This window comes from Herpailurus yagouaroundi, unplaced genomic scaffold, assembly GCF_014898765.1.
Source record: "Herpailurus yagouaroundi ecotype Mexico unplaced genomic scaffold, PumYag 28, whole genome shotgun sequence".
In the NCBI taxonomy this organism is placed as follows: domain Eukaryota; kingdom Metazoa; phylum Chordata; class Mammalia; order Carnivora; family Felidae; genus Herpailurus; species Herpailurus yagouaroundi.
In genome coordinates, this window is record NW_024412376.1 from 28864942 (window position 1) to 29009120 (window position 144179).

Sequence of the window (144179 nt, forward strand, 5' to 3'; positions counted from 1 at the left end):
CACAGGAGAGAGAAGGATCCAGGAAATAAGCCGAAATGGTGAATGTCATTCTGAAATACACCAGAAATGTTATTTTCAAAATGATTACTTTATTCCATCTCGTGTAAATAGAATAATTAATAATTACTAAATTAAGTCATAGTATAGCAGAATGCTATAATTAAACATTAATCACTAAGTTGTCATTTTTTTTATTAATCATTTCCTAGACTCATTAAAAGCAGGGAGAGATATGTTGGTCCTTAATATATTCCCAGCACCTTGTATTCGGTAGACGTTCAATAAGTGCTTAAAACTTTTTTTAAAAAAGGACTAGGTATACATTGTAGTTTTTCTTTTGTATAGATGGAGTTGTAATCTCTCTAAGGACAAATAGTCTCTTCACCAATGTTCAAATATAGCGAAAATTACAATATGGTTTCCCAACCATATATAATATGAGAACATAGAAGCAGTTACAACTTTATATCCATTTCAGTAAAGTGTGCTTATGCACTTGCTGCTTTCTACAATTACAACACAGGACTGATGTTTGACAACATTCATCTTATCTTCTCTATGATATTAAAGATGAGTTTATTTATATTTTTGAGCTTGCCATGTGCTTATATTTGAAATTTTCAGGAACTATTACCCCAAATGCACTATATGTGTGTGTTATGTGTGGAAATGGTCATTTTTACATAAATAAAATTTTGTGTAAATATTAGCATATTGAAAATGATTCCTGCAGGTGACAATAACATAATTGGTTATCATTAGAGTTTTTGTTTGTTTTACATTGTCACAAGTCATCTTATTTGTTTTTTTTTTCATTTATAAGCACAGTCAGTGTAATAATAGATGCCTTTTTTTTATATTTAAGGAGCTTTTGAAAATATTAGGATGTGTTTTAATCAATATTATTAACAAAAAATAATAACAATATTATTAACAAATACTAGGTTGTGTTTTAATCAATATTATTAGCAAAAAAAGTAGAGTTCTTCATTGACCAGTATCCTTTCAGATATAATTTCGTATAGTAGCCCCCATCTCATTTTACCTTATTTAACTTACTTATTTTTCATAAGAACCCACTGGTCTTATGGGTCTCAGTTTAAAAATACATTTACATTCATCACAGGGACTTATAATAATTTGTAGCGAGTATTCCAGACAAATGCTGTGAAAAATACTGAAGTAGTTAAAGAGGACACCAAAACAAATAAGAAATATTTACTTTTAAATGAACTTTAACAGAAGATATCATAAATCTTTAAGGTTTATCATTGTTCAGTATAAGATAACCAATATAACTTAGATATACCACCAGAAACAATAACAATTTAAGCATAGCAAAGTTGAAAAATGTAACTTGTATTTAAAACTTATAATAAGTGTTAAAATCATAAAAGTTGTTAATCAAAGTAATCCTAAAATCTAATAAATAGAAGTTTAATAGTTTTCTAGCAAAAAGAAATCTTCATTTATTAAGGTAGTCCTGTAAAGTTTATTAAAATGAGAAAGTAGAAAGTGGTGGATAATTGTCTAAGTAGAGATGACTGTCACATTTTTCTGTTGGTCATGAGACAAGAAGGAAATGAAGTGAGTGAAATACCTATATATTCAAGTATTTTATTCTTGCTGACTTTAGTAGCAGTAAACCAAACTTGTTCAATATCAGGATTAGAGGCACACAAGATGATTTTTACTTTTTCCCCCTGTATGGTAAAAGTAAAATTTGTTGTTCCAATTAACTAGATATATTACTTTTAATTATTTTGTTTTCTACACCATGAGTTACAACTGTTTAGCTGTAATGAAGGAATGACCTAGAGAAGGAGGAGGGTGGCAAAATTTTAAAGTTTAATTCTAACACGATCGTGACACAAATTGCTGCATAGCCTGACAATTAATGTGTGGACTTGCAATGGCCCTTTCCACCTGCCCATGGTACATTTTCATACGGGATTACCCCTCTGTAGTTTCCTGTCTAACTCTGGTTTTCATCTTTTCAGGTTTGGATTTATTCTTCACAAAGATGAAGCTGCATTACAAAAAATTGATCTTGAAACCATGTCATACATCAAGACAATTAACTTGATGGACTATAAGTGCATTCCTCAGTCATTGGCATATACACACTTGGGAGGATACTACTTTATTGGCTGCAAACCTGACAGCACTGGGGCAATTCCACCACAGCTTATGGTGGACAGTGTAACCGACTCAGTCATTGGATTCAATAGCGATGTGACGGGCACTCCATATGTCTCTCCAGATGGGCACTATCTTGTCAGCATTAATGATGTGAGAGGTCTTGTAAGGGTCCAGTACATTACCATCCGAGGAGAAATACAGGAGGCTTTTGATATTCACACAAATCTGCACATATCTGATCTGGCATTTCAGCCATCCTTTACTGAAGCTCACCAATACAACATTTATGGTAGTTCAAGCACACAAACTGATGTGCTCTTTGTGGAGCTCTCCTCTGGGAAGGTTAAGATGATAAAGAGTCTTAAGGAACCACTCAAGGCAGAAGAATGGCCTTGGAACCAGAAGAACAGGCAAATCCAGGACAGTGGCTTGTTTGGTCAGTACCTGATGACACCTTCCAAGGACTCTCTCTTTATACTAGATGGACGACTCAATAAGTTAAACTGTGAGATCACTGAAGTTGAGAAAGGAAATACAGTCATTTGGGTTGGAGATGCCTAGAAGCCCTATTAGATAATTATTGAATGAAGAGTTTTCCAGTACATTGCACTTACCCATTGTTTAAATTTACAGCTTAACTTTTCAAGATCACACCCTAGTCAAACATAAGTTACTTGATAGACCCAAATCAAACAGATTTTTTCTTTTGCAAAGATGAACACAATTAGTAATATTGGTTGACTGGAAATATTTAACACGACATTTAATAAAAAAACTAGATCACAAGATTCAAATCTATAATTACATTCAAGCTAACAAAGTAGAAATTTAAACAATTAAAAAATAACTGCAGGGAATTTCAGATGACTTTAAGCATTTCATTTTGGAAGTGGTTTATCTATTATTTTTTCTCTGTCTTTTGGTATGCTTAAACTAGAAATAGAAAGGTTTTGTGGAACCTTAAAATTCTTACTTCAAAATATTCTGTCCCATCCACTGTTTATAATCTTTTGTGCCTTGAAGGGAATGTCACAAGAGGAAAAGGTAGGCTGAAAGCTGCATACTGAACACCCTCATAACTACAAATCTTTTGTCATTAAAAGAGAAAAGTTTAACATCTCTTACACCAAATCCTGTCTTCAGCATTGGTTTAAACCTCAACGAAATATCATTTGAAGGCATAAGTTGGACTTAGGTCGTACACCAGTGACAAACTCTATTTAATACTTACTATATGGTCTGCAGCATGCTATGGAAAATGAGGAAGAAAGGAGGAAAAATAATTATGAAAAAATGTTTGCAATGTATTCTCTATTCATTTTGCTTTTAATCATTGGAGTGCATTGTATTTTTAATGCAAGTTTGTCTGGGATGTCAACTGCTTACAAATGTTTATTATTAGCAGAATCGATTCCTTTCTTTTCATGTAGTCCAGAATTGAATCAGCAGGAACTTTCAGTTTTAAAAAAGTAGTACCATTTGTATCTGCTTAGAGTAAACCTCATATGGGGAAATTAACACCAAGAACTGATGAATATTAGCGGGTTAGGAGAATTAGTAGCAGAACTTGGAAATAAGGGGATAGCTCCACAGTGGTGAGTAAAGACATACTTCACTATTGCCTTGGCAATTTAAATATAACTCATCAAAGAACTTCATTCCTTAAGAACTTTCCTAAATAACTTCTGCTCAACTCCTACATAATCCTTAAATGACCCCCTCATTAACTGTGTGCTATGGTTTGAAACCTAACTAATCCTCTTATTTGAGAAACTGTAGAGAAGTAAAAATTATTGCTTCTTTTTTTTTTTAAGGGCAAATAAAAGGCCAGTAGACGTGGATTAAAACTAGAAAGTTGGTTTACTGAAATAAGCAGATAATTATCTAGGCTTAAAGTAATAGCTTACTTGTTTGGAGAATCTTTTTACTTATTTTTTTTAATTGTTGCTAAAAATGCTAATGGGCTGTTGAAATGACCTCCGTTTACTGAAGGTAATCCAATAAGGTCTTTTTTAAATACAAATTTTACTCAAGTTTAAATTGTATAAAACTGCTTAGAAACCTGAAATTTTATAGTGTGTAATATCTTATGTATATATAGCATCCTGAGCTGTGTGATACAGTAGATTTCTTCTTAGCTTAAGGAAACATTATGGGAGGTAGATTTAATAAACAACAAAGATCAGCTTATGTTTCTACTTACCTGCTTTCCTTTTTAGCGATTTTCTTCCTTGTGAACATGAACCATATAAAGTGTCTAATGATTTAATGTAAGTCTGTCTCATACATCCTTCTTCAGTAGCTTACACCATGTGGATGCTCTGTCTGTAGACATTGCTTGATAAAAGGAGAATAAACCTCTTAAATTTTAACGCTTGAGTTCAGTCAATGTTTTAACGCGCATAACAGTGTTTTGCTTTGTTTTTCCTCCGCGTGCTCAAACATAGTCTGGTACTCTGCATTATTTTGAAAATTGATGGGATGAGGTAGAGGGCAAATAAAGTGAGAACAATCAAAAAAAGGTAATTTAGTTTATCTTTTTATAGAAAATGTAAGTTGTATTGCAAATAATGATGTCAGTGATAATGTGGGTATGTGTAAACACTGAAAGTTTAGAAAAACCAAGGTAAAATTATGAGATAACTGCACTAAACAAACAAACAAACAAACAAATAAACACAACTCTATCAAATAGCATATTTCTACTAAACAGAGTAAAAAATGAAGTGATAGCAGTGAAGGGCCCTGGAATGAGAAAAGGTGTGAAACAAAGAATGGGAATATGATATGGGAGGTCCTTGACTGAAACTGAAGAAGTAAATGTTTTATGTAAAGAAGGTGATATTTGATAAGGTAAGAAAAGTAGGTTATGATCAGATTTGGGAGGGTGGGAGAGGAAGAAGAAACCAACGTAAAGAGTTTGGACTTAATCCAGACAATAGGGACTCAATAATTTTTGAAAACAGAAATGGCAGTGAAAACAGCACTTTTAGAATTTAATATTATTATTTTTTAATATTGTAAGTTTATTTATTTTGAGAGAGACAGAGAGAGTGAGGGAGGGGAGGGGCAGAGAGAGAGAGAAACCCAAGCAGACTCCACACATCAGTGCAGAGCCTGAGGTAGGGGCTCCAACTCATGAACCATGTGAGATCATGACCTGAGCTGAAACCGGGAGTCAGATGCCTAAATGAATGAACCACCCAGGTGCCTCTAGAATTTATTATTTTTTAATGGAATGAAGAGTTGACTGAAGAAAAGGGAAATTAGAGTAAGAGGTATCAGTTGAGAGGCTGCTGCAATAAGGTGAGTTTATAGTTTTTAATATAAGAGAATAATTTGAAAGTACATATTTTGAAACAAGGTGTATTAAGGAACCAGACATGAAATGCCAACTGAATAAATATGGGTCATAAAAAGAGGTAAACATGACCGGTTTTAAATACGACATCATTGATAGAAATAGGAAAGCCATGAGGGAGAAACAGATTTGGGTCAGAAAATAAGAAACTAGATAAAAGGCAAATTAACTGAAAATATTGGGCAATGGAATATATTCCCAGAGAAGTGTCAGCATGTATGGCAAACCAAATTCCATTTAATTATATCTATGTAAAGTTGAAGCATTTTTTAAAAAATGCAATTTAGAACCTTATTGCCTTTCAGATTCCCACTCAAAAATTCCTCATAGGGTTTTTTTTTTTTTGAGAAATAAGTTAATTTGACTGGGTTTTACATTCAGTAGTAAAAGATTTCACAGGATGAAACAATATGTTTAATCATATATAACAATTTATCATATTATATAAATTTTCAAGTGAGAAAAATATTAAGGATAAATACTATCATGGAAATCAATACAAGATGAAAATGGACAACCCACCATTACAGCCTTAAAAGGGCATCAGGGGCTACTTCTAATGCCACTTGTTCATATATCTACCATTTATCTGTTCCTGTATGAATGGAAAAAAAAAGAACTATAGCAGCACCTTATCAAAGCCGATTTTCACTATCCTTCCGAAAACAGTCAAATATCATTTACCTCTTCTGGGAAACTTCATACATAGCAATATATTCTGAAAGTTATGCTATGGAAGTTCTTGTCTGCAGTCTTAAGTCTTGGTACCTTTTCCTATTTCCCAGGAGATTAAGTCTTAACCAGAGCATACAAGCATATTTTTGTTTTTTTGTCTGTTTGTATTTAATAAATTATATAGTCCTATTGGTAATTGGAAAAGCACTTAGCTTTTCAGTAATATTCATCAGCAAAATGTAGCTGTCTCTGTGGTATTTAATGGGTACATCACAGCTATTTTACAGTAATTTTCAGCTACACTTGGTGACTTACAAAAGTTTTAATTGTTCTTTTATACTAGAGCTGAGAAATGATAGAATTCTCAATGTTTTCAGATTCATGTTTACATACATAATTAAATTTTGTAAATAGTATAATTTGGATAAAACTGACACTAAAATACCAAACATGATTCTGTTTTAATGTTTGATAAATGTATTGAAGACACATTTCAACACTTTTAAATGAATCAAAATTGCCTTAGTGTCAAAAGAATAGACTGTTACTTGAATTAAAAAAAAAGTCTGTTATTCCTGTGTGTAATTATTTTTACACTTCTATGAAAAATTACAATGTTCTTTTATACCTGGATCTGCATACTTGTTCAGTGTTACAAATTACAAGAGGACAGTCTCATGATAATCAAGATAGGGACTCAACATACATGAAATATATAGCTATTAGAAGCAAATAATCATTTATTACCATACTGTGCCTCAGCTTACCCACCAACTTTCAAACCAGTTTTGCCCTTAATTCAAATTATGCACTGTGGTCAGAACTATTAGCAAAGAGTAGCAAGCATTCAACATTTGAGCTTATGAATAAAATATAATCCATGACTTTGTCTAGATCAATAAACATCCTTTTGATACATTAATTGTTCTTTAGGGAAATAATTATAATAAATTGGGAAAAAGTAAATATATAGATTAGATTAAAGATATTATATTAACACATAGCATGTTGGTTTTGCATCATTTAAAAATTTGATTGTTGACAGAAATATTATATTATTCCATATTGTCAATTTTGGTGCAACTGCACCATATGCCATGCAGTTTTAGATACTGCAGCAATTAGACAACTCACTGTGTGTGTGTGTGTGTGTTTGTGTGTGCATGTGTGTGTGTTAATTAGGGCATACGCAAAAATTGAAGCATATCTGGAAATATTGGATAATTAAATTTTAATATTCAAACATATCCCATTAGTATTTTAGAATGTCTATTAAATCTAGAATGACAAGATTGATTGTCGAAGTATTTCAAAGTATAAGCTAAAGGCACCTGAGTGGCTCAGTTGGTTAAGTGTCCAACTCTTGATTTTGGTTCAGGTCATGATCACAAGGTTTGTGGGTTTGAGTTCCGCATCAGGCTCTGCACTGACAAGATGGAGACTGCTTGGGATTCCCTGTCCTTCCCTCTCTGTCCTTCCCTCTATCTCTCTCTTTCCCTTTCTCAAAATAAATAAATAAACTTTAAAAATAAATAAATAAATAATGAAAGTATAAGCTACATAGAAGTAAAGAAAATCGTAGAAACCAAATAGTAATGGGTCTTAATTCTGGAGATTCTATTAGATCAAGTAAATTAAGTATATATATGATCTGAATAATGTAATATTAAGATTTAACAAATGACTATGTGTGTGTATAAACACACACTTATACACATCACTCCCTTGATTTTTTCAAAATTACTAGTACATTTTAAAATCAATTACAAACACAAATTTAATAAAGAACATAATATATTTCATTCATTTTTATGGCTCAAGCATTTTCCATTGTGTATGTGTATATATATGCGCATATATATATATATATATATCACTTCTTCTTGGTCCATTCATTAGTCAATGGTCACCTGGGCTGTTTCCATAATTTGATTTTGTAGATAATGTTGCTATAAATATCAGGGTTCATGTATACCTTTGAATTAGTATTTTTGTATTCTTTGGATAAATACCTAGTAGTGTGATTGCTGTACCATAGGGTAGTTTTATTTTTAACTTTTTGAGGAACCTCAAAATCCTCTGTTTTCCCGGGTGGTTGCACCAGTTTGCATTCCCATGAACAGTGCAAGACAGTTCCCCTTTATCCACATCCTCACCTATACCTGTTGTTTCTTGTGTTGTTGATAGGGGCCATTCAGACAGGTGTGAGGTGATATCTCATTGTAGTTTTGATTTGTATTTCTCTGATGAACATCTTTTCATGTGTCTGTCCATCTGTATGTCTTTTTGGAAATGTATCTATTCATGTCTTCTGCCCATTTTTTCAATTGGACAAGCTAGAGAATATTCCATTAAGTGAAATAAGTCAGTCAGAGAAATACAAATACCATATGATGTCACTCATATGTGGAATTTAAGAAATAAAGCAAATGAATATAAGGGGGTAAATAAGAGAGAGAGAGAGGCAAACCAAGAAACATACTCTTAACTATAGAGAACAAACTGATTGTTACCAGAGGGGAAGGGAGGGTGGTTAAATAGGTGATGGGGATTAAGAAAGGCAGTTGCTGTAATGAGCACTGGGTGTTATATGGCAGTGTTAAATCCCTATATTGTACACTTGAAACTAATATTACAGTATATTAACTATACTGTATGTTCACTAACTGAAATTTAAATACAGACTTTAACACAAAAGAAAAAAAACAAAGATGATATAGAAAACATTCTCAATTCATTTGAAATAAACTAAGAAATAACCATTTTTCAATCACTTAAGAAGTTATAAATATGTAAATTAATAAGCAAAAATATATACAAGTATTTATAAACAACACTTTAAAGAAAAATTAAATTCAGATATGCCCAATCTAGATTCTTTATATAATAATAAAAATGGAAACAATATAATTCAACAATAATGTGAAGATTCTGACATTACTTAGAAAGTAGAGATCTGGAAAGAATGTTACTGCCACTCTAGTAAAAAGAAAAAGCTGAAAAATCAACAAAATTATAATTTCACCTGAACATATCATAAATTTGGATTTGCAAGTTCCCCACGTAGCCCTTGGCATGGCACAAGAAAGAGGTGGCCTCCATAAGAGCAGGTGTCAAGATATCTGCTAAAATTTTGACAAATTCTTAAAGGCTATGGGTCAGTTAGCTTATCAGTCAGGAACAGCTGCAGGAATGGAGAGGGGGTGGTTCAGGCACATGAAGAGTTCATATTCACTTTCAATATTGTTTCACAGGCCTCTACCATGTGCAGACAAAAGGATCAGAGAACAGGCAGGAGATCAAAGAGAGCTGCCCAGGAAGCATGGTGTGTAAGTGGTGTCCAGTTGTGGGGAGACAGACATTTCCCCCGTGCCTTGACTCCTCTGCCTTGGAAACCAAAACATTAAGGAGCTAAGATATGGGCAGTCATCTGTCTCACCCATGAGGGGCAGGTTAGGATCTATGTTTCTAGCAGCTGAAAATAATATCTTTTATGATTTTTTTTAAATTTTTTTTCTACATTTATTTATTTTTGAGAAACAGAGAGAGACAGCATGAACAGGAGAGGGGCAGAGAGAGACAGAGACACAGAATCAGAATCAGAAGCAGGCTCCAGGCTCCGAGCTGTCAGCACAGAGCCCGAAGTGGGGCTCGAACCCATGAACCGTGAGATCATGACCTGAGCCGAAGTCAGACGCTTAATCGACTGAGCCACCCAGGTGCCCCGAAAATAGTATCTTTTAGATAGCATACTACAGCAACTCTAGATCCTCTCTCTCCTCTCTTTGTTTCTTCATTTATGTGATTACTGATTTAACTGTACAATTGAAATACAATACAGAAACCCCACAATGTGAAGACTCTGACGTTACTCCTCAGAGAACACCACATTATGTGGCATATGCACATTAACTCTAGGATAACATTGTTTTAGTCGGTTTGCTTATACTATTTCTTTACTTGATCTCTCTAGTTTGGCATTATACCCAGCTGTTGAGCTCCACTAATTGCTTTATCCATTCATCAGTCAATGGACATGGGCTGTTTCCATAATTTGACTTTGTAGATAATGTTGCTATAAATATAATGGTGCATGTATACTTTTGAATTCACATTTTGTTCACTAATTGCTGGCAGAATTTATTATTGCTTTCAACAATGTCCTGGGAACCAAATTGCTCCAGTCTGCCCCAATTAAATCTAGACCCCTATTCAGGGATAATTTTGGGGCATCTGATCATGCCCTAGCACTTTCTCTCACAATTATTTCAACATAGCTCTCCTTTACTGTTTCCTTTCCTGGTTATCTCTGGAAAATTAGCTGACCTATGATTTAATATATTACCCAGGTAGAGTAATCAGCTTCTTAAATTTTGCATAATTTTCATTTTTTAAGTTTATTTATTTTGAAAAAGACAGAGAGCATGTGATCAGGGGAGGGGGAGAGAAAGCCAGAAAGAGAGAATCCCAAGCAGGCTCTGCAGGGTCAGCGCAGAGCCCAAAATGGGGCTCTAACCGGCAAACTGTGAGATCACGACCTGAGATGAAACCAAGAATCGGACACTTAACAACTGAGCCACAGAAGTATCCCCACCTTCTTCTTAATTACCACCAAAATCTCTAATGTTTTGAAGAGCTCTTAGGTTTGAATTCCTTCACACTCTTTTGCGGGTCAGATTTTTATGACTACAGGGTCTATACTCTGCTTTTGAGTATGTGAATGTGTGTGTGTGTGTGTGTGTGTGTGTGTGTCTGTGTATGTGTGATCTGCCCCTCCCTCTTTCCTGTGACCTGCAAAATATCTGAACCACAGCTTTGGAGCTGGTGTTGGAAATAGTTGCTCCCTATTCTTGGACTGATACTCCAGTTTTATGAGCAAAGCAGTGGGTGGGAGATGGTAGCTTCTGTTCCTCTAAGCTTTCTTCTCTGATCCTGGAACTGTCTTAAAATTATCTGCAGGGAACATCATGATGTAACATCCCATTAGCTCTCTAATCACCTGATCATGCCCTAGCACTTTCTCCCACAATCATTCAACTGTAGTCATATAGCTGTCTTTCTTTTCTTTTGAAAAACTACTCTTGACTTGGGTCTTTACATGTTGTTTTTTTCCACTTATAATACATATTCTCCAGATATTCTCATGAATTCTTTCTTTACTTTCTTCAGATGTCTGTTTACTAGTGAGATTTCTTGACTACCCTATTTAAAATTTGAGATCATCTTCCAAAATATGCTCATCTACCTTTGCTGTTATGCATTTCCATAAATGTATCAACATCTAACATACTATATTATTTATTGTGTATTTGTTTATTACCTGCATAACCCCAGCCAACACATTCACATAATGCAACCAAATAAGAGCAGGGACTTTTGTCTGTCTTATTTATATCATATCCAGAAAAAGGCTTAGAATGTGGTAGGTACATATTAGGCAGTCAATAAATGTATGTGAGACAACTGAATTGTTATTTTAATTGGACTCAAACTATTTTTGGTCTCTATAGAATATATATTTAACTTTTGATAATCTCAAATCATTATCGTAAAAATGTATTCCTTGAATGTTATTACACTGTGATAATTAACTGTGGAAACATTCAGGCAGGAGTTTTCTATTTAATATTCTATAATTCTCTAAAGTATTAGAACTAATAGACATATAATGAACATTTGAATAGATGATGTCTTTTTTAAACATTTGTCATCTCAAATGTAATTGCTTATGTAAACATGATATTTGTTATGCTAAAGATTAATCCCTTCCATGTATTATTAAACTCTAAATTAATATATATCATGTTTTAGTTATTTCTAGAGGCAGATTGTCCTGTATATATTAGCCGTGCCACAAAAAAGCATGCTTACATAAAATAAATAAAGAATGTTGCATCTTGGTATCCTAAAGAAATATCAGTATATTGGGGGATGATAATTGTATTTCTGTTTCAAGATTACTTATGAAATCAAAAGTATTCCACTCCTTACTGGAGGCAGCTACAATTTTATTTAAATTTTATTGTTTGATGAATTTATACTTTCCCAACACCCAACCTGAGATAACTTGCCTCTGATTTCTCTTACTCATGTACGTGCATAAAATTTTTCACTGTTATCCAACTATGTTCAATATCTCCTTCCATTATTAGCTCAGTGTTTATTTTTTGCTAATACTATTAGTTATGATTATTTGAACCAAGTAGTGCTATGCAGAAAGAGCATGCTGATTAAAGAAAATTATAGTTAAAAAATAAGTAAATGGAAAAAAGTAAATGTACACATTATACTTGAAATACTAAACTATGTTATGAATAAATTGTATTTTTGAAGTCTCTCAGAATATTACTAGGATCAATTTTTGCCTTTTAAAAATCTGAGAAGAGAGACAAAATTAAGGAGAAGTTTATACAAGGAAAATAAATAAGTAGTCCCAATATTTATCTAAAATATTTATCATTTTTAAACCCTCCTAGATTTTTTTTTCTATAAAACCCATTATTATTACGTATTCTCTTAACTTGTAAAACCAAGTAAAAATAAATTTAACAGTCTAAGCCTAGGAGAAATGTACATAACCCAAAGGATTGTGGGAGAAGTGATATTATGGAAGGTGCATAGAATTCATACATTAAGTAAGGTATGAGGGAGAGTCAGCTATAGACCTAAGGTAAGCAAATTTAAAGTTCATAAATTATTATTATAAAACCTTAAAAGTAGCATTATTGGCAATAGTATAAGGTATTAATTTGATTCATAAAAGGTCCAGGTTGCAATATACAATGTCCTGCCACATTGTATTAAGCCTATAGTCTCAGTTATATTGGAAAAGCCCCAAATAAATCCTCCTTCCTCCTGGGCTTTGGCGCATATCCATGTTATATTTTTCAGAAAAAAAATGAAGTTAAAAGTAGCTTCTTGTTTACTACTGGCTGAGACTAAACACTTGACCATGTTGGACAAAGTTACTGTATGACTTAAATTATGCATTATGGGATGAATATTACTTAACATGTTGAGCCAAAAAACTGAATGTCCATGACAATCCACTCATAAGGCAGAAAGAAAATCTACCCCAGCCTAGAAAACTTGGAAACGTTGGCTTTGCTTGACTTTGCCCCAACTTACTTGCAAGTTGGAGTTTCGGGAGAAGAAAGGGAATTCAAAAAGACCAAAGAGTACAATACCAGCCTAGTGTCACACAGAGAAAATTGAATCATTGTTCCCACTCCCAATGTCAGATCAGAAACAAGATATTTTGCACAGGAGGAGAGGCAGACCATAAGAATAAATAGCTCTAAAATTTCCTTCAAAATAACTGATGTTATTTGAAACAGAATGTGAAGAATTAAGGTCAGAGACCACTCTTACAAACAATAAAGATCTGGATTATAAGCAACTAAGTTGAGGTTGGTAGCTCCACTTACAATTTACAAGATAAATTGTATGCCAACAAGTTTATGGAAAAGAATTAGAATTTACTCAAAAAATTAAAACAAAACTACCACATGACCCAGAAAATCCACTTATGGGTATTTATCAAAGAAAATAAAATCACCATCTCAAAGACAATGCATCCCCATGTTCACTGCAGCACTATTTACAATAGGCAAGATGTGGAAAAAAACTTAAGTGTTCATCAATGGATGAATGGATGAAGAAAAGTCACACACACACACACACACACACACAATGGAATAATGGGAATATTATATTATTGGATCATAAAAAGGAGGAAATACTGCCATTTGTGACAACATGGATAGATTAGGGCATTATGCTAAGTGAAACAAGTCAGAGAAAAACAAACACTATATGATTTCACACATATGTGGAAACCAAAAAGCTGAGTTTATAGAAACAGAGAGTGTACAGTCATTGCCAGGGACTGGAGGTAGGGGAATGGGGGAAAACGAAGAGATGTTGATCAAAGGGAACAAACTCCCCATTATAAAATGAATAAATTCCAGGCATCTAATGTACAGCCTGGTGACTACGGTTAACAATCCTATATTATACACCAGAACGTTCCTATGAGGGTAGATGTTAAATGTTCTCATCATAACAGCAGCAACAAAAAATGGTAATTATATGAGGTATAAGATGTGTTAACTAACTTTATTATGATAAATATTTTGTAATATATAGATATATGAACTCATTACATTTTAAACCTTAAACTCACAAAATGTAGTATGTCAATATATCTCAATAAAGCTGTAAAAATAAGAAAACAAGATATAAATATGGCCTGTAAGCCCATGAAAAGCTGTCACACTGTCAGTGTGGAGCCTGCTTGGGATTCTCTCTCTCCTTCTCTCTCTGTCCCTCCATCGCTCATGTTCTCTCTCTCTCTCCCTCCCTCTTTCTCTCTAAACCAAATACATAAACATTTAAAAGAAACACAATGAGATTCTACTTCACAGCAACTAGAATAATAAAAAGAAAATAACAAGTATTAGGGTGTATGTGAAGAAATTAGAACTGTCTTACACTGCTGGTGGGATATATAAAATGTTACAGACACTGGAAAACAGGATGAAAATAAAGTATTTTATTAAAGTATTGATCTCAGAATTAGCAAATGACTCAAGGATCCCACTTCAAGATATATATCCAAATAATCTAAAGCAGGTCCACACAAAATCATATACATGATTGTCCACTGCAATATTATTCATAGTAACCAAAAAGTGAAAACAATCAAATGTCTAGCACTTTGTTAATGAACAATTTTAATATGGTATATTCCAAGTAATTAAATATCATTCATAAAAGAATGAATATTATTTTATGCTTTAACATGGATAAATCTTGAAAACATTATGCAAATTAAGTGAAGTCAGTCATAAAAGACCGTATCTTGAAAATTTCATTCATATGAAATTTCCAAAATGAAAATCTATGGAGATAGAAAGGCATATTAGTGGTTGGGGTAGAGGAGACAGAAGGAATGACTGCTAGTGGGAATCAACTTTCTTTTAGAATGGTAAAAACATTCTGCAGTTCATTACAATGGAAGTTGCACAACTCCATGATATATTAAAACCATCTTTTAAAGTTTATTTAATTTGAGAAAGAAGGAGAGAGAGAGAGAGAACATGAGGGGAGGAAGGCAGAGAGAGAGAGAGAGAGAGAGGAAGAGAGAGAATCCCAAGCAAGCTCCACGTTGTCAGCACAGAGCCTGACAGGGGGCTTGATCTCATGAGACACAAGATCATGACCTGAGCCAATACCAAGAGTTGGTTGCTTAACTAAATGAGCACCTGGGAGCCCTATACTAAAACTATTGAAGTATACACTTAAATGACTGAATTTATAGCATTTGAATTTTATCTCACTAAACTATTATATAAAAAAATAAAAATATGATGGAGATAAAAGGAGAAATATTCAGATGACATGATTTATTGGTAGAAAATTCCAAGGAATCTACAAAATTTCCTAGAACTCATATGTGTAGTCAGTATGGTCATGAAATACAATATGAATACACACAAATCAACTGCATTTTTATGTATTTACAATGAACAACTGGAGACTGAAATTAAAGATGCAATATCATTTACAACTGCTCCAGAGAAAAGGAAATGTTAGGATAAATCTAGCACATATTTATATGATCTATATGATGATAATACAATATTGAAGAAAAAAGTCAAAGAAGGTATAAATACTAGAAGAAGCATATTATTTTTATTGATTGGAAGATTCAACACAGTAAAGATGTCAATTGTCCTTGATGTGTCGATTTAATGCAATTATTATCAAACTCTCAGCAATTTTTTGTAGATATAGAAAAATTATTCTAAATTTTTTATGAAAATTCTCTAAGATACATAAAATTTTTTAAAAAAGGAAGTGAGAGGAACCCTCTTTCCAGTATAAATGCTTATTTTATATCTAGAATAATCAAGACAGTGTGGTACTGCTGGGGAGAATGATATAGATAAATGTAACAGAATACAGAAACTAGAATTAATTTTTGACAAAGGGGAAAAATAATTTAATTTAGAAGGATAATCTTTTCTTGTTTTTTAATTTTTATTTAATTTTACTTTATTTGTAAATACAATTTATTGTCAAATTGGTTTCCATACAACACCCAGTTCTCACCCCAACAGGTGCCCTCCTCCATGCCCATTACCCACTTTCCCCTCTCCCCCACCCCCCATCAACCCTCAGTTTGTTCTCTGTATTCAAGAGAGTCTTATGGGATCTTGAGAAGGAGGATAATCTTTTCAACAAGTGATGCTGGAGCAACTGGACCACTATAGGCAAAAAATGAAACTCTGACACATTGTACTAAATTAAGTTAAAGTTAATAATGGATTAAATATGAAACATAATATGATAAAACTTTTTTTACAAGGCAGTAGAAAATATTTGGGGTATAAAACTAGGCTAAGCATCTTACACTTAACACAGAAATAATGATCCATGTAAATCAATTACATATATGATGGTGATCCATGATCCAAAGGAAAAAATGATAAATTGAAACCATCAAAATTAAAAATGTTGCTCTGTTAAAAACTCTAAGATGAAAAAGCAAATTACTGATTCGGGAAAAATATTTCCAAATCCTAAGTCTGAAAAAGAATTCATATACACAATATGTAAAGAATTCTTAAACGCAATGTTAATAAAATAAACAATACAATTAGATAATGAGAAAAGATGTGAACAGACATTTCACAGAAGAGGATAACAGGCAGATGATAAATAAGCATATGGAAATATCTTTCACATCATTAGCCTTTACAAAAATACAAATTAAAATCACAATAAGATATCACTACATACCTATCAAAATGGCTAAATTAAAAAATGATGATAACCCCAAATGCTGGTGAGGGTATGTCAAAACTGGATAACTCATACATTGCTGGTTCGAATGTAAATTTTTTTTAGTGTTTATCTATTTTCGAAGGAGAGACAGACAGAGAGTGAGAGGGTGAGGGGCAGAGAGAGAAGGAGACATAGAGTCTGAAGCAGGCTCCAGGCTCTGAGCTGAACTGTTAGCATAGAGCCCTACACAGGCTGTGAACTCACCAGCCAAGCCATGAGATCATGACCTGAGCCAAAGTCAGACACTCAACTGACTGAACCACCCAGGTGCCCTCCCTGGTTTGAATGTAAAATGGAAGAGTAATGTGGCATTTGGCAGATTCTTTTAAAACTAAAAATGGTCTTTAAAAATTACCAAAGAATTACACTCTTGGGCATTTATTCCAGAGATTCATGAAGAAACTTGTCCATAAATGTTCACAGCAGCTTCATTTATAATCACCCCAAACAAACAAACAAACTGTTTTTTAAATGTTCTTCAGTGGGTCAATAGTTGAACAAACTGTGAAACTTCCATGTCATGGAATACTCCTCAGCAATAAAAAGGATATACACAAGAACTTGGGTTGACCTTCAAGAAAATTATGCTGAATGGAAAAAGCCAATCACAAAAGAACACATATTACAAAATCTCATTTGTATGTAGACATCTGTTAAGTAGCAATTATAGAGATAGGGAGGAATATCCATTGCCATAGTGGAGAGTGGGGTAAAATGGACTTGGCCATAACATAAGGAAGTCATGCGATGGTTCACTTAACTATCCTCATTGATGGTGGTTACACTAAGCCACACATGTATAAAATTGCATAGAGTAACACGCATATGTACATACATATATACACTGCTGCATATATAACTGTTGAAATATGAATAAACTACAGCTTGAATCAGGTCAATTTCTTAGTTCTGACATTTTCCTGTAGTGTACAAGATGTCAAAATTGATACAGGCAGGTGAAGAGTACACAGGACCTTACTGTATATATTTTTGAAACTTTCTGTGAATCTGTATTTCAAAGTTAAGTATTTTTAAAAGTTGACTTTTTATTGAAATAGAGTACTAAATTTATATTAATGTCAATTTTATGGATGTGATGCTATATATTTGCTGGTTATGGAAACTTTGGTCTATAATCCACAAGTTCTTATTATGTGATGTATCCTGGGTAGTAAATGTCACTATGAAGTATCACTATGTTCCTGAAGAAACAGAAACAAAGGCAGGAAGTTGCTGTGATATTTATATTAGTTTTAAACCATATTTTTTAATGAAATTCTGTGTAGGATGCCAAATATGTTAGGTAGAAGGAACTTAAAGAAATATTTAATTTGATATGAGGTGCAGCCATCAGCAAACATACTCTTTAGAACTATGATGTCCTCAGGGCGCCTAGGTGGCTCAGTTGGTTAAGTGTCCGACTTCAGCTCAGGTTATGATCTCACAGTTTGTGAGTTCAAGCCTTGCGTCAGGTTCTGTGCTATCGGCACACTTCGATTTCTGTGTCTTTCCCTTTTTCTCTGCCCCTCCCTGACTCTGCTCACACCGTGTCTCTCTCACACTCTCAAAAAAAAAAAAAAAAAAAAAAAAAAAAGTATGATATCCTAGGGGTGCCTCGGTGGCTCAGCCAGTTAAGCATCTGACTTCAGCTCAGGTCATGATCTCGTAGTCTGTGAGTTCAAACCCTGCATTGGGCTCTGTGCTGACGGCTCAGAGCCCAGAGCCTGTTTCAGATTCTGTGTCTCCCTCTCTCTCTGCCCCTCCCCCACTCATGCTCTGTCTCTCTCTCTCTCTCTCATCAAAAAGAAATAAACATTAAAAAAAATTTTCTTAAATAAATAAAAAATAAATAAAAATCATGAAAATTTAGGGGCGCCTGGTGGCTCAGTCAGTTGAGCGTCCAACTTTGGCTCAGGTCATGATCTCATGGTTCGTGAGTTTAAGCCCCACATCGGGCTCTGTGCTGACAGCTCAGAGCCTGGAGCCTGCTTCAGATTCTGTGTCTCCCTCTGTCTGTCCCTCAGCCGCTTACACTCTGTCTCTTGCATTCTCAAAAATAAATAAACATTTAAAAAATTAAAAAAAACAAAAAGAAAGAACATTCTTTCTAATGGAAAAGTTCCATATCTTCTCTGTCCAATATATAGCCACTAATCATCTATGATAGCTAGTATTACTGAGGAATGGAATTTGTTTTAAAATGTTTATTTTGGGGTGGCACCTGGGTGGCTCATTTGGTTAGGCCACCAACTTTGGCTCATGACATGATCTCACAGTTCATGGGTTCAAGCCTTGCATTGGGTCTGTGCTGACAGCTCAGAGCCTAGAGCCTGCCTTGGATTCTGTGTCATCCTCTCTCTCTGCCCCTCCCCCTCCCCTACAATAAATAAACATTAATATTTTTTATTTTTTAATTAATTTATTTTTATTTAATTTATTTTTTTAATTTACATCCAAGTTAGCTAGCATATAGTGCAACAGTGATTTCAGGAGTAGATTCCTTAGTACCCCTTACCCATTTAGCCCATCCCCCCTCCCACAACCCCTCCAGGAACACTCTGTTTGTTCTCCATATTTAAGAGTCTTTTAGGTTTTGTCCCCCTCCCTGTTTTTTATATTATTTTTGCTTCCCTTCCATTGTGATCATCTGTTCTGTGTCTTAAAGTCCTCCTATGAGTGAAGTCCTATGATATTTGTCTTTTTCTGACTGACTAATTTCTCTTAGCATAATCCCCTCCAGTTCCATCCATGTTGCAAATGGCAAGATTTCATTCTTTTTGATTGGTGAGTAATACTCCATTGTATATATTTACCACATTTTTTAATATATGAAATTTATTGTGAAATTGGTTTCCATACAACACCCAGTGCTCGTCCCAAAAGATGCCCTCTTCAATACCCATCACCTACTCTCCCCTCGCTCCCACCCTCTATCAACCCTCAGTTTGTTCTCAGTTTTTAAGAGTCTCTTATGGTTTGGCTCTCTCCCACTCTAATCTCTTTGTTTTTTGTTTTTTTTTCCTTCCCCTCCCCCATGGGTTTCTGTTAAGTTTCTCAGGATCCACATAAGAGTGAAAGCATATGGTATCTGTCTTTCTCTGTATGGCTTATTTCACTTAGCATCACACTCTCCAGTTCCATCCACGTTGCTACAAAGGGACATATTTTATACTTTCTCATTGCCACCTAGTACTCCATTGTGTATATAAACCACAATTTTTTTATCCATTCATCAGTTGATGGACATTTAGGCTCTTTCCATAGTTTGGCTATTGTTGAGAGTGCTGCTATGAACATTAGGGTAAAAGTACCCCTACGCATCATCACTCCTGTATCCCTTGGGTAAATTTCTAGCAGTGTTACTCCTGGGTCATAGGGTAGGTCTATTTTTAATTTTCTGAGGAACCTCCACACTGGTTTCCAGAGTGACTGCACCAGTTTGTATTCCCACCAACAGTGCAAGAGGGTTCCCGTTTCTCCACATCCTCTCCAGCATCTATAGTCTCCTGCTTTGTTCATTTTGGTCACTCTGACTGGCGTGAGGTGATATCTGAGTGTGGTTTTGATTTGTATTTCCCTGATGAGGAGTGATGTTGAGCATCTTTTCATGTGCCTGTTGGCCATCTGGAGGTCTTCTTTAGAGAAGTGTCTATTCATGTTTTCTGCCCATTTCTTCACTGGATTATTTGTTTTTTGAGTGTGGAGTTTGGTGAGCTCTTTATAGATTTTGGATACTCACCCTTTGTCCGATATGTCATTTGCAAATATCTTTTCCCATTCCGTTGGTTGCCTTTTAGTTTTGTTGATTGTTTCCTTTGCTGTGCAGAAGTTTTTAATCTTCATGAGGTCCCAATAGTTCATTTTTGCTTTTAATTCCCTTGATTTGGGGATGTGTCAAGTAAGAAATTGCTGCGGCTGATGTCAGAGAGGTCTTTTCCTGCTTTCACCTCTAGGGTTTTGATAGTTTCCTGTCTCACATTCAGGTCCTTTATCCATTTTGAGTTTATTTTTGTGAATGGTGTGAGAAAGTGGTATAGTTTCAACTATCTGCATGTTGCTGTCCAGTTCTCCCAGCACCATTTGTTAAAGAGACTTTTTTTCCATTGGATATTCTTTCCTGCTTTGTCAGAAATTAGTTCGCCATACGTTTGTGGGTCTAGTTCTGGGGTTTCTATTCTATGCCATTGGTCTATGTGTCTGTTTTTGTGCCAATACCATGCTGTCTTGATGATGACAGCTTTGTAGTAGAGGCTAAAGTCTGGGATTGTGATGCCTCCTGCTTTGGTCTTCTTCAAAATTACCTTGGCTATTCGGAGCTTTTTGTGGTTCCATATGAACTTTAGGATTGTTTGTTCTAGCTTAGAGAAGAATGCTGGTGCAATTTTGATTGAGATTGCATTGAATGCGTAGATACTTTGGGTAGTATTGACATTTTGACAATATTTTTTCTTCCAATCCATGAACACAGAATGTTTTTCCATTTCTTTATATCTTCTTCAATTTCTTTCATAAGATTCCTATAGTTTTCAGCATACAGATCTGTTACATCTTTGGTTAGATTTATTCCTAGGTATTTTATGCTTCTTGGTGCAATTGTGAATGGGATCAGTTTCTTTATGTGTCTTTCTGTTGCTTCATTATTAGTGTATAAGAATGCAACTGATTTCTGTACATTGATTTGTAGCCTGCGACTTTGCTGAATTCATGTATCAGTTCTAGCAGACTTTTGGTGGAGTCTATCGGATTTTCCATGTATAATATCATGTCATCTGCAAAAAGCGAAAGCTTGACTTCATCTTTGCCAATTTTGATGCCTATGATTTCCTTTTGTTGTCTGATTGCTGATGCTAAAACTTCCAACACTATGTTAAACAACAGCAGTGAGAGTGGACATCCCTGTTGGGTTCCTGATCTCAGGGGGAAAGCTCTCAGTTTTTCCCCATTGAGGATGATATTAGCTGCGGGCTTTTCATAAATGGCTTTTATGATGTTTAAGTATGTTCCTTCTATTCCGACTTTCTCAAGGGTTTTTATTAAGAAAGGATGCTGTATTTTGTCAAATGCTTTTTCTGCATCGATTGACAGGATCATATGGTTCTTATCTTTTCTTTTATTAATGAGATGTATCACATTGATTGATTTGCAAATGTTGAACCAGCCCTGCATCCCAGGAATGAATCCCACTTGATCATGGTGAATAATCCTTTTTATAAGCTGTTGAATTCGATTTGCTAGTATCTTATTGAGAATTTTTGCATCCATATTCATGAGGGATATTGGTCTGTAGTTCTGTGGAAGTTTTCCTTCCCTTTCTATTTTTTGGAATAGCTTGAGAAGGATAGGTATTATCTCTGCTTAAATTGTCTGGTAAAATTCCCCAGGGAAGCCATCTGGTCCTGGACTCTTATTTGTTGGGAGATTTTTGATAACCGATTCAATTTATTTGCTGGTTATGGGTCTGTTCAAGCTTTCTATTTCCTCCTGTTTGAGTTTTGGAAGTGTGTGGGTGTTTAGGAATTTGTCCATTTCTTCCAGGTTGTCCAGTTTGTTGGCATATAATTTTTCATAGTATTCCCTGATAGTTGCTTGTATTTTTGAGCGATTGGTTGCAATAATTCCATTTTCGTTCATGATTTTATCTATTTGGGTCTTCTCCCTTTTCTTTTTGAGAAGCCTGGCTAGAGGTTTATCAATTTTGTTTATTTTTTCAAAAAACCAACTCTTGGTTTCATTGATCTGCTCTACAATTTTTTTTAGTTTCTATCATTTTTATTTCTGCTCTGATCTTTATTATTTCTTTTCTTCTGCTGGGTTTGGGGTGTCTTTGCTGCTCTGCTTCTATTTCCTTTAGGTGTGCTGTTGGATTTTGTATTTGGGATTTTTCTTGTTTCTTGAGATAGGCCTGGATTGCAATGTATTTGCCTCTCAGGACTGCCTTCGCTGCATCCCAAAGCATTTGGATGTTGTATTTTCATTTTCGTTGGTTTCCATATATTTTTTCATTTCTTCTCTAATTGCCTGGTTGACCCATTCATTCTTTAGTAGGGTGTTCTTTAACCTCCACGCTTTTGGAGGCTTTCCAGACATTTTCCTGTGGTTGATTTCAAGCTTCATAGCATTGTGGTCCGAAAGTATGCATGGTGTGATCTCAATTCTTGTATACTTATGAAGGGCTGTTTTGTGACTGAGTATGTGACCTATCTTGGAGAATGTTCCATGTACACTCGAGAAGAAAGTATATTCTGTTGCTTTGGGATGTAGAGTTCTAAATATATCTGTCAAGTCCATCTGATCCAATGTATCATTCAGGGCCCTTGTTTCTTTATTAACCATATATCTAGATGATCTATCCATTGTTGTAAGTGGGGTATTAAAGTCCCCTGCAATGACTACATTCTTGTCAATAAGGTTGCTTATGTTTGTAATTGTTTTATATATTTGGGGGCTCCCGTATTTGGCGCATAGACATTTATAATTGTTAGTTCTTCTTGATGGATAGACCCTGTAATTATTATATAATGCCCTTCTTCATCTCTTGTTACAGCCTTTAAAGTCTAGTTCGTCTGATATAAGTATGGCTACTCCAGCTTTCTTTTCACTTCCAGTAGCATGAAGTGCAATTGGAATCCACCCCCTCACTTTCAATCTGAAAGTGTCCTCGGGTCTAAAATGAGTCTCTTGTAGACAGCAAATCGTTGGGTCTTGTTTTTTTATCCATTCTGATACCCTATGTCTTTTGGTTGGCGCATTTAGTCCATTTACATTCAATGTAAAGATACGGGTTTTGAGTCATTTTGATGTCCGTAAGTTTCATGCTTGTAGCGATGTCTCTGGTACTTTGTCTTACAGGATCCCCCTTAGGATCTCTTGTAGGGCTGGTTTAGTGGTGACGAATTCCTTCAGTTTTTGTTTGTTTGGGAGACCTTTATCTCTCCTTCTATTCTAAATGACAGATTTTCTGGATAAAGGATTCTCAGCTGCATATTTTTTCTGTTCATCACATTGAAGATCTCCTGCCATTCCTTTCTGGCCTGCCAAGTTTCAGTAGAGAGATAGGTCACGAGTCTTATAGGTCTCCCTTTATATGTTAGAGCACGTTTATCCCTAGCTGCTTTCAGAATTTTCTCTTTATCCTTGTATTTTGCCAGTTTCACTATGGTATGTTGTGCAGAAGATCGAGTCAAGTTACGTCTGAAGGGAGTTCTCTGTGCCTCTTGGATTTCAATGTCTTTTTCCTTCTCCAGATCAGGGAAGTTCTCAGCTAATATTTCTTCAAGTACACCTTCAGCACCTTTCCCTCTCTCTTCCTCCTCTAGAATACCAATTATGCGTAGATTATTTCTCTTTAGTGCATCCCTTAGTTCTCTAATTTTCCCCTCATACTCCTGAATTTTTTTATCTGTCTTTTTCTCAGCTTCTTCTTTTTCCATAATTTTATCTTCTAGTTCACCTATTCTCTCCTCTGCCTCTTCAATCCGAGCTGTGGTTGTCTCTATTTTATTTTGCATCTCATTAATAGCATTTTTTAGCTCCTCCTGGCTTTTCGTTAGTCCCTTGATCTCTGTAGCAATAGATTCTCTGCTGTCCTTTATACTGTTTTCAAGCCCAGCGATTAATTTTATGACTATTATTATAAATTCACTTTCTGTTATATTGTTCAAATCGTTTTTGATCAGTTCGTTAGCTGTCGTTATTTCCTGGAGGTTTTTTTGAGGGGAATTCTTCCATTTCGTCATATTGGATAGTCCCTGGAGTGGTGCGAAACTAGGGCACTTCCCCTATGCTATCTTGAATAACTTGCTTTGGTGGGCGGGGCCACAGTCAGACCTGATGTCTGCCCCCAGCCCACTGCTGGGACCACCGTCAGACTGGTGTGTACCTTCTCTTCACCTCTCCTAGGGGCAGGATTCACTGTGGGGTGGCATGACCAGTCTGGGCTACTTTCACACTGCCAGGCTTGTGGTGCTGGGCATCTGGCACAGTAGTTGGGGTGGATCAGCAAGGTGCACAGGGGCAGGAGGGGCAGGCTCAGCTCACTTTTCTTTCGGTGATGAGCTTCGGGAGGGGCCCTGCTGCACTGGGAGGGAGTCAGACCCGCCGCCGGAGGGATGGATCTGCAGAAGCACAGAGTTGGGTAATTGCACGGTACAAACAAGTTCCCTGGAAGGAACTGGTTCCCTTTGGGGTTTTGGCTGGGGGATGGGCGAGGGAGATGGTGCTGGCAAGCGCCTTTGTTCCCCGCCAAGCTGAGCTCTGTCATCAGGGGCTCAACAACTCTCCCTCCCGTTGTCCTCCAGCCCTCCCGTTCTCTGAGCAGAGCTGTTAGCTTATAACCTTCCAGATGTCAAGTCCCGCTTACTGTCCGAACACACTCCGTCCAGCCCCTCCACTTTTGCAAGCCAGACTCGGGGGCTCTGCTTGGCCAGCGGGCTGTGCCTCCACTCCGGCTCCCTCCCGCCAGTCGTGTAGCGCTCACCGCATCTCCTCCCTTCCTACCCCCTTCCGTTGGCCTCTGTCTAGGCTTGGCTCCGGAGAATCCATTCTGCTAGTCTTCTGGTGGTTTTCTGGGTATTTAGGCAGGTGTGGGTGGAATCTAAGTGACCCACAGGAGGCAGTGAGCCCAGAGTCCTCCTACGCCACCATTTTCCCACCTTTTTTTTTTTTTTTTAATTTTGAGAGAGAGAGAGGCACATGTGTAAGCAGTGAAAAGGAAGAGACAGGGGAGAGAGAATCTGAGGAACAGGGTCTTTAATTTTTTTAAATTTCAGTTACAACTACACATGGCTAGTGTCTACCATATTTGACAGAAACAGTCATTCAAAGCTCTAGTCTGGAAAGAATCCTTTTAATTAGCATATAGTATACATCATTTCTAATTTACAGTGTTTTTCTTACCACTTATCTGTATAATCCTTATTAGGCCATAATCTCTTTGGAATAGTTTACTTCTCCCTGAGATGAAAGAATTAGACCACTTTAAGGTCCCATGTCTCCATATCTATCTCACTTGCACTGTTACCATTTTATTTAAAATACTGACATCTGCCTATACTGCCTGTATCAGATGGTTCACATAAATCATACTTTTCAACACAAATCAGACTGTAGCCTAAGGGACAAGCGAACAATCTCTCTCATGATGTGGAAGCTGAAAGCTGTTAGAAGTAGTGCTTTTCTAAACCAATTGATGGAATCATAGAGATGTAAATGTGCTCTCTCTCACTGAACCACCACCTTCTGAGAGGCTGACAGGCAATGGGTGGCAACTAGCTGTCTGACAAGACCGATTGGCAGTGCATACCTCAAGTGACACGATTATAGAAAAGAAAACAAAACAAAAAAAATCAAATTAGTGTCAATACTACGGTTCTTTCAAGCTAGAGGAGGAATTGCCTAAAGTTACCTGTTTTACAGAAGATTTAACAAAGTAGGAACACGGGTAATCTTGGCTTGCAGAGATTAGGGCAGGCTTTATTTGATCTGGCAGGATGTCTGCTTACTGAGAAAGTTTCTTGGGATTTAGTTCAATTAAATTAATAAATGCATGTTGACTCTGAATCAGATACTGTGTACTACCGGGGAACAAAGATGAATGAGATCCTATCACCATCTATAGAAGTTTCCAATCCAGTGAGAAATAAACAACCAAATAGAACAAATATTTTGAAATTTTTATTTGGCAGTCTTTTAACTTTATCAGTTTGACCATTTGCATTTGTGCTTTGTAGCACTGCTGGTTTGGGCACTTGCTCACCAGGTGCTATATGAGTGTGATGTTATTATGTTTTACATGACAGCATAGTTTCCCCCAAGTTGGAAGATATTTACTTTAGGAACAAATGGACATTATCTATACTAGCAACCCGACTTTTTCAGGAAAAGAGTTCACTGTGTCCTTAACTACATCAATCTTCTAATCTTCAAATTCTGCTTTTTCTGTGCTACTTTTGTTCTTTCCTTCATCCATTTACAAAATATTTGGCAAGTACTGACTATTGCTAGGGTTTGATCTAGGTGCTGGTTATAGAGCAGCAAACAAAGACAAAGACTTTTCTTGAAGGGGGCTTGTCTAGTCAGGGGAGATGCAGGGAACCAGGAGGACAAAATTCTATCTGTTTGAGTCCTTGCCTGTGCCTTCTGCTGTTCATGGTGGCTTCAAAAGTTGTGCTCCAGTCGATTCCCATTTCTATTTTTTATGCTTTGTTATTTATCCCTTTACAGATGATTCTTTCATTTATCCATTTTATTTTTATTTTTTTAAGATTTTAGTTATGAGTAATCTCTACACCCAAAGTGGGGCTTGAACTCACAACCCCAAGATCAAGAGTTGTATGCTCTACTGACTCAGCCAGCCAGGCACCCTTCTCCATTTTTATCACTGTAGCTTTTAATTGGTGTACAGGAGTCCCTGGGGAAAGGATATGAATCGGAGACACACTTATACACAAACATACTGACTCAGTTAAAACAAGGGGAAGGCATGAAGTTTCATAAAGCTGCCCCTGGAACTTTAATCCATAGCTACCATTGCCCTTTTTGCACTGCTCTCAATGCAACTTAAGGGTCAGTGGGCATCTTCTAAATGCAAATATCTTACCTAGTTCAAGAAAATCACTAAACGACGGTATGATTTTCCACCTTACACTCGATTTTAACAAATCACAGCACAAATGCATCACTACAAATAACGTGATCAGATATGATAGGTTCAAAAGTTTTATGTTTAACAAATTCATTTAAACATGTTGAGTGCTCAACATAGGCTGTGTGGTTGCCTAAAGGACTGTTAGCCAGATGCTCAGAGACACTTGAGTATGTCGTGTAACTCTTGTTCTAACTCTACAGCTCTGAGTTCAAGAACACACTTGGATGGGGTTTTATTAGCTTAGGAAGCTACAGATGACCAATGAGGAGCGTGTTCATGCCTGTGTTCTGTGCCTTCCCTCACTCACTCTCACTCTGTAGCCATATGGGCTATAGTACCTTCCCAATACTGATGACATATGCAGTGTGCTTCCAATCTTGCTATGTACCGTATGTAGTAGGTCTCTACACTTGTACATAGAAGGCTGAGTTTTCATGGCTCACATGAGAATCCTGGAGATAGGATGTGACTCTCATCCTCATATTATTTTTTCATATTATTTTTTCCCTGGAACAGATGAGGATTTCTAAGTTTTAAGAACTTTGTACCACTATTTCTTACGAAAAATGGTGCTTCTCTCTGTGACATATTCTGTCTGTACTGACTTATTTAATAATAGTTTAGATGATTTGCTATGGAAACCATAGACCATTAGGGTAAATCTCAGTGGAAAGATACCAGGGTGATAAAGGGAGTGGAGTTGGGGAAAAACATATAATGCTTGATTGATTGAATGTATCTCCTGTGATTCAGACATTATGATATTATGGCAAGTAGAATTCTCAGTGGAGTATGAAGACTTAGCTCTTAGGGGTCTGGCTCGTTGGATTACATTAGAATTTTTGAAAAGAAAAACAATGATTGAATTTCCCTAGTTATTGTTAACTGCTCTGTAGAAGATTGAGATGGCAGGATTTGCACAAATAACATGGAGGAAACTCCTGGGTTCTGTGGATTATGCCATTAGCTCTAAACAGCAACACCAGAGGCTGGCTATAACCTTAGGTAGGTGTTGGGCTGCAGTGATGAAGATGTGAAAAATGAAAAGGGTGGTTAAATATGTTTAGCATGATCTCTGTTCTGAGTGACACAGTGTAGCACAGTGGTTTGGGAATCAGAACCAAATGCTAAAACTTTTCTGATGTATGGAGTGCTGCTTTTCTCTCAGGTTTAAGAGGGCATGCTTGGTAGAAACCTCTGATCTACTAGGCTGAAAATAGTGGGAAATTTGAAATCATACTGGCTCTAAGGAAGACTTTAAGAAATAGGATTTCTAATTGAAGAAATGGTATAAGTAAAACATTTGAGTATAAGAAAAATAGCAAAATCTTATATAGCTCTTTATATTTATAGACACTCTACTATAAGCTTTAAGTATTTTAACTGTTTTAATGCTCATGACAGCTCTATGAAGTAGGTACTATTAAAACGCACTTTACTAAAGAAAACGAAACACAGAAAGATTAAGTAACTTGGCAAAGTCATGCAGCTAATAAGAGGTGGAGCTAGACCATGAATCCAGGATGTCTGGCTCCAGAGTCCATGCTTTTAATCACTGGAGGAGTGGAAGCTCAGCTAGATGAAGGCAAATGGCACACTGTTATTGATCTTGTTCATGCTAGTTTTTCCCACTCTATTATAAAACACAGTCAGGAAGAGTTTGCATTTACTTGGCAAAAAATTCAATACACCCGTAATATTTTACCCTCTCAATAGGTGAATTCTACTTTAATGATATCAATGTTGCATGAAGAAATATGATCTGTCATGACATATTATGATAGTCACCACCAGTATTCTAAGAAATTGTATTGATGATACAATGTACATGCCAGTAAAGAAATGACTTCTCACCTGTGAGAGCGGACTGTCCTCTATGGTTTGAATATTCTTTCACTTATTAATTTTTCCCATTTATTTCTCTCCTTATACATAAGGCTCTGCTTGATACTACTTCTCTCATACATTTTTAGATATCAATCTTTTGAGTATTTTATTTGTTACTGGCGTTTATCTCGTTGCTTACTTTGCTGGCAATAGTTTTTCTAATAAATGGTATTTGATCTCCCTGTCTCTCAAACCAAAGAATCAGAATTTCACAATAGCAAAAGCCACCACTGATGAACATACAAAATTTTTCTGATTTTTTTCAACAAAACAATATTCATAGATCTTTGCAACCATTTTCTAAGAAAATGTAAATATTCTGATACAAAATGCAATAGGGACACCTGGGTGGCTTAGTCGATTGAGTGTCCAACTTCGGCTCAGGTCATGGTCTTGCAGTCCGAGAATTACAGTCCCACATCAGGCCCTGTGCTAACAGCTCAGAACGTGAGCCTGCTTTAGATTCTGCATCTCCCACTCTCTCTGCTTTTCTCCTGCTCACACTCTGTCTCTCAAAAAATAAATAAACATTAAAAAAATGCAACACAGTGAGCCATTTTAAAAGATCAAAGGGAAAGAGAAAACTGTACAAACTTGGGTTGATTTTACGATAACTAATATAACACCAGATTGAGTAAAGGATGTTGTGAGCAATCACATTGTAAACTGGTAGCTCCTACATAAATGAACAACCTTTTCCTTTATGTTTTCTTTAATATAAGACTCTTCTATTACACTGGTATTCCCAGCGCCCCAACACCCCTCCAATTTCAGGAAAGTTAGATAAGCATGTGATTAGGAATTAATAGACTCATCAGCATTTTCTTTTCATTAATTATTTAATTATTATTATTATTATTGCCTTTTGGTAAGGTCAAAAAATACACATGTTTAATTCTAAGTGGTGGATAAGGGAAAGATATGCTTAGTAACTTTTTCTTATGTGTTAACAGTAATATTATTGATTTTAGTATCCTCTTTCAGAATTTTAATGTAGACTTAACCATTGAGAAGCAAATTGGTCTGAATTAAATATTTCAAAATCCCATTTAATTAAAAAAATTTTAAATGTTTATTTATTTATTCTTTCGAGATAGAGAGAGAGAAAGCAGGGGATGGGCAGTGAGAGAGGGAGACAAAACCCTAAGAAGGCTCCGCGCTGTCAGCGCAGAACTTGATGTGAGGCTCAAACCCATGAACCGTGAGATCATGACCTGAGCTGAAACCAAGAGTCAGAGGCTTAACCAACTGAGCCACCCAGGCATACCTTAAAGTCCCATTTATTAACGTCAGCAAACTTCTAAGCATTTTAAATCAGGTGAAATCTCACTTCTTTGTAGTAGACTGTTTTATCTTTCTTCATATTTGGTTTCCCCCCTCTGATCTATATCATAATTTGTCACCATTTGAGTATTTCCATACCTCATGATTTTTTCTTCATTAATATTAAGTTATATTGACAAGTACTTCTCTCAGGAATGGTGAGAAAATCAGTTTATTCAAATATTTTACATAATGTTTGGTGTTCTTATATTTCTTTTACCTATACGAGATTCTATGTTACTGCTCTTGCTGAATTTTCTGCCCCAAATTTCCTAAATAACTAATGCTTTGAATAACGTTTAGATCAAGCTTGAATAAAACTTTGAAATAATGGATTGAGATGGTTACAAAGCAGGGCAACACTTAATACTTTAATATTAAATAATAGACATCCCATTCCTAGATGAATCATAAAATTCCCAGCTTGCCAAGACCACATAGCTAGAATATGCTGACCTAGTATTGACTTATGGTGTTCTCTTTTGAGTAAAGTTCCGGTATTACAAGTAGACATAATCACATGGTAATGCAGACTTTTTTTTTCCAAGTGAGTTATCTCTTTCCAATAGTTTTATTTTTTTAACTTGTTTTTAAATTTTTAAAAATTGTTTAGTTTAGTTATTTTGAGAGAGAGAGAGAGAGAGAGAGAGAGGTATGGAGGGGCAGAAAGAGAGGGGAGAGAGAGAGAGAATCCCAGAGCCTGCTTTGTACTGTCTCTGCAGAGCCTGATGTAGGGCCTGAACTCCCCAACTGTGAGATCATGACCTGAGCTGAAACCAAGAGTCGGATGCTTAACCAACTAAGACACCCAGGTGCCCCAATCTTTCCAACAGTTTTAAAACATGGATGTTCTCTTCTAAATTTGTGTCTGCAATATTTCTCATACAGATTTACATCATATTTTTTTACCACTGAAATCTAGCAATGTACAGATTGAAATATTTTCATTATGTCTTTGTTTTCTGTTTCCAACTTAGCTCAGTAAAATGTTAATTTTGCAAATAATCAGCAATGAAATCTACACATTTTATCTAATCATATATTCCACATTTATTTATAGCTCTTAACACCCATAGCACTGTGCTTGTTTTACATTCTGGGAGCATAGCAATAAATTACAGCCTCTGATTTCTCCTAGTTGACAACCTTGCTGTTGGGAAACAGAAGAGACACATTTAATAGTACGAAACAATATCCCGAATGTTATAATAACTATGTAAACAAATTCTGCCAGGGACATAGAAGGGATAGTGATTAAAAGCCTTATAATTGAATAGTACCCTGTAGATTTCTTGGCACTGTCCCATGCACTAGTTTATTTAATCCTTACAATAATTCAATGAGGTAGTTAATGCAGATATTATTTTTAACACTTAACAAGGGGAGAAAATGTTAAGTGTCCAGAATTCTCCAATGGCAGAATCAGGTGGAATCTCTTCTGACTCATAATAAAGGATTTGTTTTTACTTTTATATTACCTATTTGTTTATCTTTCATATCTAAATTTAAACCCCCAGAATACTAACATTATTTCAATAGTGAGTAGTGAAATATATTAACCCTTGCTACATGGGTACCTACAAATGACAGCAACAAAAAATGGCATTGTAACAACTGCTTTGTGTAATTTGAGGAGAAGAAAAATATGAACATGAGATATCCAGAATTAGAAAAGATCCGTCCTACTTGAAGTCAGCAAGTGCCTGCTTGAAGTCAAGGAGCTAGATCGGATAATCTTCTAGGACCCTGTTATTCATTTGTTCCTCCTTAGTACCTAAGTTAAGCTCTGTAAGAATGTTTGGCATCAGGTACATAAATTCTTTGGACCACTTGGGTGCTGTTTTGAACATTATACATGCACTGTAGGTGCTAATGGTCCTCTCTAAGTGCCTAATTCACTCTCAGGCAGGGACTTAAGTGCACCGAACAAACTTACTCAGACGGCTAAAACCTTTTAGATTAATTCTCACTAATGGAATGACAATATGTAAAAACAACAACAACAAAAAAGAAGAAACTAAAAGAGATATGTACAAAATAATGATGGAAATGAAAGGAGTAAATTATATTAACAAAAGTTTACAGTTTGTATTGTAGTCTAGAGTTTTTAAAAGTGGTGATGAAAAAGAGTAAAGGTAAATGATGTTTGAAGTAAAAAAGAGGGAATGAATATTAAAAACTTGCATTTACTTTTAAAGTTATTTTATATATATCAACCCATTTGTGAGAAAGGCATTTATAATCCATCAAAAGAAGGAAAAAGCTTTAAATAAACCATATGGAACTTTCAGAGAAACACCATAACATAAAGGATAAATATTAAACTTAATAAATTTGAAGAAACATTATATGTACCAAGGGAATGGTTTAAACAGAGACTTTGAGAAAAAGTTTTAATGCAAGTCTTTTGGAGTGAAACTTTTTTTTTTTAATTTTTTTTTTCAACGTTTATTTATTTTTGGGACAGAGAGAGACAGAGCATGAACGGGGGAGGGGCAGAGAGAGAGGGAGACACAGAATCGGAAACAGGCTCCAGGCTCTGAGCCATCAGCCCAGAGCCCGACGCGGGGCTCGAACTCACGGACCACGAGATCGTGACCTGGCTGAAGTCGGACGCTTAACCGACTGCGCCACCCAGGCGCCCCTGGAGTGAAACTTTTAAAGTGAAAGGGGGTCAAAGTGTATGATAGTATTTGAAATTCAGACAGTTGGATTTGAACCCATAGGATATATATGGTATGTAGAATAGAGGATAGAATAGAATAGAATAGAGGATAAGGATGTTTTTAACTTGATCACAGATATATGCCAAGTGCCTCAGGTATGTTACAAAGGGGTTTGCGATGAGAACTCTAGATCTTTGTAAGAAATAGTTTGTTGTACGCAAGACACATTAAGAAACATCAAATTCAGTGTTTCATTGGAACAACCTAATGAGATTATGTTTTATTAAGTCACAAAAGAAGTGTTAAGAAAAAAGAAGCTAATTACACATAACATCACTGAAGCCCACTAGTGCAGAGTCAAGACATTTTCTTGTCTTTCTGAAGCTGGTGTGTGATACCTGCTATACTTCCTGGTTGCCCTATTGAAGCCAGTAGGCACACATGAACAACAGGAGATACCCCGTGTTTGCCTGACCCTGGTAGCCAAAGGGGCTGGCATTCTGGAGCTTCAAAGTACTATAATAATCGGAAGGACAGTTCTTGGCAGATTGAACAACCAGGACACTACACAGAGACTGAAACATACCCCCAATCTTCCTGTGAAAAAGGCCTATTTGCCTATCCTGGAGCTTCAGCTTGCAAAAGAGGTTCCAGGTTCTATAGGTTATGCAAGTGTTCCCAGAGAATGTAAGCAGGAAGACACCATTCTTGGGTACCCCTTTGTCTTGCTAAAACTCAATGAAATGTCCCAGAAATGGGCTTATCTGAAGCCTTGATTTTTGCAACTGTTGCCCAGGGGATACCTGCAGACTGAGAGATCTGGAGGCTAGCAGAGGTTACAATTGTGGCCTCACAAGACTGTATATATTTGAATGCTTCAAAAGCTTCTGTCTGAGGGTACGACTCCAATCAGCCTGCAACCTGATGCAAAATGAGATTGTTCCCCTTGGAACTCTGACAGGTCTTGGCATACCATCAACAATTAAGACATATCAAGAATAAATCAGGGTATTTAGACAAACAGAAAGGTTTGAGAGACACCTGTGAACTAAGGCAAAGGTAAATGAAAGCTTCATCACAAACATAAGGCTACTCCTTCAAGACTCAAGGAGGTAGCTGTTTTGTATAATACATACAAACAAACACATAAAGTCAAACAAAATGAGGAAAGAGAAAAATATGTTCCAAATGAGAGAATAAGACAAAATCTAAGGAGAAGAACTTAATGATATGGAGGTAAGCAATTTACCTCATAAAAAATTTAAAGTAATGGTCATAAGGATGCTCACCAAACTCAGGAGAAGAGTAAATGAATATAGCAAGAACTTCAACAATGAGTTAGAAAATTTAAGAAAATACCAGAGTCATAGAACTGAAGAATACAAAAATTGAACTGAAAAATACATTGGAGGGTTTCAACAGCAGACTGGATGAAACAGAAGAATGGATAAGTGAGCTGGAAGACAAAGGATTTTGGAACTCATCCAGAGCAGCAAAAAGAAAATGATAATAATAATATGAAGATAATGTAAGATACCTGAGAAAATACCAAGCTGAATAACTTTTGTATTATAGGGGTCCCAGAGGAGAAGATTGAGAGAAAGGAACAGAAAATTTATTTGAAGAAATAATAGCTTAAAAGTTTCCTAAACCACAGAGGAAAGAGATATGTAAGTTTTCAAAATCTATGGAGAGTCACAAATAAAATGAACCCAAAGAGGTCCACTCTAAGATACCTCATAATTAAAAAGGCAAAAGTTAAAAATAAATAAATTTTTAATGTTTATTTATTTTGAGAGAGAGAGAGAGAGAGAGAGAGAGAGAGCATGTGAATGAGGGAGGGGCAGAGAGAGAGAGGGAGAGAGAGAATCCCAAGCAGACTCCATGCTGACACAAGTAGGCTCTGTGCTAACAGAACCTGGCAAAGGGCTCAAGCTCATGAACTGTGAGATCATGACCTGAGCCAAAATCAAGAGCAAGGTGCTCAAGTGACTGAGCCACCCAGGCACCCCAAAGAGACAATCTTAAAATCATCAAGAGACAGGCAACTTGTCATGTGCAAGAAAAACCCCATAAGGCTTTCAGCAGACTTTTCAGCAACAACTTTACAGGCCAGCAAGGAGTGGCATGAGATATTTAAAGTGCTGAAAGGAAAAATAAAACTGTCAAAAAAAATATTCTACCTGGTCACAATTGAAGGAGAGATAAAGAGTTTTCCAGATAAGCAAAAGCTCAAGGCATTTATCATAAGTAAACTGACTTTACAAGAAATGTTAAAGAGATCTATTCAAGCTGAAAAGAAATGGCACTATTTAAAAACCAGAAAACATATGAAAGTAAAAACATCACTTGGAAAAGTAATCATACATTAAGGTAGTATATATAAGCTAACATGAAGTTTAAAAGACAAAAGTAGTAAAACAGGGAATATAGTCAATAATATTGTAATAACGTATGGTGACAGATGGTCACTACACTTATCGTGGTAAGCACTGAGTAATGTATAGAATTGTTGAAACAATATGTTTTACGCTTGAAACTAATATAACATTATATGTTAATTATACCTTAATAAAAAAGTAGCAAAATTAACTAAAACCACAATAATTAAAGAATACATAAAATAAAAAGAAGTAAAATGTGACATCAAAAAACATAAAATGGGAGGGTAAGTAAAATTGTAAAGTTATAGAATGTTTTTGAATGTAAGTTTTTATCAACCTAAAATTAACTGTTATATATACAGGATATTATACATGAGCTTCATGGTAACCACAAAGCAAAAACTTATAGCAAATGCAAAAAGGAATCTAAACATAACACTAAAGAAAGACATTATACCACAGGGGAGAGAGAAAAAAAAAAGGACACAGAGAGTAACTACAAAAACAACCAGAAAACAATTAACAAAATGGCAATAAGTACGTACCTATCAATAATTACTTTAAAAATTTTTTTTCAACGTTTATTTATTTTTGGGACAGAGAGAGACAGAGCACGAACCGGGGAGGGGCAGAGAGAGAGGGAGACACAGAATCGGAAACAGGCTCCAGGCTTTGAGCCATCAGGCCAGAGCCCGACGCGGGGCTCGAACTCGCGGACCGCGAGATCGTGACCTGGCTGAAGTCGGACGCTTAACCGACTGCGCCACCCAGGCGCCCCAATCAATAATTACTTTAAATATAAATGGACTAAATTCTCCAATCAAAAAGCAGAGAGTGGCTCAATGGATAAAAATCCAAGACTCATCTATATACTGCCTATCAAAGACCCACTTCAAAAGTAGCATCACATAGTGACTGAAAGAGAAGTGATAGAAGAAGGTATTCTATGAAAGTAGAAATGGAAAGAAAGCTGGTATATATATATATATATATATATATATACTCATATAAGACAAAATAGACTTTAAAACAAAAAATGTAATAAGAGGAAAATGACATAATGATAAAGGAGTCAATTCAGCAAGAAGATATAATATTTATAAATATATATGCACCCAACATATGAACACCAAAATATATAAAGCAAATATTAAGAGACTTAATGAGAAAATCGGCAGCCATGCAATAATAGTAAGGGACTTGAACTTCCCACTTACATCAATGGATAGATCACTCAGACAGAAAAATCAATAAGAAAACATTGGCCTTAAATGACACATGAGACCAGATAGACTTAATAGATATATACAGAATATTCCATCCAAAAGCAGCAAAATATACATTCTTCTCAAGTGCACATGGAATATTATCTAGGATAGATAACATGTTAGTTTATAAAACAAGTCTCAATAAATTCAAGAATATTGATATCATATCAAGCATCTTTCCAACTACAGGGTGTGAAATTAGAAATAGAAATTAGAAATAGAAATAGAAATTAGAAGAATAGTGGAAAAAAATACAGATTAAGCATGTTAGTGAACAACTACTGCATCATTGAAGAAATCAAAGGAGAAGTAAAAAGAAAAAAAACATAGAGACAAACGGAAACAGAAATACAACATACAACAATTTATGGGATCTGGCAAAAGTGGTTCTAAGAAGGAGGTTTATAGCGATACAAGCCTACCTAAAGAAATAAGAAAAACCTCAAATAAACAATCTAAATCTATACCTCAAGGAATTAGTAAAATAAAACAAAATATAACAAATGAAGCTCAAAGGTAATATAAGGAAGGAAATAATAAAGATTATAAAGGAAATAAATGAAATAGAAAATTTAAAAAAAAACAGTAGAAAAGATACATGATACTAAGAGCCAGTTCTGTGAAAGAATAAACAAAATCAGCAAATCTTTAACTAGACTCAACAAGAAAAAAAATTTCAAATAAGTAAAATCAGAAATGAAAGTAGGGATATTACAACTGATACCACAGAAATATGTTCGGTATTTTCTGATATAGAAAAAGGGCTATCTGTGGGGGGCCAGGCCCCAGTGCCAGGCTGAGACCGGGTTGAGCAACGTTCCCTGTTGACTTAGCCAACCCGGTGGTTCCCCCTTCCGTTCCCCCACTTTCAAGGGCATACGAAAGCCTTGTCAAGGCTGAGAAAGTTAATTCCTGAAGCCCGTGGTCTGCAGGTGTTGGCCGTAATGCTACCTCCCTTTTTCTACCCAGAGTCAGATAGAAACAAACATGGGAATTGTGTTTTGCTAGCAATCTTATCAACAACGTCTTGTTGTGACCCGTCTAGAAAATGCACAAGAAACACAGAACTAAATGTTTTCGTTGGCAGCGATTATGTGAAACCTGTTTATTAGAATGGCCTGACTCATAAGAGTCTGGATATAAAAGATTGTGTACAGCAACAATAAAGCCGTCACTTGGGCATCAGCCCAGGGGACCCTCCTGTTCCCAAACTTTCTCTTTTTTCTTCTCTCTTCTCTCTTTTTTCTTGCATTCCCCTACCCTCAAGACCCTGACCTCGGTGTTTGTCACACCGGTCGCGACAGCTATCTCTAGTATTCTGTTGTTATAGTCTGTCAGAATCTGCATTAGAGTTGAAGTGTTTTGTGCTAGTGTCACAGCATAAAATCATATTACAAGTACTTAAGGATTCAGAGCCTCAATAGAATTATCATAGTTTTATACTGGATGAAAGCCACTGCACTTGTATTTTGATTGGAAATTCCTTTAGTATCTGCTTCTTGGAAGTCAATAATATTTGCCACTGAAATTCATCCACAGAAGAAGTTACTTTGCTTTCAGTGATATTATGCACATAGAGTTCATTTCTAGTTCTTGACAGAACAGTACTTTATCAATAATACTCTTGACTTTTTAAGTGATGTGCTATAATGAACAAAAGGACTATCTTACTGCTAAAATCTAATTGCATATGCTTTAGAATTTTCTAAGGTTGTGTTTTGGATGCTGTAAATGTGAATTTTTATGTTATACAATTATGAACAATTATATACTAGCAAATTGGACAACTTAGAAGAAATGGATAAATTCCTAAAAAAAATACAATCTTCCAAGATTGAATCTGGAAGAAATATAAAATCTGAATAAACTGAATACTAGTAAGGACGTTGAGTCAGTAATCAAAACTTCCCAACAAACAAAAATCTTAGACCCAATGGCTTCACTAGTGAATTCTAGCAAACACTGAAAGAATATTTAATATCCATCTTTTTAAAACTCTTCAAAAAAATGGAGAAAAAAAGAATACTTCCAAACTCATTTTACGAGGCCAGCACTATTCTAATACCAAAACAAGACAAGGACTACCAAAAAAAAAAAAAAAAAAAAAAAAAAAGAATTCACAGGTCAATATTCTTAATGAAGATAGATGCAAAAACCCTCAACAAAATATTCTCAAATCAAATTTAGCAATAGATTGAAAGGATCATATACTACGATCAAGTGGGATTTATTCCATGGATGCAAAAATGGCTCAATGTATGCAAATCGATCATCATGATACACTATGTTAACAAAATGAAAGATAAAAATTACGCTATCATTTCAAAAGAAATAGGAAAAGCATTTGTCAAAAATAAACATCAATTTATAATAGAAACAAACCCTCAACAAAGTGAGTATATAAGGAAGGTACCCCAATATAATAGTCATATATGACAAACCTACAGTTAATATCATATTCAATGGTAAAGAGCTAAAAGAGTTTTCTTTAGGATCAGTAACAAGACAAGGATGCCCATTCTTGCCACTTTTATTGAAAATAGTATTGAAAATCCTAGCTACAGTAATCAGAAGAGAAAAATAAATAAAAGGCATCCAAATTAGAAAGAAAAAGGCAAAACTGTCACCATTTGCAATGACACAATAATATATAGAAAACCCTAAAGACCCTAAAGCTGCAGGATACAAAACTAATATACAAAAATATGTTTTGTTTATATACATTAATAATGAAAAATCAGTGAGAGAACCTGAGAAAACAATCCCACCTACAATTACATCAAAACGAATAAAATACCTAGGAATACATTTAACCAATAAGGAAAAAGTCTTTTACACTAAAAACTATAAAACACTGAAGAAAGAAATTGAAGACCCTAATAAATGGAAGGATATTCTATGCTCATGGATTGGAATAATTAATATTGTTAAAATGCCTGTATCTCTCAAAGCAATCTACAGATTCAATGCAATCCTTATCCAATATTTTAATGGCATTTTTTTTCCCACAGAACTAGCACAAAGAATCCTCAAGTGTGTATGAAACCACAAAAGACCCTGAATAGCCAAAGCAATCTTGAGAAATAGGAACAAAGTCAGAGATATTCCCAAATATCAAACTATAATACAAAGCTGTAGTAATCAAAAGAGTATGTCGTTGGCATAAAAACATACATAGATCAATGGAACAGAATACAGAGCCCAGAAATAAACCTAAACATGTAGAGTCAATTAATTTATGACAAAAAAAGGCAATAGACAGAGGAAAGTATAGTCTCTTCGATAAAAGGTGCTGGGAAAACTGGACAGACACATGTGAAAGACTGAAACTGGACCACTGTCTTATACCAAACACAGAAACTTTAACTCAGAGTGGATTAAAGGCTTGAATGTGAGACTAAAATCGTAACAGTTCTAGAAGAAAACAAAGGCAATAAACTCCTTCCCATTAGTCTCAGCAATTTTTTTGGATCTGACTCCAAAGGCCAGGGCAACAAAAGCAAAATAAGCAAAAGGGACCTACTCAAAAACTTCTATACAGGGTAAAAAAAAAGATCAACAAAACCAAAACACAACCTACTGAATGGGACAAGTTATTTGCAAATGATATATTTGATAAGGGGTTAATATTAAATATATATAAAGAATCTATACAATTCAATCACAACAACAAAAAAATTAAAAATCTGATTAAAAAATGGGCAGAGGATCTGAATAGGCATCTTCCCAAAGAAGACACACAGATGGGTAAAAGGCACATGAAAAAATGTTCAACAACACTTATCATCAGAGAAATGCAAATCAAAACCACAAGGAGATATCATCTTACACCTGTCAGAATGACTATTATGAAAAAGACAAAAAATAACAACTTTGACAAGGATATTGAGAAAAGGAAACCCTGGCACACTTGTTGGGAATGTAAATAGGTGCAGCCACTATGGAAAACTGTATTACAATTCCTATAAATAAATAAATAAATAAATAAATAAAACTATCATATGACCCAGCAATTCTACTTTCGGATATCTATCCAAAGAAAATAGAAAACGCTAATTTCAAATGATATGTGTACTTCTAAACTCATTGCAGCATCATTTACAATAGCCAAAATATGGAAAGAGCCTAAATTTCCATGATGGATAAACAGATAAGATGTGGTATATATACACACACAATGGAATACTGCACAGCCATAAAAAAAAGAAAGCAATGCTGTGATTTGCAACAATATGGAAGGACCTTCCATATTATTATTAGGGTATTATGTTATATGATAAGTCAGAAAAGAAAGGTAAATATTGGATGATTTTAGTCATATGTGGAATCTTACAAAACAAAACAAAACAAACAAAACAAAACCCAGACTCATAGCTGAAGAGAACAGATTGAGAGTTGCTAGTGGGATGGGGGTTGTAGTGCAAAACTGGATGAAAGGAATCAAAAAGTATAACTTTCTAGTCATAAAATGAGTAAGTCATGGGGATGTAATGTACAGTAGGGGGAATATAATTAACAACTTTTTATTAACTTTGTATGATGACATAGAGTAGTGGACTTATTGAGATAATCATGTCATAATGTATATAAAGTTAAAATCACTTTGTTTTACACCTGAAATTAATATATTGTAAATCAATTATATGTCAATAAAAAAGAAGCTAGTTATATACAAAGATTTAAATGTTAATAGCAAAAATTAAAAATAAACTGTTTATTACAAATATTTTAAGAGAAAAAATATGAAATCGGCACAATAAAATAATTATTATATGAATGTTCTGAGCCCTCAGGAAAAAAATACTGTTGATAGGATAAAATACATTAAAATTAAACTTTAAGTTAAATACTATGTATTCTCTATAGATATTTGGTATTCATCAGGAAAAAAGCATAGAGAAAAATATCCCTGTCTTTGTGAGGCTCTCAGTTTAGCAGGCAGAGAACAGCATTTAATAATACACATAATCAGTAAATGACACCTTATGATTACAAGATGATATTTTATATTAAAGAAAACCGAGCAGATAAAGACACCACTAAAAAAGAGAACTAAAGGCCAATATCCCTGATAAACATAAATGCAAAATTTTTCAATAAAATACTAACAAAGTGAACTTACTAATATATTTTAAAAAATAATTCACCACAATCAAGTGGAATTTATTCCTGGGCTGCAAGGTAGTTTAACATTTGCAAATCTATCAATGTGAGACATCACATTAATCAGAGGATAAGAACTAGATGCAGAAACCTCAATACCCAAAAAATGAATAATCTAATTAAAAAATGGGTAGAAAGGGGCACTTGGATGGCTCAGTAGGTTAAATGTCCAACTTCGGCTCAGGTCATGATCTCACAAACCTCACGGTTTGTAAGTTCGAGCCCCTCATTGGGCTCTGTGCTGACAGCTCAGAGCCTAGAGCCTGCTTCGTATTCTGTGTGTCTCTCTTTTCTGCCCCTCCCCTGCTCACACTCTGTCTCTCTCTCAAAAATAAATAAACATTAAAAAATCTTTAAAAAATAAAAATAAATAAATGGGCAGAAAACATACACAGACATTTCTCCAAAAAAGGCACACAAATGGCCAACAGACACATGAAAAGATGCTCAACATCACTGATCATCAAGGAAATGCAAAGCAAAACTACAATTAGGTCACCTCCCACTGTCAGAATGGGTCAAATAGACAACAAAAGAAACAACATGTGTTGACAAGGGTGTGGAGAAAGAGGAACCCTTTTATACTGTTGGTGGGAATGCATCCTGGTGCAAGCATTCTTGAAAACAGTGTGGAGATTCCTCAAAAAGTTAAAAATAGAACAATCCTATGATCCAACAATAGCATACTAGGTATTTACCCCAAGAATACAAAAATACTAATTCAAATGGATACATTCACCTTGATGTTTATAGCAACATTATCTACAATAGCCAAATTATGGAAACAGCTCATGTGGCAATCAACTAATGAATGGATTAAGAAGTGATATATACATAATGGAATATTACTCAGCCATAAAGAAGAATAAAATGTTGCCATTTGCAATGGCATGAGTACAGCAAGGCAGTATTATGCTAAGTGAAATAAGTCAGTCAGATAAAGACAAATGCCATATGTTTTCACTCATATGTGGATTTAAGAAACAAAACAAATGAGTAAAGGTGGGGGGAAGAGAAAGAAGCAAACCAAGAAACAGACTCTTAACTATAGAGAACAAACTGAGGACTGACAGAAGGGAGGTGGTTGGGGGCATAGGTTAAATAGGTTATGTGTATTAAGGAGTGCACTTGTTGTGATACAACCAGGTGCTGTATGGAAGTGCTGAATCACTCACTACATAGTACACCTGAAACTAACATTACACTTTTAACTAATTGGAATTAAAAAAAAAAAAAAAAAAAAACCTAAAAAAATAGGGCAGAGTAAAGAGGGTGAGAAATCCTTGGGTCAGGTGTACAAGTGGTGGCTAATTGGGCAGGCAGGATTGACTTTGCTTCCAAAGTGGGATTTCGAGCAATAACTCGAAAGAGATGAAATCTTTTGAAGAATGTCTTCCAAAAGACTATCTCAAGCAAAGGGTATGGGTAGAACTTGTTTCTAACACAGGATTATACTTAGTACTTCTAGAAAGGAAAGGAGGCTCTGACTCAAGTAAAGAAGCTAATAGAATAAAAATTCAGAAAGCTAACAGAGGTCTGAAGTACTCAGTTTGGGCAGCCAGAACCAAATACCATCGACTAGGTGGTTTAAACACCAGAAATTTATTTTCTCACAGTTTTGCAGGGTGAAAGTCCAACAAGAAGATGCTAGCACTGTTAAGTTCCAGTGAGGGCTTCCTTTCCTGGCTTTCAAATGACAGAAGTCTGTGTCCTCACATAGCAGAAAGAATAAAAACACATTTTCTGTTATCTCTTCTTATAAGGGCACTAATCCCATCACAAGAGCTCCACCCTCATGATATCATCTAAACCTAATTATCTCCCAAAAGCCCCATTTCCAAATATCTTAATATTGTAGGGTAGGGAGTCAACATATAAATTATGGGGAGATGCAATTCAGTCCATAGCAGGGTCAGATCTTGTGAGGTATTCTAGGTCATGGGAAGGTCTTTGGCTTTTACTCTGACTGAAATGGAGAATCATTGCCTGGCTCTGGCCAGGGAAGAAGTAAGAATTACAGCACATTTTACAGGATCACTGCGGCATCTATTTTAAGAACAGATTAGAGAGAGCACTAGAAGAATTTGAGATCTGTTGGTTACAGCAACAATTGAAACTCAACATGACAACAGCAACAGCTTAGATAGAGTTAAGAGATTAAGAGGTGAAGAGACTGAGAGAAATGGCTAAAATTTAAATTATAAGAAGATTTTCTGATGGCTGTGGGAGTGAGAGAAAAAGTGACTTTAGGATTTTTCTAACTGAGCAACTGAGAGAATGAAGTTGTCATGAAAAGAAATTTGTAAGTTGTCAGTTTTTGCCCTATTTAAAACCATGGGATCAATAAGATCATCAAGAGATTATTTATAAAATAAAAACAAAAACAAAGGAGGACCAAGAATTAACACTAAGCAATGTTGACAGAAATAGAGTGAATCAGAAAAGTGAGTTAGTAAAAATAATGTAATATAGTGTTCTCAAAACCATGTGAAGAATGTCTATCAATGGTATTACATACGTCAAACTCGGCTGATATTCTGTGTCAAGTATTTCATTGAGAACTAATAATGTGGACGGTCAGTGTGGATAATACTGGTGATCTCAAGGAGAACAGCTTTTGTGAAGAGGTGACAGAGAGTACTTAGGGACTTCAGGACAAGGGGAGGAGATGGAAACTAGATCGAATGAAGGAGTGCATCATGGCATCATCAAGGAGAAGGTGATTCTTGACAAGAGCTTTGAAGTTAGCAATTAAGAGGAAAATATAAAGAATGCCAGGTGGAGAGAACAGTACAGGTGAGACTGATGAGAAAGATAGGGTCACGTATTTCAAAGTGAAAAATTTGAGTTGGGTCCAGAGCAGTGTGATGATGGCAGTGGAAAAGACAGATGAAAGACAGCTAATGAGTTTGACTTTTATCCTAAATAAAATGTGAGAATTGCTATAGAAGTATAATTCAGGTAGGAATATATATATATATATATATATATATATATATATATATATATATAGACAGAGAGAGATGTGGGGGAGAGAGAACTCTTCATTCTTTCCATCACTTCACCACTTTGAGCCCGTAAAAACTGAAAGGTAGATGCAAAGAATCTATTGTGACGATTTCCTTTGATATTGCAAACTAGTGTTGATATCTGAAACAGTGCTGGCTATTGGAACAATTTCAGGAAACTGTTCATGAACCTATATTGTATTATTTACCCTGTAATATTACTGAATTTACATCAAAATGAAGTTAATATTACTTGAAATAATGTAAGTTTATACAAAATAAATACGCTTACTTGCTTCCATATGAGAGTCCTTTATGAAGAAAAAAAAAAAGGTTTGATGAGCTTGATGATGTGGTGTTGTACTTATAAAGCAATGAGAACTTATAAATAATTAAAATATTTTAGCCAAATTCAGTGTGTGTGTGTATTCAGGACAATCAATATATGCTATCTTCACTTGCATAATTTCAATTGAAAATTAGGAGAATAAACCCATTGCTCTCTTCACGTTAATTAGGGTGGAATTGAGTGGAGGAAAATTGAGAAAAAATATTATAATGAAAATTTATCTTAGAGCCAAATGTATTCAAAAAGATTTTTAGGGGCACCTGGGTGGCTCAGGAGGTTGAGTGTCCGACTTTGGCTCAGGTCATGATCTCACACTCTGTGAGTTCGAGCCCCACGTGGGGCTCTGTGCTGACAGCTCGGAGCCTGGAGCCTGCTTCCAATTCTGCGTCTCCCTCTCTCTCTGCCCCTCCCCCGCTCATGCTCTGTCTCTCTCACTCTCAAAAATGAATAATTGTTAAAAATAAAAATAAAGAAAAAAACATTTTTAAGAATAAAATTGAAAACTGAAAGTAGCTAAAATAACACTTTTATTAACCCATCACATAGTTATAATACTTAATATAAGAAGCATTAATAACGTAATTATTAATGAAAAACTGACCAATACACCACAGATTTCCTCAAGCAGCACATTTTCTAAATTTTTTTTAATGTTTATTTTTGAGAAAGACAGAGACAGAATGCAAGTGGGTTAGGGGCAGAGAGAAGCAGAGAGGGAGACACAGAATCCAAAGCAGGCTCCAGGCCCGGACAGAGGCCGACGCCGGGCTCGAACTCACAAGCTGTGAGATCATGACCTGTGCCCAAGTCGGAAGCTCAACTGACTGAGCCACCCAGGTGCCCCTAAAGCAGCACATTTTCTGACCGAGGGAGCACCAGAAACAGGAGCTGACAATCTACAAGTCACACCTTCATATATAACCTAGAAACTGAGACCTGTAAAAAAGAATAGTGTCAGGATGGTGGAAGAGGTGAGTGTTCATCTGGACTTAAATGACAAGATTTGAACAGGCAGAACAGAGAAAACTGAGCACGTTGGGAAACTGGATCACATGAAACCTGGCCTGATCATTGACTAGGAAGGGTGAACCCTTTAGGAATGGCAGAGTCATATAATAGAGAGCTTTGAAAGACTGTGCAACAGGTTTAGATCAAATGTAACAGAAAAAAAAAAAGGGGGGGGGGAGGGGGAGTTGGAATATCTTCAAAAATTTGGTATGTTTTCCTGACAATTCTGTGCAGTGTGGTTTTTGAGCCCCAATCAGAAAATCCAAATAAGAAGCTACCTCCATGAATCCTTAAGAGAAATATCTAAGCCCGCTATCACAGGGGTCATCTCCCAGCATGAAGTTAGAGAAGTTGACAATTCTTAAACAAACACGATTTTTTCCCTCTACTTCCAAGTTAAGAGTTTATTGTTTTCTTACTGCCTTACCTCTAACAGTGTTCACTTCACTTTGGTACAGCTTTCCTATTTTGACTCTGCCTGTCTCAGGTTTTTATTCGCAGATTGTAAGCTTCGGGGCAAAGACTATCAACTTTTCATTTTCCACAATGTTTGGTGTCCTGTGTCCCAGTAACAAACAGAAAATAGCAACTGAAAAAGTAAGTTAAATGAGAACTGAATTTCACCTTCCTAAGCATTCGTGAGAATCATTACATTTTACACATAGCAAAAAACGTTGTTTCTTTTAATTCATTAATCTAAAATAATTACATTTTATTTGCTGCTATCTACAAAGTAGAAAGTTATTGTTATTGGAAATTCTAATGCATATCCTTTAAACAAAAGTAGAAATGTGGTGTGAGAAAGCTCTTGAGAGACAGATTTCTAGCTAAACTTGGAGGGTGTGTATAACTAAAACAGATGGATGAAAAGAACAAAATAAATAAAGAAAATAAAGATTTTCTTGTAATGACTGGATCTGTGTAGGTGTATAATTTGTCATCCTTCCTCTCCCTCACGTATTGTACATAACCATTAGCAGCACGTTTCAGTGGGACAGATTTAAACACAGTATGTTTTGCCACACAGAACGTGTTGCTACTTTTATGATTCCAAAATGTACTGTGCCCCCGGAACTGCAAATGTTGTCATATTAAAGCACTTGTCATTTGGGTTTGCTGAAACAATAGCTTTTGCCAGAATTCACTCTTGCTGAAAATGATTGCCTTTTAGGAGTTCTCACAAATAGATTTATTAGCTTTCGCACTGAATAAACAACCAAGAGCTTGCTATGCAGATCGGCCCCAGAAGCTGTTACAGAGGATAGATTTCCAACTTTTATGGCAACATCCTTTACTTTTATGTTCTATCCTCTCCCGAATTGATAAATTGAGTTTTGTTTAAAAAATACAAGAAAATGCAACACAATGAAGCAAGACGATTTCTTCTGTTTCTTTTAAACCTAACTCGTGGAGTTTGCTTGGTTTTAACGGAAACAAGGTTTCAGAGGCGCAGAAGTTTTCGTGGCAAAGTCTCTAGAAATGAGGATTCAACAGGGATGGATTGAGGCGAATTCAGGAATTAGTAACAAACAAGAACATAAGTATCATTGAGGAAATGTAGTGTCCCTGTAACTTCCTCCTCCAACTGGTTTTTTTTTGTTTGTTTGTTTATTTGTATTTCTTTTGAGGGTGTTAAGGAATAAGTAAGCCTATAAAAATTTTATGACTTGAGAGAGCATGCTGTTTTGTCAATTAAAATATTAAATTTTGTGAAACAAAGATGCTTTAAATTACAGAAGAAACTTCAGATATGGGGAGAGGGTATAAGTGAAAGAGAGGAAATGAAGGAGAGAAAGAGAAAGAGACACAGAGGGAAAGAAACAGAGATTTCTAGGCCCACACGAACCGAGTTTCAGTATGAAAAAGGAAAGGCGTATTAACTCGAGATGATTACATTTCTCACTAGATAAAAAGTGCAGGTATTGCAGTTATGAATGTATCACATTGGGAGACTTTATGGATGTAGACTCCATACATCTTTGCACTTATATTTTTTGTAGAATAGATGAGAAGTCAGACGCTCTCTCTTTATATCCTGCCTGCCATGTTGTCTTGGCTGCCTGCTCCAGGGAGTTTTCTTCTGAAATAGAAATAGAGTCCAAGAATCTCCAGGAGTAGATATAAATGGACCTAGTCCTGCATGTTTTGTATTTCTCTGCAAAATGTTACATACTCCAAGGAAAATGTAGCACATTCGGATAACTATTTCCCATATTTTTAGTAGAAATGTGTTTTAATTAAAATAAAAAAAAAATGTTTTTGCTATATCTTATGATGGAACTCAACTGGCTAAGTTAAGGTTTTGTGATATATTTTCTCCAATCTTTGTCTTTCTACTATAGTGAAAAATTACAGAAACATTTTATTCTGAACTAAATATTTAGTCCTTTTATTGTCAGAGAAGTCTCAGCTAGGCAGGATCAGCACAGAAGATAAGGAGAAATGAAAATCCTCTTTAGTCTGAATTACTTGGATCCTTCTCACTCACAAGTAAATGGGAACAGTGCAATAGACCTAAAATGTGTTCACCAGATCTACTAGTAAAGAACTCAGTACATTTCACTATCCAAAACTCAGCTTCTTGTAATATTTAAAGTCTTGGTTATTACAAAATTTTCACTGTATATATCCATACATGAATCTAATAAAAGCTGTGGACTCTTGCCCTAGAAAAGGACAAACACGTACTTCTAATCCAGACATTAACAAAAGATGCCAGGCCAAGGATCAGGAAATCTAATTTAGACTTGACTCAAACACTATATTCAGGCATTTAGCTTCTAGGACTCAACTTTATTGTTCATAAGGGAGAAGGATAACCAAGATCAATTTGAATAAAGTATAAAGAATACTTCTGAAACCAAATAGCAGCTTTTTATATATGCAACTTGGAAGTCAGAGAAATTGAAGATAGGAAAGAAAATATCTGGTTAATAATGAGATAGATAAATAGATACATACATACATACATACATACATACAGGGTGGGAGCTGGTGGAGAGGGCAGTGCTTAATTTCCTGCCAAAGAACTAGAAAAATGTTCTTTACAGGATTGAGAAAATTTGTCTAAATGAAACAAACAATATAGCAACTTTACTTCATATTCAATTTACTTAATCTTTAATTGTTTTCTACAAGTAGTATCAAAATTTTGCATGCCACATCTGCCTTCACATTTCTTCTAAGAACATATGGTAAGGGAGAAATGAGGGGTAGGCAGGTGAAGAAAGTGTTTTCACACTTCTTTTTACCTGAGGGGCTCTCTTCTCCAGAAATGTGAAACAGTTCCACCCAATTAATAAACCAAGTATAAGGGAGTGTCGAACAAGAAAGAAATGAGGCTGCAAAGCCAACAAAAAGTTTATTTGGGGTCTTTAAGAGCTCAAATCCAGGAGGCACAGATGCAGGAGGAAACTGAAATGTGTTCTGAGAGGCGAGGAGAAAGTTTATAAAGGCAAAAAGAGTGGGCTTATGTAAGTTGCTGTGGAAGACACATGATTAGTGTAGGCAAAAATAATTAACATTGGTCTATATTATACTATAGGTGACTATGCTAGTTGCTAGGTTGGAGTTTAGTGAAATAAGTCTTTCTGAGAAGTGCAACAGGATGTGGTAGTTTGTGGTTGGCACAGTCTAAAAAACGTTCACATTCCATCCAAGTGTGGACATGTGTAAGACTAACCTCCCCAAGGACCTGCCACTCCATTGACATTCCTGACTTCATTTCAGATATTTCTGTTCACAAGAGAAATTGTCTGAATTGTTTCTCCAGGCTATGCCATCCTAGGATGTTACAAGAATAATACCAGTAAAAGTAGTTAGCATTCATTCAACAATTGCCATGTGACGATGCCATTCAAAGAATTTAATATTTATTAGCTCACTTAACTTCATATAATCCTTGATTCAGATACTTATGAATTCCTCAGTTTAGAGGTGAAGAAACTGAGGTGTGTGGAGTTTGAGTAAATTCCCGAACTGGTAAATGGCAAAGTCAATTCTGTTCAGTGTGGTTAAGACGGATGGTTCAGCTGGACTGGTTAAAACAGAAAGATTAGTAGGCATCTGGAATCACCATTTCCTCTCCAACACACACACACACACACACACACACACACACGCACACACATGCAAATACACATGCTATTTGTATGTTAGTTTGTTTAGTAATGCCTAATTTTCTTTTAAATCTTGGATATGAATTCAGATTTTTTAAATGGAGTAGAGTGAAAGGGAAGGCTGTTGATGAAGGAAATTTAGATATTGGCATGATTTTGATTTTGACTGATGGATAGCTGAAAATTATTGGCAGGTTCTGGGCCCACACTGTGTTGGCTCAGAACCTGGGAGATGGAGAACCACACGGACGTGAGCATAAAGGCATGCTACCTCACAATTCTAGCTGACATGGCTTAGACACTTTCAGCATTCAGAGCAGTTATGAGCATATGACAGCTTTCCTTAGATGAGCATTATTTTCATCCAGGATGTAAGAAGTAGTTATATTTGTTTATTTATACCAATAATTATTTGAAAGTGTTTTAAAATGAACAATTTTATTTTCACCCCACAAGGGACCTAAATTAAGAGATCTCACAATGCAAATAAATGAGCCAAGAGAATTGATCAATCAGGGATATGGCAGGAAAATCAGAAATCAAACTAGGAATTTGAAACGAAGGAGTTTAACAGAGAATTGGTTATGTAGATGTTGAATAGACTGAATGATTAAGGAACAAAAACAGGAACACTGAGATAAGTCAGAGATAACTACAAGAAGAATCTGTCATTCTTACCTTTGGGGGAATAAAGGAGAAAGGGTGGGATTATCGTAATATAGACTATTAAGAACGGTCCTGCAGAACAGAAATCAGGACTCTGAGAAGAGGTGTGAGAGTGCTGCTGCAGGTACCAGGAGGGGTTTAAAGGACCCAGGTGCTAGTAGAGCAAAAAGGATCAGGAGGCTGGAATCACCTGCTGCTTCTGAAGTGAAGTCCAGTGATGGAGGTGGTGGTGACATAAATAGCAAGCAGTTGGAAGAAGGGAGACAGTCTCCCCTTTGTTTAGTTTGTAATTTTGTAATTTCTTTCTTTTTTTATAATTTTTTTAATGCCTATCACTTTTGAGAGAGAGAGAGAGAGAACATGAGCAGGGGAGGGGCAGAGATAGAGAGAGAGCAAGAGGTAGACACACAATCTGAATAGGCTCCAGGCTCTGAGCTGTCAGCACAGAGCCAGACATGGGGCTGGAATCCACGAAGTGAGATCATGACCTGAGCCAAAATCTGATGCTTAACTGACTGAGCCACCCAGGCACCCTGTAATTTCTTAATTGTGTTGCTCGCTATTGTTAGAATGTTACAAGAAGGCAGTTGCAATGATAAATGTGGTTTGCAGATTTTCAAACTCAGCACCATCAAGTAGAGATCAGCTAGGTAAAATGGATGCAATGAGACAATACCTTAATAACCCGGAAAGTGTGCTAATAGATACCTAACCTCTTTGTGATCCGTTTTCTCATTTATGAACTTCTGAATATAGTAGTATCTGCCTCAAAATGATGTTACAAATAGGAAGTATATATGTAATAAATTTAAATATAAATTTAAAAATGGTATGTAGTAAGTGCTCAATAAATGTTAGCTAGTAAAATAATATTTATTCATAGAGTTCTCTAAAATACATGAAAGCCTGTGGGAGGGAAACAAGAAAGAGGAAAACCTTTAAAACGAAATTTAACCTGTAGAGAATGAATAGACTAGGATTAAAGTTCTAAGCAAATTCACAAATATCTTTGAACTGACAATGTCTATAGCGTGGTAATCAGCCATCTTCCTTGTGTGTAAGTAGTAAGCAAAGCTAGAAGACAAATCAGATGTCTTAAATCTGTTAAGCAGACATTTATAAGCTATATAAGATATTACTCATTGATGAAGATTCTGTTAGACTCAAGGAAGAATGCTTATGTAACATGCCTATTCGAGTGATAGCTCACTGATTTGTGCCCCTGAAAATCCTGTTTATTAAAGGATTTATTAAATGTGGGAACTGACATTATATGAATAAAAAAATAAGCATGGATAAAAATTTTGTACTTAATCTCAATGTTGTTTACTTATTAGAAAAATAGTAACTACTCTGTATGTATCATTGTTCTAGGATCCTGGAGAACAACAAAACAAAACATGACAATCTGTGTACTATCGCATATATTTGGAATGAACACATGGGTTATAAGTCACAATTTATGAGCAGATTAGTCAAATGGTTTTATTAAGCACATTAAGCTGTATTTATTTCAAAGTGGTTATTTAGTCCCTCGAACAAGCAGGGAGAGAACTGACACTTATTAAGTCTTACACTTTATATAATTTACTGCATTTAATTAGTGTTATTCCATTTCATAGATGAGAAAAGAATTTGAGAAACTTTCCGAAGATAATTATTCTTAAGTGATTAAAAACATTTATAAACGAAGTTGGATAATCCTACAAGTTAACCATGTTGTTTGTTAGTTCATATTTTACTATATTTTACATATTCTTCAATAACTATAAATGTTTACTTACTAATTTTCTATGAATTAATATGCTAAAGACAAAAAAAATTAAGCTTCACTCTTCTGGAAGACACATCTCTTTTTTGGAAAATATAACATATGACATGATTAGAGGTAAGAAAAAAAATTAAATGTTGATGTATTGTTTATTTTGAGAGACAGAGAGAAAAGTACATGTGAGTATGGGGAGGGGCAGAGAGAGAGAGGGACAGAGAGAAACTCAGGCAGGCTCCACATTGTCAATGCAGAGACCAATGCAGGACTCGAACTCATGAACAGTGAGAGCATGACTTGAGCTGAAACCAAGAATGGTGTAACCAACGGACCTACTCACGCACCACGAGGTAAGATAACTTTTAACAAAACTTTTTAATTATTAATGTAGGTAAATATATACAGTATTGTCAGAAAATCTCAGATATAAGTTGTTACTAAAATATTTGAGTAGGTACTTGGTGTATGAAGAAGAATTTGGCTTAAAGAATAAATAGCATTTGGCATACACTAAGGAGAAAAGCTGTCATTGAGCGCTTTCTAACCCTAATCCTAACCCTCACCCTCACCCTAACCCTAACCCTAACCCCTAACCCTAACCCTAATGCAGTATTCTGCTGGGCTAAAAAACAAAAAAATATATATATATATATATATATATATATATATATATATATATAAAGATGAAAACGAAATAAAGAAAAAAACATTGACAATATTGTTTATTAGTAGCAATCAGATTGCCACCCCACGGAAAAACTCAAAACAGATAAAACATATAAAACACTTTTCAAGACATGGACATCAGGCAACAGATCCATGAAAGATAGGAAACAATTGAGGGAAGACTTGACCGCTTTAGTTTATGGCAGAGTTCCGCAACACAGGGATCAGGACCCCAGGGTATTGAGAGATAAAGCTGAGAGATCTGAGAAGCAAAAGTGGATAGTTTTTGCAGGACAGATTATCAGAGAAGGGAAACCTGCGTTAAGAGACCCAGACATCCTTTTGTAGCAACATGGATGGAACTGGAGAGTGTTATGCTAAGTGAAATAAGTCATACAGAGAAATACAGATACCACATGTTTTCACTCTAACGTGGATCCTGAGAAACTTAACAGAAGACCGTGGGGGAGGGGAAGGAAGAAAAAAAGTTAGGGAGGGAGCCAAACCATAAGAGACTCTTAAAAACTGAGAATAATCTGAGGGTAGGTAGGGGGTGGGAGGGAGGGGAAAATGGGTGATGGGCACTGAGGAGGGCACCTGTTGGAATGAGCGCTGGGTATTGTATGGAAACCAATTTGACAATAAATTTCATATTAAAAAAAAAGAAACTCAGAGATCTGCAGAGGATCTTATTCTTAAAAAAAATTTTTTTTTACATTTATTCATTTTTGAGAGACAGAGCACAAGCAGGGGAGGGGCAGAGAGAGGGAGACACAGAATCTGAAGCAGGCTCCAGGCTCCAGTCTCCCAGCTATCAGCACAGAGCCTGACACGGAGCTCAAACTCACCAACCGTGAGATCATGACCTGAGCCAAAGTTGGATGCACAACCGACTGAGCCACCCAGGCACCCTGAGGATCTTCTTCTTAAGCTGAGTACTGATCAGTGCATATGTATAAGGTGATAACTCAAGGCTGGAGAAGGAATCATCCACATGGATTAGACGGTGACAACTCCTGTACTCAAACAGGACTAGAAGCAAATATGTCTCATCAGCCATAGTAAAAACCCAGAAAATTCATAGGGCACAAAAACATTTAAAGAAATAATATAGATGTTTCACATTTGTTAAAATAATTCCAAGAAGATTAAAGTATCCCAAACAAAAAAAACATGAATAAAACTGTATTGAGGCACATCCTCATTAATTGCTTAAGACAAGTCATAAAGAGAAAATCTTATAAGCATGGCAAGAAAAAAAGACATTAGTTGCAGAGAAATATCTGCAGCATATTTCGCTTTTTGCCTTGTTCTTTTGTACAAAATGAACAAGACTGTTAATCTCGTATTCTATATCCAGCAAAAATATCTTTTAATATAGATAACATTTTTCAGACATACTAAATTGAAATTCATCAACATCAGACTGCACTTCGGGAAATGCTAAAGTAAATCATGAAGGCAAAAGAAAAATACATCAGATCAAAACTAGATTTCAAATATAAAGGAATGAAATGATATATATAAGTATATAAATATAAGAGATATTTCTGTTAAAACTTAACTCTTATGAAGTGAAAATTGGCTACTTAACGTAAAAAAAAAGATATTTGTGGAAATTATATCATATATGGAAGGTAACATATTGACAACCATAACAAAAAAAGCATAGGGGAGGAAAATGGAAACATGTAGTTATGAGACTCTTATGCTGTGGCATAACAAAAGTTGAAGATTGTGAGTAATAAGTTAAAGTAAATTTCATAAATTCTAAAGTGAACAGTAAATATGCACACAACAGTTAAGCTAATAAGGCAACAAAGGAGATAAAATTACTAATTAGTAAAAATAATTCAAAGCAAAGCAGAAAAAAAAAAGGGGGGGATGAACCAAAAAGAGATAGGACAAATAGAAAATAAATAGAAAGATGATAAATTTATACCTAGTGATATCAATAATCATAAAACTGTAAGTGATATTAAAACCAAATTAAGTGAATACTGCTGATAATAAAGCAATATGGAACTATGTGTTTCTATATAGGAAAAAAAAGTTTAAAAGTAAAAGGCTGGAAGAAGTTATATTATGATAATATTAATCAAAAGAGAGCTGGGGGGGGTGCTTGTGTATTTCAGTCAGTTAAGCATCTGACTCTTGATTTTGGCTCAGGTCATGATCTCATGGTTGTGAGATTGAGCTTCATGTCGGGTTCTGCATATGCAGAACCTACTTAAGATTCTCTCTCCCTCACTCTCTGCCCTTCCTCTGCTCATATTAGTTCTCTTGAAAGAAAAGAAGAAAGAAAGAAAGAAAGAAAGAAAGAAAGAAAGAAAGAAAGGGAAAGAAAGAAAGAACAAGCTAAGGTGGCTATTTTAGTAATTAAAAGTTTAGAATTTAGAGCAAAGAATATTACCAGGTATGAAGAGGTCATTTCATAATAAAAGTGAAACTTCACTGAAAGGATATAATAATCCTAAATGTCTATGTGCCTAATAGACAACTTTAAGATAAACTAAGAAAAGTTGATAAAACTTAAAGTAAATATAGTAAAATTCAACAGTTACAGTCAGAGATTTAGACACCCCCATTTCAATAATTGAAAGAAATTATTGGTACATAGTAAAGATATAGAAGACGTGAACAACACTACCAATCAAGTAGACCTACATGACATTTATACAGTATTTCACTAAACAACATACACATTCTTTTCAACTGCACAGGAAACATTTAAAGATGGACCATATTATAAGCCATAAAAAAAAAAAAAAACCTCCACATATTTACAAAAGTTAAAGTTACATAGAGTTACCCTGACTACAACATACTTAAATTAGCAATCAATAACAGAGTAGTCTCTAATAAATCCTCAAGCAGATGGGAACCAAATAGCATGCTTCTAAATAATCCATGGGTCAATAAAGGAATCAATGGCTGAATTAGAAAGTATTTTAAGCTGAATGAAAATAAAAACACAGCATATCAAAATTTATAGTATTCAGCTAAAGTGGAACTTAGAGCAATAATTATAGAGTAAATTTATTAGAATAATGCATTAGAAATAAATACATTAGAAAGAAGTCTCAGGTCAATGGCCTCAGTTTCCAAATTAAACAACTAGAAACAAAGAGCAAGCAATAAAACAAAAGAAGTGAATTAATAAAAATAAGAGATAAGTAGAATAATTAGACAACAAACAAAATGGGAGAAATAAAATGAAACCAAAAACTAGCCCACTGGGCAAAAAAGATTAAATTGATTAACCCTAAGTCTGACCAATCAGGGAAAGAGGAGGGAAGACATAAATGACCAATATTTACAGTTAGAGAGAAGACCTCAATACAAATTGTGTAGAGATTGAAAGGTCAATAAGAAATTATTATGAACAAGATTATGTAAATATATTAAAAATTTAATGTATAAATTCTTTGAAAAATATAAACTACCAAAGTTCGCAGAAGAAATGATAGTTTACACCTATTAAATAAAGTAAAATTACAGTTAAAAACTACCCACCAGAAAACTCCACACCCTGATGGCTTCACTGATAAATTCTGGCAAATATTTAAAGAAGAAAAAAAATTCATATAAACTCTTGTAGAAAACTGAAAAGGAATAAATAATTTTAAATTCATTCTTTGAGGTTATTACATTGACTTTAAAATTAGGTCAATGCATGCCAGAAATAAAAATACAGATCAATTTAAAAATGGAGCTTATCCAAAGAATAACAAGTTGTAACATTTGAAAATCAATCAATGCATTTTACCATTAAAAAAAAAAACTTGTAAAGATAAACTCTATGGTTATGTCAAAGCTGAAGGAAAATAAATTAACAGTGTAATGGAATTTTCCCAACCTGATAAAAGGCATCATCTAAACATCTACAGCTATTATGCTCCTAAATGATCAGAGACTGAATATTTTGTGTTGAGACCAGGAAAAAGAAAGGGTGTCTGTATTCACCATTTCTATTTTCCGATATATTGGAGATTCTTGTCAGTGCAGTAGGAATAACAAAGAAAGTAATGTTATCCAATTGGAAAGGAGAAAGAAAAATTTTTTTCGTTTGTAATCAACATGATTATCTATGCAGAAAATGTACAGAATCTACAAAAAAAACATGTTAATCTAACAAAGTGAATTTAGCAAGATTGCAGGATAGATGACTAATCAAGACCCTCAGTTGTATTTCTATAAACTAACAATAATCAGAAATTAAATTAAGAGCTAATACCATTTACAGTAGCTTCAAAAAATATGAAATACTGAATGCATTTGACAAAAGATGTACAAGATCAGTACAGATCTTCCTTGATTTACAATGGAATTGTGTCCTGATAAGTCAATTATAGGTTGAAAATGCACTCAAGATAGATGACTTACCAAACATTGTAGGTTAGCTTAGCCTGCCTTACAGGTGCTCAGAACATTTACATTAGCTTACAGTTCTACAAAATCATCTAACACGAGGTCAATTTGATAACAAAGTGTTGAATATTTTGTGTATTTGACTGAATACTGTAAGGAAAGTAAAACAAAACAAAACAAAACAAAACGAACCAGAATGGTTGTGTGGGTACAGAATGGTTGTAAGTGTGTGGGTGGTTTACCCTCAGGATGGTGTGGCTGACAGAGAACTGTGGCTGCCACTGCCCAACATCATGAGAGAGGTTCATACTGAATATTGCCAGCCTGGGAAAAGATCAAATCCCAAATTTAAAGTATGGTTTCTACTGAATGTGTATCACTTTTGCATCATTGCAAAGCTGAAAAATCGTTAAGTCAAACCATCATAACTTGAGGACCATCTATCCTGAAACTTACTCAACACTGCTGGGAGAAATAAAAATTAAAATAAACAAACAAACAAACCATTTAAAAAAATTTAATGTTTATTTATTTCTGAGACAGAGAGAGACAGAGCATGGCGGGGGGGGGGGGGGAACAGAGAGAGAGACATACACACAGAATCAGAAGCAGGCTCCAGCACAGAGCTGGAGCACAGAGCTGTCAGCACAGAGCCTGACGTGGGGCTCGAACTCGCAAACCGTGAGATCATAACCTGAGCCGAAGACGGTGGCTCAACTGACTGAGCCACCCAGGCATCCCCATTTGTGATATTGCAATTTATAATAAGAAATATATTTTCAATCTTTGTTCTTGTTACTGGCACAGAGCTCCTAAAATAAAACCCTTGGGGTTTTGATAAAGATGTATTTTGTTATTCATAACAAGCCCGTTTGAACAACACCTGAGATTCTACTAATAAGGTGACTTTTGTAAAGCCCCTTAGGATGGGAGCTCATTGCCAAGGGAACCAATAATACGATTAGAGGATTAGAACTCTCAGTCCGACTCATGACTTCCAACCTTTGGGGAGCTAAGGGGGCTGGAGATTGAGTACAATCACTCAATGGCCAATGATTTAATTAATCTTGCCTATATAATTAAGCTGCTGTAAAACCCCAAAAGGATGGGCTTAGAGGACTTCTGGATTGGTGAGCAAACATGTGAGGTGCTGGAATGGCAGTACACCTAGAGAGAGGGCATGGAAACTCCATGCCCTCTCCCACATACATCTTCTATGCATCTCTTCCATCTCTCTGTTCTTGAATTATATCCTTATATAATAAACTGATAAGTCAGTAAGTAAACTGTTTACCTGAGTTCTGTGAGCTCCTCTAGCAAATTAATGAATCAGAATAGGGAGTCACAGAGAAGTCCCATTTAGAGCTGGCCAGTCAAAGGCACAGGTGACAACCTGGACTTGTGATCACTATCTGAGGTGGGGCAGATATGGCACAGAGCCCTTAACCAATGTGGCACCTGAGGATAACTCCAGGTAGACAGTGTCAGAATTGAGTTGAATTGCAGGACACCCAGCTGGTGTGAGAGAATTGTTTGATGTATGGGAAAATTCACATCCAGTTTCAGAAGAGACATATAACAGAAGAGCTTTCCTGATCCTTTATCATGGATCAGGAGCTTAACACAATGCTAGCAGCTTCTGTGATGAGCATTGGGTCTTATAATTGCTGACTGAATAAAGAGGTGCACTCACAAGGAAGGCAAAGACTGCCCTTAGTAAAAGACAAATTTCAATAAGGAAAATGAGTATAAGGATGTAGTTAAGGTTTCAAACCTAAAATATGTTGGAATATTAAGAGAACAGTCATTGATAGAGACAGGAAGGTTCAACAGGGAGACAATGGGCTTGGGTTAAGGATATGGGAGCCTATTGGGTACAACACGATTGACCAGCAAAAGGAATGCATGCTGGGGTGGAGTGATGATCTAAGTGAAACAGAACAAAACAGTCCAAAACCACGGCAGCCCTTGGAACAATGAATTTAGCAAAGATTCAAATATGTATTCTATCATCAAATGAAAACACAGAGTGATAGTAGAAATGATAGCTGATGGGATAATAATTTTTCACTTCAAAAGAATTTTAGTAAATTATTATTGTAATTAGGTAATTTAAATCACATTAAATTGTGTATGACTATGTTGTTACCCCAATTTAATAATTCATATCTGATTATTATTTTCTATTAGTTGAAACACCTGAGATGTTAATGATATGCTTGTAGCTTGAACTTTAGGTGTAAGTTATTAGTGGGACGCCTGGGTGGCTCAGTTGGTTATGCGATTGACTTCAGTTCAGGTCATGATCTACTGGTTCTTGAGCTCAAGCCCTGCATCCCACTCTGTGTTGACAGCTCAGAGCTTATAGCCTGCTTTGGATTCTGTGTCTTCATTTCTCTCTGCCTCTGTCTCTGTCTCTGTCTCTGTCTCTCTCTCTCTCAAATAAATAAACATTAGAAAGCATTTTAAAAAAGAGTAAGTTATTTCTCTTTCTGGGAATGAAGTAGTAGACATCTGAGCTTGAGTGAATTTAGTAAAGAAAGTACTTGCACTAGAGTAGACACAGGGGACGCTTGAGAGAGCAACAGACTAAATGTCTGAGAAAAAAAAGGGTTTTTTATTAGGGCATGGGGCATAACCAACCAGATTAAGGGTTAACATTATTATTAAAATTTCATTAGTAAATGTGACATTTTTGTTGAACCAGTAAAGATAATTGCTTTTCAAATTATGTGAGGATGTTTTCTGACTTGTTCTTAAAGTAATATATATTTATCATATATAAAATAAGAACAACAAACTCTACATGAAACACAGTTCTTGCTAGTTCAAGAGGTAAAACACGCATTCACACACACCCATCACACTCATATCCACATATACACTCTAAAATACCCACAGCCATACAACTCACAGCCAAATGTGCAATACCTAAACACAAATGCTGTGCTTTCTCATTGAGTATCTCATCTTGCCACAATGAAAACGGATAGGCATTTGTGTTTATGCATGCATATTTGTTGTGCGTTTGCTGAAAAGCAAGACTGAAATGTTACTTATGGAAAACTGGATTATTATTGAAAACATGTTTATTTATAGAATATTGACATTCTTTTTTTGTATGAAAAAGCTACAGCACAAATAGAATTTCACAGATGGAGTGAAGTTCAAAGATTTATTAGAGTTGTTTTCAATACATGTACTATGGTTTAAATTTTTGATTAGGCAGCCTATTTAAAACAGCAGGAGGTCAAACATCCAAAGAATGGTTCCTTTAAAACAGAAGAAAAAGTATCTTGAGAGAGAATTATAATACCTTTAAGTACACATATTAATTTTTTCAGAGGCTTTTCAGCATAATGTGCATCTAAGCAGGAGCATACTGATGTACATCATGATATAATCTTTTATTTAAGGAAAACTGTATGAGTCAATTGTTACCACTAAAACTTTAAAGTCAGTAAATACTGTATTCATCCCTCCAGACAGACACCTCATTCAATCCCATTCATAAAAAAATATTTGTTTATAAGATAATTTTTTATTCTTAGCCTACCTTTAAAAACTACATGAACAGTGCACAAAAAAATTAGAAAAATATATATAAACCATTTAGGTAATAAAATGTGATAAAATAGTTTCATATTACAGTTATATCACAAAACATTGATTAGGATGAAAAACCACCCACTCTGATTTAAAACAAGAACAGCTGTGGCAGACATGATGGTCCTGGAACAACTGTTACTAAATAGAAAACTCCTGGTTCTTGCAATTTGTAACGTAGGGAGGAAATGTACTGCACATAAAGAAATATGACATTGGAATGTTCAAAACTCAAAGAAGAGTGAAACTAATGCAAATATCAAAGCAGGAGAAAATGCCAGACTTGTAAAAATGTTTTGTAACCTAGTTCAGGTTTTATTAATAACACTCCATATTTACTGAATGTTTCTTAAGGGCCAGACAACATATGTGGGGCAAAAGAAAGGAGTTATCTCTTACCAGCAGTATAATTCTGCCTTCCAGTAGCATACTACTGGGGAAGAAGTTCAGGATGAGTGTAGTAAGAATAGTAACAACAACAACAACAAAAAGATGTTAAGAGATTTAAGAAAGAGAAATCCTAAAGGGTTTAAAGATTACATCTAGAAGGATCTGCAAATCCTCCTGAAGGTATGTATAATCAGAAACTGGGAAGGGGGTGAGGTTTTGTCTTATTTGCAAGTTAACAAGTGAGTCTGCCTCAGTGTTATAAGAAAATATGAGAATCCGCTATCAGAGACAAAGACCAGTTATAACTCATGATAAAAGCAGCAGCCCCAGCAATATTTTGTATTAAGTTCCTAACTCAGATCTCCATACAGAGTGAGGGACAGATGATACCTGACACATAGTGGGGGAATACAGAGGACATAAGGAGGAGGAACTCAGGAATTAAGGAATACTGATCTTATCTAGGGCTGCTGGTGACCTACCCACTCTCTCCTCATTTATGAGGAAAAACAAAAGCCCTTATCTTTACTCTGGAAGGTAAACAAATCTTCTCTGGGGATGAAAAGGAGACTTTACTTTCCTGGAATGTTTCCTGGAAGAAAATATAATAAAATTCTCTATCTTTATTATATTGGTCAGGAAACAAATGCCCTTTGACCTGAAGAGAGATACTATCTCTAGTTTCCAGGGAAGATTTTTAGTACCTTTTGCTCAGAGAAGCAGACCATTTGGATGGAGTGTTATTTCCCAAAATAGCAGTTGAATTGGCTAGAAGAAACTGGAAAGCATTTTAGGTAGAAGAGACCCTTTGAATCAAAAGATCCTGTAATACAAGACTGGAATTTGTCTATTCAATTGATATTCTATTCGTTTACTCCGTTGAGGTTGTCAGTGGAGGGAAAGAAGAGATATCAGGGGACATTCAAATATAAGACTAGGAGTAAGAGGGTCCATGTTTGTGCTGACGACTCTGGCCTGATGGCTTTACCATGTCTTGGGCTATCAGATTTGAAAACAGTGAATGTGGGCTGCTGTGGGTGAGACAGTCCAGTATAACTGTTTAAGTGTCAACTAGGTATTGTAAATGTCACCCTGCAATTTTAAGAAACAGTAGGACTTAAGATATACAATTAGAGAGGGCACCTCGCAGGCTCAGGCATTGAGTGTCTGACTCTTGATTTTGGCTCAGGTCATGATCCTCGTATTGTGGGACTGAGCCTGGTGTGGGGCTCTGCACCGAGCTAGGAGCCTGCTTAAGATTGTCTCTCTCTCCCCTTCCCTGCCTCTCTTCCCCTGCTTGCATGCTGTATCTGTCTAAAAAAAAAAAAAAAAAAAGAAAGAAAAAGAAAAAAAAAAGAAAAAGAAAAGCACACACATGCACACACACACACACAATTAGAATCCTTCATTTGGGCTTATAATTTTATTTATTTTATTTTATTTTTAATAAAAATATTGGGTTTATTGACCTGGACTTTATTTATTTTTAATATTTTATTTTTTACATTAAATATAATTTATTGTCAAATTGGTTTCCATACAACACCCAGTGCTCATCCCAACAATTGCCCTCCTCAACACCCATCACCTGCTTTCCCCTTCTCCCCACCCCCCATCAACCCTCAGTTTGTTCTCAGTATTTAAAAGTCTTCTATGGTTTCCCTCCCTCCCTCTGTGTAACTCCCCTGCCTTTCCCTTCCCCATGGTCTTCTGTTAAGTTTCTCAGGATCCACATATGAGTGAAAACATATGGTATCTTTCTCTGCCTGACTTATTTCACTTAGCATAATACCCTCCAGTTCCATCTACGGTGCTACAAATGGCCAGATTTCATTCTTTCTCATTGCCAAGTAGTATTCCATTGTACATATAAACCACATCTTCTTTATCCATTTGTCAGTTCATGGACATTTAGGCTCTTTCCATAATTTGACTATTGTTGAAAGTGCTGCTATAAATATTAGGGTACATTTTGCAGAGAGACAGATAACAGATGAATGAGAGGGGAGAGGGGCAGAGAGAAAGAGAGAGAGAGAGAGAGAGAGAGAGAGAGAGAATCTTAGACTCCACACCCAGCTTGGAGTCAATTGCACAGGACCAATCCCATGACCCTGGAATCATGACCTGAGCTGAAATCAAGTATTGGAAATTCCATCTACTGAGCCACCCAGGCACCTCTATAATTTGACATCTAGTGGTTGTGAAGTTCTTGAAACAAAAATTACATATATTCATCATGACCTATTAGATAGCATGACATTAAACTGGAGATTTGACTGATGAGAACAAGGCTACTGCTTCTGGATGATGAAGCATGTATTTATAATCAATGAAATTCATGAGTTCAGGGTAATTGCCATATTCTTTTGCTACACAACATGCTTCCTGAACCCAAAGAATACTGTGTCAGACAGTATAAAGAAAGGATAAGGGATCACAGTTTTGACAGAAGCTCTGTGGAACAGAGAGGCATATTCTTTCTTATCTGGAATATTTGTCTATCTCTCTGAGAGCACAGTAATGTTCCTTGGTGATAAGAGAGGTTCACTATAATCAACTAGATACCAGCTTGCCCTCTGATACCATATTAGGAGTTCAGTGTTGGACTTTGCTCTTGGAAGATTATGCATTCATTCAACAGCTCTGGCAGACAAAACAGCCTCAGTAAGGAGAAGAATTTGTTATTAATCCCAGAGAAAGCCTTCATCCTGCACCAAAGCTATGTTATATGATCAGTCATTTTGTCTATGATTATTGACACTCTCCTCCAGAGTGGATGTGTTTTGGTGGTCATTTGTACGTGGCACAAATATCTACACTCTATTCCAAGAGATCCATCAGCATACATTTTCCCATACATATTTGTCACCAAATTTTCAGTTTTGCTGTTGTCAAATTCTGTCCAATAAGTTATTTGATCTACAAAAGCTAATAGGAAATATCTCCTTGATAATAGACACTGGAATTAATACTTAGTGAATTCCTTCTTTAACTCAGTCACTGTTGTTAGAACTTTTTAATACTACTATAGTTTATCCTCACAAATAACCTAGAGGATATTATCATTTCCATTTTACAGAAAAAAATGGGGCTCAAGATAATTAAATATCTTAATAATACCACAGTAGAACCATCATCAAAATGTATACAATAAATATGTGGATTTTTTGTATGTTATATCTACCTCAATAAAAGTGGAAAATGGTATAACCAGAATTTAAATCAAGTTCTGACTCCAAGTCTCATATTCTTCTAAAACCAACTGCCTTTGGGTCAGTTGAAATCTGATTCATTAAACTTCTTTTTTTAAATGTTTTTATTATTATTGTTTTTATTATTATTATTTTTGAGAGACACAGAGAGAGCATGAGCAGGGGAGGGGCAGAGAGAGAGGGAGACACAGAATCTGAAGCAGGCTCCAGGCACGGAGCTGTCAGCACAGAGCCTAGTGTGGGGCTCAAACTCATGTGAAATCGTGACCTGAGCTGAAGTCAGATGCTTAACCAACTGAGCTACCCAAGCATCCCTGATTCATTAAACATCTTATTGTGTGTGCATGTGTACATGTGCATGTGTTCTTATATACACAGGAGTAAGATTATACATATTATATGAATTAATGACATGTTGTTTTGCTGTAATATCTTCCCTGTAATGATTTTTTTGGTTTGGATTTTTTGCTAGGAAATGTAACAACACAAAACAAAACCTCTAATTTTTTAATACTCTTGGACCCTCATTGACTCGGATATATGAGTGTAGATGATCACCACATGTCAACTCTCAAACTATTTAACATGCTGACCTTTAGATCCCTAAAACTATTTCCTGATTAATTCATGTGTTTCCAAATAAAAAAAAAGTTGCTTAGCTTAAGAGTACTTTAAAAAACATTTTCTTTTTTTAATGTTTATTTCTTTATTTTGGGAGAGAGAGAGAGAGCAAGGAGAGGTGTAGAGAGAGAGGAGAGAGAGAATCTCAAGCAGGTTCTGCACTGTCAGCAGGGAGCTCGACATGGGGACCGAATTCACAAACCACAAGATCATGACCTGAGCCAAAATCAAGAGTGGGACACTTAACCAACTTAGCCACCCAGGCACCCACCCCCATAACCATTTTCTTCTCACTGTCATTATTCTATTACTTATTTATAATTTAAGCTATTTTTGCTTTGTTATAATTAATTTACCTCAAAACTAAGTGTCAGTTTTCTTCTTTAGAAAATACAACAGCGAACGATGCATAGTGGCTTCCTCAAGTAGTCTGAATTCTAAAATAGAAGAAAAGTGAACAAACCAATCATTCCAATAAGGAATTATAAATGCAGAGGTAAGGTTAATTACAAGTGGCTAAGTCGAAGAATATAAATGACAAAAAAATATGTTTTGAAGTACAGCCAATATGTACACTATTGACCTTTGTCATATTCTCTTTAATTCACCATTGAATAACCTTATTTTTATTCACTGAGATAAATATTAATATATGTGTACATAGTATATACTACATATTACGCCAGGCCAAGGGCAAACAGCTATAGATGGAGTTTATGCCCTCAATGAACTTACACTCTTCTACAGAAAGATTTAATAGTAACAAAATATTCTACAGGTTTTTTTCAAATTTTAGTTTTTAGTGTATCTGCAATTATTAGCAATTGAGAAAGATATGTGAGCTTACATTTTGGAGACTATGTGTCTCCAAAATATACATACTAATTTTAGTGCTACCTTGAGAATAAAATTAATGTAAATATTCTTCCAACTGAAATCATAATAGAATCTCGGGAGATTTAATGGAAGACTATTTCATATTATTTCCACTTAACTTCTTGGAACACTTTACCATTTGGCTATACAGTATGCAATGTAATTCCTAGAAGAAAATCTAGATTTCTCTTGCCTCTAGCCCCCTTCCTAGTAACTTCTCTATACCACTTGCCTTTTCCTTCTTACCTGAAAAACTCCTACTCAATACTGAGGCGTCAATGGCAAAATGCCTTGGCATAGCACATCCATCTGTAACACATCAACGAAGCCTTTGACACTTCAGGATTATATTGTTACTCTTCTCACCTTAGGCTTTTTTTCTTTTTTCACCAGTAAATGTAACTCATTTGAGGTCACCTTGCAATTTTCTGAAAAATCTATTTTCTAAAGAATAAACAGTTTGATGTTCTAATTTGACTCCCCATTAAAAAGCTTTCTGGGGGTGCCTGTGTGGCTCATTAGGTTAAGCGACCAACTTCAGCTCAGGACATGATCTCACAGTTTGTGGGTTCCAGCCCTGCATAGGGCTCTGTGCTTACAGTGGGGAGCCTGCTTGGGATTCTCTCTCTCTGCTCCTCCCCCGAGGAGCACCTTTTCTCCTCTCAAAATAGATAAACTTAAAAAAAAATCTAAGGGGCACCTGGGTGGCTCAATCGGGTAAACCTCTGCCTGTTGGTTTCTGCTCAGGTCATGATCTCACGTTTTTTTCAGTTAAAGCCTCACACTGGGCTCTGTGCTGTCAGTGTGGAGCCTGCTTGGGATTTTCTCTCTCCCTCTCTCTCTCTGCCCCACTCCCACTTGTGCTGTCTCTCTATCTCTCAAAATAAATAAATAAACTTAAAAAAAAGCTTTCTGTCACTAGCAAAGGAATTCTTATATTTTTGGAATACAATTTTAATACAACAGGAGTAAACAATCATAACAGTCATTTGACATATTATATAATACCTCAAGAAAATAGTGTTCTCTTTCACACACACATGCAAAATGGTAACTATGTAGAGGTGATAGGTATGTTAATTAGCTTGACTGTGGTGATCTTCCTACAAGATATACATATATCAAAACATAAAATTGTACACCTTGAATATACAGCATTTTTATGTGTCAAAGATATTTCAATAAAGTTGTTTAAGGCAAAAAGGACATTAAAGTTCTTAAGAAAACATTGTATTAAACAAACCGAGAATAAACACAAAGATTGTGTTTTCTGTGGTTAAATTTATTCCAATTATGTTGGAATACTAGCCATCTTATGATTACTATTGGGTTCTTTCTCTATTGAATAGTATTTTTACTAGCTTATTTCAACTCTCCCAGTTTGCATACGGCAAAAGCAATATCTCACTCATATTTTTAAAGAAAATGAAAATTGTATCACCGGAAGTACTGAAAGAGTATGAGGATGACTTATAAGAAATATTGCAGAGAATACTTTTCTAAAGAACAGAGTTTTAAACTAGGTGATTTCTCTGGTTCCTTGTGATTCCAACAATTCATGCTTCCATTTTCAGAATTACCTTTCCCCAGTAAATTTGTTCTATTTTCTAACACTGAAAATTGTCTAACAACTTTATTCACTTAGGAAGAGCTTGTCAGATCTTAGTAAATATTCTCATAGCTTATTAATATTTGGGGATTATCACAAACATGCAAAAGTCATTCAAGACTTCACTTTTGAGATCTGCCACTATATTTTTGGTACTGGACGATGAAATAAAGGTTGAGCACAGTCATTTCCTTTCATTAAAATGTTCCCCTAAAGATTACTGTGGGTCAGAAGTTTATCTATTGACAAATTACAGCTCAAACGTTATCTCTTCTGTAAAATGTTTAGATTTCAGCTGTATTTGATCTCATTTTTTTGTGTTATCAGTACAAATTATAGAGGATGCTGTAGACTATCAATGCTCTCAACATAAATATGTTTTATCCAGTGTGCTGTTTCCACATCTATCTTCTGTTACCATGGAAGCTTCTTGTACAGGTGTAACTCTCACACAGTTTCTCATAAAGGTACATTTATAGGGAAATAAAACAATTAATACCTTATTCAGTACAGAATAATATGAATCTTAATCTATGGTAATACTGATACATACCATCTAATGGAAATGAAACAAACTATGAAAATAAAAAGTAACCATAATTATGAAAATAATGAGTGTTATCCATAAATTGGAAGATTACAAAACAAATGTATGGAGAGTTACATTTGAAATAGACTTTAGAATTGCAGGGAATCTTTGTGATGATATTGTTTCACTCAGCTCCAGAATCTCTCCTGTTTCCTGACAAAGAAAGACTCAGCAAAGAAGAAAGTTCACAACTGAATTACTCAACATAGTTAGCACTTGGATCTATGCCTTTGATACCGCATTGATTTTCCATTCCATTAGACAGAATCAAGACTGAGAGAAGACAACATATAAGAATTATCACTCTATATTTTATTTATTTTTTGAACGTTTATTTATTTTTGAGACAGAGAGAGACAGAGCATGAACGGGGGAGGGTCAGAGAGAGGGAGACACAGAATCTGAAACAGGCTCTAGGCTCTGAGTTGTCAGCACAGGGCCGGACGCAGGGCTCGAACTCACGGTCTGCGAGATCATGACCTGAGCCGAAGTCGGCCACATAACCGACTGAGTAATAACTTCTACTTAAAGAATAATGCATGTTTACAATATTGGTAAGGGGAACATTACTAGATGAGTATTCAATAGTAACTTATTAATTTATAATTGAGCTATTTGGACAGTGTTATAACTTCTGGGTTCAGCATCATTACAGAATATTATGCCAAATCTCAAAAGTACAAAATTTATAGTCACAACACAAAAATCAATGTACTATTGTTCTAAGTTTAATAGTCATTTTTAAGTTCATAATATTGTTCAGGTTGTATAATTTAAAGACAGAACTGGAAACAGATTTGGTAGTGAAAAAAACCCACAAAACTGTATTGACATAGCTTTCAAAGTAGTAAGTTTCAATTAATATACTTCAAAGTGAAGTCAGATATGAATAAAGTATGGAGTGTGATAAACAACTCTCCATTATTCTCAATTTTAAAAGCTGTAGACATTTATAATTTTCATATCTCATTGGTTTTCGAAAGTATAATACTTTTTTCAGGAGTCTTCTAGAATCCTGCAATTACACAAATACAGTGTGAGTTTACATTCTATTATTTTGAAAAATTGGACTTGTCAGCACAACATTGCAAGTTATACGCAAGGTATAAATAAACTAGTCCTCTACTTTTCATATAGAGATTTCTTGACATTCATGAAAGATAGGCTATAGATATTTCTACAAATGATGGAACTGAGAAATTTCATTAGTTAAGTACATGTTATATATGGAATATCCCCGGACATAAAAATAAAGTACTTACAAAAGCATATTTTGATGATAATAATGTATAATGATGTGCACCAAAACAGTAAATAAGTGATGAAATACATTCAAGCCACATAAAATAAATAAATCTTAACAGTAAAACCATTCCCCTGTGTTTGGAAGGACTAATAAAACAATAGGAGAGTCAGCACTCTGTATCTGAGAGTATTAATACAGCCACAAATGTTACATTATCTAGGATTCATTCTACTTAAACTGGTAACGGTTTCACAGTAATATTAAATGGACCTATGCATATGACAAAAGTAACGCATTAAACTTTTTTTAGTTATCGCTTGTGCTGTGTATGCACAGACAGTTTCTTTCATGATACGCAGTTTAAATATACATTGAATATTTCTCCATTTTTTCAATACTGGATTTCAAGTCAAAGTGCACTTGTTAGAATTTGCTACAAACAAAACTATGATTTTCTCCTTTCCCTTAATGTCACTTAATATTAGCATTTTGTGAATGCTACATACACATTGTGCCACTATTAAATTTACCAAGTGTATCTGATCAGTGTCCTTGTTAATTTTAGCAATTCTCTCACAAGATAGAAAAACTGTACTTCCATTGATTTTCCCTCAGATGCTATTATATGTAAAAATAGACAAATCTACAACACACTTTTGGTGCATCATCTAGAACTAGAGGTCCAGAGATAAAGAAGATGAGACGCCAGAATAAGAGAGAGCAACGTGAACTCCAAGGCCAGCAAATTTCAGGCCTGAGAGTAGTAAACTGATTACTGAGGGTATTTAACGTCTCATGTAGTACACAGTGGCGAACAGATATACATACGTAATTTTATTGTTCACTTAAAAAAAATCTTCTGTTTGACTTTGGCATTTTCATGGAATTAAGGTCAGAAGAATAAGGAATAAAGTATTAAATTTAAAAGTAAATCAGGGAACCTGGTTGGTTCATTCAGTTAAGCGTCTGGTTCTTGGTTTTGGCTCAGGTAATGATCTCACAGTGTGAGCTAGAGCCCCATGTCGGACTTTGCACTGACAATGCGGAGCCTGCTTCGGATTCTCACTCCTCCTCCTCTCTTTGCTCCTCCCTCACTCATGCTCTCTCTCTCAAAATAAATAAACAAAACATTTAAAAAATAAAAAATAAAACCAAATCATCTTAGTTGTACGCATTGACAATGTTGATTTTGATGATGTCACGAATACTACATTACAGGATAACATACTGCAAACTTTTTATGTTACGTTTTCTGTGTCTCTGGTGTGCTCATTTTTGGTGCATAATTATTTTCAATCAAGATCATTTGGTTTTGGTGAGTTCTTAATTGTCTGATAACCTATAAACCAAAAGATGTTTTATTTCAGTTTATGTAACTGAGAAGCAGGGGTTGAATAATCATAATAAAAACTATCATCTGGAAGCGTGGAGAATGAAAGACACACTGAAATCACTTTTCCAGAGAAATAATAAAATCCTACGGTTCAGGTATTGTAAGAACTACTTTGACTGTTGGAGAATCACCTTAATAAGACCCTCCCTAATTTTCCTCTTATACATTGTTCTCATAATTGCTGTTTGTTTGTTTTTTTAATTCTTCTGCTCTCTGACAAATTTCTCCTTGTTTGTTACTCTCCAAAGCTACATCTGAAGTGTGTGTAATCTGGAGAGAATGACCTATTTGGTCATGTGCAGTTTTCACAGTGTTCCTACATGTGCAACTCTGAACAGATTTGAAGCAAAAAAAAAAAAAAAAAAAAGTTCAAAGGGTTTTGCTTGTTTGTTTGTTTGTTTTTTCGTTGTAGATGTGTTGTTTCTTTGACAAAACAATTCCCTCATTTAGTAGTAGGTTTTGAACCTGTTTTATTGGAGCCATTTCAAATGTGCAATACATTCACAGAAAGTCGTCTTAGTGCATAGTTCTCAGGTACTCTTTGTTTATTTGGTTTATCTTATGCTCCTTTCCCCTCTTAATTTTGGCTAATGTGAAGTAAAATGAAAGAGAAGATTCAAGTGTGTCAGTATTAGTGTCGATGATCTTTGCCTCTGGACTGGATTTTTGTCTCTTTAGGGAGTATTATTGGCTCTGCATTCGTATCTTTTTACTTGGATCGAGAAGGGGTTGGTGGTTTTTCCAACCCCATAACTTCATTTCTATATCTTCTCTATTTATATCTGTATTTGAAACCAGGCAATTGTTGTTTGATGTCATATCTTATAATACCTTGCTAAAATCTGCCAATCATAGTGAATATACAGTATATTTTTTAACTCCATTTCCCTTAAGTCAGGCTCAGTGGGCACATAGTTTATTTTGAAAATTTTCAACAGTTTTATAGGAAATAATTTATTGAATACTTTTCAATTATATAGTACAGGTCTTCAGTTAACACAATTTTACAATTTGTAATATGTATATATATATATTTACCACCTGTCATCCAACCACCAAGCCAATGTCACATACTTCACGTGACTATAAAGGCAGCGATCCATTTCTGGTTACCAGTTTTGGTATAAACTGACGTAATGCCAGATGCTCTAATAAATAAATATAAGGACTCACACACGAACAAAGTCTATTTATCATTTTGGTAAATTCCAAAACTAGTGTCCCTAACTGGTCTGTGTCTTTCTTCTTAATAGTAAGTTACAAACCTGGATTTCTTTTATCTTGAATCCGTGTGTTTTACAACCCTTGGGCATTCATGTATATTGGATCATGCCCAAAGAAAGGAAAAAAAAGTATGGGTTATGCTACATGGGAAGTGACATGAGTCAAGCCTACAAGCCTAGAAAGTTTTTAACGGGGCGCCTGGGTGGCGCAGTCGGTTAAGCGTCCGACTTCAGCCAGGTCACGATCTCGCGGTCCGTGAGTTCGAGCCCCGCGTCAGGCTCTGGGCTGATGGCTCAGAGCCTGGAGCCTGTTTCCGATTCTGTGTCTCCCTCTCTCTGCCCCTCCCCCATTCATGCTCTGTCTCTCTCTGTCCCAAAAATAAATAAACGTTGAAAAAAAAAAAATTAAAAAAAAAAAAAAAAGAAAGTTTTTAACACTTAAACTCATATGCTGTTGCTCACAGTGCATCACAGTGAATGACCATGTCGAAAATCAATGCAATCTAGCTATTTATGTGGTGAGAAAAATAAATAGTTTTATTTATTTTTATCTTTGTTTTTGTTTTGTTTTGGCTTTTTTTCTCTTTCAAATTTTAATTTAAATTCTAGTTAGTTAACATATAATGTAATATTGTTTTCAAGAGTAGAATTTATTGATTTATCTCTTACATATAACACCCAGTACTCACCAGGACAAATGCCCTCTTTAATACCCATCACCCATTTAACCTATCCCCTAAACATGTCCCTCCATCAACCCTGTATGTTTTCTACTGTAGAGTCTCTTATGGTTTGTTTCTTTCTCTTCTTTTTCCCCTTCCCATATGTTCTTTTTTTTTAAGTTTATTTATTTATTTGAGAGAGATTGCATGTACACACACACGGGAAAGGGGCAGAGAGAGAGAATCCCAAGAAGGCTCCATATTGTCAGTACAGACCCCAACTTGGGGTTCAATCTCGTAAGTTGTGAGATCATGACCTGAGCTGAAACCAAAAGTTGTTTGCTCAAATGACTGACCCACCCAGGTACACCTCATCTGTTTTGTTTCTTAAATCCACATATGAGTGAAATCATATGGCATTTGTCTTTCTCTGCCTGACTTATTTCACTTAGCATAATACACTCTAGCTCCAGCCACATCATTGTAAACGGTAAGATTTCATTCCTTTTGATGGCTGTGTGTGCGTGTGTGTGTGTGTGTGTGTGTGTGTGTGTGTGTATTTATATCTTTATCAATCCATCAGTCAATGGGCATTTGTCTCTTTCCATAACTTGGCTATTGTTGGTAATGTGGCTATAAACATCAGGGTACATGTACCCCTCGAATCTGCATTCTTGTTCTTGTATCCTTCGAGTAAATACTTAGTAGTGCAATTGCTGGATTGTAGAGTAGTTCTATTTTTTAACTTTCTGAGGAAACTCCATACTGTTTTCCAGAGTGGTTGCATCAGTTTGCATTCCCAAAACAGTGCAAGGGGTTTCTGCTTTCTCCACATCCTCACCAACACTTGTTTATTGTGTTGTTGATTTTAATTACTCTGACAGGTGTGAGGTTGTATCTCACCATGGTTTTGATTTGTATTTCCCTGATGATGAGTGATGTTGAGCATATTTTCATGTTTACTATCTACATGTCTTCTTTGGAAAAAACTGTCTATTCATGTCTTCTGACTATTTCTTAACTGTTTTTTTTTTTAATGTTTATTTATTTGTGAGAGAGAGAAAGAGCGTGAGTGGGGGAGAGGCAGAGAGGGGAGGGGACAGAGGATCTTAAGCAGGCTCCATGCTGACAGAGGAGAGCCCGATGTGGGGCTTGAACTCAAGAATCATGAGATTATGACCTGAGCTGCAGTTGGATGCTTAACCAACTGGGCCACCCAGGCACTCTGAATTATTTGTTTTTTGGGTGTTGAGTTTGAGAAGTTCTTTATAGAATTTGGATACTCTTTATCAGATATGTAATTTACAAATATCTTCTCCATAGGCTTTTAGCTTTGTTGGTTGTTTCCTTCACTGTATAGAAGATTTTTATCTTGATGAAATCCCAATATTTCATTTTTGCTTTTGTTTCCCTTGCCTCTCAGAGATGTGTCTGGTAAGAATTTGCTCCAGCCAAGGTTAATGAAGTTATTGCTGTGTTCTCCTATAGGATTTTGATGGTTTCCTGTCTCACATTTAGGTCTTTCATCCATTTTGAATTTATTTTTGTGTATGGTATAAAAAAGTGGTCCAGTTTAATTCCTCTGCATGTTGCTGTCCATGTTTCTCAACACCATTTTTTGAAGAGGTTATCTTTCTTCCATTGGATATTCTTTTCTGCTTTGTTGAATAAGAGTTCACCATATAGTTGTGGTTTTATTTCTGGGTTCCTTATTCTGTTCCATTGATCCATATGTCTGTTTTTGTGCCGGTACCATACTTTCTTGATGACAAAAGCTTTGTAATATAGCTTGAATTCCAGAGTCATAATGCCTCCAGCTTTTCTTTTCTTTTTCAGGATTGCCTTGGTTAATCTGGGTTTTTTTGTGGTCCCATACAAACTTTAAAATTGTTCTAATTCTGTGAAAAATTCTGGTGGTATTTTGATTGAGATTGCATTAAATGTGTAGATTGCTTTGGGTAGTATAGACATTTTAAGAATAAATAGTTTTGTGTCCATTTTCACATCAGCATATACTTAGATAAATGAATATGGTTTCCATTTCCTTCAGAGAGGGATTTCTGCTTTTCTAACATACCATTTGTATAATATTGGGAATCAAAGCTTGTAAGTTTGGAAAGATATTTTTAGGCCATTGCATACAGCTGTATTCTGAGGAGGAAACTGGCAACTAGGAAAATTTGAGGAAGTGATGATGGGCATATAAATTACAATCTTATCCACAAAAGTTTTCCAGGAGAATCAATATATAGTTCTTGAAAAATGAAAGTGAATGTTTAGGAAAAGCACAAAGAATAATCTTTCCAGATATAGTTTTGCATTAAAACATATTGATTGGTCTGCATTTTTTATTTTAGAAAAAATTTAAAGTATTAACTGGGAAAAAAAGAAACATATTTTTGGATAAAGGGAATACAATTCTGTATAGATTCATCATTGCACTATGCATATATCTGTTTTGTTGAATCAAAGATGGAATGAGTGGTTCTGGACTTGAACTGGAGTAAATGAGTGATGGAAAAAGTGTGTGGATATTGTGATGTAAATTATGCAAAACTTTAAACTTTTATTCTTTATATATTTCCCCAAAATGCCAAGGTGGCATGGCATGGGAGGTATTATTCTGAAGGATATTTTAAGGCAAAGACATTTAATTAAATTTATTTTTTCAAAATAACATTCATCCTACTGTTCATCTGGATAATGTCATGACTATGCACATCTAAAATGTACAGAAATATATTTATGCTCTGAGGCTTTTCACTTACTATTATTATAACTCATAATTATTTTCAAATTGTATGATCTAATAAAGCTTTTTAAATTAAAAAAATTCAATGGCAAGCAATTGTGTTTTCAGATTCTCAAAAATAATATATAAAGGGGAATAATTCTGGCTATAATTAACTTCAGGTTGCCCAAGGGAGTAAGAGAAAATTAGTTTGTGTTGTGAATATTCCTTTTCATATGTGCTGTATTTTAAATTCTTTTTCATCTAAGCACTTCTCATTAGAATAAATGTAATTAGTGTGTAGTCATTGTTTTTAAAGTTTAAATTTCCTTTAGATACATTTGGAATTAAAGTGTATTTTGGATTTAATTAGGAGGTAGAATGAACACCTTGCCTTTATAACTGTTTCTCTCATATTCATTGTCAGAAAAATGACCAATTATTTGTAAGTTGTTTATTTCCATTTTGGACAGGCCAATGAAACCAACATAGTCAACCATTTCCTACTTTTGTGTTTTTAAACTTAGTTTTTATTGGCATTTGGGAAGAACACGACACTGAAAATTAAAGCCATAAGTGAAAGCCCTATAGAGTTGAGAACACTTGAAAATAGCATGATAGATCAGAACTAGCTGAGAACAGAGGAGGGAAACTCTCCCTTAGAGGATCTTAAAATCAAACGAAAACAAATGAATAAACACATAAACAAGATAAAGATAATATGTGCAAAGTCACCTAAAGAATTATAGCATTTGGGGGGAACAATTTGAGGAATAATGATGGTTTTTAAATGGATATGTGATTCTGAAACTTGAAGATAACAACTTTAGAGTAGAATTTTGTCTTCAACTTCCCTAAAATTTATTCTTGGTCTTAAAAAAAAAAAGTGAAATGACCTTAAGATTAGAAATATGGAATAATGTTTCCAGTTTTGCCAGGCTAGTCACTAAAACCCTATTGACCTCAAAATTGCTCTACTCTACCCCTTAGTGATTTTAGCATTCTTTTTAAATCATGTAGTTTTTGCTGTTTTCAGGCCTGCAGGCTTTTACAAGCTCAGTATAACTGGCGTTTTGTGGCATTCTTCAGAGTTCACAGCAGTATGTCTTTGTCTCTCACATTAGAAGGTTACATGGCTGATGTTAATTTTCTTTAGCAAAGTCTTTCTGTCAGCAGGATTTATCCTGAAATTGTTTAGAATGGTCACACCAATAAACAACTTTTAGTCAACTATGCTCTCAGCATTTAAGAATTAAATGACACAGTGGATGCCATATTAAATATAATAGTTGTATGACATACTGCAAAATGTCTTCATGAGGTGGAAGAGAACTATTTTGAACTATAAAATTTCACTGTCAAGGGATACCCAGAACTCAACAGTATAATATAATAGTGATTATAAAAGTATTAGATCTCTTCAAATTTCAATAACTTTTTCCTCCCCATAATATATTTCTAGAAAGAGAATTAAGGGATTGAAAGAAATAAGATTTATGTCCTGAATTAAGGTTTTTTTTTTCCTTGATTCTTTGTATGTTGATAGACTGCAGACCACATCTATATAAAAATACCTATATCTTATTTTCATGTTTAAGCATGTTCTAAAAACAAATTATAAAATATTTCACCTCTTGCTCATCACCTAGAATTCAAGAGGAAAAACAAAAGCAATAGGAAAATACAAACTTGGCTAATATGAAGTCATAAAAGAATAAAATACAGGCTTTTTAGAGTTCATGTTTCATTTGAAGTTCATATGGGTTATTCTACGACATAATGAGACAAAAGTTACCCAGTGGCATTTTACTTAGTTTCATCAAAAATGGGTCTTATAATACTATAACATGGCTAGTATTTGAGTAGGGGTTAAAAAAGTAATGGATTGAAAATAAAAACTCATATAACAGAACAGCCACAATAACAAAGAGATGTGTACTGACTTTTTATCCCAAGTCAGTCAATTTAAAAATATATATCTTGAGAGGAAGTTTTAGAATAGGAATATATATATTATACACATTATATATAATATATAATGCTATTTCCTGATAAACTTATTGATATAAATAAGATATGCAGAGTTGCACCCTGAAACAATCTCTTTCAGTCCAATATGTACATACATGCAAATGGAAAATAAGACATGAAAACATTCAAATTACCCAGTGAAGATTTAAATACAGAACAACACACAGAAATATCATAATATGACACAATGAACACTTTATTGTGTCAATATGCTCCTGCCTTTCACTATAATAGGTACAACTGGATATATTCTTATTTTATCTACAGAAATTAAATTGAGTATTTGTGCTAGGTAGAATAGTGTCCCCCTCCAAAGATATCCATATCCAATCTCCAGAACCTGTGAATACTAGATTACATTGCAAAGAAGAATCAGGTGCAGATCGAATTAAATTTGCTAATAAATGACCTCAGAATAGAGAGCTTATTCTGCATTATCTGGATGAGCTCTGTGTAATCACCAGGGTCCTTAGGGTGGAAAGGAATTGGAAGAAAGAACAAGAGATACAGCAACTGTGCTGGTTTTTAAGATGGAAAATGGGCCACAAGCCAAGAAATCAGGCCACCTCTAAAAGATCGAAAAACAATGGGTTGGGTTCTGCCTTGGAACCTGTAAGACGCAGTCCAACCCTGAGGATATCTGGACTTCAGTCTTGTGAGACCCATTTTGGGTCTAACCTCCTGATTATAACATAATAAATTTGTATTGTTTAGGCCACTAAACTTGTGGTAATTCATTACATTCAGAAACATACAGATTTGGATAGCTTTCTATTCAGAATTTTCAAAATCCTTCCTTATCCAAATATTTATACAAAAATTCATCCAATTTAATTTTCTCCATAATATTATAATGTCAGAAAAAATTAAAATGTTGAACTATTGCAGGTAATTCAGTTACTTACCAGCTACACTTGAGATTTAGAAACACACACATGCACTCGTTTCCAATCTATAAACTTTTAGTTAGCCTTTCTATTTATGTTTAGACACTCAGGGTTAATATATATTTTCTTTTTTACATAAACATCACGCTTCTAGGTGAAATAATATGAATTTTAGACTTGATTAAGAATTGTAACTTATTTACATGTAACAAGCACTTATTACATTCTAGCTGTTGTTCTAAACATATATACTTCAACTTATGTAATTCTCACAGCAATCCTCTAAGTTTATTTATACTTCTTTCTTAAAAGAGGATCTTTTTGAAAAAAATTTTTTAATGTTTATTTATTTTTGAGAGAGAGAGAGAGAGAGACAGACCATGAGTGAGGGAGGAGCAGAAAGAGAGGGAGACAGAATCTGAAGCAGGTTCCAGGCTCTGAGCTGTCAGCACACACAGCTTACAGCACAATGTCAGCAACTTAACCAAGATCATTCAATTATAAAGTAGTGTGGTTAGAATTAAAACACAGTCTGGCTGCAGAGTCTGACCTACTCAACAAAGCCTTACACACAGTAAGGCTATTACTCAGCTATTGTTGTGCAAATATATAACACATAATCCCCAAAGCTCAATGGATTGCAGCAACACATATTGATTTTTCTGGTTTATGGATCTCTAGGTTGGATACAGTTTGGTTGGTCTTAACTAGACATATTTGGTTCTCACAGAGCTCAGCTGAGACTCTGGAATTCTTAACTCATTTATCTTCATCATTCTGGGGACCAACAGTTACCCAGGTTGTGCTCTTTTTGTGGCCATAGTAGAAGCCCAAAGGACTGAGCCAAACAATAAAAGCCCATTTTAATCATCTGTTTACATCACATCTACTAACATTTTATTGTCCCAGCGAGTTACATAGTCAATGGGGTGGTAATATATACTCTGCCTACTTGTACTGATAACCATTACAAAGGCAAATGGCAAAATTAGGTGGTCATGTAATTAATTACAGAGAGGTAGTGGAGGCTTGGGAACAATTAACAAATCTAACATGAACCCTTACATCAGCCCTCTATTTCCACTTCTGGTGTTTTATCTTCCTATTTTTCTCTGTAGTTCAGTGTTCTTTATAATACTTCATTTTACTCATAAAGGAAAAGGCTTTAAGCTAAATACTTTAACAATACCCCCAGCAAGTCTCAAAGGACTCTAATGTATTTTATCAACTTAGATACTCCGAGAAATCCAGTAGGAGTGATTAATCTTTTCATTACATAGTTTCAGTGGGACAAAAGGAAAGTGGACTTCATGCTCATGTCTCTTTTTTTTGTCTTCTTAAAAAGTTGAGTGGTGTTAAAAATATATTTATTTGCCTTCAATTGTCTTATTTACTGAGATTTTCATATTTTCATCATTTTATACTTCTTTTAAACAATTTACTCTTATCATAAGGGCTATTTTTTTTTTTACTTTTTTTAATGTTTATTTTAGGTTTTCTTTTTTTGTTTTTTTGTTTTTTTGAGAGAGACAGAGAGAGAGAGACAGAGCACAGGCAGAGGAGGGGCAAAGAGAGAAGGAGACACAGAATCGGAAGCAGCCTCCAGGCTCTAAGCTGTCAGCACAGAGCCCCACGCAGGGCTAACCCACAGACCATGAGATCACGACTGAGTGGAAGTCAGAAGCTTAACTAAGTCATCCGGGAACCCCTAGAGTTATTTTGAAAAACAAATACACGTCTATTTTTGGAGAGAACCTTAGTGATACTACAACCTAACTGTAGCCTGACCATTTGAAACATATTTTTCTTATACACCATATTCATAGAAAAATTAGAGAAAAAGTATGTGTATGGAATGTTTAGAAAGTTTTTTTCCAGGTTGTGTGTTAAAGAAAATGTAAAAAAATTTCTTGTTTCTGATTCTATTTTAATATTCCAAACACATTAATTTTTACATAAGTATATATAATTTTATCATGAAATATTTTTAAATACTTAAAAGCAAATAAATTAGGTGGGTAGCATTTCTCATATATTTTATCATAAAAATATGTTAAATAAATTTGTTATTTAATTTCCTGGCCTTATTTAATATTTATGTATTTATTCAATAGGATTTTGCCTTTTTTTTCTCAAATTGGTAATCCTCAATGAAGAATAATTTTCTGCTGTTTGAATGTCTGTTGTATCATAGAGTGCTCAATTATGAACCAAAATAGAAGTAGGAAACTGTCTTTCAAACTATAGATAATTAGGAAGCAGAGATAAAAAGATATCATTCTCAATGAGAAATAAAAATTCAAGTGGAAGTTGAATGTTTTATAGTATATACTTTAAGGTGATTACTGATAAATAATTAGAAGAACATGTTCCATGAAAAAACTTTATAATAATTAATTGTATTGAATTATAGAGAGTACTTTCATCCCGTGTGTTTTCAGAGACAGGTATGACAGCAACTACATTAAAAGTTCATAATCTAGGATTTGATTTAAATATTCATTTGTATTTGGTTTTTTTTTTTTCTAATTTTTATGTTTATTTTTGAGAAAGAGACAGAGTGCGAGCAGGAGAGGGGCAAAGAGAGAGGGAGACACAGAATCTGAAGCAGGCTCCCGGCTCACTGAGGCTGACTCAGGGCTTCAACTCACAAACAGTGACATCATGACCTGAGCGAAGTTGGACACTTAACTTACTAAGACACCCAGGCACCTCTAAATATTTATTTATATTTGTATATGATGTTCTGCCAAGCTTACAGACTTAGAAGACCCAGAAAAACATTTGGATACTCTTTTTGTTGTCTTACACTGCAAGTTAAGCACAAATACTCTCCATGTTTTATTTTAATTCACTCTCTAGGTTTTCTCATAGAAAGAGTGATATTAAATTTGACTTATCAGATGTGCAGAAAAGAAGTGTTTCAGACAGTTAAGCCCTGAGTAAAAATAAAATCCCCTTAGGAAAACAGCCTGACAGTTTGAGAACTCTACTTCTTGTTTATTCTAAAAACTACCTGAGAGATTTTCTTTCCCTACTCATACTTACCTTATTGGTGTTATGATAGACATTCTTAAATACTCAATGGAGCAAGGTGTTTGACTTCATTTCATCCCAGTAATCCTTTTTTAGACACTAGAACTGTGATAGACAGAGCTCTTTTTGTTTTATATGAAAGCCCTTAGAAAAACCTTGTATTGGCTGCTTCTATGTTTTGTGAAAACAAAATATTGCCATTTATGAATTGTAGTACAAAAAAATGTAGTGTGAGAGTGTCGTCAAATTGCTTTTATTTACATATTATTTTTTTCTATTAGGATTTTTTGTTTGTTTCACCATATAGTTCATTAATTTTTATTAGAAAAGAGCTTTAGATTATTTTTAATTGATATATAATGGGCATATAACATATTAGTTTCAGCGTACAAAACAATGATTTGATATTTGTATATGTTATGAAATGATCACCACAGTAGGTTTATTTAACATCCATTACTATGCATAGTAATACAATTTTCTTCCTCGTGATAAGAACTTTTAAGTTCTACACTCTTAGCAACTTTCAAACACACAATTATAGTTATCAATGATGGTCATTTCCTGATTGAATTTTCATTTTCATTCCTTCATGACATTCGTATTTGTAATAATCAAAACTTACACATCTCACAAGTATGAATGTAATGGTAACAATAGGTGATGCAATGGAAAATGATATTTTAAATAGAGAAAATCCTGGAAAATCTAATAAATATGGCAACGGTGATAATATGTAATATTTTATACTAAGTTTCTAAATAAAATAAAGTTCTTCTAAATAAGATCAAAATTATAAAAGTTCAAAATAATCTAGAAATATATGTATATGTACATACACGTACACATGTATTCTACAGTGGTACCAATCTCACTTCAAAGTGCTTTGTATAGTATTAAATAAATAACACTTTGAAGTAGGTCCTGTAAGTTATTCTTTTGTGTTTTTAACCAGGGAAAATGAAGGCACAGAGAGAGGTTAAATAAGGTTTTCTGGTTAAAAGATCAAAGTTTATCAGTATTGCACCTGATCTTAAATTAAAGTTGTTTGGACTTTTTGAATATTATCCACTGTACTATGTTGCCTCTCATTACAAGAGAACCTAAAACTAGCATTTCCAATAATTTTAATTTATGTCCAATGTTTTATCAGTATCTCATACAATGTTGAAAGAAAAGCAGAGACCAAGTTGTGCTAAAAATTTAATAGTTTCCATAACAAAGACTTTGTAACTGTTCTCCACTTTAGAACATGTGTTAAGGAAAGAAAACGAATCATTTCTATTTCCCTGGTCATAGGCTTTATAAGTAAGATGGATGAATCAGTCAAATACTGTTTTGTAATCTGATTTCATTAATAGTATCAGTGTTATTAAGTTCACAAACTTTGTTTTATAAATAATAAAATATTTTGGGGCACCTCAGTGTCCTGGGTTAAGTGTCCAACTCTTGACTTTGGCTCAGGTCATGGTCATGAGATCAAGCCCCACATTGGGCTCCATGCTGAATGTAAAGTCTGCTTAAAATTCTCTCCCTCTGCTCCTCTCCCTCACTCTTGCTCTCTCTCTCTAATAAAATAAAATAAAATAAAATAAAATAAAATAAAATAGAACAAAACAAGTATTTTGTAGGTCATCCCTATTTATTTTTTAAATTTCTCTTTAAATTCTCAAACACAGTGAATTTTTTTAAATCAGCAAATTTTTATAGAAACGTTTCATGAGTTTTAATATTCACAACTTATTTACCATCACAGTGTAACCCTTAAATTAATTTGCTATGACATGCCTATTCCCCAATTGTAAGTGTAGAATTCATATGCCGTTCTTATAAAAAAGAAATATGAATCAAAAGATAAGCACCCTACATTGCTGCCATCCATAAGCAAAGACTTTGTTAAACGTAATGATTTGTACAAAATCATAGAATATTAGAAATCCAGGGGCGCCTGGGTGGCTCACTTGGTTGAGCATCTGACTTTGGCTCAGGTCATGATCTTGCGGTTTGTGAGTTTGCGCCCCGCATTGGGCTCCATGCTGACAGCTCAGAGCCTGGAGCCTGATTCAGATTCTGTGTCTCCCTCTCTCTCTTCCCCTTCCCTGATTATGCTCTGTTTCTCTCTGTCTTTCAATAATAAATAAACGTTAAAATTTTTTTTTTGCATAAAAGAAATCCAATCACATCAAGTTATTTTTTAGATAGTTCAAAATATTTGCAATTGTTACATAACCCTTAAAAAGTATAGTTTTTCAAGTTTGTTATACCAAGTTTAAATCAGTTTAAAGTCTGTGATTCCTTTTACTACCTCTTATCACTAGATGAGCTAGAATGATTTGCCCACGATTGATGTAGCTCCCTACTGAGGGTCCTGCTGTCAGACTCTCTTGAAGACCATTTGAAACAGCTGACTAAACTACAGAGTCACTGTGTGTGGAAGATTTCTTATATTGATTGTTGAAACTCTTAGGAATTTGATTCATTACATCACTTTTGTTCTTTAAACACTAAGTTTCCTATAGAAGATTTTTATTTAGAATCCATAAAGTGTGTTTTTAAAAATAATAAAATCACTAACAGCCTGAACTGATCAGTGAATAGCTTTATTTTTATTGGATTCTTTAATTTCAGAGGCTCCTGGGTGGCTCAGTCAGTTAAGTGACCGACTCTTGATTTAGGTTCAGGTCATGATCTCCCGATCATGTGCCAGGCTCTGTGCTAATAGTGTGGAGCCTGCTTGGGATTCTCTCCCTATGTGTTTCTCACCCCTCTGCTGCTTGTACTTGTGCTCTCTCTCTCTCTCTCTCTCTCTCTAAAATAAATAAAGAAGCATTTAATTTCAAAGTGGTTGTCTTATTTGTTCACTTGCTCATACTTTTTGGTATGTGGCATTTTAATTTAGTTTTCATATATATACTTCACCTACATACATTCAACCTCTTTATTACATTATGTTTCCCTTTGGGGTAAAGTATTTATACATTGAAGATGTACAATGAAGATGCTTCATATTCTTGCAATCCAAATTGTTTCATGACACTGATGGGGGAAATGCAGTTATAGCTTCCCTGAGAATGAGGGGAAGATGTGAAAACATAGACAGCAAAATTTGTAAGTAATAAACAGTTTGCATCAACTTGTAAAAAGTTCCCGCTTTCTAGCCTGATTTCATGTCATCAAGTCAAATCTGCCTGCTTTAAGTAGCTCTAAACTCCAATTTTACAGTTAGAACAAAGATCCACAACTTCCTATTAAGTGTATAACTGTTTCAAAATCATTGGCCATGTGAAAATTAGTTTATCATATAAAAATAGTTTCAAAGTGTAAGTTTTGTGTTTAATAACTGCTTCTCAAAAGGCTTATTCCTGCTAGTTTTCATTTCATAGATATCTTTAATATGACTGAAAAAAGTTTTAGTATTGCTTGCATCAAGCCACCTCTCTATCTAAACAATTTTATAACTGGGGTAGGGCACCACTCTTCAAGCAACACTGTGGCAATTATTTTTACTTTTCTGAATGGTTTTTCTCAACTAAAGAGAAAAGCTCACATATTTCAGGAGACCAATGTGGACTTTTGGATCTATTCTATTAAAACCTTCTGCTAACACAATCACTGTGCTATTTGGGAAAATCTTTTTTCAAATAACAATCTTTTGCTCACCCTGCCTTGCTCCCTTATAAAAGGTCATGACTTGCACATGATTTAGATAACTGAAGGAAAATAATCACACAATTAAAGTAATGAAATTACAAAGTATTAGTTAAATAACCAACAATATTCAAGAGCAGAATGTATTCATTTATTCACTTATTCTGTTATATATTCATTCATTTATTTAATGCATACATATTAAACACCTACTCTGTACTAGACACATCTCTTAGTGTTGGGGATACAGTGGAGAGAAAGACTGAAGAGCTCCTGACTCCCTAAAATTTAGTTTTGCATTGGGAGGAAGGAGAAAACAACAAGTATTAGTATGAATTTTTGTGAGAAATCCTATGAAAAGAATATAATCAAACTCATACATATTTACATGTTTGGTTAGGGATGTTATGCAGGCCTACCTTAGGAAGTGAAATTTTGTCTAGAATTAATCTATGAGGGTGAGCCAAATATATAAAGAACTAAGTGAAGAGACTGCTATATAGATGAAATAGTACATAAAAAGTACATAAAAAAGCAGAGAGGATGCATCTGAAGAACCAACCGAAGGTCATGTACTATTCTGAAGGCTGGAGAAGTTGACAGAAGCCAGAACATTCATGGTGTGTGTGTGTGTGTGTGTGTGTGTGTGTGTGTGTGTGTGTGTGTGCGCGCGTGCGCGCGAGTGTGTGTGCATGTGTGTGTGTAGCAAGAGTTTGTTTTCTTATAACACACAATGTTATTAAAAATCAACAATATTTATTGATTTTAGTGTTTCTGTTATGTTCAAGTAGCTATTTATCTACATAAATGATACAAAACATAAGTGAAATTTTACTCTTCCATAATTAAAAATGAAAACTGGCATTTATTCAGTATATACTAGCTGCTAGACACAGTCCTAGATTGTTTTACATGTTTTAATTTATTTATTCTTCATGATTGAGAGATAGCTGTTGTCATTATTCACTTTACACATAAGAAAAAATACCCAAGAGAGTTCAATAACTTGCCCAGAGTACCATTGCGAGTGGCAAATGAAGATTTTGAACACAGCCCATCCAACTCCAATGTTTCTTATTCTCCTTGTTTTCCTTCCCTTTCCTTTTTCCCCTCATCCCTTTTTGTGAATATACATAAAAATGTAAAAAAAATCTATAATATTTCAAAGCTTAATAATAAGATGAAAACCCATGGGCACCACCAAACTTAATGAATATAATATTGCCATTGTAATCAAATTTCTCAATGGTTCTGTTTTGAAAGGATCTTCTTTCTTCCCTGCCCAAGAAAATCATCCAAAATGCTATTATTTATCCCTTTATATTGTTTCATCATGTTATGGCATAGGTATGCATTTTTAATTAATTTTAAGTTTTGCACACTTGGTTTTTACTTCAATGTAATATGCATGTGTACTCTTCTGTGACTTGATATTTTTCATTAAATATTTTTTAAGATTCATATATGTTGATCAATATGAAGTTAGTTTATTATTTTACACAGTTGAGGGGCTCCTGGGTGGCTCAGTCATTTGATTGTCTGACTTCGGCTCAGGTCATGATCTCACTTCATGAGTTCTAGCCCCATGTTGAGCTCTGTGCTGACAGCTCAGGGCCTGGAGCCTGCTTCAGATTCTGTGTCTCCCTCTCTCTCTGCCCCTCCCCGGCTCATGCTCTGTCTCTGTCTCTCTCTCTCTCAAAAATAAATAAACACTGAAAAAAAATTATTTTACACTGTTGAGTAGGATTTTGTTGTATAACTCTATAAAAATTGTATTTATACTTTAAATATGAATAGACATTTGCTTCCTTGTCGTGTTTTGTTTTTAGAACTAATACTGGCATGTGCATTCTTGTACATATTCATTGGCACAGATATGCAAGAATATTTCTAAGAATAAAATTACATATCTGCAACTGGTAATACCAAATTATTTTTCAAAAATATGTCTATCAATTTATATTCTGCTTAAACTAGCTATTGCTCTATTCTTTACTGTTATTTATAAAAAAAATTTTTTTAGTGTTTGTTTTGTTTTTTGACCTGTTAAAAAGGAAATGGTATTCAATTCAATAACATTGTTTGTATTTTTAGATTAATTATAAACTCAAAATTGTTTCTTATCTTTATCATTGAGTTATACTTTTTCTATTGTGAAATATGTGAAAATTACTTTAGCCCAATATTCTGTTGTGGTGCTTGTGTTTCTCTTATCAACAGATAAGAAACAATGTATTCTGAATATTAAGACTTTTGAAATGATATAAAGTAATATTGTCTCCCAGTTTATGTCCTGTCTTTTCATCTCTTGTGTGTTGTTATCATAACAAAAAGGCTACATGTAGTCAAATGCATTAGTCTTTATTTTCATGATTTGTATGGTAACGCCAAGAAATTCCTTCCCAGGCCCAATGTCATTTAAAGATATTCTCATTCCAGGAAATTTCAAAAAATTTTTTTTTCTTATTTAAGTTTTTAAGCCACCTGGAAGTTACTGAATATTTTTATTATGTGTGAGATAGAATTGAATTAGGAGGAAGGATTTAAGCATATGTGTGCGTGTGCGCGCGCGCACACACACACATACACACAATGGGAAAAGAATGAATAAGGTCTACTGAGAAACAGTGAGTGGGTTATTTGGACTAAGTTAATGGTTATTTTAAGAGACTTCAAAAATGCACCAGAAAGATAAGTAGTAACATATAGCAGTGATCTTTAATATGGGATGGGGAAATATAACTTTTTACAGCATGAAACAACACAAAACATTGTGTTTTTGAAAGTTTTGAATAAACCATATGATAATTAATATAGTCCTCCAGGAAGTATAATTGAATAAACTTCTGCAAGTTTAACTTGAATACAACTAAATTAAAACCAATCAAAGGGATGTTCTAAAATTCAGAAGAAAAGATATTGGCAGTGAAATTGGAAAGCAAAAAAGAAAAGGTAAATTAAACAAGGAAGCAATTTTTAAGAAAATATAAAGTGATAAACGATTATATAATTGTGATAAGAAAACATAAAATCTATTTACTAGGTGTATAGACCATGTGAACAGAAGAATAGAAGCTCAATTAAATAAGGGGCAAGGAGATTTGCCTGAAGTGGTTTGTGGCTAATATTAAGAGAAAAAGGAGGGTGAACAAAGCATGGTAGGGAGTTAACTAAAGATAAATACCATCAGTGTTGAATAGCATTTACAACCCAATGTAAGACCTTGATAAAACTTTAAATATCTGTGTAGTGATTATCTTTCTTTTTTCCTTGAAAAATTTAGAGGCCAATTCTAAACTATATGAAGAGTTTAAAGCTATACTAATAGTGGTCAATGTAGCAAAGTTCAAGCAGAAACTTCTGTAGTGAGGTCTCTTACAGACATATCTACAGCAAGGTTATAAGCAACATTCCTCAAATCTATGTGAACCATTTGGTATAGAACATTAATAAGAAAATATTAATTTTTTGGAACATAAATTTGATTGTCTTAATGACAAAAAAAAAGCAAGAATTAAAAAAAAGAGCTGATAGAAACTTCTGGTTTACACTTCTGCATGTAAGGAGCTTGAAAGTTGTCATTCTGTTCTAAGGAGTGAAAAGTTGAACAGACTGAATAATTAACAATGCTTCTTAAATTTCTTTTTTTTTTTTAAACGTTTATTTATTTTTGGGACAGAGAGAGACAGAGCATGAACGGGGGAGGGGCAGAGAGAGAGAGGGAGACACAGAATCGGAAACAGGCTCCAGGCTCTGAGCCATCAGCCCAGAGCACGACGCGGGGCTCGAACTCACGGACCGCGAGATCGTGACCTGGCTGAAGTCGGGTGCTTAACCGACTGCGCCACCCAGGCGCCCCAATGCTTCTTAAATTTCTAATGGAGGTGAAGAAACAGGGCAAATGTCAGCCTCAAGACTGGTGAGACAAACAGGAAAATACAGTTTACCAGAGCAGAGATTCACAAGCAGATGGGATAGGAAAATCTGAATTACAATTGACAAATTACTGGAGGCTGAGAGAGGACAAGTGTGAACATTAAAAACTCCAGTGGAACTCAGTTATGGAGGCCCTCTTCCTCTTGTAAGCTTTACTTCCAAAACTTTGACTAGTCTCACAGTAAATGTTGGAGAAAAATCCCCTCATACTTGCAGAAGAGGGAGGGGAAAAGGAAGCACTTTGAAATATGCCATAGCATTGTTATTCTTAAAACCTTCTGCCCTCAGGAGAAAATAGTTAACTAGAGCCTAACCTGCTGGAGTATTATCAGAACCTCACTTCAACCTACTCCAGCAATTCCGTCCCGCCTAAGGTAAGGGTTGAAGAGAACTATGAAGCTCAACGTCCAGAGGCAAAGGATCACTAAGACCTAGACCTGATCATTGAACAGTACAATGCTCTCCTTCCCCTTCTACCTTAGTATCACATTACTAAAGGCCTACTTACAGTTGTTTCTTTTACCCAACACACCATTTTCAGCTACGAAGAAAAAAACCACAAAGCATACTAAAATACAAAAATCACAATTAGAAGAGACAAAGTCAGGGGTGCCTGGGTGGTTCAGTTGGTTAAAACTCTTGATCTCAGGGACACCTGGGTGGGTCTGTCGGTTAAGCCTCAGACTTCAGCTCAGGTCATGACCTCACGGTTCACGAGTCAGGAGCCTTGCATAAGGCTCTGTGCTGACAGCTCAGAGCTTGGAGCTTGCTCCGGATTCTGTGTCTCCCTCTCTCTCTGCCCCTCCCCTGCTCACACTCTGTCTCTCAAAAATGAATAAATGTTAAAAAAATTTTTTTAAAAAGACTCTTGATCTCAGCTTGGGTCTTGATCCTGGGGTCATGAGTTCAGGCCCTGCATTGGGTTCCACAACGAGTGTGAAGCCTGCTTTAAACAAGAGAGAGAGAGAGAGAGAGAGAGAGAGAGAGAGAGCATCAAAACTAGACATGGCAGAGATGAGGGAATGACCAGATTGGGAATTCAAAACTACTAAGGTCAACATGCTGAGGGCTCTAACCAATCAAGTGGACAGATTGTAAGAAAAATAGGAAATGTAAGCAGAGATAGAAACCCTAAAGGGGTGGGGGAGAATTAATGGTAGAGATACAGCAACAGAAATGGGTGCCTTTGATGGTAAACTGAATACAGTTGAGGAAAGAATCTCTAAGCTGGGAGATATAGCAATAGAAATCTTCAAAACTGAAAAGCAAAGAAAACAAGCTCTGAAAAGAACAGAACAGACTTTGGTTTTTAGAGCCATGTTAGGTTCACATCAACATTGAGAGGAAAGTATAGAGGTTTTTCCATGTACCACCTGCCCCTATACATATACAAACTAATCTCCCATTATCAATATCCTATACCAGAGAGGACGCTGTTAACAGGTAATGAATCTATATTATCATCATAATTACTCAGAGTCTACAGTTTACATGAGGGTTTACTGTTGGAGTTATACATCCTATTTGTTTGAACAAATGTATTAAGACATATATCCACCATTATAGTATCATGCAGAATGTTTTCACTGCCTTAAAAATCCTCTGTGTTTTAGAAAAGGAACTAATAACTGGTCTAACTACATCTAGGTAGGGTACAGAGTTTTCTATAAAGGACATAATTGACTGGTGATTAGCTATCCTGGTGAGAGAAATATCCTGAACATATCGAAAATAAAAATCAATCAGGACCTAGATAAGTAGAAACTTTATTTTTAAAAGATTATTGAGATGCAGAGGAGGCTCTGATCTTAGTAATTTGCAAACATCTCAAAAACAAACAGGAAAGGCTTTTCTTTTATAAGAAGGACGAGCAGGACTCTGTGAGAGAGTGAGTGGGTCAATAAGTGTGAATGTACAGGTGGTAAATCAGTATGCATCAGCAAGAAATGTTTCTCTGTGTGGCTGGCTGATTCTCAGAATGAGCTGGTCATGAAGTACTTGGGTAGCTCAGTCAGTTGAACGTTCAACTCTTGGTTTCTGGTCAGGTCATGATCTCACTGTTTGTGGGTTTGAGCCCTGCACTGAGCTCTGTGCTGATGGTGCGGAGTCTGCTTGGGATTCTCTCCTCTCCCTCTCTCCCTTCCCCTCTTCTGCTCACGTGTGCACCTTCTGTCTAAAAATAAACTTAAGAAAAGATGAATGAGCTGGTCAGAGGGGATGTTCTGCACCTAGTGCTTTAGTGCTTGCTCAAACTTGGAGGCAAGCCAACGTTTAGGGGCCTGTAGGGAGAAGAGAAAGCCTGACTACAGTTTGGTCAAGCCAAAGTTCAGTGGACAAATTTAGGGCATTTTGTGAGCACTTGGTCAGTAGGTGATACAGAAAGGAGACAAGGATTTGTATTTAGAGGCAATATGTGTCCAGTTTAAGGTCTTAACAATGAAATAAAACAATGAGGCCCATGAGGGGCATGTCTTTGAAATGAAGAAATCAAAAGGCCTTTGTTTCCTAGTGCAGAGTTCCAAAATATAAGATTGCCATTTATATATTTGTGGCAGTATTTACCTACCCATTTTTTTTACTTGCTTACTGCTTGCTTCTTGAGATTTTAATCACACTGCATTGATCTGAGGAAGTTTCATGGATCTAGAGATTTTTCATCCATAATTTAAATACATTAATGTAAAATAAGTATAATAAAAGCTATTGCATATAAATACATATTTATAGTATATACGTATATATTGGCATAATTGAGATAGATTAACTCCAGAAAATTCAAAGTATGTGGTTCCTATGGAACTTAGAAAGGAACAACATGATTTAAAAACATGAAGAGATCATCTCTAAATTTCTAGTTCAAGAATGATTTTTTTATTTTTTATTTTATTATTTTTTAATGTTTACTTATTTTTGAGAGAGAGCAGGGAGGGGTGGACAGAGAGAGAGGGAGACACAGAATCTGAAGCAAGCTCCAGGCTCTGAGCTGTCAGCACAGTGCCCGATCCAGGGCTCAGACTCACGAACCCATGGGATGATGACTTGAGTCAAAGTCAGATGCTTAACCAACTGAGCCAACAAGGTGCCCCAAGAATAATTTTTTTAATAATTTTTTTAAATATCTTTTGAGTTTTTCATTTAAAGATGTGTTGCTTGAAATTTTTAGCATTAAAACCTTTCACAAATGCATGAATCACAGGCAAGCTTTATAGTATTAAAATCTAGCTCTGATAGTCATTTGAATTTGCTTTGAATAAGTTTTTTTCATATTCTCTTTGTGGATATGGGCATAAATATTTTAGCTTTTGTGAAACTGTGATACTAGAAATACTATAATCTATGCACAAATCTAAAATGCAGTATATAACCTCACTGTGGTGTTTACACTTCAGATTTCCTTCTGTATTCATCCCTTCAACATCATTTACATTCAAAATGTAGTGAAAATGCATGTTCTGGTATAGTAACCTTCAATTCAGTCAAAATTCAATTCAGACTAGAGTTTCAATGTTTGTTGTATCAGTGTACATTGACCTCACCTCTGTTTTAATGTGCTATTTTAATATTACCAATGTCTTGTAATACAAAATTTATAATTCGCACATCTGAGAGTTTCATACAGTCATATATTTATTTGACCCAAAAAATCTCAGTTCAAATGAACACAGACAGATAGTCAAACAAGGTAAAGAAATAAGCTGTAAAGGGTCATATCCTCTTTATGGAAAAAAAAATCAAAGATCATCTAACTTAATTGACAGAAAGAAAACAGGTCATGTTTACTTCAAGAGAAATTATCATTCTAATGAGAATACTTTATCCAAACTGAGTAGACAGAATTTACCAGAATGTAGTTTTTACTCATGATATAATGAATAGGAATTACAATGTACATATCTAAATGTAATAAACCTTGTTCTAAAATGAGATTAAATGGTGGGATTGAAATGGAAAGTATTTCAGTTGTGGAAAATCAGCATCTAAAAAGAGACTCAAGTAATGCAATTAATATAGGTCCTCTCTGGAAATGGAATATATTCTTTTTAAGTATGAGTTGAGACTGTGACAAGTTTGGAAAGGGTCTGTATTGTAAATGCCATGACTATTTTATTCTCAACTAAATAAGTATCGTGTTTTGGTTGGGAATGGATAGATACTTGACTTTAAAAAAAAATAAGATAGGCATGCAAGCAGAGTTAGATTTTTGTGATGATTTATCTGATCAAAAGATAGAAGTATGGCTATACAGACCTGGAGATATAAAATCAGTGTAGAAATACAGGTAAGAACTGATCTGGGGAAAATCTATTTGGCATGTAAATGATAAAATAACTAAAGTAACAAAATACAGAAAAACATAAATAGGAAATAAGGTAAGTAATATTTATTGAGCAGCTACTATACACCTATTTTGTTAATAATCTTACTTACCATATCAAGGTTTATCAACCTTATCATATCAAGTAATTTTGGAAGGTTTATGCCAATTTCAAAATTAAAAAAAAAATTAAGGTCCATAGATATGAAATGGTTAGCTACAAAGTGCTAACACATGTATTCACACCTGGGCCTTGTTCCTAAGTTCAGATACTTTCTACTCCCTAATACAGTATGATTATAGAATGTAGACAAATAAGGCAGTTCTAATAATGAAGACTAAGGATTATAAAAGTGGTGCTTGGGTTCAGTTTTCAAATAAATTGTTAAGAATAAATAAGCCTGTCTCATAGAATTTCTTTGGAAATATACAGCAATGTTGAGAAATGTTAAGATGGAAAACTATGTTTAAGAATTGCCCAAATAAATGGATGCTTGTTGGCAAGAAAACACATAAGATGTCTAGAGATGTGTTGTCCAATAAAAGCAAATAATCAAATGTGGTCATGGAGTCCTTCAAATGTAGTGAGTCTGAAGAACTGAATTGTTAATTTTGTTCATTTTAATTAATCTAAACTTAAATTAAAAACTGATATTCTATTCAGGTATTGAAAAATCATTACATATATGCTAACTCTGGTGCTAAGTTTATTTTTTCGATAGTAAATTTGATGACTTCTGTGATGGTTAAGTTTTATGTGTCAACTTTTTCAGACTAGATTACCCAGTCTATAAAAAATGTTTCTAGACATTAAAGATTATTTAACATTATTTAATCAAACAATAATCTAGGGATAGATGTGTAAGTATTTTGTGGATGTAGTAAATATCTACAATCTATTGACTCCTAAGTAAAGGAAATTACCTTCTATAATGTGGATGAGCTTTATCCAATAAATCTAAAGGCTTTAAGAGCCAGAACCAGGTGTTTCAGAGAAGAATAAATTCTGCCTCAAGACTGTAACATCTACTCATGTTTGAGTTTCCAGCCTGCCAACATTTCTCAAAGATTTCAGACTTACCGATGGTTACCATCAAATGACCCAGTTCCTTAGTAGAAACATTTTAATATATACATTGTTTTATATAAAACATATTATTAAAATAAATATTATTCTCATTAAGGGCTTGTATCCAAAATATACAAAAATTCTTAATACTCTATAATAAGAAAACAAACACAAATAAAATGGGCAAAGATCTGAATAAACACCTCATCAAGCAGATATACAGAGAATGAATATATAAAAAGCTACTAAAATATTTTGTCATTAGGTAATTGCAGATTAAACAATAAGATACTGGGGTGCCTGGGTGGCTTAGTTGGTTAGGCGACCGACTTCGGCTCAAGTCATGATCTCACGGTTTGTGAGTTCAAGACCCGCGTCAGGCTCTGTGCTGACAGCTCAGAGCCCGGAGCCTACTTCAGATTCTGTGTCTCCCCCTCTCTCTACACCTCCCCTGCTCATGCTCTGTGTCTCTCTGTCTGTCAATAATAAATAAACGTTAAAAAATTAAATAATAAGATACTTACATTTATTAGAATTACTAAAATCTAAAAAAAACTGACAGTAACAAATGCTGAAACAGCAGGACCTCTCATGCATTGTGGGTGGGAATGCTAACTTGTACACAACTTTCAAGGATGGCTGGAAGTTCATTATAAAGCTAAACATGGTATTACTACACAATCCAGCATTTACACTCCTAGCTACTTACCTGATTTGAAAACACTTGCCTACACAAAAACCTCAAAGTGTGTTTATAACAGCCTTATTCATAATTGCCAAAGTTTGAATGCAACCAAGATGTCCTTCAACAGATAAGTAGATAAACAAACTTTGGTACAACCATATAATGGAATACTAGTCAACAATGAAAAGAAATGTGCTATCAATCCATTTATATACATAGATAAACCTTAAAATCGTATTGCTAAGTGAAAGAAGGCAGTCTACAAAGGCTAAACACTTTGTGATTCCAATTATATGGAATTCTTGAAAAAGCAAAATTATAGTCAGTGAAATGATCAGTGGTTTCCAAGAGTTTGGAAGGGCAGTAGGGAAACTTTACATGGGTAAACTTGGGGATTTTTAGAGTGGTGAAACCCTTCCACTGAGAGTGTAATTGTGGGTCCATGACATTTTGCATTTGTGAAAATCCATAGACATTTACATCAGAAGAGAGGACCTTTTATATGCAAATTCTAAAATATCATTTAGGAGACTGAGAATCATAGAAAGGAATTCAGAATCTGTCAAGAGAATCTAATTGAAATACCAAATTTGGAATACCAAATACATGAAACACCCTCAGTGAAGGAAGAGGGAGGTGCTGACCTAAGTAACTTTAGAAACAGTGGCATCCATAAGACTGAAAGCCAAACTGCATAGAGCCACTGTATTTTATTTGCTAAAGTTGGCTCCTCCAGGAGTACAGGTTAAGTATTCTGATATACTTTTACATGCATATTGTTATACATGCATATTGGAAATGTACAATTAAGTAAATAAACAGTTGATATTGGGAACCAGATTTCTCACTGCCAAAGCATGAGTTTATGCGTAAATAAGGAGTGAGACTGAAATGATCCATCTGGCAATGGAATAAAGTTGGAGATATTATGAACTTATATTTAGCTTAATATAAATACAGTGGTTGCATATAGACATTTGTAGCGATATATCCATACACAGAGGTTACTATAGACACATATATTAATTGATTACAATAAATGGATTAATGTAATAATAATAACAGACAAAAAACCAAAAATCTCACGATTGTCTCCATAGATGTAGAAAAACATTTGACAAAATCCAAATCCTTTCATAAGGAAATAATTAACAAACTAATAATAGATAAAGTTCATCAACCTGGTGAATAGCATTTACAAAAAAACCCAGAGCTAACAATAAATTAATGGTGAAAGACTAGATAGTTTCCTCCTAAGATCAGAAATAAGACAAGAATGTCTGCTACTTACCTCTTGAGTATATCAAATCAGTAGTCATATATCATAATCTAGTCTACAGAGACCTTGATAACTTTTTCCTCCCACAAGATATCCCATTGTCTTACTACACTGAGAGGACATCGTGCTGTTTGAACCCAGTGACTGAGAAGTAGCCACTGCTCTAAACTTATTGGTAAGACATTTACATGCCAAAGGTTAAGAAATAAATATGACAAAAATTCAGTGCCTTATACCTTGGTAAAATTTCTAGGGGACCAGTGGTGTGGGATATGTTGAGATATCTCTTCTGAGGTGAAGGATAATTGCATTTGGCATTTCCCATAACCTAAAAAGAGCCACAACTACTAGGCCTCTCTGGATTTTGAAGGCAACATATTCCTCATCTGGATGTGCTACTCTGGCTTATTTAAGTTACTCAAAGAGCTGCTACTTTTGTGTGGGTCCCAGGCCAAAAGAAGGCATTGTAACAGATCCAGGCTTCTATGCAAGCTCCTCTTCAACTTAGGCCATATGATCCAGTCAATCCGATGGTGGGATAACCTTTTGAATATGTAGAATATACCAGCTAGGTGGCAATACCTTGTAGAACTGTGACAAGGTTCTCTAGAAGTTTTGAATTTGTGTCTAATATATGGTGTCGTTTCTCATATAGCCAAGATTTATAGGTCCAGGAATCAAGTGGCAGAAATGAGTGTGGTACAACTCATTATTACTCTTGGTGATCCACTGACAAAATTTTCATTGCCTATCCTTACGACCTTATGCTTTGTGAGTTGAGAGGCATTAGTTCCAAAGGAAGAGTGCTTGCACTAGGAAACACAATGATTCTTTGAACTGCAAGTTAAAACTGCCATTCAGCTATTTTGACTCACCTGTCTCTGCACCAATAGGCAGAGAAAGGATTTCCTATACTGCAGATTCTGATTACCAAGGGGATACAGGGCTGCTACTCTACAATGGAGGCAAGAAAGAGTATGTCTGGAATATAGGAGATTCCTTGAGATCTCTCTTAGTACTACCATGCTCTGTGATTAAAATCAATGGGAAATAACCACAACCCAAAACCACTCAGGACTACTTATGGCCCAGCTACTTAAGGAGTGAAAGTTAAAGCCACCCACCAAGCAAAGTACCACAACTAACTTAAGTAGTTGATGAGATAAAATGGAGTATCAAATGGATAGTTGAAAAATACAGTTTTAAATTCCAGCTATGACCACATGCCAAGTTGTATAAACTAGGACTGTAATTATTGTATTTTTTCCTTATTTTGTTATGAATACATTTATGTGTGTATGTTATATACTTCAGATATATATACTTTCTTCTTATTCCTTTATCATATAACATAAGATGTATTGATAACAGTTAACATCACAATATTGGTTATATCTGTGGGAAGAGTGAACATTATGCAAGAATTTTGAATCCTCTTTAGAGAAAAGGGTTAATACATTTTTGGTTGTATATAGGATAATTTTACCATGTTAGGTGGAAATGTAACTTTTCTATCAACATCATTAATAGATAATTATGGTTTAAGGAGACGTGCATGGGTATCAGGTTAACAAGAGTTGGAAGGTAATGATTATTTTGATTTGCCAACTTGGCTAGGCTGTAGCACCCAGTGATTTGATCACACATTAATTTATGCTTTGCTATGAAGGTTTGTAGATGTGGTTAACATTTATGATCAGCAGATTTTCAGTAAAGGTGATTACTACCTGTAATGTGGGTAGACTTCATCCAATCAACTGAAATGGATTAAGAGTAAAAAAGAATTCCTCAAAGAGGAAGAAATTTGCTTCAAGACTACATTAGTTCTTACTTGAGAGTTTCCAGTCTTCTGGCCTGCCATACAGATTTTCAACTTGCCAGACATCACAATCACATAAGCCAATTCTTTGAAATAAACATCTTACATATGTGCACACACACACACACACACACACACACACACACATTTTGTTTTCTGCTGGTTTTGTGTCCCTTGATAACTAAATGATCTTGATTGACTGATAAAACTTTTAGCCAGGGCAATTAGAAATGGAAAAGAAATAAAAGGCATTCATATTTGAAATAAAGGTAAAACCATCCCTACTTGCAGATAACATAATCTTGTATATAAAAAATTTTAAGAAACCTACTAAACAAATTATTAGAATAACAGATTCAGCAAGATTGAAGAATGTCAATATGCAAAAATCAGTAGTATATGTATACATTTGGAGTGAACATTCCAAAAAGGAAATTAAGACAAAATTTCCCCTTAGAAAAGTATCAAAAAGAATACAGTACAGAGGAGCGAATTTAATAAAAGAAACACAAAATTTATTCTTTGCACTAAAAAACAACGTTGAAAGAAATTTAAAATATTCAAAATAAATGGAAGAATATTTCCTATTCATGGGCTGGTAAACCTAACATTTGTTAAAATATCAATACTTCCAAATTAATCTATGGATTCAATGCAATCCCTAACAAAATATCAGCTGACATTTGTGTCTCTGCATTATTACATAAATTTTTCTGCAAATTTGTATCTGTTCTAAAAAATAACAACTATTTAGAAAAATATTATTATTTTTTTTTTCTTAATGCGGCTAATAGAACTGAAAATCACATCTGTTGGAGCTTGCTGACCCAAAGAAGGATACAGCAAGATTGGAACACCTACGTTGCCTTCTGCATTGGCTGTACTTTCAAGAGACTTGCAGTCTCAGATCATTCGAGAGGATGAGTAACTGTGTATACTGAGGTTAACTGATAAACAGGAAAGAATCTGGAAAAATTAAAAACAAACAAAAACCCAAAAAACCAGAACAGTTTTCCTCTCATTAGCTAAGTCTCCCAAAGATGGTATGTGTGCTGGGGCAGGGGGTGGAGTGAAACAAAAACAAGAAGATTATAATGAATTTGAAAATATGGAAGCATCCACAATTTGCAATTTACTTCAGGAATTTTAATTTATCACTTCATAGAATAAAGTCATTTCTTTTAATAAGTGTATGATTAAAATATTTTGCACAATAATCACCTTTGCCCAAATATTAGACATACTAGGAATGAGAATGCTATTTATTTTAGAACTCATTTTGGTTTCTTTTCAGGGAAGGGAAATCCCTTGATATCAGGAATTTTTAGGATCATAATTTAGAGCTTCTTTTCATTCAGTAAATTATTAATTAGTCATGACTTGTAAAGTGTAGAAATATGACAAATATATTTTTTCATCTATACACTGAACAACTTTAAATACTTTATATCTTTAGTATCTCCCTTTTAAAGCATTTATTCCATTTGTGGTTCAAGTACTTTAGAGGCCAAAGTATTAGCCATAACTTTTAATTTATATATGTATTTATTCATCCATTCCATAAACATTCTACAAGTGAAAATTCATGGTGTTTAGTAGGTGATTTATCTGGTTAATTTTGAAGACAAACTGGCTTGTTTGTGTGGCCCTTGGTTTTGTGACCCTTGAATTCTCTAACAAATTTCTTCTGATTACTACCTGTTTTATTTCTCTTCTATACTTTACCATCTCTACTCACTCTTAGAAAATATCTTTAACTGTCATCCCTTCTCTTCATTGTACATCTATATCTTCAAAGTATCTTATCTCTTATTTCTCAGCCAACCTTCCTTGAACATTAAATTTGAATCTAAAGAATCTAAAAAAAAAAGTTTAGTTTGAACAAGTAAATTTATTTTATTTTTTTGTTTATTTATTTGTTTTGAGAGAGAAATAGAGAGCAAGTGGGGGAGGGGGGAGGGGCAGAGAGAGAAGGAGAGAAAGAATACCAAGCAGGCTCCACGGGTCAGTGCAGAGCCTGATGCAGGGCTCAAACGCACAAACAGTGAGATCATGACCTGAGCCGAAATCAAGAGTTGGATTCTTAACTGACTGAGTCACCCAGGTGCCAAGTACAAGTAGTTTTAAACAACTGCTTGCCCCTATTAGTATCCCTGACTAAGCTCTAAGCTTGTGATATATGCAACAGTTATTTGATACATAGGCATACCTAGGGGATATTGTGGGTTTGGTTCCAGATCACCATAATAAAGCAAATGTTGCAGGAAAGGGAGTCAAATTTTTTTTTTTTTTGGTTTCCCAGTTCATGTACAAGTTTATAAATGTTTAAACTATACTATAGTCTATTAAGCAATAACAGCATCATGTGTAAATGCTATTTAAACTTAATTTAAAAATACATTATTGCTAAAAATGTTATCATCTGAGCTTTCAGCAGCAAGTCACCAAAGATCACTGTAACAAATACAATAATGAAGAAAAAATTTGAAATATTGCAAGATTTACCAAAATGTGACACAGATATAAAGTGAGCAAGTGCTGTTGGAAAAACAGCACCAATAGACTTGCTAGATGCAGGCTCCTGCAAACTTTCAATTTGTAAAAAAACGAACAAACAAACAAAAAACCACACAATATCAGCAATAAAATGATGTATGCCTGTATACGTCTACCTTGGGCGCTTGACTATTGCATGAGCAAGTTCACACAGAAAATAGTGGGATTTAAAAAATGGTCACTTCATTCAACTTTTAGTGCCATCTCATTAGTAAATGCATCAAAGCAAGAAACTACATAACACCTACTGTAATGATATATGTTGGAAAAGGTGATAAACTATAAAAATGGGAAGGGTTACGTAAGACCAACAGGTCGCTTGGAAAAATCAATAAAGGTAGCAGTACACTACATTTTCAACCATTTGTACTATCATTTATCCTCACTCGAAGGTTACATCATAGTCTCACTGCACTACAACGGCAGTAAGACAGCAGTAATTATCCCAAGGGACAAGAACTTACAATGTGCCATACATACCAGACAGGTTGAGGACGTACTTGTAGTTTGAAAAAGGCTCCATAAGGTATCATGAGAGGAAGCGATTTTGTGGAGAATGTCTTCTCTGGGTAGAACACAATGAGTTTCATGAGTTTTTATTTTGCTCAGATGACTTATGTTTTTTTTTAAGAGTCTTTCCTCTGAGCAAGATCAAGTCAATGTTACTTAGGATGCCTGTCTGGGAAGCAATCCTCTGCTGCCCTCAGTGCAATTTTGTGGTTAAGCAGCACATATATTTGTAAATTTAAAAAAAAATTAAAAAAAAAAACAAAAACAGGCATACACAACAAAGAGACCAAGACACTTAGATGTTAGCTGAAAAGATCAAGGACCAACGTCACATACAAGGTAGAGACAAGTTTGTATATTTTCCTCTTACAATGCCTTCTTTTCTCCAGAATCACTCTAGCACATGCCCTACCCATCAAAATGTACTATTAAGAAATCATGTAGCTATAGTGTGTATAGAGAGTAAAAATAAGAGCAGCTAATAGTTACTCTATGATTATTAAGCTCCAGGCATTGTGCTACCACTTTTCTGGCATTATCATTTTGCATCTTGACCACATTACCTAGACTGCCCTCTCACAAAGCAGGGAATACAGAATTTAATCATGGAATTATATACCCAGATTTTTGGTCTAGAAAGAAATGTCAATCCATCTATAGAACTAAAACTCATAAGAATTCAGGATTCTAGAATTGCAAGGGTCCAAATAGGTTTTTCAGTCTGGCTCACCCACTTAGTGAAAGATTTTATGTCAGACTTCTTTAAAAAATAGTCAGGGTGGGGTACCTGGGTGGCTCAGTAGGTTAGGTGATGGACTCTTGATTATGGCTCAGGCCTTGATCCCAGGATCATGGGTTAGAGTTGGACTCTGCACTGACAGCATGGACCATGCTTGGGATTCTCTCTCTCCGTCTCTCTCTGCTCATCCCCTGCTCGTACATGATCTCTCTCTCAAAATAAAGATTAAAAAAAAAACAAATCAACATAGTGCAGATAATTAGGGATGGTACCAAAACCAGACTTTTGGCTACTTATCCCAATTCTCATATCCCCTCCACCACACCAGCTAATTTTTTTTAATTGTATATTATTTTCTGCATTTTTCTAAAACTGCTTATTATGTTGCATTTGACATGTTGTATCATAAATTAATGCTTATTGTAAGATGTATGAACAGTATAGCATGTTGCATTCACTAATTTTTTTCTCGAGGTATGATTTATGTAATATTATATTAGTTTCAGGTATACAATGAAATGATTCAAAATGTGTATATATCTTGCAAAATGATCACTACAAAAAGTACAGCTAACATCATTCACCGTACATAGTTAAAAAAATCTTTTCTTCCTGTGATGAACACTTTTAAGATCCATTCTCTTACCTACTTTCCAATATACAATAAAGTATTATTAATTATAGTCACTATGTTGTATATTATATTCCCTTAACTTTTTCATTTTATATCTGGGAATTTGTATCTTTTTTATTTAAAAAAAATTTTTTTTTCAACGTTTATTTATTTTTGGGACAGAGAGAGACATAGCATGAACGGGAGAGGGGCAGAGAGAGAGGGAGACACAGAATCGGAAACAGGCTCCAGGCTCTGAGCTATCAGCCCAGAGCCCGACACGGGGCTTGAACTCATGGACCGTGAGATCGTGACTTGGCTGAAGTCAGACGCTTAACCGACTGCGCCACCCAGGCGCCCCACGGGAATTTGTATCTTTTGACCCTCTTCACCCATTGTGCCCAACTCAACTCCTTGCCTCAGGCAATCACTAATCTGTTCTCTAGATCTATAAGCTTGGTTTTTATTTGTGTATTTGTTTGTTTGTTTTTAGATCTCATGAAAATGAGATCATATGGTATTTATCTTTTTCTATCTCACTTTTTTACTTAGTATAATGCCCTCAAGTCCATCCATGTTGTTGAAATGGCAAAATTTCTTTTTTTTTTTTTTTTTTTTTTGTGGCTGAGTACTATTGCACTGTGTATATATATTCCACAGTTTCTTTATTCATCCACTGATGGACATGTAGATTGTTTCTAAGTCTTGGGTATTGTACATAATGCTGCAATGAACATGGGGGTGCATATCTTTTAAGTTAGTGTTTTAATTTTATTCATACCCAGAAGTGGAATTGCTGGATCATATGATAGTTCTTTTTTTTTTTTTTTAATGGATATAAGTAAACACTAATACATTTCATTGATGATATGTTTTCTTTTTCTTTTTTAAATTTACTTATTTTGGGGCGCCTGGGTGGCGCAGTCGGTTAAGCGTCCGACTTCAGCCAGGTCAAGATCTCGCGGTCCGTGAGTTCGAGCCCCGCGTCGGGCTCTGGGCTGATGGCTCAGAGCCTGGAGCCTGTTTCCGATTCTGTGTCTCCCTCTCTCTCTGCCCCTCGCCCGTTCATGCTCTGTCTCTCTCTGTCCCAAAAATAAATAAACGTTGAAAAAAAAATTTAAATTTACTTATTTAAATTCAAGTTAGTTAACACACAGTGTAGTACTGGTTTCAGAAGTAGAACCCAGTGATTCATCATTTACATATAACACCCAGTGCTCATCCCAACAAGGGCCCTCCTTAGAGGCCATTATCCATTTAGCCCATCCCCCACCCATCTCCCTTCCAGTAACCCTCAGTTTTTCTGTGTATTTAAGAGTCTCTTATGGTTGCTTCCCTCTCTCTTTTTATCTTATATTTCCTTCCTTTCCTCTATGTTCATCTGTTTTGTTCCTTAAATTCCACGTATGGCTGAAATCATAAGTCTTTCTCTGACTGACTTATTTCATATAGCATACTACACTCTAGTTTCATCCACATTGTTGCAAAGGGCAGAATATATTTTTTTCATCAACGACTAATATTCCTTGTTTACATATATATACATATACATATATATATGTATATGTATATGTGTATGTATATGTATATGTATATGTATATGTATATGTATATGTATATGTATATGTATATATACACTTCTTTATCTACTTCTTCTTTATCCATTCATCAGTCAATGGACTTTTTGGTTCTTGCCATAATTTGGCCATTATTGATAGTGCTGCTATAAACACTGGTTCACGTGCACCTTCAAATCATCAATTTTGTATACTTTGGATAAATACCTAATAGTGCATTTGTTGGGTCTTAGGATAGTTCTATTTTTTTATTTTTATTTTTTGAGAATCCTCCATTTTCCCAGAGCGGCTGCACCAGTTTGCTTCCCCACCAACAGTGCAAAAGTGTTCCCCTACCTCCACATCCTCACCAACATCTGTTGTTTCCTGAGTTGTTCATTGTAGCCATTCTGATATCACACTGTAGTTTTGATTTGTATTTCTCTGACGATGAGTGATGTTGAGCACCTTTTCACTTGTCTGTTAGTCATCTGGATGTCTTATTTGGAAAAGTGTCTATTCTTGTCTTTTGCCCATTTCTGCCACTAGATTATTTGTTTTTTGTGTGTTGACTTTGATAAGTTTTTTTTTTTTATGTATATAGAGTTTGGTTAATAACCCTTTATTTGATATGTGATTTGCAAATTTCTGCCATTCTGTCGGTTGCTTTTCATTGTTTTCTTCACTGTGCAGAAGGTTTTTATTTTGATAAGGTCCCAATATTTCATTTTTGTTTTTATTTCCCATGCCTCCAAAGACATGCCAAGTAAGAAGTTGCTGCAGCCAAAGTCAAAGAAATTGCTGCTTGTTTTAGGATTGTAGGAATGTAGGATCTGTTTTTGTTTTTTTTTCCATTGGATACTCTTTCCTGCTTTGTCGAAGATTCGTTGGCCTTATATTTGTGGTTCCATTTATGTGTTCTCAATTCTGTTCCATTGTTCAATGTGTTTGTTTTTGTGCCAGTACCATACTATCTTGATGGTTACAGTTTTGTAATATATCTTAATGTCTGGAATTGTGATGCCTCCAGCTTTGGTTTTCTTTTTAACATTACTTTGGCTATTTGGTTCCATAAAAATTTAATATTGTTTGTTCTAGCTCTGTGAAGAATGTTAGTGTTATTTTGATAGGGATTGCATTGAACGTGTAGATGCTTTGGGTGGTATTGACATTTTAACATTTGTTCTCCCAATCCACAAGCATGGAATGTTTTTATATTTCTTTGTGTCTTTTTACATTTCGTTCATAAGGTTTCTATAGTTTTCAGCATGCAGATCTTTTACTCTTTGGTTAGGTTTATTTCTCCCTATCTTATGGTCATTGGTGCAATTGTAAATGGGATCCATTCCTTGATTTCTCTTTATGCTGCTTCATTATTGGTGTATAGAAATACAACCAATTTCTGTATGTTGTTTTTATATCCTGCAACTTTGCAAAATTCATGTGTCAGTTCTAGTAGTTTCTTTGGTGGAGTCTTTTGTGTTTTCCATGTAGAGTATCATGTCATCTGTGAAGAGTGAAAGTTTGACTTTTTCTTTGCCAATTTTTATGCTATGTATTTCTTTTTGTTGTCTGATTGCTGAGGCTAAAACTTCCAGTACTACATTGAACAACAGTGGTAAGAGTGGACATCCCTGGCATGTTCCTGATTTTAGTGGGGAAGCTCTCAGTTTTTCCCCATTGAGAATGATATTAGCTATGGTAGTTCTATTTTTTTTAAATATTTTCAGGAGCCTCCATACTTATTCCCATAGTGGCTGCACCAATTTAGATTTCCACCAACAGTGCACAAGGTTTCTCTTTCTCCACATCCTTCCAAACACTTGTTATTTTTGTCTTTTATTTTTAATACTTTCTATTCTAACAAGTGTGAGTTGATATCTCATTTTGGTTTCAATTTTCATTTCTCTGATGACTAATAATGTTGAACAGCTTTTCATGTACCTGTCGGCCATCTGTATGTCTTCTTTGGGAAAATATCTATTCATATTCTCTGCTGGTTTTTTAGTCAGATCTTTTTACAATTGAGTTGTAGGAGTTCTTTATATTTTTAGGTATTAACCTCTTATCAGACAAATAATTTGCAAAAAATACTATTCAGTAGGTTGCTTTTTCACTTTGTTGATGGTTTCCTTTGCCATGCAGGTTTTTCATTCGATGTAGTCCCAACTTTGTTGACTAAACTTATTTTTAGATAGCTAAAGAATTCAAGTTATAAATGATTACATTATATTATCAGTACAGTTCTTCATTTGGCATTAAAGTATGGATTGAATAGGGATAAAATATATGGGTAGCCTAGCTATAATGGTAATAAATAATAAATTAAAGAATAAATATGCTCTATGAATTTTAACTTCAAGTTTAAACTAAGTGGAATTTAGATTTTAGAGTCCCAATTCAGAATATATAATTTTTATTACATATCAGTATACAGATCAATTATTTTTGGAAATTTTCCATTAAAAATATATTCAGAGTGTGCTCAGCCTTTTGGAAGGATGCTTAACTTTCAAACAATTTTATTTTCTTTAAAGATAGTGTGATGTTTTATTTGGCTTTCTAAGAATTTTATGAGAGTTTTATATTATGTTGATTTTATTTTTTCATTTTTTAAAAAAAAAATATTTATTTATTTTGAAAGAGAGAGGGTGAGCACAAGCTAGTGCGGGGCAGCGAGAGAGAAGGAGAGAGAGAATCCTAAGTAGGCTTTGCACTGTCAGCACAGAGCCTGATGCAGGGCTCAAACTTGCAAACCTAGGAGATCATGACCTGAGCTGAAATCAAGAGTCAGATGCTTAACTGACTGAGCCACACAGGTACCCTTATGTTGATCTTCAAGATAAAACAGTTTTACAATTAAATGAAATGATGAGAGCCATTTATCATTTAATGAGGCACTATCTTTTGAGACATACTTACTCAGTTAAGTATATGAGATCTGGACTCTTAGAACTATAGAATTTCAGGGCTTATATGCAACCATATAAATTATTTTCTTAGTTTATTGCATTATTAAAAATGTTAAAAGAAGATCAAGAAAGTACAATTCACATAGTATTGTTTTTAAATTATACAAATATATCTGTGGTAATGGACATGCATATCCAACAATTAAGCATTCCTTTATTTTGCCTATTTTCCTATGTTAATATTTTTTACTTATTATTGATGTGTCAGCAAAAGTAACTCCAAGTATACAAAATGTATCTTAAACACAATTAGTTCTCATTATAATTGACAGTAATTAATACATCATAAGGAGATTTTCTTTTCTTAAGAAAAAATATGTGAAGCAAGTACGTGTTATAGACAAGAGGACATATAACATTTCTTTATCCCATGTTTCTCATCTATGTAAACTTCTGGAGAAGCTGTTTTCATTGAAATTGTAGGTCAGGAAGATTTGTTGAGAAATCAAAAACTATAAAGAGTTTGTGTGGTGTAGAACAGCTTGAAAGTCCTTTTAATCAATATTTCTTTTACTCCTAGCATATGAAGTAGTCTGATACTATCTGTTGATAATTATTTAGCTTCATATAAACTTCCAATTGTTCAGAATAAAAAGCTACACATCCAGAAAAACATGCCTAAGTAAGTTTTATATGCTTGAGAGCCGTTTATCTTGCTCTCGAGGAGTGTAAGATTTATGAGATCTATGGAGTGTGACAGAAAAGGAAAACTGAAATGCTTTCATCATGTCCAGCAGAGAAAAAGTTGGCTTTCAGAATGCAATGTTAGCAGAAGGGGAAAAAAAGGCATTGAAGCAAATTGGATCCAGTAGCAAAAGGACAGAGGAAGGAAATTTTTCTAAAGAGGCCATGTTTGGCAAAGCAATATGGCACTTCCGAGCTGTGCTATTTCCAAGAGGTTGTATTTAACCCTGGCTTGGTTGGTAGGCCTGGAGAACTGAAAAGACCCATTAAGATGGTAGAGTTATGATACAGTGAGAAAATAGGTGACAGGCAATGCTTGGAATCAGTCAGGAGATAGTGGACCAGCCTCCTAAGAACAATATCACTGCTGAAGGACCACAATTTGGGGGAGATTGACAAAAGGAAGATTGTGTGTAAAGGCTCCAATCAGCTTGCTTTTGATTGGTGTAGAACCAGATTTGAACATACAAGTACTAAGCAAGGATATCAAGGCTAGAAGTCTAGTTATACTGAGGTAGCAACAAGGCAGTGGGAGGAGTAGTGATGAAAAAGAAAAAGACAAGACAGTGGATTTACATGTAATTAAGGCTTTTCTGCACACTAAACACCAGGTCTTCAACAAGACTAATTGCAGAGCCTATCAGCTGCTCAATATGAGACTGCCAATGTATTGACTCATTGCTCAGGATATGGGCAGATTGAGCATTCAGTGAATAAACATTATTAATTTAAACTGTGAAAATCCAGGGAATAAACCATGTTTGGATACCAGAAAATAGACCAGTTTCCACAAGTTTCTTTCTTTTAATAATAATAAAAATAAAATGATTTATTTTAAATACATTTTCCCTATTTGTTTCCTTTTTTTTTTTTTTTTTTTTTTTAATTGTAGAGTCAGGGGAGCCTGGGTGGCTCAGTCGGTTGAGTGTCTGACTTCAGCTCAGGTCATGATCTCCTGGTTCACAAGTTTGAGGTCCGCATAGGCTCTGTACTGACAACTTAGGGCCTGAAGCCTGCTTCAGATTCTGTGTCTCCCTCTCTCTCTGCCCCTCCCCTGCTCATGCTCTGCCTCTCTGTTATTCTCTCTAAAAGCTAAACATCAAAAAACTAATAATAAATAATAAATAAATACACAAATAACAAAATAAATAAAATTTGTAGAGTCAAAATGGCTGCATTAGTAAGAAGTACTATCACATTACCTTGATAAAACATCAAACATAATTATTGAAAGTAACTCATTAGTGCTGTTTAGGCATATTCCAATGTTTGCATGTGACTCATCTTATTTCTAAGTGCCGATGATTTGGGACAATGGAGCAAGATCACAAAATTCCTAAGGTTTAAGACAAGTCCTACTGTCCATGCTCTCATGTTACTTTGATATTTGAAACCATACATTCACCATCTCACAATCCAACTGGGCATGTTTTGTTTTCCAAACCAAATAGATATTATATTACAATGTTGAAATTCAGTTTCTACTGTGGTGTCTTATTGGGATTTCAGTGTGTGCATGATCAGATAAGGATTCTTAGAGGTAGCTGTGTATCTGTCAGGCCATAATATAAGAAATAGTGTAAGAATCCACTTAAAGTATTCCAATCAGCAAGAAATTTAATACAGGGAATTTTGTGGTTACAATAATGATTGAAGAGGTAGAGACACAGAATGTAAGGAATCTTCAGGTACACATCCTTTATGCTTGTCTCATCTCTATGAAACTTATAGTTAAACACAAAAATATGGAATCTGCTACAAATATTCATATGTGCCAGGTCTTGCTCTCCCTGCTTTAAAAGTGCAATAAAATGGTCTAAGTTAAAATTTCTTTCAAATCCCATGAAAGTGTTATTTATTTCTATAATTTAAATGGATACAGAACCTTAGCTTCAAGGAAGAATAACAAAGGTAGCTTCTGCTTCCCAATCACTGTGATAAAAAGGGGTGGGGGTGGAAGTGTTGAAAATGTCTGACAAATTCCAATCAGGTTATGCAGCACCACATACAAGACTGTTTTCTAGGAGATACACCTGTTATGGCCAGTTCACATTTAAAAGTCAGCTCAATAAACTATAAATGTGCCACTCGTTTACCAATCACCAATAGGTAGGTCAAGATTATTTCCAATGGTTAGTTGATTTCACTTGGATGAAAGATTTCTATTTTAGCAACAAATGGATTACTTCAAATTGTTTTTAGGAATTAAATTCAAATTCAAAAATAATTGTAATACCACTACAAGGAAATAATCATAAATTAACTAATATGTTAATATGTATATTCATTAATATGTATATTTCTTTTATGGTCTATTAATAGTCCTTTTCTTGTTTAGTTGCTAATTTCTCTTTATTAAGTATTGTTCAAGTATTTTAGCAGAAAATAGCCAAAGGCAATGTCCTACTCTGTCCCAGTTTTCTGTTTTGTCACAATGTCCTTGGAATCTCTATTGTCCTCCTAAACTAGTAATTTTCTCCTGAGACAGTGGTGTTTAAAAGTTTATTGGTCCCAGGTTCTCTCAGATTCCCTACACACTAATGTCTTTAAACTGTAATGGCTGCTACTTTTCTGTAGTTCCTGCTATTACAGCTGTTTGTATCTTTCATCTGTTTCAGTCCTCTTACATTTGTTTATTCATTCTTTATGTTTCCCTGCTAAATGCAAGACACTTCCTTTGTCTAGTTAGGAAATCGCTCTTCTTAATTATTTGTAATTTGCTCTTGTCATGTTATACTGTTCTATATTGGAGTCAGTTTATATGGGTCATCCTTTTACAGTAACAATAAAATGCTGTACCTATATAAATACCAAGATTTTGGTCAAATTTGGTTTTATTTAGTCAAGATAAGGTGTTGCCTATTGCATCTACTGAATAGGGGTCATTCTGAATACATTTCTCAAGGTTGTACATTCTTTATGTAAAACTCCTTCTTGTAAAGGCTGGTTTTAGACAACTTGATATTCTAAGGGGCCAGAACATTGGTCATGTTTTGTGTTCTCTTGACTTGGTTAAGCTGGAACAATGTTTTCCCAGAATCCCCTCTCTTGTACAGTGTGAGGTGAGAGTTGGACAAAAGATTTGGAAAACAGAAATGAAGGATGGGGTCATTACTGAAGCTGTCACACACCCATGGGTTCCAACCTCTCTTTGATCTCTTTAGGTCTTCTCTCAGATTTTTGAACTTGCTGACCAACAGAGGCCCCAAGTTCACTGTATGCTCAGCTGTCAGAGATAAAGCCGCTCAGAGGCAGCAGCTTTGCATGGAGCCTGCCATAGGTTTCTCCTTCTCAAGCACACATCTGGGAGTAGAAGTGCTTGTCTTTTCAGACTGACTGGTTAGTGACTGACTTCTTTTTCCTCTAATTTCCCCTTCCAGGCTTTGGCTGCCCAAGCTTCATCCACAAATGTAAAAGGTCAAACTAGAATAGTAAATCCCTTATCCCATTATACCCATAGTGACTCTCTGCTTGCCTCACTGAATACAGACTGAAAAGCCAGGCTGTATAAATAGTGCTAATGCTTAATATATTTTATTTTCTCCCCAAATCATACACATGAACTATTTTTACCAGTTTAGATTCTTGACTATACAGGCCTCATTTTAATGACTTCAGATCGCCATTGACAGAGGCTTTCTTGAATATACAGATGCTTAAGTCCAGTGACTTATTTCATCTTTACTCTCAATATTTTTAGAAACTCGATTTATTCTTATGTCACAATTAAGTATGGTAAGGAAATTTCTAGTAAGACTAGTCATTCTAGAAAAATCAGATCACTTCCTCTTTATTTTTAAATGTATTTTCTCTCTCTCCCTTTTTAATTCACTCTAAGAATTGTAGAATAAGAAATAATTATATACAAAAGCATCTAGAAAACACAATGGTATCTTTAAAAAAATCTAAATATACATAGCTTGATTCCTATTGTTATTGACACAGCCTAAATATTTCTAGTTAATAAAAACACTTAACTCTTTTTTGTTTTACTGCCTCAAGTTTTTCCACCCAGATAAGCTTAAGAGTATAGCAAGAGATTATTATCCATATGTTTAGCCTTTTTTTCTAACAATATTAAAGTGCTATGTGCTGCATTTGCTAGCTGAAATTAACAACAAATATTTTAAGACTACATTTGATCCAGATACTATGTTCTTTTTCTCTAACACAGTAGAAGCAATATAAATAGGGTATGTCCTGCTCAAGTGTAACATAGAGATCTCTGAGCTTTGTAATAATGTATATAGCCAAGCTAATACTGGTACTAAATGAATATTAAGAAATCAATCAAGAGCCTGTGTTATATTTTGATATCAAACTACTCCAACCACCATAAAGACAAAATGTCTGATGGTTTTTTACACTCATTTACTGATACACTGGAAATCTGCCGTATTTCATGTGCCTTGGCAAAGCCACTGACAGGAGGTTAAAGAAGATATGTGTTCACTATCTTTATCACCAACTGAGAAGAATGCTTTGGAAGATTCTTGATCAGAGGAATCAGACAGATATACAACTTGTTTTTTACACGTGATTTTTTTTTAAGTTTATATATTTATATTTTGAGAGAGAGAGAGAAAGAGAGAGGCAGAGAAAGAGGGAGAGGGAGAGAAAGAATCCCAAGCCGGCTCTGTGCTGAAAGGGGTCTCCATCCCAGGAACGGTGAGATCATGTCCTGAGCTGAGATCAAGAGTCAGATGCTCAACTGACTGAGCTGTCAGGCACCCCTATGTGCTACTTTTAAAAAGAGCACATTCGCACAAAGGCCAAGATATGCAAACACAGTGGTTATCTCTTTGAGCCATATTTCTCGCTTTTCTCTGTAAGTCACAAGCTGTTCTTACCAAAATGTTACAATGGCATTCTCCATTTAGGAATACAGATGATACCTAATAGGGGTGATAATTTAATAACCAATTTTTTAGAAAGTAACCTAAGTTTTAAAATCCTTAATTGACATAAAGATGACTTAACTAAGACTGATTAGGGTGGGGGCACCCATTTTTTTTTAAAAAATCAAACAAATCATGAAATCTAACTTTTCTTACTTCTCGGATGATGTTCCTGAAATTATACACTTAAATTTAATTCCTGTTATATTAGATAATAATTTTCATTTGTAACAGACAGAACCCAAAGTCAATCTTGTTTACCCAAATAGAGAATATATTGACCTAGGTAAACTGAAAAACCCAGGCATCTTCTGGATCAAATACACATGAACTTTGGTCAAATATTGGCATTACGTCTCTATTTCTCTTTCTGTCCATATCTTTGATCATAAAGAGAGGACCTCTTTCCAAAAGTAGCCAAGGAACAAAGAATTATTTTGTGCCTTGACCCACTCTCATTCTTATCCCTGAAACAACTACTGTGACCAAGGGTATAAATAGGCCCATTCTGGATCATGTACTTACCTCTGGGGCAAGGGACAGAATCCATTCAACTGCACAACATCTCTTGAAAAGACTTTGATTACCAGTGCTTAAACAAATTAGAACACAATCTCTTTTAAAACATTTTGCTTTTGGGGCACCTGAGTGGCTCAGTCAGTTAAGCGTCTGACTCTTCATTTCGGCACAGGTCATAATCTCACGGTTTGTGAGTTCGAGTCCCACATAGGGCTCCGTCTTGGTACTGTGGACTCTGCTTCAGATTCTCTCTCTCCCTCTCTCTCTCAACCCTTTCCTGACTTCCTCTCTCTCTCTCTCTCTCTCTCTCTCTCTCTCTCTCAGAGAAATAAACTAAAAAAAAAGAACTTTCTTAAGAGTTGTTAAAATACACAACATTTTTGCTTTTACCATAAGCAATGCAGTATTTAAAATATCTAAAGTACAAATGTTGCAAAGAGGAGCTACACAATAAAGAATGGATAGTATAAAAAGAGTAAATAAGATTATAATATAATACAAGTTTAATGTATAATTAGAATATTAAGTGGTTTCTGAGAAAAGCACAGATCAGATGTGGAATATGCATACCACTTTATATGTGGAAATGCATACTACCTTTTTTCACTTCTGAACCATTTTAAGGCAATGAATTTCTTTACTCCCGTGGAAAATTTCTATGGAGAAAAAAATTTAAGATTATTTTCAGATTTCCTTGAAATTATTTAAATGTCACTTGACCTTACTTTTTTGTTTGTTTCCTAAGAAATTTAGGCCTTCAGCTCTCCAATGTTTAGTGTTACTGATCTTCCTGTAACAACCAACTATTTCAATATAAAGACCAGAAATAAATTAAAGTCTATTATTCAATAGTTCTTTCAAAGCATTATATGAATTAGATTCTTTGTTTGTTTGGTTTCCTCTCAGAATGGATGAAAAAAAAAGGCATTTACTAAAACTGAAAAAAAAAACACCTCAGTTTTCTACTTTCTTTAAAAAAAAATTTTTTTTTACATTTATTTATTTTTGAGAGACAAAGTGAGACAGAGCACAGGTGGGAGAGAGGTAGAGAGAGAAGGAGACACAGAATCCAAAGCAGGCTCCAGGCACTGAACAAGCATTCAGCACAGAGCCTGACGTGAGGCTTGAACCCATGAACTGGGAGATCATGACCTGAGTCGAACCCAACCGACTGAGCCACCCAGGCTCCCCGTTTTCTACTTTCTATATTGGGAAAAACACAGTTCTTCCCTGCCGTGGGTCTTTATCCCTGTGTCTCCTTTACTACTTACCCAAAACACACTTCTGGCCACCAAATGTGTGTGTGTGGAGATGGGGTTGGGGGCGGGGATGGTGGTTCTCACAAGAACAAGCAGTTTTTGGACACCAGTAGGGTGTCAACTCAATTCTGACACCATGTACTGGAAGATAGCATCAGATCTCACATGTTAAAAAAGCCCAGTCCCACAAGACTATGCCACCTTCCCTCTTACTTCAGATGCCAGTCACGATGACCAGACAGCTACAAATTAGAGTTTCCAATGACCGCTTCCTCGGGTTTGATAAATTTGCTACAGTGACTCACAGAACTTGGGGAATCAAGTACTTATATTCAGTTTATTACAGGAGATGATAAAGAATACAGATAAACACCCAGATGAAGAGATACATAGGATGAGATCAGGAGTTTCCTGAGTGCAGAAGCTTCTATTCCCACGCAGTTGAGATGTTTGACCCTCCTGGTCTGTATGTGTTTACCAAACTGGAAACTCTTTGAATCCAATTCCCTACTATTGGGATTTTAGAGAGACTTCCTCACAAATGCATGATCAATTAACTCTATTTCCAATTCCTCTCTTCTCTGGAGGAAGAGGCAGCAGGGTGCTGAAAGTTCCAAGCTTCTTATCATGGCTGGGTCTTTCTGGTGATCAGCCCCCTTCCAGGAGCCATCCAGGAGCCCACTCAGAGTCACCTTAATAAACAAGAGGCTCCTAGTGCTCTTACGCAAGAAATCACAAGGGTTTGGGGAGGTCTGTGCCAGAAAGAAAATAACTTCCTGATTCGGACTGGGGAAATAAAAACAGGCTTATTATCTGAATGCTCATTAATTTTTCAAAAACAGGTTAGAAAAACCCTTGTCCTTATCTCTAGTCTGTGTATGTGCAGTAAAAGTAATTCTTGTATGTTAATCTTTCATAGGGCTTCTGTGAGTGTGAAGTTAGCTAGGAAGTGATTTACTGTCTACTGACTTCAGATTCTGAATCTTTATTTTGTTAATGGAATTGATAAGAAAAATGGGTCTCTCCTGCCTTTTTCTTCCTTTCCTATTTCCTTCCTACTTCACCTTGGCAGAGATTTATCTGTAGGCACAAAAAGGAGTGTGTATATGTACTGCAGTGGTACTTATCTCCCTCCGAGGTCACTGTAGTGTATGCCTTTCCTTCTGTACCAAGTAAAGAATAGATTGATCAAAGATGCATGATCATGAGTGGATGTTGGGGAAGCTACTATTTTTCACAAGCTGCAAAAATATTGGGAGGGAAGTCATGACTATTCTAGCTATATACTACAAACTAATTTTATTTTTAATGACATAGACACCTGACCTTAAAAAGTAAAATTATAAACATGTGCCGATTATTGAAATATCCCAAACTATCTTCAAATTAGCTGAATAAAAGAAAATAAACTTGAAAAAATGTAATCTTTAAATATACTCATATATCATATTTTGCCTTAAAAATATTACTTTAATTTAGACCAAGGACTTTTCCTAAATGACCTAGTAGCATATGAGAAAAATAGAAAGCTTCCAGAAGTTTCCTCAGAATGTTTCTCTTCACTCTACCTTGCCATTATCACTTTCTCAGTGTAATTGTACCTCACCAACCTGCCAATTCTAGAATTTGTAGTCTCCCAAATTTTCAAAGCATTTTGTTTCCCTTTGTACTGTTAGAAAATAAGTTACAGTTTTCTACATCAATAAAAGGATTAGGCCTCATTCACACAGTCACATTTAATAATTCATTCTCTCTCCTTTGGAATTAAAGAAAGAATGAAGACAGCTCTCAGGTGACAATAGCAGTGTGCACAGGATTGTGGTACTTCTTTGTTTTTACTTCATCTGGTGCTCTGTATTTAAAATACCTTATAGTATTGAGGCACCTGGGTAGCTCAGTCAGTTGAGCGTCCTACCCTTGATTTCAGCGCAGGTCATGAGCCCAGGGTCATAGAATTGAGCCCTACATCAGGCTCTGCACTGATATCACAGACCCTGCTTGGGATTCTCAATCTGGCTCTCTCTATGCCCCTCCTCCACTCATGCTCCCTCTGTGTCTCTTAAAATAATAAATATTTTTAAAAATTAGTAAAATAAACTTATAAAAAGGAAAAATAGAAATAACTTAATCTTATAATCTAGATACAAATTATATTATTATTTGTCTTTCTTCCTAGGCTTTATTCTAAGCATATGTATTTTTTATAGTCAAATACATATCATATAGTTTATCTTTCATGCTGGATATTTTTACATAACATTTAAAAGCACCTATGTTCGAAGTTATTTAAAATTATTAACTATAGTAATCATGAATGTATGTGATCCCGCCTATGGCTGTAGCATAACATTCTCAAACATTCCAAGAATGAATAATATTTAAGTGTTTCTGATTTAAACATATATTTCAAGGTTTTGTGGGGGGGGGGGGGTTGTAATTTTTTAGAGAAAGAGAGAGCACCGGTAGGGAAGAAGGGCAGAGGGGGAGAGAGAGAATCTTAAGCAGGCTTCTACAGCAAAGATTCTTAACTTTTATAATGAAATAGTTTTATTTTTAAAGGTTCTTGCTCCAAGTGTGTTAAAACTATAAAACCAATTAATTTTGGAATTACACACACCATGTTAAATACAGTGTAAATGAAAAAGAAGACATCTGATACTCAGATGGTAACTTACAACATGCTATGATTTACATTTGGATATAAAGGTGAAAATGCTGCTGGGTGCCTGAGTGGCTTAGTCAGTTAAGCCTCTGACTCTTGCTCAGGTCATGATCTCATGGTTTGTGAGTTTGAACACTACATCAAGGTCCATGCTGACAGTGTGGGGCCTGCTTGGGATTCTGTCTCTCTCTCGCTCTGCCCCTTCCCTACTCATGCTCTCAATCTCTCTCAAAAATAAATAAATATATTTTTTTATTTAATCCAAATCTCGTTTGATAAAAGAGTTAACTTTAATGAAGTTTATTAACTTGCCCAACGTTATCTTGCTATTTGATGCTACAAATGGGACAAGAAACTTGTTTTCTGGGCTGCCTGCATAATTTTCTGTGTACTATATTCAATTCTAATTTGAATAAAAAGAATACAAACAGGTAAATTTCAGCTTAAAAAATAATCCTTTCTATTTTTTAAAAATGTTTATTTATTTTGAGAGAGAGAGAAAGAGAATGTGCATGCACATGTGAGTGTGAGTAAGTGAGGGGCAGAGAGAGAGAATCCCAAGCAGGCTCCATACTGTCAGTGCAGATTCCGATGCCAGGCTCGAACTCATGGAACTGTGAGATCATGAACCTGAGCCAAAATCAAGAGTTGGATGCTTAAACCACTGAGCCACACTGACGCCCCTCAAATAATATTTTATATAATTGTGAATTTTAGAAGCGAATGAATTTGGAGTGGATTTTGGAAAGACAGGAGACTGTAATAACATTCATAATAACTGAAAATATTTAAGAAATAAACTGCACTAAGGAATTTTTATAATCAGTGATATTTGATTTTTTAAATGTTTATTTACTTATTTTTAGAGAGAGAGAGATCATGAGCAGGGAAGAAGGAGAGAGAGAGAGAGAGAGAGAGAGAGAGAGAGAGAGAGAGAGAATCCCAAGCAGGCTCCATACTGTCAGTGCAGATTCCGATGCTGGGCTTGAACTCATGGAACTGTGAGATCATGACCTGAGCTAAAATCAAGAGTCAAACACTTAACTGACTGACCCACCCAGACACCCCAGTGATACTGATTTTTTAAAGCTCAATGACTAAAGTACAAATCTTTACAAATGTAATTCAAATCAGTATCTACAGTCATTCACTGCCTCTGTATGTTTCTCTGAATTTGTTTCTCCAAAATTCTACTTTCCTTGTTTTTATCTGATTTTATTTATATGAACCTAAATATCTATTTATCTTATTCCCAGTCTATGCCTATGTATCTTTCTTTTTTATCTATTTCTCTCAACTTCCTATTCTCTTTGTTTCTTACTCAATAGACAACTGCATTTTTATCTCTGATTACTTTTCTTATTATTTTTGTGTTTTCCTTATCCTGTCCTGTTTCTTGTCTCTGCATTATCTAATAAGTAATGATAACACTGATAGATAATAGCTGCCACATATCGAATTAGGCATAAAACAGGTAAGAATATACATGAAATAATCTCAATCGTGTATTACTATTTTTCCCACTTCAGAGTTCTGAAACTAAGGTTTTAGAGAAGAATGTGAACCAATTAATTTTACAGAGTAAGTAAGCAAGAAAGTGATGATGACATGACTGGCTTTCAGCTGAGAATATCCACCATCCCTCTTAAGCTATATGCTGGGTTAATCGGCAGAATTGCCATGTCATTTGCTTTTTTTTTTTTTTTTTTTCTGTCCCCTATGTATTTAAAGCAAGTATATGAGGTTTACTATCCTTTCTCTCTTAGAAATAGTGACAGGGGTGCCTGAGTGGCTGTCGGTTGAGCGTCCGACTTCGGCTTAGGTCATGATCTCATGGCTTGTGAGTTCAAGCCCCATATCAGGCCCTTTGATGACGGCTTGGAGCCTGGAGCCTGTTTCAGATTCTGTGTCTCCTTCTCTCTCTGCCCCTCTCCAGCTCACAATCTGTCTCTGTCTCAAAAATAAATAAACATTAGAAAAAAATTTAAAAAATAGTGACAAAATAATGTTTTTAAAATAGATGTTGGTAATAGTCATTTGTAATGCAAAAGAATACATTCTGCTAAAAACATAATTTTCATTGTATTCCTGAGCTAACAGGAAATTAAGAGACTATCTAAGGAGAGAGAGACAGAAAAGCTGACTTGCGGTGAAAAATGAAATCTGCAAAGAAGTCATAGCCACTGAAAAGACAGGAGTAAGCAAATGCTAAAACAAGGCATCAAGAAGAAAAGAATGCTGTTATCAGTTAAAAGATTAAGCATTTGGCCAGTGGATAAAGCAGAGGAGCAGCACCTGAAACCCTCAGATTTATCCAGGGGGGCTGTAATGGGCCAATTGTGGTCCTGGTTAAGAATGACATTTGACTACTAAGAGAAGCAAATGTAAATTTCCATTAAAAGACAACATTTGAAATTAGACCCCAAATTTCCATTTTATAAATCAATCTATTAAGAGTTCAAAATCAAAGAGCATCAAAGGGTCAAGAACAAAATACCATGTGTGCATCAAACAATGTCTCCAGACTAAACTGGAATTCTTGCACCTATAATTCAAAACATACTATTATTTTTAACAAGCTTACTCTGTTTTATGTATTAATAAAATAAAGTATTTGATACTGTGGTTATTAAAATAAAATTCACTTAAACATATTTTTGAAAGCAACCATTCTCAGATGTGAGACTTGCATGTTCTTTGATGTTAGAAAGTGTTGTTTTTAAACTAGATCTGGTTTTATATGCAGGTTTAATTATACTAACTCTTCCTAACTTGGCTTAGGTTATTTGAACACAAAACCTTTAGGTATAATTTGTGTTTGACACTGATGTAAATTGCTTCTAGGCTGCCCTCCTAGCAAGTCTGTTTACACACCTTACTTCTATTAGAAGCTATTACAGCTAATTAAGAAACAGACTTAATTTTTCTTTCATAATCTGCATCAGTAGATGCTCCAGGGGTTATTACTACTGATATTTCCTCTTATTGAAAAGAAAGAGAAAAAAATTAGTGTCATAAGCAACATCATTAGATATCAGCATATGATGTAATCATGACCAAATTGTACCAATTCGAAGAAAGTTACAAGAACCTCTTTGTTGAAGAGGAATCAAACACCTTATCATTTGTATTTCTTTTTTGTTAAGATTTTTAAAATAATAGATGTGGTTTTTAAATTTGCTTTAGCTATGGAAATTTATCCTCAGCACCAACTGGTTTGAAATAATTTGTAGCTTTTATCATGGATCATTACATTTTGAGCAACATTTTAAAACAAAAAAAATTTCAAGCAGTGATTTTAAATTGTTTTCACACAGAGGCAAACTAAATTTGCTCTGCATAGATGAATGACTTTATGATTCTGAATCTTACCTTCTTTGCTGTAGAATCATGGATACACTAGTAAAATCAGAGTGAGGAAATAATACGTTGAACTTCTATTCTGCTCCTGGATTCCAAATTTGAGCATTGAAATGCTGGTATCATATCATCTGTAAAGATATAGCAATATTTTGGCATTAACAGGTAGAATATCCTGAAATTCATCTATTAGGGTAAAAAAGAATCATCAAAATTTTCCAGAGGATGATTTCATCCTGAATATTTATTATTGTTAATGTTGGTATTATTATTTAATAAAGATTATATTGAAATTGTAGATCAATTTAGGGAATTTTGCCATAGTAATAATAGTAATAATACTTAGTCTTCTGATTCATAAACATGTAATGGTTTTCCATTAGTTTGATATTTAAAAATCATTTTTGAAAAATATTAAAAATTTAAAGATTTCAATGAAAATATTTGGTAATTTTCAATGGACAAGATTTTCACTATTTGCTAAACTTCTTTCCAAGCATTGTATTTTTGATACTATTATAAGTGGAATGTTTTTCATTTTTGGATTTTTCATTGCCAGTTAATCTAAATACAAATAATTTTTGGATATTGAGCTTACTCTTTGGTAAACTTATGAATTTACTGGTCCTAATAGCGTTTTTGTGGCTTTCTTAGGATTTTCTATATGCAAGACTATATGCATCACATTATAGGTGATTAGAGATAGTTACTTCTTCCCTTCTAATCTGGAGGTCTTTTAAAACTTTTTTCCTGCCCAATTTCCCTGTATAGAATTTCGAGTACAATGTTAAACAGAAGAGATGAGAGTAGAAGTCTTTGTCTTGCCCTCTACTTGGAAAAATTTCAGTCTTCAAACATTAAACATGTTAGCTGTGGGGAGCGTGGCTCAGTCTGTTGGTTGTCTGACTTCAGCTCAGGTCATGAGATCATAGTTCCTGGGTTCATGTGTGCCTATCAGGCTCTGTGCTGACAGCTCAGAGCCTGTATCCTGCTTCAAATTCTGTCTCCCTCTCTCTCTGCCCCTCCCCTTCTCACACACTCTCTCTCTTTGCTCTCAAAAATAAATAAACATTTTTTTTTTAATGTGTTATGTGTGGGTAATCTATAGATGGCTTTACTGGGTAAAGGAGGTCACCTATTCTTAGTTTGTTAAGTGTTTATCAGTAAAAGGTGTTGTATTTTGTCAAAGGCCTTTTTTCTACATCTCTTGAGATAGTCATGAGGATCTTGTCCTTTATTGTATAGTATGGTGTAGTACAGTGATTGATTTTCAAGTAGGTTAGCCTTGCATTTTTATAGTAAATCCCACTTGGTCAAGAAGTATAATCCATTTGATATATTGCTAGATTTGATTGCTGGTATTTTGTTGAGAATTATTCTAGCTATATTCTTAAAATATGTTGCTCTGTACTATCCTTTTCTTTTGATACCTTTGTCTTGTTTTGACATCAGGGTAATTCTAGTCCAATAAAATTTGTGGAAAGCTGTTTACTGATTTAATATTTTGGGGAGAGTCTGTAAAGGACTGGTATTAAATATTCTTTGAATGTTTAGTAGAGTATACCATTGAAGCAGTGTAGGCCTGTTTTCTTCTTTGTGGAAATTTTCAAAATTATTAATTGAATTTTTTTAAATTTTATAGATCTATCCAGATTTTCTATTTCTTCTTGATTCAGTTATGATAGTTTGTATCCTTCTAGGAATTTTTCCACTTTATCTTGGTTTTATATATATAGGTATATTATATACATATATATATATATATATATATATATATATATACACACACACATTACATATGCAATGTATGTATATATTGTATATGTATTTGGCAGATAATTGTTCATAGTATTTCCTCTTATTTTTTTTATTTTTGTCAAGTAGTAAAGAGTTTACTCTTTTATTCCTGATGTGAGTAATTTATGTCTTTTTCATTGTTCTGCCGAGCTAAAATTTTGTCAATGTTGATTTATTCAAAGCTCTAACTATTGATGTTATTGGTTTCCACTATACATTTTAGAACCTTGTTAGTAGCTGCACACATGCTTAAAGTTGCTATATCTCCCTGATCTTTCGATCCTTTTATCATTTAAAATGCCATTCTTTGATGCTAATAACAATTTTGTTTCTTAAATTATTTTTAGTTTCTTATTAATAGAGCCATTCAAGATCTCTTTTAGTTATTATTTGCATGGTATATCTTTTTCTACTCTTTAATTCAGTCTACTTGTGAGTTTTATTTTTTTATTTTTTTTTTCAACGTTTATTTATTTTTGGAACAGAGAGAGACAGAGCATGAACGGGCGAGGGGCAGAGAGAGAGGGAGACACAGAATCGGAAACAGCTCCAGGCTCTGAGCCATCAGCCCAGAGCCCGACGCGGGGCTCGAACTCACGGACCGTGAGATCGTGACCTGGCTGAAGTCGGACGCTTAACCGACTGCGCCACCCAGGCGCCCCGTGAGTTTTAATTTAAAGTGTGTCCCCATGCATAAAACATAGTTGGATAACATTTTTTTTTTTTTTATGCTATCAACATCTGACTCTTCGTTGGATGTTTAAACAATTTAAGTTTAATGAAATTACTGATAAAGTAATTTAGGATACTTTGCTATTTTTATGTCTTCTGTTCTCTTAAATCCTATAGGATATTTTGCTATTTTTATATGTCTTCTGTTCTTTTATATTCCACTATTTCTACATTATAGCCTTCTTTCATGTGAAATAAACATTTTCTAGTCTTCCATTTCATCCTTTTGTTATTTATTCCAGTATAAATTTTCAGATATTTTCTTAGTGGTTGCCTTGAGGTTTATAATTACATCTTTACATAAATCTATATCATTCACATTAATATTAACTTAATTTCAATAATATATAAAATGTTTTCTCCAAAATAGATCCATGCTCTATCCTCCTTCGTGTTATCTGTCATACAGTTACATATTTATACAGTTTAACTTTTATAATTATTACTTTATGCAGTTGTTGTTAAGTCAGATCGTTGAAGAAAAATAAAAAGCCTAAACACATACATATTGCCTTTCCTGTTTACTTATATAACTATCTTTATCAGTAATCTTTATTTTTCGGATAGATTAAAATTACTTTCATGTATTATTCCACTTCCTTTAGAATTGCTTATAATGCACATATCCTGGCAATAAATTCATTTATTTTTTAAAAGCTTTATCTTTATTTTTATTTTTGAAGGATATAGAATTATTTGATGATGGTCCTTTTCTTTCAGCAATTTGAATGTCATCCCACTGCTTTTTGACTTCCATGGCTCTTATGAGAAATCTGCTATTAATCTTACTGAGAATCCTTTGTGTGTGATGAGTTATTTCATGCTGCTTTTAAGAGTCTCTTTTTGTGAGAAAGAGGAAAACTAAGAAAGAGACCCTTAACTCTCTTCGTGAGAGAGAGGCAAACCAAGAAACTAATGGTTACAAGAAGGGAGGAGGTAAGGGGATGGGTTAAATAGGTGATGGGGATTAAGTAGTGTGCTTGTTGTGACGAGCACAAGGTGATCTATGGAAATGTTCAATCACTATATTGTACACGTAAAACTAGTATTACACTGTATGTTAACTAACTGGAATTTAAATAAAAACTTTAGGGGCGTCTGGGTGGCTCGGTCGGTTGAGCATCCGACTTCGGCTCAGGTTATGATCTCACGGTCCGTGGGTTCGAGCCCCGTGTCGGGTTCTGTGCTGACAGCTCAGAGCCTGGAGCCTGTTTCAGATTCTGTGCCTCCCTCTCTCTCTGCCCCTCCCCTGTTCATGCTCTGTCTCTCTCTGTCTCCAAAATAAATAAAACGTTTAAAAAAATTAAAAAAAATTTTAAAAATAAATAAAAACTTTAAAAAGAATCTCTATTTGTTTTTTTTACTCTTGACAACCTAACTATATAATTTGTCATGATATTAATATCATGCTATTGTACATACTATTAGTAGTCTGAATTTCTTGGATGTATAAATAGTGCTTTTTATTTAATTTCAGAGGTTTTGGACCATTTTTCTTCAAATACACGTTCTGCCTCTTTCTCTCTGCTTTCCTTTGTCACATTTATTTGCATGTTGGTACACATTGTGATATCCCCTAGACATATGAAGCTCTGACCACTTCTTCTTCATCCCTTTTTTCTATCTGCTCTTAAGACTGGGTAATTTCTTTTGACCTATTTTCAAGTATGCTTATTCTTTCTTAAGCCAATTCAAATCTTCTGTTGAACTCTCGTGATTGTTTTAAATTTCAGTTAATGTATGTCTTAATCCATTTGGGCCAAATTTGACAAACACCAGTATGGCTCAAAACAACAAACATTTATTTCTCACAATTCTGGAGAATGGGAAGTCCAAGATCAAGGTGCTATCATATATGGTCTCCTATCTGGTTCATAGATAAATAGCCATCTTTTTGCTGTGTCTTCATATAGTGGAGGGGATGAGGGAACTCTTGGGGCCTCTTTTATAAGAGCACTTATCCTGTTCATGAGGGCTTCACCATCATGAGACAATTATTTCCCAAAGATTCTCATTTCCAAATACCATCACATGGCGGGAATACATTTCAATACATACATTTTGTAGGAAAAAAAATATTCAGTCTATAACAATGTACTTTCACCCCAGGATATTTTTTTAGAATTTCTCTCTCTCTTTTTGATGTTTTACTATTTAATTTTGAGAGAAAGAGCACAAGTCGGGCAGGGGCAGAGAGAGAGAGGGAGACACAGGCTCCAGGTTCTCAGCTATCAGTACAGATCCTGACATGGGGCTTGGACTCACAAACCATGAGACAATGACCTAAGCTGAAGTCCGCCACTCAAGCAACTGAGCCACACAGGCAACACTAGGATTTCTCTCTTTTTTGTGATATTCTCTATTTAGTAACATATCAATCCACACCTTCCTTTAATCATTTAGACATGATTATTTTTAGTTCTTTGAACATTTTTAATTCCTTAAAATCTGTCTAGTAAGTCCAACATCTGTCCTTTCTTAAAGAGTTTCTATTGATTGCTTTTGTTCACTTGATATGAAGAAAGAAACTAACGGTTGTTAGCATTTTTGAAAATTATTTTTTTAAAAAACGAATGTCACAGACAATATATTTGACAAGTATGGGTAGTAGATTCCCTCTCTTTCCCATGTATTGTTGGTGGTGTTTACTATGTTGGGGTTTTTTTGCTGTTTGTTAGTTTAGTGATCTTCCTGAACTGATTCTATAAAGTCTGCATTCCCTGACATTTGTGGCTACTGAAGTCTCTGTTCATTTAGCTTAGTGGTTAGATAAAGATTGGATAGTTTTCCTTAAATACTTGGAATCAGCAAGTCTCTTACACTTGGTCAGGATTCTTTAGTTCTGACTTGGGGTCACATTCAATGTTTCTATACGCAGATTGCATCTCTGCTTTACCTTTCACTTCTTGCTTGCATAGAACCTCAAAATTAGCCACAAGTGAAGCATTCATGTATCTGGGGTTTTCTCGGCACGAAACATCTTTGCACATGCATATGGTCTTTTATATTTATGAAAAATGAGGAGATTTTTTAAAACCACTATGGACACCTTAATTCCTCAAATCTTCCTTTTAATATTTTACTTTCCTCTTGTTTGTCTCAACCAGTATCATTGCCTTAGTCTACTATGATGTTAAATAATTGTCACTAAGTTTTTTACCAACTCCCTAAGAAAGAGACTTTTTCCATTGAGCAAGCTCAGAATCAGACAATCAGATCTGGGAATGGGACTTTTACAGAGTGGTGACATACATGTCAAATAGTGCCAACTCTTTGGCGATGGGGGACTTTGGATGAGCTGCACACTGGGCTTCTCCTCTCCAATTACTATAATGTTGTTAGTTTTCACACCTTTCAGGTTGTGAGGCTGTCATTTAAAAGGCTACCATGAGCCTGGGGACACAAGGTTGGAAATAGGATATGTCAAAAACTGGCTGTTCTTACAGAGATTTAGCTGTTATTACTGAATAGTCACTCCTTAGATTGTTGCAAGCCTTTGGTTAAATCCAGAGTTTTGAGTTGCTTTTGACACGTTTCGTCAGTTTTCTCATGGCTTTTATGGAGATGAAGATTTCTTTTTTGAGATGTAGATTTTGGAAGGGCCTTCTTCTGCTATTCTGAAAGTATTGCCTTTCTCCTGAATCTTTTATCAGTGCATGTAGCCTGAATAATTTCTGTTTGTTGAAAACCACGCAATTAAATGCTTTAACATTTCTCTCCATCTTAAAATGTAGACAGATTTTTTTCAAGAAAATTTAATGCTTTAGTTTTAAGAATAATTCACTAGGTGCCGACCCATATTGTTCTTCATCAACATACACTTTTTATGCAGGCAAAATAACACATTTATATGCAATATTAAATAATCTGTTACATGCTTATGTATGTATTCTCACATATATGTATTTTAAGCAAATATTTATTGAGCAACCAAAATATTCTCGACACTGGTCAAACCAGCTGTCATTGCCCCAGTGAATTTTATATTCTATACTGTCAAGTAGATCATCAATGATGCTGGAAAATTCTTCTTTTCCTTAATTTCTGTTTTTCATTTCATAGAAACATCCAGGTATGCCTTCATTTTCACTTTTGATATTAAAGAAGTCTAAAATGTAAAAGTTATATATTCTCAAAAACTAAATGTTCACTATATAGCAAACAAATAAAATGTAATCTTTGTTGAGGCTGTTTCCTATGTCACTATCTCTTAAAGTTGAATAAGGTATGGACTGTTTCAAAGAATAATCAAATTATTGTGAACACTCACTCCCACTAAGAGAGTTATTGAAATATTAAATATACTAATAAGTTACATGTAAACTCTTATGCTATGGTTTCTCTGCAGATACAAAACCAAAACCTTTACAAATTAAATACTAATGTAACTATAGAATCAATTACATTTAATTAGTTCATTAATTTAATGTTATGAATGATGTGCTGAAACCATTCTTTTTTTAATGTTTATTTATTTTGAAAAAAAGCAGAGAGTGCACACACACACACACACACACACACACACACACACAGGAGTTGAGGAGGGGCAGAAAAAGAGAGAGAAAGAGAAAGACAGAGAGAGAATCCCAAGCAGGCTCCACATTCAGCACAGAGCCTGACTCAGTGCTCTATCCCATGAACCACAAGAACATGACCTGAGCCAAAATCAAGAGCCAGTCGATTAAATGACCCAGCTACCCAGACGCCCATGAACATACCACATTCTTCAAAGAAGCTGAACTAGTATATCGATATCTACAGCACAAGGTTTTTTTTTTTTCAAATTTTCCATATCTAGAATTATGAGTGACATGTGATGCTTTGATTTTTCTGCCTTTTTATAAAATTTGAAATATTGCAGAAGCTTCATTTGTACACATAACATGATTAAGGCTTCATTTGACATGAAAACTTTATTTTAGGTCATAATTTTACTGATCATTTCTCATTCACCTTTGTAAATTAAAGTCGGACTATTTGTCTCTGAGGTAGTTAACAGACACTGATGTGTCTTTGGCATGTTCAGTTATAATAACCAGTTTATCCATAATAATATAACAAATCTCAGACAGAAGTCATATCCTTCTCTATATTATGTCATACTATAAAACTTCTTAAAAGAATGAGCTAAATTTTCATTCACAGACATGGAATGAGGCCCAAAAAATACTGCTATGTGTAAATATAATATAGAATAATATTAAGTTCTATTTAATATTACATAATAAAGTATAATATACTAAATATATATATATACATTATATATGTGTACACACATATAAAATATCTGGAAGAATAAACTCCAAACTGTCAGCTGTTTTTATTATTTTACTGTTAGGGAATGTGAGAGAGTAGAGTAGATGAAAAATTACTTTTATTTATTGTTTTTGTACACTCATATAATAAGATTATTACCTGTTTATACTAAAAATATCTATGTATAGAGAAAGCATAAGTTTTAATTCTATAGTATTAGAAAGTTTAGGACAGGAATTAGATATAATTTTCCTAAATATATATTGATAAATAAAATTAGCACTCAAGTGTGTGGTTAGAGAGTAGACAGTAATAATGAAATTTTGTGTTAAGCAAACCATGAAACGAAAAGTACCAAATATATGAACCTTAATACATGATGAAAAGCAACATTTTCATTTTCTTTAAAAGTTAAATTGTAAACAAAAATAATTGAGTTTTATTTTAGATTTCAAGTCTGGTACTATAGAAACATTGTGTTCAATTCAGAAATACGAACATTTAATTAATTTCAGGTAAGATTAAATCATCCCATGAAAATAAAAGAGCCCAAATGTCCATCGATGGATGAATGGATAAAGATGTGGTATATATATACAATGGTGTTTTACTCAGCAATCAAAAAGAATGAAATCTTGCCATTTGCAACTACGTGGATGGAACTGGAGGGTATTACGCTAAGTGAAATTAGTCAGAGAAAGACAAAAATCATATGACCTCACTCATATGAGGACTTTAAGAGACAAAACAGATGAACATAAGGGAAGGGAAACAAAAATAATATAAAACCAGGGAGGGGGACAAAACAGAAGAGACTCATAAATATGGAGAACAAACTGAGGGTTACTGGAGGGGTTGTGGGAGGGGGGATGGGCCAAATGGGTAAGGGGCACTATAGAATCTACTCCTGAAATCATTGTTGCACTATATGCTAATGTGGATGTAAATTTAAAGAGATAAAAAATAAAATTTAAAAAAATCGTCCCATGAAAATAGATTTATTATGAAACCTCAACTTCTAATATCATAATAAAACATTTTGTATATTATGTGATAGAAAGACCCAACCTTTTTACATCTAGCAGGTGAACTCATCTCTCTAGTTAGTATTGTCTTCATAAACTACTAGATCATTCTATTACCAGCCAGATCTCTTTGCCACAAAGAGTTTAAAACCTAAGACACAACTTTTTGTTTTCATAATGCTCATGCAAGCATGGGATATCCTGGTATAATACAACTTATGTATAGACAGCTATAATTTTGTGCCTCTTTTCTCAGCAAAATTAATTCCTAAATGTTTTTTTCATTGCAAAATTATTCTGTGGTTTATCCTTAAATAATCACTTATAGTATTTATATATGTTAAATACGATAAATTACATTTAATTATATAATAATATAAATGCATATATATGCATAGGGTTATAGTACTTGTATATTATAAAAGTGGTTGTTTAAACCTCATCTCCCCCACAACCACAACTACTGAAAAGGAATCCTCTATTTCTTTAAGTCCCCAATTGCACAAGAAAATCTTAACTCATTTTAATGGAATAAATTCCTAATATCAAAAAGAAAAATATAGAACCCTGATAGCAAGATATAACACATTAGAATTCTCTAGTCCTAGTAGAATTTTGATAGCCACTTCTTTAAACAGAGAATTTGAATATCTAGGGCCTACATTTATATCATCTTTTTGTGTCTTCTCTTAATCTAAGAACTCAACATTCTCCAGCTTCTATGTGCATAAGACACAGTGTACGCAGGTTACATTTAAAAAGTGAAGAGTAGGGGCGCCTGGGTGGGTCAGTCAGTTAAGCATCTGATTCTTGATTTCAGCTCAGGTCATGATCCCAGGGTCATGAGATTGAACTCTGTGTTGGGCTCTGCACTGAGCATGGTGCCTGCTTGGGATCCTCTCTCTCTCTCTCTGTCTCTGCCTCTGCCCCTTTCTATGGTTATCCTCTCTTTCTCTCCCTAAAATAAAAAAAAATTAATTTTTAAAACTGAAGATTATTTATGTAATATAAGGCAATATAAGGTAAATTAAATTAAATATTCAAATTTAGTTTGATATTATACTCAACTATTTGCCTAATATTTTATTACAAAAACTTGTATAAATACACAAAAGTTGAAAAAATAGTAGAATAAACACTACTATATCCTCTACCTAGTTTCACCTATATTTGATTACAATGTATATTTTTATATACTGATTTCATTTCACTGTATAAATACAGTAGATATTTTTTATTGTTACTGGATCACTTGAAGTAAGTTGGAACATCATAACACTTTACCACAATTTCCACAAAATGTGTATCTTAATATTAAGTGTATTCGCCTCCTTAATCACTCTACCATTCATATAGGCTTTCCAGTCTAAGGTGATAGCATCACCATAAACTGAGTTCTTTCAGGCAGTACAAAGACACAGTGTTCCCAAGAATTTTTAGTCTAGACAGATAATGTGAAAGCAGACTGCATAATTCAAGACTGACAAAACAAGAATTAATAACCTAGGACCAAAAGGTCTAAAAAAATACTTGTAATATTTGTATTAATAGTGCATGTGAAAACCCACTTATATTTCCTTTATCTGTAACCCACAATTTATCAGATTATTATTATACAAACAGGCATTAAATATTTATTTACACAATATCTCTTTCCAGCTAACACTTAGAATTGAACAAGACTATTTTGCTAAAATATCGATGTTAATAAGCTTATGAACTTCTAAGAAAAAAAAACCACTTAATTCTTTAGATAAGAATGATGACTATCAATTGACTTTGTTTACAAAACAGCTCAAAACAATAGTAACAGTATTTAAATATTTCCCAAAGTACCTTAACTATATTACTTTAATTTGTTTTGTTTTTAGATTCCACATATGAGTGAAATCATATGGTATTTGTCTTTCTCAGTCTGACTTATTTCACTTAGCCTAATACCTTCTAGGTCAATTCAGGTTGTTGTAAATGGCAAACAAAACAAAAACAAAACAAAACAAAAAAGACAAAAAACAAGCAAACAACAACAATAACAACTACAACACCCTCATCTCTTTATGGGCAAGTAATATTCCACTGTGTGTGTGTGTATGCGTGTGTGTGTGTGTGTGTGTGTGTGTGTGTGTGCGTGCGTGCATGCATACCACATCTTCTTTAACCATTCATCTATCAATGAACACTTAGATTGCTTACATATTGTAGCTATGGTAAACAGTGCTGCAATAAATCTAGTGATGTATATATCTTTTTGTTTTAGTGTTTTTTATTTCCTTTGGTAATACCCAATAGTGGAATTATTGGATCATATCATATTTCTATTGTTCATTTTTTGAGATACTTCCAGACCATTTTCCACAGTGGCTGTACCAATTTACATTCCCACCAATAGTTCAGGAATTTTCTTTTTTCTCCATATTTTTGTCAACAACTGTTATTTCTTATATTTTTGATTTCAGCAATTCTGAAAGGTATAAGGTCATATTTCATTGTGGTTTTGATTTGTATTTCCCTGATGATTAGTGATGTTAAGCATCTTTTCATGTGTCTGTTGACCATGTGTATATCTTCTTTAAAATAATTGTCTATTCAGGTCTTTTGCTTATTTTTTCTTTTTTCTTTTTTTTGGATTGTTTGTTTTTTGGAGTTGTATAAGTTCTTTTTATATTTTAGATATTAATCCCTTATTGGATATATCATTTGCAATTATTTCCTCCCATTCAGTAGGTTGTTTTTTTTACAAAGAAGGCAACAATATACAATGAGGAAGAGACATTCTCTTCTACAAATGGTGTTGGGAAAATGGAACAGCTACATGCACAAAAATGAATTCAGACCACTTTCTTATACCATACACAAAAATAGACCCAAATGGATTAAAGACCTAAACATGATATGTGAGACCATAAAAATCCTAGAAGAGAACATAGGCAGTGATTACTTTGACATCAGCTGCAGCAATATTTTTCTAGATGTGTCTCCTGAAGCAAGAGAAACAAAGCAAAAATAAACAATTGGAATTACATCAAAATAAAAAGCTTTTGTATAGTGAAAGAAACCATCAATAAAACAAAAAGGCAACCTACTGAATGGGAGAAGATATGTTCCTTTACTTTTTCTAACCATGTAATCATTTGCTTAGGTTTAAGAATATATCCTTTTCTTAAAAGAACACAATTGGATATATCAAGCTAATTACTAAACTGTGCCAGAAAGCTTATAAATTAGGTACGATAAATATCACTTAAGATCTTGCTACTCATTTAACATTAATACCTATAAAATCTTCCCAAGAAACTGTCCTACCGTCTGCTTTATAATAAGTTGAATGACAGGGTGAAGGTATTAAGGAATATTCCCTATGGCAGGACAAGAGTATTGACAACATTGATATCTCAGGAAGCAAAAGAAAATACCTTTCAAAGGACTATAGATGAAACACAGAAGAGTTGGTCTCAATGGTTCCTGGTTTCTTATCTTTTTAATGTAACATGATAGCAAAAGTATGTAAACAAAAAAACTTGAAACAAACAATTCAACCACCTTATGTTACTCATTGTTTAATTCTTCTGTATTGTTACTGAATTTTTATCTAGGTGATTTATCATTTGTTGATAAACCTTGTTAAAGTCTATCTCTAAATTTTTATTTCTTTAAATTAATTCTTCAGTGTTGCCAGTTTTTGCCCCACATGTTAAAGTGCAGTTGGAAGATGTCTTAGACATGATACATTTAATTCCTACTGAATTAGTATTTTGTCATAACACAATAAAGTTCTGTATATCAGATAATATACCATGATTATATCTAAAGTATATTTTTATGATCGTGATATAGCCAATCCAGCTTTCCTGTCCTATCTCTTTCAGGATATATCTTTTACTGTGGTTTGCACTTTTCAGGCCATCTGGATATTTGTATTTAAAGTGTGTTCCTTTAGATGACAAGGTTTGGGGTGTTACTACTTACCTATTTTGACAATGATTGTTTTTAATATGCATGCTTAATCCACATATATTTAAAACTATATTTAAAAATAGTAAATTACATTTTACTAGTTTGTTTTTGTTTAAGTTGACCATTTTGCTATTTGTCACATCTTCATTTTGTTACTTTAATCCTGTTTTTCTGCCATTTTAGTATCTGTTGGTTTTATGATCATATTTCTTTTTAGTTTTAAAAGTGACATTTGGGATCACCACCTATCTTATGTGTCTTTAACTTATCAAAGTCTACCTGGATGTAATATTGTAGCACTTCACTTAAAAATCAAAAAAAACAAACAAAACCCCAAACCTTATGGCAATAAAATTCTGTTTACAGCCCTCTTCATCTTAGTATTTTTTCATAAATGATGTTACTAAAATTGATATCTCCAGTTGTTATTATAAATGCTTTTACAAATAGTCATACTTTCAAGAAATTGAGAAGAAACATACATACACACAGACTCACATACGAGTATATATGCACACATACCCACACCTGTTTTTATTATATCAGATGCTCTCCAGACCTTATTGTAGATCCCAGTTTTCATTTCATATCATTAATCTTGAGAATGAATGCTATATACATACACACTATATACACACGCACATAATAGTAATGCTTGAGCGTTGTCACATTCATGATAGAAATTTCTGTAGTACATTTCCTATTGAACAGATATAATTTTCATTCAAGCAGAATTTTTCTACATTAGTACAGAGTTCTGGTATCACATTTAAGTTACTACTCCATTTTCTGTATATAAAAATACTGTTTTTATTAACCATTATTTTTCTTACTTATCAATAAGAGTAAGGAAAGTTTTCAGGATATGTATGTGAGTGTGACTTTAAGTGAAATTCTTTGAATTCAGACAAGGGATAATCAATGTAATTGTGATTAAAATAGCCTGTTAGGCAAGCTGCTGAGTAGTAAGTCAGTTCTCCTAGGATTTTTAAAAGTAATCTCAAATCAAATTTGCAGCTTTCTTTCAATGTTACATACATAAAAATCTTGCTGAGTGATGAATACCATGGCTCTTTAGGTTTTTGCACCTGCTTTGAAAGGATAGTAAAGGCTCAAATAAAATTACTGTAGGCACTTGAAGTTTCTCACCTGTGAAAGACAAAATGCTGCAGTAAGTAAGAGTCCTTGGAGATTGCTATAAAAGATTCATTTGCAAATATGCTCAAGTGACTAAGAGAGAACTTTTAAAGTATAGGAAAATTTTTGATATTTGAATTTTTGTATCACCTACCAGGTGTGAGAACAAATGATTTTGGGGTAGTTCTTTAGGAAGTCACAATTCCTTAAAGATAAATAATATCTTTAAAAAACCCTTGCATCTCAATAAAAACTATAGATACCAAAAAATAAAATTAGAAACAATTAAGATAAAAAGAAGTTCACTGTATGAGGTCATTATTTTTAGTGCTTACTAGAATTTTGAACTTCATAGCAATTATCCTTTATCTCTTCTAATGTCAAATATCTTATTTTTATTGTATGCAATGCTTTCCATTATTATCTTCATCTTCACATATCTACTATTTTTTAATCTTTCCAATCTCAATCTTATGTTCTCTTCCAAATTTGTTTTCCCTTACTTCTACACCACCCTAAATCTTGTTTATATTCTTTGTATCACCCTTTAATTTTGTAGGACTCATCAACATTAAATTAAATAATTAAATGCACAATTACCTGGTTAGGTCTGTTTCTACCTCAGAAATGTAAGTTCCATGGTGTTATGGACCATTCTTTGCTATTGCTTTCTTCTAAATGCCAATCACATTCCCTTACTGTAGAGAATTGTTAAGAAATGTCACATCAATGATACATAATTATATCACCATATGTGAATATCCCATTATAAAAGATATCTGGCAAAATCATTAGAAATGAAAAAAGTGACACTCCTGAGACCCTGCCTTCTTTTATAGTGATAAAACTTGGTTGGTTTTTAGGCGCTTTTCACTTTGAGTAAAAATATCTTATTTGTTGTTCTTTCAACACAATTCAAAAAATGTATCCACATTGAACATAAAAGTATTTTATCAGCAAAGCAAAATATTAAGTGATGTTAACCAATGCCAGCAATGATAGCTTGATAAGGCTATCCCTTCAACAGAATGTGACTGGCGTAAGAAAGTGGTCCAGGTTCATTCTTCTGCATGTCACTGTCCAGTTTTCCAACACCATTTGCTGAAGAGATTATCTTTTTTCTACTGGATATTCTTTCCTGTTTTGTCGAAGATTAGTTGACCATACATTTGTGGGTTCATTTCTGGTTTCTCTATTCCGTTCCACTGATCTATGTTTCTGGTGTTGGCCAGTATCATACAGTCTTGATGATTACAGCTTTGTAATATAGCTTGAAGTCCAGAATTGTGATGCCTCCAATTTGGTTTTCTTTTTTAATATTACTTTGGCTATTCACTGTCTTTTCTGGTTCCATACAAATTTTAGAATGGAATTTTAGTATGGAAGAATTCTCATGTTATTTTGATAGGGATTGCATTAAATATGTAGATTCTTTGGGTAGTATAGACATTTTAACAATATTTGTTCTGCTAATCCATGAGCATGGAATATTTTTCCATTTCTTTCTTTCTGTTTTCGACAATTTCTTTCATAAACTTTCTACAGTTTTCAGTGTAAATTCAAAATGGATGAAAGACCTAAATGTAAAACAGGAAAATATCAAAATCCTAGAGAAGAAAACAGGCAACAGCCTCTTTGACCTTGGCCACAGCAACTTCTTACCTGACAAGGGAAACAAAAGCAAAAATGAACTAGTGGGACCTCATCCAAATAAAAAGCTTCTGCACAGTGAAGGAAACAATCACCAAAACTTAGGCAATGGGCAGAATGGGAGAAGATATTTGCAAATGATATATCTGATAAAGGGTTGGTATCCAAAATCTGTAAAGAACTTATCAAACTCAACTCCCAAAAAACAAATAATCCAGTGGCAGAAATGGGCAAAAGACATGAATAGACACTTTGTCAAAGAAGACCTCCAGATGGCTAACAGACACATGAAAAGATACTCAACATCACTCATCACCAGGGAAATACAAGCCAAAACCATAATGAATGAAATACCACCTCACAACTGTTCAGGATGGCTAAAATGAACAACTCAGGAAACAACAGATGTTGGCAAGGATGTGGAGAAAGGGGAACCCTTTTGTACTGCTGGCAGGAATCCAAACTGGTGCAGCCACTGTGGAAAACAGTATGGAGGTTCGCCAAAAAATTAAAAATAGAACTACCCTATGACCCAGAAATTGCCCTACTAGGTATTTATCCAAAGGGTACAAAAATGCTGATTCGAAGGGGCACATATACCCCAATGTTTATAGCAGTGCTATCAACATTAGCCAAATTAAGGAAAGAGCCCAAATGTCATTTGATTGATGAACAGATAAAGAAATTGTGGTGTATATATATATATATACATATATATATAATGGGATATTACTCTCCAATAAAAAAAAAGAATGAAATCATGTCATTTGCAGCCATGTTGATGGAATTAGAGTGTTGCAACATTGCAGTTGGAACTAGGCAAAATGTCAGAGAAAGATAAATATCATGATTTCATTCATATGGAACTTAAGATGCAAAGCAGATGAACATAGGGGAAAGAAACGAAAAATAAGATAAAAACAGAGAGGGAGGCAAACCATAAGAGATTCTTAAATATAGAAAACAGGGGCGCCTGGGTGGCTCAGTCGGTTGGGTGTCCGACTTCAGCTCAGGTCACGATCTCGTGGTCTGTGAGTTTGAGCCCCACGTCGGGCTCTGGGCTGACAGCTCAGAGCCTGGAGCCTGTTTCGGATTCTGTGTCTCCCTCTCTCTCTGCCCCTCCCCTGTTCATGCTCTGTCTCTCTCTGTCTCAAAAATAAATAAACGTTAAAAAAATTTTTTTTAAATAAATAAATATAGAAAACAAACAGGGTTGCTAGAGGGGTGCTGGGTTGGGGATGTGGGTTGAATGGGTGATGGGCATTAAGGAGGGCACTTGTTAGGATGAATACTGGTTGATACTTGTTAGTGATGCATCACTAAATTCTACTCCTGAAATTATTATTACACTATGTGCTAACTAACTTGGATTTAAATAAAATTTTTAAAATTAAAAAAAAACCCACAAAAACAAAGGCAGTTTGACATAAAGTCCGTAGCTTCCTTTATGTATCAATAAACTCTCAAGAGATCATATACTTTTATGTTCCTGTTTTTGTCTTAACACTTTACATTTTTTCTCAAAATATCATTAGGAGGAAATTCCCATTTATCAAATAGTTTCCCTGTTCCTCATAAGAAATTCTTCTGGGATTCTAATTCAAAGTTTTCTGGTGTCAGTACAGACTATGGAAGGAATTACATTGATTTAGTGCTTACTATAGGACTAGCTTCTTTAAAATCTGGATAACTCATGATACCGATTCAATAAACTAAGCAAAATTGTTGAAAATGAGAGAAAGAAAGAGAGACATAATGTGACTGGATCATCTGGAGCAACTGACTGTAGCACTTCATCTCCCAAAGAGTACCTGATATATATCGACAGGTTACCTTTTTACAGAAATTCAATTTTCTAGGCCCTGTGAATTCTTTCTCAATCTTACTAATAAACGTTTTCCCTTAAAATGTGTATTTATCAGGAAATAAATGACACTAACTTTGAAAGTTGAGGATAGTTTAAAAAAGAAACCTTTTTAAAAATGGTGCAGGTGGGAATATGAAAAACCAATAATGAATAGCAAGGGGGCTTTAGCTTACAATAAAGAAATCTGCCCCATGTGTGAAGTTATCAGAACCTGGACAGATTAGTAGCTTCCATTAAAATAATTTAACCAATCTGTAGCAATCTTACGGGGGATGGATTCAGGAGAAATATTCCATGACTGACTCTACACCCACTTGCTGATTCCTTGCTAGTACTTTTTGTTAGTTCAAGTGGATGCCAAGAACAAGGAGCTCTTTTGATGCATTCCATAAACATCTGTCTCTCTTGGCACAGAGCAGAGGAGAGAGGGGTGGAGAGTGGATTTGGTGAGGCAGAGAGGTACATAGCCCACACAAATAAAATTTATTTGACAAAGTTATGCTTACTAAAATGATCACGTAAAATGCACCATAGCTTAGACACCTTGATTACAATAAGGCTATTAAAAATCCATTTTAGTAAACAATTCATAGATTTTTATTTAGTTTTACTCATTCTACTAGAAGGCTGATCCCATTCACTCTATTTTTCTAAATCACATTATTAGAAGGCAACTTTTGTTGTAACTTATGGGTTTCCTTATGTTATCCTTTTTGTACTGATTATAATTTCCACACCTTTGGGTAATAAAGCCTTAATACACACACACACACACACACACACACACACACACACACACACACACTATACAAACCTAAAGACCACATATGTTTCATCCTAATGTTTTGATTTGGACAAATGCTCCTTTACTGTGCATTGTCTTCCTTTATGTGTGACAATCTATTAATCTGTCAGTCATTGACTGCATACCTATTAATATATGTTCTCATTGTAGTAATTGCATCAAACATTTCAAGCACAGCTGAATTTTATTTTTCTTCATAATGTTCTTCACTTTAAATTTACTGTTGGCTCTGCAGTGGAATTATTTCTCTGGCAAACAGGAAGTAAAGACAATATTTTCACTTCCACTATTCCAAACAATCAGAATCAAGTTTGTTTTTAGTGGGATATGCTTTGTGTCCTGAAAGTGCTACTAACCAGTTCACAAATGTGTCATTATTGGCATAGTAGGTAATACATAGATCTGATGTTATCATACATTCAGTGATATTTTTCCAAATGAGAATACATCTATAAAATGTCTGAATGTGATTAGAATTAAATGATTGAATATTTCTTACTGATCACTGAAAACTTCACTTCTTAAATCTAGTTAGCTCTACATTACCTCTACTAGTGGAAATATAAAAATAATTAACCTATCAATTTTAAGCCTTATTTGGACATGCAAAAATCATTTTTCACCTAAAACAACTTGATATCAAGAATAATGAGATAAACATTTTAATTTTGGTCATAGGAATAAAGTAAGTTGCTTATACAAGTTTTCAATTCACCTGATGTTTGTTTTCTCATAATTCAGTCATGGTCTAACACGTATTTTTCCTAATCCCCGTCACACACAAATGTGTGGTTTACTTTAAATGCATGTGGCTTTCTTTCTTTTTTTAATGTTTATTAATTTTTGAGAGACAGAGCATGAGGGGAGGAGGCACAGAGAGACAGGGAGACACAGAATCCAGCACAGAGTCTGATGAGGGGCTCATGGGTCTCAAACTCAGGAGCTATGAGATCATGACCTGAGCTGCATTTGGATGTCCAGCTGACTGAGCCACCCAAGAGCCTCTAAATGCATGTGACTTTCTAATTTAGAGAATCATATTTATTGACTCAACTTGTTTAGTGCTTGTAATATTAACTAGACTTATACTGATATAATAATAATAGCAGCAATAAACATTTATTTAGACATTTAGGAAAAAAGAGTACTAAGCATTTTTGACAATTCTTTCATTTAATTTTCACTAAAATATTCAATAGAAAAGGGCAATGGTGTTAAAAGTTCAAAAGGATACCTTAATAATATGCCAAAATACAGGGTAGCTGTGCAACTAATTGCTGAAAAACACACAACGTAGACGACAAAAACTGCCTAAAATAGAGCAATTATAATAGGTTACTTATTTAAATTATTTTTTCACGTTGATTTATTTTTGCGAGAGACAGAGAGAGAGAGAGAGAGAGAGAGAGAGAGAGAGACAGACCACGAGCAGGGGAGGGGCATACAGAGATGGAGAAGCAGAATCTGAAAGTACTCCAGGCTCTGAGCTGTCAGCAAAAAGCCCAACATGGGGCTTGAACGAACAAACTGTGAGATCATGATCTGAGCCAAAGTCAGATGCTCAACCGACTGAGCCACACAGGAGCCCCTAGGTCACTTATTTTTTTAATCAACTAATGTTTATTAAGTAGAGTTTCCAAGAATAAGAGAAATTTTCTTTCATTCTCAGTGATTTTATTAATGACACGATACATCTGTGAATTTGTGTTAGCTTTATTACTCCCTGCGTTCAACAATCTGCAGATATTGGGCTACTTATAATTTATCCTTTCATCATCCATACTCAACAACAGACGGCTTCCTACAAATATGGCATGTCTAAGGGATTTCTCATTCACCTTGACTTTTCCAGCTCCTCCTTCACTTTTCTAGCTTTCCTTACACCCATCTAGGAAGGCCCATATCAGCCACTGAAAGGTGGTCCCATTTCTGTAAATAAGAGATGGTTATTTTTCTTCCTAGGTATGCTGCCTTATTCAGGTAATGTTCTGCCAGCTATCTCTGAAATCTGAAGCTGAAGGACATCTCTTCAGTCTGCTTGCAACTCTCCTTCATCTTGTTCTTTTAAGATGGATTTTGTATATCACTGTCTTACATTCCTTGTGGTATATGACAATTTATGAGACATGGAAAAGGGCATTCCATTTATACTCTACAATGTAACTACTGTAAATAGTTTTTTTTTTTTTGGGGGGGGGGGAGGCTGTTGTTATTTTGTCCTGAGTCTAAAAAAACTAAGTCTCTGGGGCGCCTGGGTGTCTCAGTCGGTTAAGCGTCCAACTTCAACTCAGGTCACGATCTCGCAGTCCGTGAGTTCGAGCCCCGCGTCAGGCTCTGGGCTGATGGCTCAGAGCCTGGAGCCTGTTTCTGATTCTGTGCCTCCCTCTCTCTCTGCCCCTCCCCCGTTCATGCTCTGTCTCTCTCTGTCTCAAAAATAAACATTAAAAAAAAATAAAAAAAAAACTAGGTCTATACATTGAGGCTACGCTTAACAATAAAGGAAAAATAAATGTCTGTGCACAGTGCAGAAAACATTGTTTGTTATGTAGTTTTTTTTCTTATAACAAAATCAGTTTCAAATATGTAAACTAGGAATAACTAGAGAAAATTAGAGAAGGGAAGAGGAGACTCTCTGGGTTGCAGAACAGAGAGGGCTCAGAGACATGCAGAGTGGGTGTAAGTCAGGTTTAACACCTCTGTTATGTTTATTAATATGCATGGTATAATTTTGGTTGTTTTTTGAACAAATAATTATTATATAGATATTTCTTCATGGCACTGGTGAAGTGAATAGGGGATATACAAGTGAAAATACATGGTCCTTTATGAGTTTTCAGTTAGTGGGAGAGCTAAGCTAATTTTTGTGAAAGGCATAAATTCCTTGTCATTAAAAAAAGAAAAGGATACACTGTGTTACATGAATCTTGAGGATGGAGAGAATGCTTTATTAAAGAGTTGGTTCTTAAGGGTAGAAATTATTCAAAACAAGGAAGAATAAAAATACACCAGAAAGAAGAAAGAGCATGGGTGATGAGAAAACATGGTGCACATATAAAAAGAAAGTAAATAAATTTGGTTGAAGCAAATATAAAATATAAAAGACATTAGTTGAATAGAAGTTTCAATAGTTTAGTAGAAACTCTTGAATTCCGCACAGTTATTTTATCCTTTTTCTTAGCCAATATTAAAAAATGCTACAAAATACAAAGATAGTTTTAACTAGTGAGGTGAATGAGTAAGTTTTTCTTTGAACAATTCTAAGATTCTAAATTATTTGTTTCTTTTTCAAAACTTTTGAAATAAAATAGACCTGAAAATACCTTATGTGTTCAGTTTTACTATTCATAGAACAAGAATTCCCACACAGGCACAATGTTAAGAATTCTAACTTGTTCTGTTTTCCATGGATCAATAAGAAAATTAAATGCTTTGACATTTTTGCTACGTTGCTCCTCTTTTTGAAGATATGTATGAAAATTCTTATGTTTTTCACTCTATTGGTAACTTCATTAGGGATTTTAACTAGTAATGAGCAAAAATCTGACCAGGCTGTACAAAGTATATGATGGTGAATTTGCAGTGAAGGTAATAAAACTCCCAACTTTGCATCTTTTACTTTCATGGGATTCTTCCAAAACCCCAGGATGATCTCTGGATATTTGTTCACATAATCATGTATTTTTTGTAAAATTTTCCAAAGTATGATTTTAAATACAATTGTTAATGTCTACTATCTCTTAATGGTTCATCTTACTATCTGTCATCTTTTCTTTCATACTGGTTAATACTGGACTAAGCATGGGCACTTTTGAGGATATCACTGAAGGAGTTGGGGAACCTTTTGCTTTTAGTGTTGTAGGATATACTTCTGGGACTTGTAATGTTTGGTTGGCTGTCTTCAGTTTAGGAGCTGCCCTTCACTGTGCTGACTCAACCAGCACTGTGACACAGGGCCAGATAAATTCACCATGCAAATGTAATCTACAGTACTTGGCTCTGGAATGATGTGAGTAATGTAGGAGAAAAAAAAAATATATAGATCTGGAAATAATTTTGTGGAAAATTGGTATAGTCATGAGCTGTGTAAGTTGTATTATTCACTTCATTGATCTTTAGAATAATCTGTCTTGTCTGCTTACATGTATAATTCATTTTTTTACTATTATATGAGATGCACAGATAAGTAGGTAAGTGAGAAGATCATAGGGATATAGATAGATAGATAGATAGATAGATAGATAGACAAGTAGATAGATTATTTGAGGGGTGGTCAAGAAATGTGGGAAACAGAAATCACCAAAATTCATGGGTTTGTGTGGCACAATCTCTATTAGTATTCGTATTTCAAACAGCGAATGTGCTTGTCTGTGAAGTTACATATTTTATGCATCTCAATCTATCATATTGCATTTTAGCATGCTTCATATGTTTTCCTGCCAAAATTTG

At 34.7% G+C, this 144179-nt stretch overlaps 1 protein-coding gene across 6 annotated transcripts in view; it reads left to right on the forward strand.

Annotated features, from left to right (window-relative positions):
- FSTL5 (follistatin like 5) overlaps positions 1-4514 on the forward strand; it is a 795291-nt gene extending 790777 nt beyond the window's left edge. For all 6 annotated transcript variants that reach the window (XM_040471352.1, XM_040471359.1, XM_040471338.1 and 3 more), the window contains one exon: positions 2001-4514. In XM_040471352.1, the coding sequence (XP_040327286.1) occupies positions 2001-2703 (703 nt within the window). In that variant the 3' untranslated portion in view covers positions 2704-4514. The remainder of the gene's footprint in view (positions 1-2000) is intronic.
- The last annotated feature ends 139665 nt before the right edge of the window (positions 4515-144179 follow it).